Raw genomic sequence first — 144,179 nt, 5'->3', positions numbered from 1 at the left:
TGTTTGGACTCCTCTGCGAGCCTTTTCTTCTCCTCCAACTGACGTTCTTCTTCTTCCAGAAGGCGTTTTTTAATCTCTTCTTGTTCCTTCAGTTCCTGTTCCTCCAAGACTTGTTGTTCTTCGACGAGCTTCAGCTGTTCCGCTAGCATTGCCACCCGCACGCTTGACGTCACGCTGCCGGTTGGGTCGAGAATTTTCTTTCCTTTTTTCGAGCCGCCCTTGGAACTCGCCTTTGAACCTGCCTTCATTCCTTTGGAGCGTGATTCGACGAAGGGGACGTTGAGATGGTCGTCGTTGGAAACCCCTGGTAGTGCACATCGCTCACAGATGTACGTGGCATCAGCCCGGCGAATCTGTTCGTCGACACCGGCGCATCCGAAATGCTCCCAGAGTTTGCAGGATTTGCACTGCACCATCTCACTCTCTGCTGAGTCCCTCCGTGAACAGGACTGGCAGTTTCTAGGGGATTTCTCACGATCTGACATTACTATCGATACCCGAACAAATTTCTAAAAGATATGTTGGGTTATGTCACCAACTCCAAATAGCAACACTGTGTGGTTTGAGTGTGAATGCTTTTAGCTGAAATGGGAGTTTATTTTAGAGCGAGTTTTTACAATTTCTACTTACTACATACAAATTTGGTGTACTTATTAGGATAGTGGAGAGCGATCGTTTTCCCACTAGGCTGGCTATTGGTGTTTTCTAGTTTCTATAAATTTTTCAATTCATTAGCATGTAACATAGGCAAAATTCGATTCCAGCACTTACAATTTTTAGGATTAAACACTAGCTAATATAGGTATAGATGAATTCACGCTTATTAGGAATTTAGATTAGAGGCTGTAAATTTAAGATTAATTATAATCTCACAACGTAATATAATCAATTTCACAAAGTAATATAATCACCGTAAAGAATAATTTGCTGATTCACGACCTTGCAACAGCTGTTTACTTTTTGATTGACGTTTCCACATCATGCAGACTAGAGTCGATTGCAGGACCGTCGTTGTCAGTGTTGCCATAACATACGTAATAAGTTGGATTTTTCAAAACGGCATCATATTCTCCAATGTTTTTGGTTATTTGCTTCTCTGGCACCAATGCTGTAGGAGTTGAGCAAAAATCACTAAAATTGGTGAAAGCCAAATGTGCAGAGCTTGGAAGATTCATTCAAAAATGAACGAATTGCTAGTTTTCACGCTGCTTTGAATCACATTTTTCGTTCGCTCTCCTGGACTGCACACCATCGCACATCGCTTGCCTCACGAAGCACGGCAGAAGCAACTAAACAACACTCAAGTCCACCGGTGGGTGCGAATGCCTCATGCTGAAGTATATTCACGACCAACCGCGGCGATGAATGTTTATCACTCGTCGGGGCTGGCCGAAGCGAGGAATGCCAGTTCCACTCTCCTTTGCTTGTTGCGAAATGAACGAACCAAACGTACACACTATCAGCAACAGAGACAGATATATCCAAGCCACATGTAAGAGCGAGAACGCATGTGTTGCTTCACGGCGATAAACAAACACACACCAGAATATTCGACGCCGTCGTTTCCAATAAATAGGTGCAGCTCAGCAGCATTGTGGCATGGGACAAGCAATCTTCAACTTCTTTGTGTTGTATTTTTCGTTCGTCGTTTGGTTCGTTCACTGCTGCTCTGTTCAGTTAGGAATCAATATTCACGGGGTGCCGTAAAATTTATTCCTCGTGAGGCATGTATACTCACGAACGTTTTTGGGAACGATAATTGTATGTTCATGTTCACTTATTCATTCAGCCAAGCCCTGCAAATGTGGCCTAAAAACTAGCTTTGCGGGTACAATCACGCTTTGGCGCGCAAAAAGTGGCATCGCGTCAGCACTGATATGATAGCCAACACCTGTCATCGCGCTTGTTTATTATCACCCGTGGTAGGGGGTAGTCAAGGCAAACTACTAGGAAGCAAAGCTACTAGGTTCAGTACAATTTCGCGCCACAACGTGATTACCTCCAAAAAGCTAGTTTTTAGGCCACATTTGACTTTCACGAATTTTAGTAATTTTTGCTCAACTCCTACAGCATTGGTGTCAAAGAAGCAAATAACCAAAAATATTGGAGAATATGATGCCGTTTTGAAAAACCCAACTTATGAAGTATATTAGGGTGTTCCAGAACGAAATCTATCAAAAAATCAACTTTTTAAGGTTTTTCTGATTACAAATGTGATAATTACACATGTTTCCTTCGATTTTATTGGCACACGTTGTTCAGAGAAGTTGTAGCAGACAAGTATAGCTTTCAATTTCTGCCGAAAGAATTAAGTTTTGACACGTTTTAGTGTAGTTATGATTTTTTGAAGTTCAAAAATAGTCGAAAAACACAAAATTTATTTGATGCACCTCTTAATTTCAATGGATTTGGCTGAAATTTTGACCAGTTACTTCTTTTAGGATTTCAATCAAAATATGGGGGTGGACTTGAGAATCAGAGACCATTTTTGAAAAGCTGGACAGGCCTAGTCTATATATATATAAATTAATTTCTGTTTGTCTGTCTGTCTGACCGCTACGCATTCAGAAACTACTGAATCGATCGGTGTGAAACTTTGTATGTGGGTGCTGTTGGGGCCGGGAAAGGTTCTTAGCTTGGTATGAGACCTCTACGGTCTCAGGAACGGGGGCTCCCATACAAATGACCTTGCGGGGAACGTCCCTATCGAGCTGCACGTAAAAAACACAGTAGGCAGGCAGTACGACGTTTGCCAGGACAGCTAGTATAATATAAAGCTTGCACATGTCCCGACCGACACCAAAGATTTTTTCCAAGAAAATTGAAGACTGAAGCTACCTTCATCTGATGAATGATTTATCATACATATTAAGCGTAAAAATCATTCTGTTACATTTTTTAAGTGCATAAAATTTATTTTTAATATCAATTTCCCAAAGTCCTAAGTGACACCGATCGTATGAAACAGTCCAATTTGATAGGTCCTAACTGCATCTGCATTAGTAAATGCATAAGGTCCTATGTGAAAAATCTATTTAAAAACATGGAAAAATGTAGAAAAAGTACAAAATAAACATCTTTTCCGAACTCTACGATAGATTTTCCTCCCTATAAGTAAACCAAGTTTACATAAAACATCTTGGTTTTAATTGGAATTTAAGTTTATCATTACTACTTTCGAGTCGCATTTTCTCCGATTTTATTAAATGTCAGTTAGGACTATTTGAAATGTTCGGCCTGAATAGTAAGCTAGTCCCAAGCCCTATTCATTGGTTCCTTGTGCAATTTCGATTGCTCTAGTCAATCACGGAGTAGCAACTACGAATTGTGCGGTCATCTATGCTCATGCTCATGCTCATTATCATAATTCTAGATTGAGTTTAAATAAGGGCGAAAGTAATATGAGAGAGTTCTCTTCATCGACTCTCTCTTGTGCAAATTAAAGTTACAAGATGCAAATTCAATCGAACTTTTTTACACTTGCATTGCAATCTAGCGATTTATGACAAAAAAGTGCAACAATACTTGCATCTTGTCACTTTAATTTGAAGAAGAGAGAGTCGATGAAGAGAACTCGCTCATGTTACTTTCGCCCTTATTTAAACTCAATCTAGAATTGGGTTCTTTAGGGGTATCCTGATTATTGCATAATCGGAATCTCCGTCCAAAAATTAGTCGAAATCCAAAATTTCATCATTTTCGGTGCCCGGGAACTATTTTTAAAATGCATTTAAAGTTTGTATGGGGAAAATTTTTTGTTCGGGGCGAACTGTCACTTCATCGATTGAACTGTCATTCTAGCCACGGAAATTAAAACTGTTTTGTTTATTTAACCATCAAAACAAATGAATCGGGACGCAATAAAATCACCTTATACTCAGAAAAATGAGCTCTTTCGATTAAGCTAAAGAAAATGGCAATATTTAATTCACTAAACAACCCAATTGTATTGCATTCCAATCAAGTTTAAATAACTTTGTTTTGATGCATATGCAATTTGCACAACTGGCAACCCTTCGCCAAACCAAAACATCCGCAAGTGAGTGACTCATTCGACTCATTCACTCACTCGGCAAAAGGATAAAAATAACACGGAGAAAAAATAGATTACGTACCTAAAATGCAGCAGTAGTGGTGTGTCCTCGCCTATTTCCGAGTCCAATAGGAAATCTGATCCGGCACAAGAGCGAGAATGGAAGAACCCGCGCTTTTCGTTGCTTTACAAAACAAGAATCCTTTTTCGGCAAATTAGGCCTACGCACTTTATGATAGCATTGTTCACAAAATTCAATCACTTTTTATCTCATTTGATGGAAAAACTTGCTTAAAACTCAATTCTGTTTGCTTCAAGTTAAGTGCTGATGACTTGTTGCGCACTTCCGATGGCTCTAGAATCGTCAAACTTAGCAATCAACTAACTCCTCAACAACTGGCTCTATTTCGCAATTCTTCACTAGATTTCGGTGCGTTCTTTACTTGCACAACATTTTCCACAACAATTTCCAAGGAATAATTCGAATTTCACAGGAAAATTTCAACAATTTTAGAGAGCTCAGCTAGAAAAGTTCGAACCACCACCAAGTCGAGCGAGAAACACATGAAAACAAACCCGCGAGTGGGAATTTCTGGCGCGAAGCCAACGACGGCACTGTCAAAACTGCAATAATGCGCGACAGCACTGCAAGAACGCTCGTTTGTGCCCAAAATCGCGTAGGGGGATTTCGGTGCGTCGATTCTGTTCTAAACAGCGAAGCGGAGTACTTTTCAAGAATGGCGTATCGGGTACCATGTCTAAAAAAAAATGTCCGGACGGTTTGATATTGATTGATGCACCAAGCGGAAGGAAAAAAAGTCTTGACATCCAAAAGGAGTTGGATGATTTCCGCTGAAATCTGATGATACTTAAGCTGATAGTACACAGGGTCAAATATTTGTCCAAAAACAAACCAATGCTCAAACATCTTGTTTGACTCGATCGAATTTTCATTAGTGTCAAACTGATGTTGTTTCTTGAGTTCTTTCCTTGTCAAATATTTGACCCTGTGTACACAGGGTCAAATATTTGACAATGAAAAAAAAACTCAAGTAACCCCGGATAAAAAATTACCATTCATCACATGGTAAATATTATTAACATATGACTGGTTTTATTGTTCACAATAAAACACATAGTAGATATATTGTTACTTTTTACAATAGAATTCAAACCCATATAGTTCGTACAATAAGTGAACATTAGCTTTATTAGTGATTAATTGATTCGATTGTTTTTCAATAGTTCTATAATAATTTTAAGTTACTATCAGTAAAAATTAATTTAAGTTTTTTTTAAATAGTTGCAAAAGTACCTGCAAAGTTCTCATGGACTTCTTATTAAAAAAGAGTTTATTTGTCAATTACACTTAAAAACAATTCGTAACAAATAAATAACAATAAATATTATTGTTGGTTGAATCATGTTTGTATGTATAATCAAATACAAAATCACTTGACATATTTTTTATAGTTTTCGTTTTATTGTCGCGCTTATCTTTTATTAGAGTCCTGCGGCGGTCGTACGCTCGCAAGGCATACCGCCGCATGACAGTCGCAAGGCAAAACAGAAGAAAAAGTGTTCCCGCCAAAAACAAAAGCACGTGGGTTTCGCGAAGTGACAGATGTTTTCGAATGTATTTGTGACGAACGGCAAGAGTAGCTCAGTGGAATGAGTGTTCTTGCTGGCAAACCCCATATAGTGGAATTATATACTTTTAAATCTGGTGACGCTGTTATGATTAGTGACTGTCGCGCTGATATCAAAAGAAAGAGGCAGATAATCGCCATATTCTGATTTTTCTTGAGAGGCATAATAAATTTGAATACAATAGATGTTTCGCTTAAGCTTCAACGACTGACAGACGTCAAACCGTGTTGGCAGAGGAAGCTCTCAATGAATAACTGAGGAAGTACTTATAGAAAACTAGCTGAAAATCAGGTTTTAGCCAAGTGAGGATGTTACGACAAGAAAAAGATGAACAATGATTTTTCTAATGTTTTCCAATTAAAGGAATCTAGTAAATAGTAAACTATCATTGATCACAATACAAATACAATTAGTTTAATGGGGTCAATTGAACCGATGCTAAAATAAACATGCAATAATATTTGTTGTTATGTAAACAGATTTCGCCTTTGAAAAACCAGAGAATTCATATTTCTTGTTAACATTTTTCCCCAGCATTTACAGATACTAATGGCCACATGAATTGTGAACGATTTATGGTATGGATCATACGACCTGAGGTCTGACTTGTGATATTTGGCAGTTATTTGAAAAGATTGAAGATAGATCTTATCAACAGCTGCCAAGCAATACATACCAGACAGACATCAGAGTGTTTGATTCTTATCCTAAAATGTGCATATCATTCTGGCGGCCGTTAGTGCTCGTAAATGCTGGATATAAATGTTAGCGGAAAATATAAATTTTATGGATTTTCAAAAGCGGAAACTGCTTACAAACAACAACAAATATTATTGTATTTTTATTGTAACAACGATTCATTTGACGCCATTCAATTAATTGTATTTGTATTGTAAGAACAATGAAAAAACATTAAGATATATTGTTTTCTTTTGAAAATTGCCCTAAAAATGTCTCATAAAAACACAATACATTCTATTGTTTTTCGCGAAAAAGTGTATGAAAATTTTCTCAAAATTTTATGGTTAAGATACATAACGACCACCATTTTTTATTGTAAAAGTGCCATTTACCATTCGCCGAATGGTATAGAACAATAGGGGTGATGGTGAGTGTGCTGTGTAAATTACAATACGTTTAATGGTGAATATTTTCGAAAAAATGGTGTTGTAACAATAAAATTTATCGTATTTTTATGATATTTTTTATCAGGGACAACATCAGTTTGACCTTGAGTTTGACACTGAAAATTCGATCGAGTCAAACAATATGTTTGAGCATTGTTTTTTTTCGGACAAATATTTGACCCTGTGTACTAACAGCTAACTGCAGCTTCATGGACTTCCATGGAGAAACCAGGATCACAAACAAACAGACGTCTCACTCTACTCACTTCTCATCGTTATACTTTTTAACCCTTTATAGGGCCAAGAAAACTAGAAGAGTTGTCAACGCATACTATTATGGAAATGATTATATACATGATTACATGTACAAAACAATTTTTATTTGAAAGAAACTCTCTAAAATCTAGGTGGCAATATAGTTGCCACTGCCCGTTTAGGGTACTTTTCTTCATTTGACTTCGACAAAAAACCGGAAAAGAGAGTAGATTAGGGTTTAACCCATAATATAAACGTTGTATTTCATCTCATGTCAACCAATAATTTTATTATTTCTTAAAATATTTGCCAAATCCATAATTTTACAATAAGCACAGACAAACAGACGTAACTCTTCGAACATTTTTCGAATCAAATCATAGTCACAGAAACATGTTCGCCCAATGCTAAAAGGACTGAGTTTGGCCGACCATCAACTAGGTGGCGGTAGTGGGCAAACGTTAAACTCGAGCAAAAGCGATGCGAGTGCCACGGGTGGTCAGTTGGCCAACTAACATATTTTTAAATGGGCCATTTAATCGGTGTCCGATGCGAATTATCAGAGTGTTATGTCTGTTTGTCTGTGCAATAAGTTTGAGCTAATTTTCTTCACGCGGTCAAATTTAGCCATTTTTAAAGCTACAAATGGCTCCCAAATTGTTGTTAAAGCTTTGTTTAGTACCAAAAAAAATACCAGGCGTTGTTAGTAATCCCAATTTTGCGTTAACCAAAAAGAAAGTTCGAAATAAATTGTTATAAAACAGAAAAAAATACAATAGTAGGTGGCAATATAGTTGCCACTGCCTTATAAAGGGTTAACGGTTAGTTCAAATGTTTTGTAGTTCGCAAATCGCTCGGTCACGGCGCTCGTATCGTTTTTGCTCCTGTTTGACGTTTGCTCACTACCGCCACCTACTGAGTGGTTTGCGTAACACAGTTTGGTTAGCATTGGGCGATTATGTTTCCGTGACGATGTTTGTGCCAGGATGATTATGATTACCTATTCTACGAGGGCACAATGGTCGGAAAAAGATGAAGTTCGGCCAAAACTTTTTTTATGTGTTTAATCGAAGTTATAGGTTGCCTAGATATGTTATATAGTATTTTTAGTGTTTAAAAAGGGATATTCAAAAATTACGTAATTTCAATAATTTCAAAAACGGTGAAAATCAGTAAACCCCATATTTTTTGCGTTTTTTGTTAGAAAATCAATTCGAATTTAAATAAATGATCATCTTCCGATCAAATCCAATCAAGTTTGTTCAAAACGTGTGAAAAATGTGGAAAGATAAATTTTATTTCAGTAAAAAATGGAAAAATATCGTAAAATATATGAAAAAACATGACTTTTTTAAATAGCTCTAATTTGAAAAACTGCAAATTTCTGCAAAATATTTAAACGTTTTTAGGCAGCTCTAAGCATGATGTTTAAGATGTACTATTCGAAATTGCGGCGACACGTGACGACACGAACCGTTTTTTAACTTAAAAATTACCAAAATTTCTAAGGTACAATATATGAAAATTTGAAAAGTTTTGTGACATATTAATTTTTCACCATACGTGCATTCAAACAGTCCAATAACAAGCTTTCATATGCTGGATAACTTAAAACATATATTCCATTCTCAAAATATTATTATTTTACTTTTTTCGAATAATTCATTTTTCAATTTTATGACTTAGGCCACTTTGGCAGTGAAAATGTCATTGAAATACAAAAGCTGGTATGCTTTTAATTAAGAATCATAAAAGTACAATACATTAACTTTGTTATAAGGTGAAATAAAGTTTAAAAATATCAATATCGTTTTTTGAGAGTTTTGGCCGCCCCTTTGTATGGAGCCCGACCAATGTGGAGGGGAGTGAAGTGACGCAGCTCGACTCGAATGAGGCGAATCTCGCCTTTTACAAGTCGATAAGACCCAGCACAAGGACACATTTGTAAGGAGAAATCTTCGTTGGGTTTATTGGAACATACATGGAACAGGGAATTTTCTTTTTACCACGAAAGTTATTCTACATTTCGGACAGAAATAGTAATGAAGACTTTATTTTGCTCATAATGCGGAGTAATCGCAGAAATTTAAACTATCCTTCCACACTCTTGCTCAATTTCGGGGAATATCGGCCATCTACAATTGACACATATAGAACTGCCATGGAGCATACCTAAACACAGAAACCACACAACGACACGATCGCGTACAACCTTAAGCATTTTTCGGGTATTTCTCATGCAAATTAATTCCATCTACTTTTCTTCTTACGAGGCCGTTCTTCTTCTCCGTCTTGCGAATACTCTCTTTGGGGTTCTTCATCATTTGCTTCACTGCTGGAGGACGCGGGAACGAAACCCGACATGTTAGGCTTCGCAAAGACCCCTCCTTCGGGAAGAGTATTTTCCCAGGTCCTATCGGAGGATGCTTTGAATTGTGCATTATATTGGGCCTTGAATGTGTCGCGCATAGCTGTAAGACGATCCGTAACGGGTCCCTTCCAGCCACTTCCGCCAGCCGATGACGAAGAAGATGACGGCCCATCCGAAGGCTTCAATGGACCACTGGGAACCGGCCGACAACGGAAGCCCAACCCTGCACCACCTACGTTCAGGTTCTTGCCCTTATTATTGTTCTTGAAGCGCGAATTCCTGAACCACGAGCTCTGCATCGCCAGCTTCATCAGCTCATCGGGAACTTCCTGATTCGCACCCTCCAGATTTCGTACCAAGTGTCCGGCAAATTCCTTATCCTTGTCCACCACCAAAGTGTAAGCGGTACCCTTTTCACCGGCACGGCCAGTTCTTCCGACGCGATGGGTGTGGGTGTCAATGTCCCGGGCGATGTCATAGTTGACCACGTTTTTGATGTGGGGAATATCGAGACCACGGGCGGCCACATCGGTGGCCACCATAATTTCCACATCACGCTTTCGGAACCGAGTGATGACCACGTTACGATCAGCTTGGTCCATGTCACCATGCAACAGCACCGGATCGTACTCTTTCAGGCGCAGGTTATTGGCGACCTGCAAATATGAACATGAATATAAGAACAGCATTTTACAAATTTGAGGATTTTTTAATTACAATCAAGTATTTTTTGTAACTTGCTATTATCGAAGACTCACCTGTTCGGCATCTGCTTTCTTGGTAACAAAGATCAACACCGTTCCCTCGGACAGAAGCTCCACCATCTTCGCCAGCAGCCAGTTCCACTTCTGGGTCGGATCTTTCATGACAATCACATGCTGAGTAATATCCTCGTTGGCTTCACCCAAGTCTCCGTGGATGATTCGCACCGGATCGGTCAGCACATCGCGGGCCAACCTTTCGATACGTTTCTTGAACGTAGCACTGAAAAGCATTGTCTGGCGATCCGGGCGGACATGATTGCAGATGGAACGAACCTGCGGTTCAAAGCCCAGATTGAACATCCGGTCGGCTTCGTCCAGCACCAAGTAGGTCACACGTTGCAAGTTGGTGGCCTTCATCTTTACCATGTCGATCATTCGACCCGGAGTGGCCACCACAATCTCAGCCCCCATTTCCAGGGCTTTGCTCTGCTCCCACTTGGATCCTCCTCCATAGCAGCAACACACGCTAATGTTGTAGATCTTGCCGAACTTCTTGGCTTCCTGGTAGATTTGCAACGACAACTCACGCGTAGGTGCCAAGATCAACCCGATAGGTCCATCGCCAGGACCCAGCTCCTTTTGGTCCATTATGTGAACCAACATTGGCCACAAAAAGGCTGCCGTTTTACCACTTCCGGTTTTGGCAATACCGATTATATCGCGGCCACTCAGGGCAGCTGGTACGGCTTGAGCCTGGATCGGCGTCGGTTGGGTGTATTCCGACTTACGGATAGCTTTCATCAACTGTTCGTCAAATCCAAAGTGGGCAAAGCTGGTCACCGGAGCGGGCGGAGCAGGACCACTGACCCGGACTCCCAACTTGTTACGCAATTCATTGGTCTTGGTCGCACTCAGGTTGGCAATGTCCTCGTGTGGATTATAGAAGTTTTTCTCAAACTTATCGTAGTCGATTTCCGAATGATCTATCGGAGGAAGCGGATCGATTTCTCGCTTCTTGGGCGGCGGAATGGGATTACCATCCTCGTCATACTCAAGTTCCGCATCCGATCCATCGCCATCCTGCAAACCGGCGGTGGGGTTTTCTTCCATGTAACTGGAACGGTAAGATATTAGGGTCAATTTATGTGGTAGTACCGTAGTACGGTAAGCTCATGCTGAACATTTGCAAATGAAGATTTTTTATGAAAGATGACAGACATTGTAGACATTATCATGTCTACATATACCTAAATACCAATGAGAGTATATTACTATTAGACTCTCATTGCCTAAATACAGCTACTCTGTCCCTCTTTGCATGTCAGTCCCATGTCGTTTCTAATGCGAATCATACTTACGAGTTCATTTAAAACAAACTTGATACCTATACCACCTCATTTTATAGCTCAATATAGTATGAAAAGGGTATGCATGAAGTGAATATTTTTTTGGAACATAATTAGAGTTATACCTACATATTATTTATATATTTATATGATGAAATCGAGACGGTTGAAGAATTCGTGTACTTGGGCTCACTGGTGATCGCCGACAACGACACCAGCAGAGAAATTCAGAAACGCATTGTTGCAGGAATCGAGCTTAATTTGGACTCCGCAGAACTCTACGATCGAATAAAGATCGCCGTAACACGAAGTTAACTATCTACAAAACGCTGATTAGACCGGTAGTCATCTATGGGCACGAAGCATGTACTCTACGTGCAGAGGACCAACGCGCCCTTGGAGTTTTCGAACGGAAGGTGCTGGGACTTGTAGATGGCGAATGAATCACGAGCTGCATCACCTGCGGAGAGAACCAACCATCGTCCACACCGCGAAAATCGAGAGACTACGGTGGGCGTGTCACGTCATCAGGATGTCAGATAGCAACCCAGCTAAAGAGGTTCTCGAGAGTCATCCGACCACAAGAAGACGTGGTGCGCAGCGAGCTAGATGGGTCGATCAAGTGGAAGACGATCTGCGAACCATTCGCAGATTGCGGAACTGGAGACATACAGCCATGGACCGAGTAGAATGAAGACGGCTACTATGTAGAGGTGTGCGCCGCCGCGCCGCGCCGCGCCGATGAGAAATCGGCGTGAATCGGCGTGCGGCTCCCCAAGCCAACAAGAATCAAAAATACTATATTTTTAAACGGGGATAGGTAAAGGGGGGTTATACCCATGCACTGGTGAAAAAAGTTTATGGTTATGTTGTTTGAAGCCGATCCAGGAAGCATCGGCGTGTCGGCGTGGCAAACGGCGGCGGCGGCGGCGTGAAAACCGCACGCCGATCGGCGTATCCCTTCTCAGAAAGGCTACCATCATCAAAACCAAAAAATTTCTGCAGCAGCACATAGCTAGATGTCCATTTGTTGCAATCCAATCATTAGAAAGTAGTTTACTTTGTTCATAATTGTTTGAGAATCACCACGCCGATGCACGCCGATTTTACGCCGAATATTCGGCGCACACGTCTACTACTATGTACAGCGCAGAGTCCACTCAGGCCACTCAGCAACTATTTCTCATAATCAGGGATGGAAAATGACGCGAAATTTCATAAAAAAAATGTCATGACATTTTATATTTACACCACTTTCGGTGTAAATTTCTGTTCCTAAGCATCAGCAAGTCCATAACCTTGAATAGTTATGGATAATCAATGAAGTCGCCGATTAACATTTCCGATTGAGTGCAGTGAAATCAGCAAATAACGAAATAGCATACACTGATAAAATTCCAAACGTAATGTTTATGTATGTTGAACCTTTTCAATTTATAAGACCTCGCAGAAGTTAGTTTTAAATGTGCCAACATAAATATTATTACGATTGTATTCCTTCTTATGCGGTGAATCATAACACTTATTATCACATTGATTTAATTTATAAGTGAGCAAACATAAAAAGTAAAGTTATCCAGCTATAGTTAAAAATTATGTTTATCCACCTATGAATTTAAAGTTTGCCCGCTTTGATTCAGGACCAAAACGACGTCAGTGTTCGCGCCAATCGAAAGCGTCGGAGAGTCTTCTGCTGAGTCGAACGAAGGTATGTATCTTTTATTTTAAATTTCTTCATAAAATATCTATTTAATTCTTTATTTTTCATCAATTTCAGTTGCACCATATTAGGAGGGAGGAGGAAATGAAAAATACTTCAGTGATTCAAGCATCTAGAAGTAGATCCAGCCGGCTTCAGCAATGGACCCTTTCGTTATTTCAAGACCTGTTCTGCGTTCCCGGTGATCATACAAGAGTCAAGGATGGCTCCGACGAGGGCCCCGAATGGCGTTCGTCTTAGACTGCGGTGCGGCCAAGACGAAGCAACAACAAGCGAGACGGAAGTTGAACTGCCAACGAAAAATGAACCCGAATCTACCGCTGCCACCCCCACGGACGATGATGATGACCAGGGAAATCAGACGCTGTGCAATGGTGACCGCGATGGTGAGAGATATCACTCAGGATCTATCAAGAATTACCGGCCGCGACACGACGACAAATCCACATAGACGAGTTTCAGCAAGTGCAGACGGAGGTCCCATCTCGCAACAACCGGCCTGGGCTTGAGCCTGGGCCAATGGAACAATGAGATTATTATGGAAATCCGTCGATCAGTCACTGTGGCGTACAAATACAATAATATTTTCATCTATTAAGATCAAGAGTTTATTAAATCCTTGATTTGACCTAAAACAAAAACATTGGTTTATTTTTTCTTTTTTATGGGTTATTACAATTTACTCATAATTGTTATAAACTACGCACAAATAAATTTAAAAAAATCCCACACATAATTTTTATTCATCACCATAATAAATTTCATTTATTGATAGGCATAATTTTTATATGTGGGCAGTTTTATAGAATTTATGTTTGCAAACATACTTTTTAAAGGTGATGCCAAATTGCAAAAAATTATGTAGTTTCACACATAATAGTTATACGGAAAATATCTTCGGTGTAGTTATGCCATTTCCCATCCCTGCTCATAATATGCTCCCCGCTGCAGACGTGGAGTGCGCAGAAAGATTTGGCAGAGGAGAGTACAAAATCTAACGATACGTGAAGAAGTTCTGTTGGGCTGGATGCATCGAACACAAGTGACAACATCCACTTCAACAGCACTCACTGCTCCAGGATCAACAATGGATATGCAACGATAACAACTACGAGATGCACTAGCGATCCACATGACCACAGCAGTGACGCAATTCCATGGTACAGGCCCCATGTCCCGGCACCGAATACCAAAGCTGAGGAATTCTTAGCGGTCAACAAGTGCAGTAAGCATCTTAAACCAGAATAGTTTGCCGCGGCTCCTAGAGGCCGCACAGAACCTCGAGGATCTGTAATTTACTGTCAAGATGCTGAACGTACCCGCAAAGAGACGGTGAAGGCCCCAGAACACAAAAACACATGTGGATGCGACGCTTAGAGAATCGGATCGCCACATTGCGTACCACAATTGTTCGATTAACACAGCACAAACAGGGTAATCGATCAACGAAGCAAGTTCGTTATGTTGCTGAAATTATGAAGCCTGCTGAATTTCGAGATCTCACAGAAGTCAACATTACTGAGTTCCTCGACACCCATGTACAGCGGTTGAGTGTTCTTGTGGAAATAAACCATAATTGCGGCGTTATGGAAAATGTTCTGATTTTGGAGAAGGCCTTCCGGAGATTGGCGACGTTACACAGTTCTTGGCCAATCAATAGGAAAACCCTGTCCAGCACAGCGACAATGGGATGTAGTTGGCAGATTAAGAGCGGCAGCGTAATGAAGTGGGAGACGCAGTCGTAATAACCGCTTGAGGTGCCAGCCAGAGTGGACGCGTAACGCGGTGCGACGCGAACATTTGTACACAAAGGAATAGCAATCAATAACAAGGAGCTGTCAAATCGTATGGAAAATCCGCGTATGTTGCGGCCAAGAACTCTCAGCATCAGGAGGGAGATATTCCAAGGCGATACCTTCCGATATTGGTTCTGTATTGCAATGAACTTCCGCAGCAGAGCAGTCAAGCAATGTAACTATGGATATAAACTGAAAAATGAGAGAAGGAGCACACGAATAACCCAGCCCTTCTTAATGGACGACCTGAAGCTGCTTCAAGCCTGCTTGCGAAAAGGCTGCATCAACTGTTGCAGCATGTGACGGTGTTCAGAAACGACATCCGGATGAGTTTAAAATTGACAAATATCTTTCAGTCCATCTTCGCCGGGGTCAAAAAGTGGACGCCAGCTGTTTCCGCGCCAACGAACAGGAGGAGATTCCGAATATGGTTGAAGGCGAAGTGAATAAATATCTCGGTTTGCTGTAACTTTGTAGAGGTATGCGCCACACAGCGATCAAGAAGGAACTGCAGGGCCAGTGTCAACTGTGTTCTGAGGAGCTTTCTGTCAGCCGGCAACAAGATAAATGCGATCAACACCTGTGCGCTAGTATGGGACACGCTTGTATGGAAAAAATAAATCCTCGCTCCAGTTGACTTTTCTGATTCCATTTAGGTCCCATATGAACTGTGCAAAATTTCAGCGCAATCGGTGAAACTATAATTTAGCGCAAGCGGTTCAAAGTTTTCATAGGATTTACTATGGGAAAAGTTGCACCTTCAAACAAAAAATCCCAGAGGTTGCCCTTTGTCTCTTTAATTCAAATCGATCAACGCTTCTTGTAGATAAATCATTTATGAAACTTTCCTTCGAAGACCGCAAACCGATTGGATGCTTGTGGAAAAAGTTATTGATTTATTACAGATTAGTGATCCAACGAACGGCTTTTTGTTTTGTTTTGTCAGCAGCACTGCTGCTGCCGTTGTTGGATGGGGTGGCGGGAGGTATCACCACCCCCAGAAACAGCAGCAACCAAGGCAGCAGCTACAGTGCTGCTGATAAAACAAAACAAAAAGCCGTTCGTTGGATCACTAATCGGTAATAAATCAATAACTTTTTCCACAAGCATCCAATCGGTTTGCGGTCTTCGAAGGAAAGTTTCATAAATGATTTATCTACAAGAAGCGTTGATCGATTTGAATTAAAGAGACAGAGGGCGATCTCTGGGATTTTTTGTTTGAAAGTGCAACTTTTCCCATAGTAAATCCTATGAAAACTTTGAACCGCTTGCGCTAAATTATAGTTTCACCGATTGCGCTAAAATTTTGCACAGTTCATATGGGACCTAAATGGAATCAAAAAAGTCGACTGGAGCGAGAATTTGATGTTTGTCCCATACTACTGTGCGCTTTAGATTTATTGCTAGCAAGCGGGAGCAACCAGAATGCAATCTGACTTTACACCGTGACGTTACTGGACGAGTGACGACGACGCGGGTGGCTGGGATTTACCATGCCTACTAGGATCACTTGATGTGCCGTGCGTCATTGTCCACTGTTCAATAAGTCGACATGAATCTACTGTCACACATCCACCCTCCTCTCAGGAATAAAACGTTTTTTTTTTTGAAAGAAAACGTTGCTGTTTTTTTTACTGGCCATCTTCCATGGCAAATAATAGGATTGCATTTTTTTTTGTATCAAAGTCCTTTCAAAAAATGGTGATAAAATAAAGAAGAGGTGTGAACTATTTGAACAAAATTTTCAACTCTTGGTACTCGCTGGCTCTAACTTGTAGATGCAACATTTTATACGCTAACCTGATTGACAAATCCTTCTGTTCGAGAGCACCAAAGCATTGACATATTTCTACCCGGTTTCACATTAATTTCCCTACAACATTTATTTCAAATAACTACGCAGAATTCACCAAAATTGTAGGTTTTCGGTAGCATTTAGAGCCAATCACAGGAAATCTACATCCTCTTTCATCAGAGGCGGTATAGACTAACTAATGAACGGGCAGTATCCATAGCAATAAGTCGTTCAATGAAGAAGCTCTCTGTGATAGACAGTCGCACCATAGACTAATATCAAGACCTCGATGTACCAAAGAAAACCATTGAATTTTCTGTGTCCAGTCCGGTACCCAATTAATATTCATTACCGTGTATTTTTTTCCGTATAAATTGCCTTTTGTGTTAATTATATTTAGCGTGTTACACCGATCTGACAGCTCGGACAGTAAGGGACTAAACATAAATTACGTAAGTGGGTACCGATGATTGTTCACAATCTGCGAACTTGACTGCGGAAAAAAATCGCGACCATGACGCCGCTGGTCGCACTACGTGTCCGCTCACTGAAATCTGCTTTTTTTGTAAGATTTATTATATTCGCTGCATAAAGACTTGATTTTTGAGTCTGTGCATCACAACATTTTCTTGTTTTTTTTTTTCCAAAAATGTCCGTAGTACGTAGAACTTCAGCGAATTTCGTTTGCATTTGTAAGTTATTTGACCTAACCTGGTAACGCAATCCGTAAAAGGCCCTATTCGCAACTGCATACGCCTTTTAACTTCACGGGAAAACACGCACGTGTCACAAGTGTTCCAAGATAAACAAATTCTTCAATAACTTCAAACATATTCCCATCAATCACTAGCTCAGTACTAACACTACTTGGCCTGCCTCTGTCTCTACCCGAAATCATGTACGTTCTCTTGGTAGAATTGGTCGTCAATGCTATCCTTACTGTCTCCCTCTTCAGGGGAGCATAGGCTTCCTATTCTGCCATGCGATCGATACCGATAAGATTAATATCGTCCGCAAAGCCGAGGTAGTGCAAATCAATGAACAGGTAGTGAGTGTGCAAGTTATACTCCCGAAATTTATCTAAGATCACACGCTGATTAATCATTTGATTTGTCGTTGATCGACCAAACCAGCCTGGAATTCAGCGACGAAGGACTTCTCAAGGATTCTCAGTCTGTTGAACAGGACACGCGACAGTATCTTACACGCCGAAACTGACCACAAAACAGAAAAACACAACAATTGCTCTGTTTCCAAAACTCTTGCTGAATCAAAGTTGTGCACTCCCAGATGTAGTGAAAACTGTTATTATTGTCACTATTAAGTGCATACGCACGGAGGTCTGAACGCACGTAGCGACTGTCGCTAAAACATTTTTGTTCTTGTCGTCAAAAGACAATTTCAAGGTTGCGGTCATCCGGACGCGCTGTGGACTATTCTTTTAGTGTCCATGAGAAAGTTATGAGGGTGCGGTCATTCGGACGCGCTGTGGACTAGGGTGCGGTCATCCGGACACGCTGTGAACTGGGGTGCGGTCATCCGGACACGCTGTAGACTTCTTTTTTTGTCACCAAGAGACAGTTTCAAGGGTGCGGTCATCCGAACACGTTGTAGACTTTTTTTGTCACCAAGAGACAATTACAAAGATGCGGTCATCCGGACGCGCTGTGGACTATTTTTTTTTTTTGTCGCCAAGAGACAATTATTAGGGTGCGGTCATCCGGATCCGCTGTGGACTGGGGTGCGGTCATCCGGACACGCTGTAGACTTTTTTGTCACCAAGAGACAATTTCAAGGGTGCGGTCATCCGGACGCGCTGTGGACTATTTTTTTTTATTGTCGCCAAGAGACAATTACAAAGATGCGGTCATCCGGACGCGCTGTGGACTATTTTTTTTTTCGCCAAGAGACAATTATTAGGGTGCGGTCAACCGGATACGCTGTGGACTATTCCTTTTTTTTTGTTGTCAAGAGAAAATTATTAGCGTGCGGTCATCCGGACACGCAGTGGACTATTTTTTTTTCTGTCGCCAAGAGACAATTATAAGGGTGCGGTCATCCGGACGCGTTGTGGGCTTTTTTTTTTATTGTCGCCAAGTGACAATTGCAAAGATGCGGTCATCCGGACACGCTGTGGACTGTTCTTTTTTTTTTGTCGCCAAGAGACAATTACAAAGATGCGGTCATCCGGACGCACTGTGGACTATTCCTTTTTTTTGTTGCCAAGGAACAATTATTAGGGTGCGGTCATCCGGACACGCTGTGGACTATTCCTTTTTTTTGTTGCCAAGAGACAATTATTAGGGTGCGGTCATCCGGACACGCTGTGGACTTCTTTTTTTTATGATGCAATGAAACTTCGGTCACGCTAGTGAACATGTATTTTATATTTCGTGGTAGAACGAGACTCACGACCACGATTCGGTTGGTGAGTATTTCAATTTTACTTTGAAACTGATTACAGATTACAACATTTACATATTATTTCAACCATCCATTATGCTTATTTCACACAAGACAGTTTGTTCAGACCATTGAAATAATCTAGATAAGAAATAAGGTGCAAAATATGAAAGCTTTTTCTATTTAATAATTTAATGCAGGGGATTATAACCCCAACAAAAGAATATTTTGTGTAAGCAGCTCTCAACTATTATATGTGCACAAAACATTTTTTTTATTCAGGGATTTTCTGCCATAGGCAGGTTCATCCCAGAAAACAACAATAGCATAAAAGCAGACGGATTTTCCATGAACTCTTTTCAATTTTACGATTCTTTATAACGTTTATTTGACTTCAAAATCTGCGCCCACGCAAAATTCACACGGCTTCAATTGTTTTCTGTTTTACTTGATCAACTTAGATCCTTTCTAGATTACGAATACTGTGAGTCATATTTGTTACGAAAACTGCTACTCGTTTGATTTCTAATCACTAGTGAACCAGTTGATTAACGCTTTTATGCACAAGCGTGCATCTGACGGTACCTGTAGTTTCACCTATGATGACCAAAGGATAACGCAGGAAAATAGTTTTGTGGGTCAACTAAAGACACTCGACCAACGAAGCCTTTCCCACAGAATCTGTAATTCTATCAGCGACAGTAGCGAAAAAGAAAACGTAAACCTTTTTGTTATGAAAACATAATATTCACTCTACATACTTTGTCACAATAGTCCAACTAAAACACGGCGAGGATCTACTCCATTTGCGCATTTGAAGAAGAGAAAAAAAAAACTATCACACGATGGTTGATTTATAATAGCGCCATTAGATTTTTTTTTAGATTTCAAACGTCTCTTAGAGTTTTGATACTTCTGTCTTGCATCGATAAATGCACTAGTCAACCGGACATGTCTTTGACTGATGTATATTACCGTGGAAATAGGTTTGTACTTGCATCGACACATATTGGTTGGTGAAGAGGAAATCAATGAGTAACGTAAAATATCAACTCCTCTCACATCGCGTCTGTTACATTATTTTGAAAAATCGTCATCTAGTTGGCCACGCTTTTGACGCACAACTGGTTCGATGTTTTGAATTGATAGCTAGTACTCAATTCAAAAAAACTTACACATAACAACACCAATTATTAATTTGCTACGCACCTGCTCAAAAATGTCGAAAATTGTGCGTTATTTTCATGTAGTTGCAATAAAATAGACTACCCTCTAACCACGACGCTTGCGAGCCAGGAAAAGAATACACCTTTTTTTTATTCAATTTTCTGTTATAATAACCAAAACTTGCGAACAATGCAAAACTCCTTCCGAACCATCGCCAGGCGATGCATGTTATTCACTTATGGGAAAAAATATGATCGACCGATATGCAATAAAAAAAAATCCAAGCAGCAACTTACCCAAGAAGCCTGCAGTCTCCAGACCACCGTAGGGTTTTCCTTCCTTCCGGAGAAAAAAAAAAGTGCACTCACACCAAGACTCACACAGTATTCTCGCACCAGCGGCAGAAGCACTTCTTAAAAACTAATCACACACTGCCACAGTCACTCTTTCTGTAAATGCCCCCGCTTGCCGACAATTTCCAGTTTGTTCACTTGTAATTAATCCGGCAGGATCGCCAAATGTGCGCTTTAGATTTATTGCTAGCAAGCGGGAGCAACCAGAATGCAATCTGACTTTACACCGTGACGTTACTGGACGAGTGACGACGACGCGGGTGGCTGGGATTTACCATGCCTACTAGGATCACTTGATGTGCCGTGCGTCATTGTCCACTGTTCAATAAGTCGACATGAATCTACTGTCACACAACACCTTTGCAGTGCCCCTGTTGACCTACAGCTTTGGGGTGGTAAAGTGGACCAAGACTGACCTCGAGGCGTTAGAACGAGAAGTACGAGAGGCGTTCACCAAGCACCGCATGCGCCATCCAAAGTCGTCCATCGAGAGAGTCACCCTGCCACGCGCAGTAGGAGGAAGAGATGTCACCAATATTCAAGCACTAATGTGTCTCCCAGTTTGCGGGTATACTTCGTAGCAAGCCAGAACCGTGATGAAATGTACCGCACTGTATGTAAAGCCGACCACGGATTTCTGCGCCATGCATCTAGCGCAGGAGGAGGAGGAGAGTAACGTGGAAGCAGAAGAAGTTGCATGGGACACACCCCCATCAACAGGAGCTCGAGTACATCGATAAGGCGGCATCAAGCACGTGCCTGGTGCGGGATGACTTCTTCTCGGATAAAGGTTTCATGGTAGCCATCCAGGCCATTGCGACGAAGAATTACCGGCGGTACATATAGCACGAAGACGTGTAGGAAGCGCAATTCAGTAGGAGATACGATCAAGCCTGTCGTTGCAGACTGTTCAATGTTAAATCGTCACAACGATGTTGCCAATATTTTGTACACCAACAGCTTGTTTCACAACTTAGTCGACAGATTTGTACCCTACTACGAGTAGCAGCCGGACCCGGTTCCGGAAAATAGTTGCATAAAGCTGTACAGGGATTGCGAGAGTATTACGGACGTACTCATTTGTGTCAACCGGCCCGACATTGTGGTTTACGACAAAAGGATAAAAATGTATAATCAACGTTCCCCGGCAAGATAACCAAGTACCACGACTTAGCGGAGGAGATGAAGCAGATGTGGTACCTAGAGGGCGTCCGTCGTATAGTTCCGATTGACCTCTCAGCAACCGGAGTTGTCCCTAAATCTCTAAAGGTCCCTAGACAAGCTGGAATTGAAGAAGCATCTGAACAACATCCTGGAAGCGGTGATTCATGGAACCTGCATTATAGTTAGGCGGTTACTGAATCATCGCGACTGACAGTACATCTGAAGTAGACTCATTGGGATATAAGCAATACCGACTAATGAGATCAACTGAGCCTAATCCCCTTTGGCATTCCGATTGCAGGTGAAAGTTTCCAGCATTTTTACTGATAAGTGAAACTCTATAATACAAAAAAAAACTCACCGGTAGTAACTCTCCTCGTCATCCACGTCGTCGATGTCCCCGCGGGTGCCCTTTTTGGGGTCCACGTTCGGCTGGGGGATTTTCTTCTTCTCGCGCTCCACCTGGGCATTGATGCCGGCCATGAAGGCATCCAGTGGGTCGTCCTCGTCCTCTTCGTCATCCGATTTGGCCTTCACAGCACAGATTCATTGTGATGGCAGATGATTGTGGCAAGAAGAAAAACGGGGGGAACAGGTGCATGTGATGTGTTTCCCAACTCAGGTTGTTTTTTTTTTGGTTTTGTTCTTTGTTGTTTTATGCAATGGGGGAAAAGAGTGGAGTAGTCACTTACTTGTGTTCCGCTAGCAGAGGGAGAACCCGGGGCCGGGATGTAGTCCAGCTGCTGTCCCGTCTCGTCGTCATCGTCAAAATAACTGAAAACAGAATTTGATTAAAAGCTTGTCCCATGTCAAAGAAATTCCACGGAACTTACTCATCCTCGGTCTTTCCACGTCTTTTGCCAAGGGAATACTGCGAGGCCGGATTGGCGTAGGCCGCGATCGCATCCATGGTGTGATAGCCATGTTTCGAGACACCACTGGTTGCCTGTTGCTGCTGCTGATGTTGGGGGTGGAATCTGGGCGGAGCATATCCGTGTCCGCGACCGGTCAGGGAACTGGGCGGCGGAACGGCATTCAGCGAGAAACTTTTTTGCTGCTGCGCTTGTTGTTGCCCGGCCGGACGAAATGATCCCGACAGCAGCCCTTGACGGCGCATCGAAAAACTGAAATTTCCACGATTGCCACTCATGACGACAGGGTCACCGCGCCGTGATCACTCACAATTCGGTAAATTTTAATGATTAAATTCAGAAAATAAAGGAAATTTGAAGATATTTTCGTGAAATCAATAAACACTTTTAGATTGGCGTTGGAAGAAGTTTTTCCGACTTTTCTCTGTTTTGACAGCAAGTGGGGGTTCGGCTATTTGTGCCCAAAGGCGATTTTCGGAAAACTTTTCAGTGCAGTGTAGTGTAGCTGCTACCAGTGAATCAAAATTCAACCATCGCGCAACAATAATGACAATGTCGCAACCTGTATTTGTTGCGACAAACAAACCCATACGACATAAGTTTGTCCCAACTTGAAAATAATGAGATTAACATCGTACACCACGAGTTTAGAGATTTTAAAGCCTTGCATTGCGATTTTCGAACGGTAACTTCGAGTCGGTAAACACTGCAACTCTGGTGAAGCTCTATCATCAAACAGTTTCGACTTTGGGTTAGCAATAATTGATTATTCACGACTTGAAAAGTACGCAACAAATTCAGCTTCCGTTTTGTCTGCAACAAAAAATTTCGAGATCATGTCATTATCTGTTACCAGTAGGGATAAAGAGTAATCGTCGCACCTTCTTTGTTGCTTGTTTTGTGCCTCTTTTGTCTGACAATTCTCTTCACTGGCTGCTACAAAACAAGTTTGAACGTTTGATTTTTTTCGGCAAGCCTCGTTGCTCGCCTCGTTGGATAAATACAACTCATGCTGAGAAAAAAACAACTTTTTGCAACTCGTTACATAAATGGGCCATTAATGGGCCATTTCATTTGACGTCTTAACCCTTTATAAGGCAGTGGCAACTATATTGCCACCTTATACACATATTTTTTTCTGCTCGTTTAGAAAATTTTTTACAACTGATGGACACATTAGGCCTTTGTGAACACTCATGATTTGTTTTTTTGAGCCATAACAAATATGAATGGGCTTTTTTAGAACAAAATGTCTCTCCAAAAACTGCCATTTTTGAGTGCATGGAGGTTTATAAGCTCGAAATTCTGTTATGGTGAGCGAATTGAAAATCGAATGATGGGGAATGAAAGGCCTATGTTCCTTTTACTTGTGGACAAAATTTCAACTTGATTGCTTCATTACTTTTAGAAATTCATCCTTTTGAAAAAATGTACTATAATAAAAGGACATGTACTAAAACTACCATATCGTCCAAAATAATTGACCAATCGAGTTCAAATCCACACAAGTAACTCAGGAATATTAGGGCAATAACGTTTAAAAAAATAAGCATGATTGATAAACGCATCACAAAATAACAACATTTTAAACTTTGTTGACAAAAAGTTGAAATTTAGACCATATTTTTCATGAATTATACAGTCATGACCCGCTGGTTGGGGGCTTAATAGTTGGGTGACTTTTTAGTTGGGGCCCCGTTAGTTGAGCTGTCAGCCAACTAAAAAGTACCTGGATGTCATAATTCAATGTCAAACTAAAAATGACAACCAATCTGTAATTCCGAGGGGCGAGCCAATGAGTTTTTGGTTTCTTAAACTTTACTGATAATCGAAAAGAATTTGTATTTCATATTTCTTAAAAAAAAGAAAGAATATGTACAATTACTTCGAAACAAATGCAAAACATCGGCAATCTTTATTTTGTCGATCGTTGAAAGCGTTTTGTGCTTGCTCTTGGTCCGGGTGGTTTCATAAACATCTATATTTTCACTTCACCGACTAAAAATGGGTGAAAATAATTATTTCTCGCATTGGCCATATATGTATCTTGCAAAACGTATCAGTTTTGCTCTGAATGTGAAACAAATTGAAAAATTTTCCTTTTTGATTTCAACCTAAACATGATTAAAAAAAAAACAATGAGCACGCCCCTTGTGCTGCTGTCACTTCACCCAACTAGCGAATCGAATTCGTTGGTTGGGTGGAGGTTGTGGCTCAACGAGCGGGTTCCGACTGTAATCGAATTCCCCGCCCAAAAGTTAGTCCAAATCCAAAATTTCATAATTTTTGGAGTCCGGAAACTATTTTTAAAATGCATTTAAAGTTTGTATGAGGAAATTTTTTTGTTCGGGTCGAACTGTCACTTTAACGATTGAACTGTCATTCTATCCACGAAAATTGAAACTGTTTTGTTGATTTCTTCTTCATCTTCTTCTTGCTTCTGGGTGCTCTTTGTATTAACAAAGAGCGAAGAATGGCGCAGCGAACAAGCGCTATATTGCCAGTTAATTTTTGGTTTATACTCAGTTAGAGTTTACTTTCTGGTGAGCACGCCGCGAACACGACCGAGCGTGTCGATCGCTGCAGTCGTACTGTTTTGTTGATTTAACCATCAAAACAAAGATGTTGGAATCCAATAAAATCACGTTATACTCAGAAAAATGAGCTCTTTCGATTAGGCTATAGAAAATAGCAATATTTTATTCTTGGGATGCATTTTTTTATCTGTTTTAGGAAAGCGGCACCTGCTTTGCGTTAAATTGCCTATAGCTTTTCGGGAAATGGTTTTCTAGGAAATGACGGACAACCAAAATTCTTGTAGTTCTTTTGACGAGTGCGCTCGTCGTCCGCGCATTTTGTGCGATTTCTGTTTTGCTCTTCCATTCGTTTACATCGCTCGCATCGCGTCAGATGCTGTGTCCGTGTGCTTTCATGATTAATTGAATTCGGTTTCCTTAAACTCAAAAACAGTGATTTTGTATAAAAATGGACAAAGCAGATTGTAAGTATGGTGCAGACTGCTACCAGAAAAACCCAGCCCACAAGGAGAAATATCGTCATCCGTCGAAAACGGTGGCCAGCGAGGGGCGCAGCCCTGGCAAAGCAGAAACACAAACTTCTCCATCGTCGTCAGCGAAGCGCGGTTCCGACGATCCACTAGATCACTCCGAAGTGCTGGAAGACGTGAAAAAGTGCAAACGTCCACCAACTCCCGAGAAGGACAATGATAACGCCGAGGAGAGCGATAAGGGTAACGAGTACTACGGTATGACCCGGCAGCGGTACACACTGCCGGAGGTTCCGATGGATGTCGGCGCGATGAGTGACATCTACGATCCACAGATCGAGTTCTCCAAGAAGGAGGAATACAAGGAACTGTGCGGCGACTGGCGGATGTTTATCAAACACAAATTCCTGGTCGATATGCCGGACTGTTTCGAATCGATGTGGAACTTCTGTCGATCTCGGAGTGAGGAAAAACCTTGGGAGGTGTTTGAGAAGCTTGGTCTCCGGCTTGTCGGTCCGTTCGATGTTCTGGCCAAGAAGTTCAAGGATGCCAAAATGCACGAGCCGGGAGATTATCTGCGTCACTGGCGATTCTACTTCGATCCTCCGGAGTTCCAGACGGTGCTGGTGAAGAAGGATTCCGGAGTGCATTATGGATATTGGAGGGATCAGCCGGACGATACCAGCGGTCTGGTGGCCATGAACGACGTCAACAAGGGTTGCGAGTTCAAAATAGTTGGCGAGAATGTATTTGATGCCGTTATGTAAGTATGATTATCGAGAGGTGTGACTTTGTTGTGGTTTACTTTCGTTTGGGCCTCTAATTTAAGTAGGTATGGGATTTGTTATCACGTTTTTGTCTAACATGATAAGGTTTTGTGGTTTTTTGAGAAAGATTTCGAAATTTATTTGTTACACTAAGGTCTTTTTACACGGGAGATACGGACCATGTAAAAAAAACCTGTTGACTCAAGAAACCGTACAAAACTGAACAAAATCTCAAAATGTTCACGCCTTAAGATATCCGAGGAAGTTCACGCGGAAAGGGAGGAGGTATTGTAGTAAGGGTGGTTTCTAGGGAGGGAAGGGTGCGCTAGGGCTGGTTGAAGCGTATGGGGAAGGGAAATGCGTACTGGTTTCAAGGAGGGTTTCAGCGGATATTTAGGGGTGTTAAGAACGGGTTATATGGACGAAGCGATGAATCAAGGAGACTGGCACGAAGTGTTCAAGAGGATATAAGCACATATTAGACTTTTTTGGGTAGGTCATAAGACTCAGAGGTAGTCAAGGAAAGTTTCAGCAGATCTACATACGTAATCAATGTTTTTTTTATGTTATCCTTCTACTGATGCGCAGCATTCTACCAATTTCAAAATATATGAGGTCCTCTATGAACTCTCGCGATTATAGACCTCAAGATCTACAAGCACCATCATTAGGGTGTTGGTACATTACTGATACGGTGCAACAATACAACATCCTACAGGTCCATGGAACATTGTTCTGTAAGGAACCAATTTTCAAAGATGTTCTAGGTCATCCCAGAACTACCGTGAATAAAAGCCTCAAGATCTACATGCGTAGTCAATGGATTAATTTTCGGATGCCGACTAAATTGTGAAGCGTGTTTCTAATATCCTCGCAGTGTGTGACATAATGAAAAGATTACTATACAGTGGACTCGAATTAAGTAAAAAAGTTTATTTAACTGCTAGATAACTGCTTAACACTTGTAATTAAGTGCAAAATTGTTGGTAGGAGACGTGACTCCCTGGCCAAGTTCGCAGGGGTTGACGGTATTAAAGTGAAGGAGTTTCATTTTGATTATTGTAATGTAGTGTTCTTTAGTGAAACATATCACCTTTTTAACACTTTAATGCGCCTCCAACGGTTCATCACGAACCGGCTGCTGCAGATGGAGTATGGCTGATCATATGCATCAGACATGCTCGATAAACAGGAGGAACCGCCGGGGCTCAGTAGAGTCTATTCCCAAGCAATAGTTCCAAGTCGGTTGGATTTGGGAAGGTTTTGATGATCGTTACAAATCCTAATAAAAGTATTATAGGATTTGTGACAGATTTTGGAACCTTTTACAGCCATCTGACTTCAAAATGTTGTTTGGGCTCTATTTCCCACGTTTCTCGGTTGATTTTTATTACATAGTAATTTATTAATGTCATAGTCGCTTATTCGAATTTTTACAATGTCAGTTGGTCATATTTTCTTTAAATAAAGCAATAAAAATCGACCGAAGAATCAATAGTGGGAAGGAGATTTGCAGCACTTAATTGTGCTGATAGATTCAAAGCTAACGTGCGAACACTTAAACGCATTGTTGACGTCAATGCGTTCGACGTGACATTTTGGACAAAAACTGACTGCTTTATATTAACTGAACAACGTTACTTGTGTATGATTAGGTTGACATTTCTAGGCTACGCTTGAGAAAATGACATGGTTCATCTAGGTAGGACCGATAGGACAATTGAACGAATTTGAATATTTTTAATAGTATTTGTAGCGGGATGAAAGTTGACATGAAATCTTTATTATTTTAAAATTTTATTGCAATCAACTGACCAACTTGGCGTATTTTTGATTATCTCTTAGATGTTCAGAAGTTCAGTTACATGTTTCTGTGGATTTTGGACCGATGACAATTTGAGGACACAAGAGATGAACACAAGTAGAAAACGATTAGCCAAATCAAGAAAACAATTTTACTCAGGATCGACTATATTTTAACATACGGAGTTCGATTGATTCGATGAAAAAAAAACAAACATACGACAACTGACTTAACGAGGAGAAAAACATATTGAACCATACCACAAAATCAAATAAGAAGACAAATACACACCGTGTGACCATAACACTACTTAGGCAAATCCTGACTGACTGACCAATTGATAACTTTCAAATCTTCTACCGTAACTTTCTGAGTCAGTTGCAACAGTGTCTTAATGGATATCATTTTCCGCGTACGGCTGGCAAACTGCTTCTGAAAGATTACGTACTCTTTCCTATCTTCGGGTCTAGTGTAGAGGTTTCAACTCTATTCAGAGTGCAGCTAGAAACCTAGCAAAAAAAAAAAAAAGATCTACGAGCACAATCAATAGGATGTTGATACATTACTGATACGGTGCAACAAATGCAACATCCTACAGGTCCATGGAGCATTGCTCTGTAAAGAATCAATTTTCAAACATATTCTAGGTCATCCAAGAACTTCCGTGAATAATTGAGGCCTTTACATGCGATTGCATGATCTTCATGCGTAGTTAATGGATTGTTGTTAGATTACTGATACGGTGCAACATCCATAGATCCATACAGCAATCGACTCGTTCTGTGAAGCTGTGCAGAACCAACAGTATTGTTTTCGGAGGCATCGAGTTGAACTATTTTTTTCTTTTTCGAGTGCCGACTAAATTGTGAAGCGGGTTTCTAATATCATCGCAGTGTGTGACATAGTGAAAAGATTACTACAGTGGACTCGAATTGAGTGAAGAAGTTTATTTAACTGCTGGATAACTTTAACACTTGTAATTGGTCGGCATTAAGTCAGACTGGACCATCTGTTTATCAATGGTTTTGGGCAAATGTCTGCATAGGCTTAGAATATCAAATCAAGCGCATTATTTTTTAAAAACTATTATTCTTTTATGAAATGAAGCATCTGCATCAAAATAACGTCAAAAAGTTCAGAGTTATGGAGTTCTTCGCACCTGCCCAAAAAATCACATGGTCCACTCTGACTGAACGCCGACCAATAAGTGCAAAATTGTTGATAGGAGACGTGACTCCGAATACGCAAGTCTTAATTGCGGCTTCGTGGTCGTGCAGCTAGTGTCACCAAGCATTTAGTTGCATCGTACTGAGGAGCGCGGGTTCGATTCCCGCCGCAGCTATCAGGAAAAGTTTTCGGCTGTGCCACTGGGCGTTGCATGCCAGTCCGTTGTCCAGTGTCGTGCTTCCTTAAAAGAACGAATAGCTCACTGGAAGCATTGAACGTGACATACCCGCTTTTCTTCTCTCGCTGAGTGCCATTCAGGTGAAGTGAGTGGCCTAGAAATGGCTTCGGGGTCATCTCAGACGTACGGAGGTGATCCCTTCCCTGCCGAACCCTAAAAAAAAAAGCATGGAGCAACGGGAAGGTGATTTCTAATACGGTTGATGGTAGTTTTGCCTCTCCGGTTTTGCCAATCGGAGACAACCAGAGTGGATGGATCCAATCAACGGCGAACCTTCGATTCTCGTAATGTAGCCTACCACGAACAGCACATCGCCCGTTGATTATTCGAATGGCCATAGGATGCTGTGGGCGTGTCAGCGCTGTCGAAGATGTTCGCCCTGAAGCAAGAGGTGCTCGTTATGTCCTAGAGGTTCGACAAAAGCGCCAAATAGAGAAGCTATTGAAACAAAGCTAAGCTAGATAATGAAACGGATATCACAATTGAGTTCTATGAAATACTCAATGCACGGTGACTTGCCATTTTGGTAAGCACCTCTCTGACAATGTGCTCCACATCACGTTTAGGTTCGCAACGGGCTATAGATGTACGACGCTTTACCACAAGAGATCCGAAAAATAAGAAGTTTTTTCCCTGAAATACTATGGTCCTGACGTTCCAGGAACGTCACCGTCCCCGAGCATATCTACTTCGATTATGAGAAAGTAGCCACTCGCTTCTACTACCCAACGCCTTTAGGTACAATGCTCCAAGTGCCAAAGGTTCAGCAGACACATGAAAATACTGTACGGAGGCTGCATTATGTGCGGATTGCTCTTCGGAGCAGGTTGATGAATCACTGAGCAGGGCCAGCTGATCTCCTCTGCGTCAAATGCAGTGGGTCTCACAGCTCCAGGTCCAGGGATTGTCCAGTCAAAATCAGCGAGACAAAGATGGTTAAGATTAAGGTTGATCGGGATATAACGTACGCGGAGGCTAGGAAGATCCACGAATACCGTAAAGAAGAAGGAACAACAATGAGCTCGACCGTCAACGATCTCCAGAAAAAATAGAGGAAAAGGATCAGAAGATCGTCAAATTGAAAACTCTATTGCAAAATCTGATCAGGGAATTTACAGATCTCAAGAAGCCAAATCTAGGGCCCATATAGCCGAGGCGGTAAACGCACGGGTATTCAGCACGACCATGCTGAGGGTGACGGGTTCGATTCCCGGTCGGTCCAGGATCTTTTCGTAAAGGAAATTTCCTTGACTTCCTTGGGCATAAAGTATCTTCGTGCCTGCCACACGATATAAGCATGCAAAATGGTCATTGTCAGAGGAAGCTCTCAGTTAATAACTGTGGAAGTGCTCATAGAACACTAAGCTGAGATGCAGGCTTTGTCCCAATGAGGACGTTACGCCAAGAAGAGAGAGAGAGAGAAGAAGCCAAATCAATTACCAGAATCAACAGTCAAGGAAACAGAAGGTGATCAAACAATTGACACAACCGAGGAGTAGAAAAATTCCAAACGCCAACGAAGCAAGGATATTTCACTGAACTACTCACGCGACCATGGTAGGAATTCTCCGCCCATGAAGAAACCGTCAGGAAAAAATCGAAACGCTCGCTCACCGACCACACATCAACCAAGGAATGTTCTATGGAAAAGCGGACCCAACCTCGGAAGATAGCATACACACTGCGTTCACTGTCTTCCTAAATGTTCTAGAGTTTCTCATTTACACGAGACGTTGCTCGGATGTTCGTCCATGGAATACTTTGAATACAGATTATGTTTAAATTTATTTAAGACTAGCTGTCCCGGCAGGCGTTAACACCGCTAGCCATCATGGTTTCCCATAGCGGAAATCATCATGGTTACAGGTCGCAAGCCCTGGCAAAGTGTGGAACGTTTTGATGGCTGTGATCCCTGACCATCATGTAATCAAAATCCCAGGGATACTCAAGTGACCATACTGTTGGGTTGTAGGGGTTGCGTGTGTGGGGTGCATATATTGACAAGCATTGCTATGGATCGTCAGGGCTGAGTAGGAGCGGGGAATGGATCTACGATTGCTGAATTGCGATTATACCTACTGGTATAGTCGTGGTTCAACAGTGGTGGCGCCGCTTTTCGCTTGTGTTCGGCCTAGGTGGTTTGTTTAGGCGGTGCGGGTAGGTCTGTATGTACTTCGTACGTGCAGTGCGAACGGCTTCAGCATTGTGGTTACTTGGGTAGTGTAGGATAATTGGGTTTGGGACTGAGGGGGTCGTCATTGATTCTGCCGACACCATTGAGTGGTCATTGTTGGCGGTTGTGTTGGTGACGATTTCTTCAGCTTTATAATCTCATTTATACCACGCACAAACTTTGGGAAGAGGGACTGCTTTGTAATGCAAGAGAGGGATTTAAACTCTGCGTTACGGGTTGGGTGAGGTCATGCAGATAGAAGCAACCCAGGTGACCGTGCGGCTCGGGTCGTGATGGATGCATGAGTGCAGTGTGTGTGGGGTGCGCTACCCTGTGGATGCAGTTGAGTCCGGGTTGGAGTGGAAAGAGACCCTTCTCTACCCTAGATCGGTTTCGGTTGTACGGGCGGGGTAGTGTTTGTCTTATGTGTGACGTGTTGTGCGTGATTTGCGGCCCGAGCTGCGTGGTTACTTGGGAAGTATTGTGCTCTGCAATCTACATTTTGGTTTTAAGGTGAAGCTATGGCTGGGCTGTGCCTCGGATCTGTTGGGCGCAGGTCGGAAGAGCTGGTGGTGGTTTGTGCTGGATGGTTTGCTCGATTGGTTATTCACTGGTGATGGCTAGTCGATCGACTGTTCGCGCAGCCTGTCATTTGGTTCTTGGGGTTGTGCTCTCGAGGTCCGGGCGTTGCTTCATTGTATCTTCACTTTAATACTAATATTCCTTGTTTGATTAATTGACTATTATGTACAGGCGCTTAACTCATTCTATTTCATAGATTACCAGATTTAAGGGTAATGGTTCAATAGGGCGATAGCAATCAGGGTGGATTAGAACGAGTTGGCGCCTACAATACACCAACACTAACACACATACACCAATACTTACACGCACACATGCACCTACAACTAGCTGTAAAAGACCAGTGGGCGGGACAATGGTGCCTACCCAACAGTTGTAGGTGGGGTGTTTGGCTTAGCTACATGACTTGGTCCGGCAAGCCCATAAACATCAATTAGTAGACGTATTGCCTAGTGAAAAGACAACGCAGATGGGCGAAAGCCAGGGGATGCGTTGATAATAGCAGAATAGCAGAATAGCAGACTAGCTGTCCCGGCAGGCGTTGTACTGCCATTTTGATTGTGATGGTTTGACAACTGCTGGGGAGTCATTTTGGCACCGCACTCTAGATTGGTTTTATTGTGATGGTTTTGAATTTCTTCCCCGCTCATAACAATTTCAGTAATTTTACAATTGCTCTTCTTCGAAGTTAATTTTGTAACTATTTTTTACTTATAAACACTGCCACCATGAATACGAATCAAACCCTGCAAGAGCCATCCCGATCGGTTCAGCCGTTCGTGAGTTTTGTTGCCTCAAAGGGACTTCAAACTCATTTTTATATATATATATAGATTGTCAGCTCTAGAACACCTAATATCTTTTTATAAAAATAAATCGGATGCGACAACCTCGTACTATGAATCTGAGTATACCTCATCATCATAATTCTACATAGGTACTACGGGCATTTTTTCTCTCTTCGAAGTATTGTACTTTGTAACGCGCTGTCAGTTAATGTCAAGTTATCCTGCTCTATAGTTGGGTTTAAGCAGAACCTTTTACATAGATTCAGCAACATGATGAAGATGAGCAAGCAAGATGAATTATGGAACCTTTAAAAATACACTAAACCGTCTTCAACCAGAGGTTGCACAGACTGAACAATCACAAACATGAGACAACGGACAACGCATGAAACACCCAGTGGTCCAGTGGAGAATTTTCCGTTTTGACAAAAAGTTTTCACCGACTGGAGCGGGAATCGAACCCACACTCCTAGGTTTACGAAACGCCTCTAACTTCACGGTCTCGAAGCCCACACCTTCAGGAACATATTATAGTAGTAAGTATTGTAGATTCACTGGCTACTTGTATTCCACCGGTTACTCAAGTAGCCGTTTTCATATTAAAATCAACTTAATTGTCAAAAAAAAAAATGAATGTCATTGAGTAGCTAGTAGCAACGAGGAATAGCGCATTCAATAAAAATGTTTAATCTCATTTTTAAGTTACTCTTTTTTATAAAACGACTACTTTGGAGGCCATACTGAAGCGAACGGTAGAATACAAGTACATAGCCGATAAATCCACAATAACAAATGGTTTGTATTCTCATTGAAATCAATTTGTAGCATTAAAAAAGACAATGTCTTACGTCATAAGAGTTGTTATAAATAAATAAATAAAAATTCCGAACATAACAAGCTTACAAGCGCCACTAAACCATTGATTATGCTTAGGTCTGAAGGCCTTTCACTGCGGAGGTTTTAGGATGACCTAGGAAATCTTTGAAAATACTTCTCTGTACACCTGTAGAATGGTACACTACATCAGTAATCCATTGATTACCCTTGGAGATCTTCAGGCCTTTACTCGCGGAAGTTCTTTGAGGACCTACAACATCTTCGAAAACAACCTCTCTACAGAACTATGCTCCATGGACCTGTTGGATGTTACATCGCATCAGTAATGTATCAATTTATTGATTTTGCTTGTAGATCCTAAGGCCTTTACTCGCGGAAGTTCTTGGAGGACCTCTTTGGCAACTAGTTCTTTACAGAACAATGTTTTATGGACCTGTAGGATGTTACACAGTTACTGGTAACAACAAGCCAATGATTATGCTTGTAATCTTAAGGTGCTTACTTGCGAAAGCTGTTGGATAACCTAGAACAACTTTGGAAATTAGTTCTCTACAGAACCATGCTTGTAGATTTTCAGGCCTTTACTCGTTGACGTTTTAGATTACCCTAGAACATATTTGGAAATTCATCCTTCACCGAACCAGGAACACCCTCCTCCATACTATCCACATACATATCTTCTTTTTATGAGCAATATGCAACTCATTTCAGTTGCATTACTGAATCAAGTTGTATGAAACAGAACTTATTATGATACTGACTTTATTCAATTAGATCATGGAATGAACTCACCTTGAATTTTTCCATAGCCATTTCCTGGAGAACGAAGTCACGACGACACCCTTCAACAAGGGTCCGATTGCGGCGATGAAGAAATCCCTGGAAGAATGGGCCAAAAGCCACGACATCAAGCTCAAGGCCACCGAAAAGCAAAAAACCCGAGGAAAGGCGGTCGTTTGCAAAACATTCCACAAAAACGGAATAGTGGTTCCGTTCGACCGCAAAAAAGAACTGGGCTATCGCGAACTGCTGGAAAGCGATGCCAATTTGAAGAAAATCCTGTCTCGATTCGATCGGATCGATAACGCACCCGACAAAATCGAGTTCGATGCGGCCATGTCGCCGCTTCAACCGATCGTTACGGGAGCGTTCATCGCTGTGGATGAATGCGATTTCGGAACGGCCCTGGAGCTGGCCATCGATTTGTTCTGTCATGGCACGAAAAATCTGCACGACGTCATGAAGCCGCTGTTTGTGACGGCCTATTCGATGCTACATCGGCCACAGTATATTGCTATTATTAAGGTACAAATTGTTAATTTTATAAAATTGGTTTGTATAGTTAATATAAATTTTCAATTTCAGTCTCATCTGGAAGATCGACGCAGAGGAATTAATTTAGATTTACTCACAAAATCGTGAAAACGGAAAATAATCATCCTAATTGTCATTTTATATTCATTGTCATTTTTACAATAATTTTTATTATAACTTAATTCTAATAATAAAGTTTTTTTCTGCATCACAATTTCATTGAACATCTAAAAGCCCCTCGGAAGATTTTATGCTGTTCTTTGCGGAGCATAAAAATTTATGCTTCAGCAACGCTTCAACACAAAATTTTCGCGCCTTTTTCGTCGATGTTCGAAAAGCGCGCGCGTGCGGTGACCGTGGCGATAGTGCTCACGCAAAAACGGCCTCGCTCAAAAATGTGTTCGGCCTGCACATTTTTAGTAAACATCCATGCCGCACATGACTGTGTTCGAAACACACATTTTTTTAAAATTGCTCGTACGCTCATATGAGCATGTATTTTGCAATAATTTCGACATGGCAACCTCACTGAGTTTATAAACCACCTTCAAATACCGAAAAATATTGATATTTTGCAAAAATGTGAGCGTGCGAGCAATTTAAAAAAATGTGTGTTTCCAACACAGTCCCTGTGCGGCATGGGCGCTACTCAAAAATGAGAGCTTTCATTTTAGAGAGCTGCATGGGTCATACGCCTGAGCGTTTCGCACACGCACCCCTCTCGCGCATTTCGCGTTTCCCCTCCTCCTCTTCGAAAAGTTTGACACTCGCTTTTTTGTTTTTGGATTGTTTACATCCTCCGATGTTCGAAATCACGATGACAAAACATCAACAAAAAAAAGCAAAGCTGTAACGAGTAAACACGCAAAGCGAGTTCGTCGTCGTCGGTCGGAGCTGTCAGAAGTGCGTGGTTTTCATCTCTAGCAGTGTTCTTCCGCTGTTCGCTAGTGTTGCGTGAAGTGTTTTTGGACTTTGATTCTTATAAATCGTGACATTATTCATCGAAAACTACCAGCGCAGCGAAATTGCATTCAGAGCCAACTCCAGCCCGACAAAAATCAGCCAAAATTGAGAACAACAAGGGCAAACCCGGCACGGGAAAGTCCTCCAAGAGTAAACAGCAGCAGCAGGTGAGCGCCATGAAGCCCACCCTCGTAGCCGACGAAATGTTCCCGGAAGGGCCGGGTCCGTTCATGGATTTGGAAGAGGTAATAATATTATTGGCGAATTTTATTCGGAGAAGTTTTAGCGCATAAACTAGAAATAACAAATTAATGATGAACTTTACTTCCAGGCTGGTGGTTCCACTGGATTGCTGATGGACTTGGCTGCCAATGAGAAGGATGTCCATGCAGATTTTTACAATGGTATGTATTTTTTATTTCAAATTGTCCGCTTTGTTTTTAGATTCTCGTTTTCGTAACATGTTCTATTCCTAAATTCTATTAAAGCAGTTTTCAGCCGGGAGCTGGTTAATTGTGTCTTTTTATTTAGAACTAGCCAAGGAACTAGCTGTCCCGGCAAACGTCGTTCTGCATGCCTACTAGCCTACTGTGTCTTTTGACATACAGCTCTGTAGAAAAATGACATGCAAAATGGAATTTAGGACTTTTTCATTTTCGATGCCTTCCCGATCGATTTTTCCAATTATTTTTTCGTACGAACACGTCGGAGCCCTGTAGGAATGAAACACTGAAAGAATGGTGTTGATCCGTTGATCCGTTCCCGAGCCTATTCGTGACATACAAACACCATTCCATTTTTATTTATATAGATATCCTTTCTCTTACATCCAAAACTATTCCATTTACCTAGTATTTTTATTAACAAAAATGTAAATTAGGATTATACGATTTTATTACAATTGATTGTTTTCGTTACAGACTTTGAGGATCTCTTCGACGAGGATGAGGAAAACCTGGTGTAAAACACTAGTCATGTAACTGAATATAGAAATACTGTTCAAAACATAATGTTAACTTATTGAACCACAACCGTAGATGACACACTTTTGATGTGGGGGCATACACTGAAAAAAGAGACATGGTAACGGTGACCAATCCGAGGGTGAAATTAAGACACTTTTACTACTTGATTTTGGTAGACCATAATTTATTTTTGAAACTACCATGAGCAGGGTACAATTTACCATGTCACTTTTTGTTTACATTTTATGGTATTTTCAAAAATGATTCCATAGTCAATTTTACCATGTGTGTCACAAGCGGCATGGTAAGATTGACTATCGAAAATGGTTTTAATTACTAAGCACGTAGTTCAGCAGTCATCCGTTTTTGTTTACGTTAAAAAAACTGTAGATAAATAAATAACATTATATTTATTATTTATTTCAATCAAATACAACTTATTACACGGAGAAACAAAAGTACCCAAAAGTGAGTTCAATCCACCCAACTTCGAGGTTGCGTGCGGGAAGCCAATTTTGAGTTGATGTTGAGGTACACTCAGCGAAAAAAACTAGCGAAAATCATCGAAATACCTTATGAAAATTTGCTATAACTAATTCTTATGGGTGGCATAAGAATACCTCATGAAATTGATCGTGCTTGCTATGACAAATTTCATAAGATAGACTTATGAAAATAACAAAAAAAATCTTAAAATGATGCAGACTGGATTCGATCCATGAACGTCGGGATCATCGAGCCCGTGTTTTATCCACACGGCTACCGACGCTTGAGAATACAATGTTGCTAAACATGAATAAAAGCCAAGCTGTGAGACGATTTTACGTCATAGAGTGACCTTATGAAATTCATCCGAATCATTATGAATTATTTAAAGGCCGTTTCATAAGTTGGGCCTTATGGAAATCTTAAGGTTATTTGGCTGAGTGTAGGTAGTTTGCATTTAGGCGTATTCGGCCAAAGTACCTAAAGTCAACGTTTTTTTACTCAACCGTCAGTTAAATTTACTCAACTTTCGGTTCTATGTCACTTACTCAATTTTGGCTTCCCGCATCGAACTCTCAAAGTTGGATTGTTTTGCTATTCACTCTTTGACAACAGCAAAGCGAGCGAATGAAAGAGGATGCAAAAAAGAACTCAAAAGTGAGTTTAAAAATACTCAAATTTGGGTTTTCTTGTTTTTCAGTGTACAAATCTCGTTACAAATATAATAAACACCATAATAATAACATTCCGGAGTATGTTGCGGCGGAGCTGGGGAAGTTTTCTTGGTCACCATCACCCGCTCGCAGAGTCGTTTGGTATGTAGTTTTCCGGCTCGGATGTTTCTGGAGGATGCCTAACGGGAGTGGGCTACGTTGTCCGGGAAATTGAGCTGCCTGAGCGGATGCGACATCGGTGGTTCCTTCTGCTGCTTCTCTAAAAGTGATGGATGATTGGTTCGGTCATGGAAGGAACTGGATTTTCAGTAAAAACACGTCCAGAATGTTCTGGGAATCCTAGTATTCACTGTTCAATTGACGTTGTTGTTGAAGTAGTTCCACGCACTGATGCTCGGAACAACATTGATCAGTGGCAAATGGAACACGCATTGCTTGAACTGGTGCAAGAATTGTGGCCATCCTTGGATTACGGATGATGGAAGCAGAAATTCCCGAGGAAATTCCTCTTTCGGCTAGGTAAACGCCTTGGTAAAAGCCGACCGGTACCGCTTGTAACGGAACGTTCTGCTCAATGACGGATGGCGGAAACTTCCAGTCCGGCACCCTGTTTTTACACTCAACGCCATGGGTACTGTCCAACGGTATTTGGCCATCCGGGTTGGTTCACTTACTTACGAACGAAGGATTTGTCTTTGGGTTTGTAGGGACATCGTTCGGACAAGACACTGCGAGTCCCAATGTATAAAATTTACAGATTTTGTTAGCGAAATTGAACGAAGTGATTCACGATTAACTTATTTACTTACCAAGTATACGTAATAGCTTTGGTAATATTTAGCAATTCATCTTAAATATATAAATCTTTTCCACACAACTAGAAAAATATCCAATTATTTTATCATTCCGCAAAGATGGCCGAAAATATTATTTTGATGAAATTCGTTTCAACTAAATATGGAAATGGTAAAAAATAATCACAGACATAGTTCTGGCAAACACGAATGGTGTTATTAAGATAACTACGTTTGATAGTGATGGTTACTATGCGTTAAGCCAGAAGGACATGGTAAATTCAAGAAAAAGATAGTTGTTCTAATCTAAAACATATTCAGTAGTACTATTTTCATGCATAGTAAAATTAAACATGGTCGAATAGTTAAAATTACTCTAAAATTTATTTCAGTGTAGTTAGAAATCGTTAATTAGGGAACGTCCATAAATTGCGTCACGCAAAAACTGTAAATTTTCATACCTTCAGGATGCTGGGTTTGCCGTAAAATGCAGCGGACTCGTAATTCATCCTTCTCTGCCACACATGATTCTCCTGTACAACACCGAAAATAACACTAGCTCGCCTCGCTCGAAAATGCTGAGTGCTTGCCGGTCCTCCTAGAGTACGGTCCACGTCTCGTTTCCGTAGAGGAGCACCGGTTTTTACATGGTGCGGGAGTGAATCTTTTTGGACCGTAACTTCTTCTGGAGCCCGTAACAGGCACAAATTCCATAGCATTGTTGTTAGCCGTCAGTAAGGCTACCCTTTAGTACCGTATGGCCCTTCACTAGCTCGATGGTATGCCCGTCTATTGTAACGTTGCTTCCAAGACGAATCCTGTCGTCTTCGGTTCTGTCTACTAGCAGGCACTTTGTTTTTGACGCATTCACCACTAGTCCAACCTTTGCCGTTTTGCGATAAGCGGGTGTACACTGTGTTCCAAATGTTCTGGTGATAATATCCATATCGTCCGTAAACACACAAATTAACTGGATTTAATGAAAATCTAACCCCGACTGTTGATCCCGGCTTGTCGCATTATTGGGTCGTATGAATAACAAGTAGTATTTACTACATGTTTTGAGTAGCAAACCTTAGATGTGTAGTAATGATGGGATTTTGATTGTTTGAGAATTTTGGCAAGTTTTAAATGTTTCAAGGACCTTTCAGGGAGTCTCAGAGTGTCTGTGGCGCCTCATAGGAGTTTGAAGGGTGGGGTTAGTGGTCAGGTCTCGGGGGCGTTTTCTGCGATCTCAAAGGGGCTCAAGAAAATTTCAGGGGGCCTCAAAGCCGTTTTAAGGGGCTCCAGGCGACTCAATGGGGTTTCAAAGTAATTCAGGGGCCCTTCAGATCATCTCAGGCTTCATCATCGACGTACCAGTAGTGTTTTAAAACTGTTCCCCCAAATTTAACGGTCAACCAGTGAAGCGAGCGATCGCTTCTGTCAATTCGGCGCAGAAGCTTACCTTTCCCAACACACGAGGGTTTGGTAGGGTCAAGCTAACAAATCAACGCGAACCGTTTTGGAGGAGGCGGTAGGGTTCGACTATTTTCATCATGGCGTCGCGGATAACAATTTTAAATTTACTGCCTATGACCGCATCAGTCCCATATTTGCTGGATTTCCTATTCATATGGGACAGTTATGCGATCATAGGCAGTTTATTCGTTCTGACAGTCGCGTCGGTTCGTCGGTGGTTTCATAGGGTCTCTGAGGTTATTGCAGTGAGTCCAAGGTGGATCGAGGGCATTTCAATGGAGCGTAGGATTGAAGATGGTTTAGAGGGTCTGAGGAATGTTTTAGGAACGGCCATGAAGGTCTCTGATTTCCACTGAAACGTCCCTTAAACCCCCTGAAGCTGAAACGCATCTTAAAGGGCTTCAAACCCTATAAAACAAATGACAAATCCCTGAGACCCTTTGATATTCCTCTGGAATACCCCTGAAAGGTTCCAGTGAAATATTTGTGCAAAATTCGGACAAGAACCACCAAGAACTCCCGCAGTTTTTATTAGAGTGATACCAAAAGAGACATCTAAAACGTAGGGATTCTGGGAAGAATAGTGGGAATTATTCTCAGGACAATCACATCACAAAGTCTGGTAAACTACTACGAAAAGCCTGGAAAAACACATAAAAAATCTAGAATAGCTCCTGTAGAAATCCCAAAAAGAGCTCTGAGTGAATCCTAGAAGAAATTTTAGGAGAAAGTTCAGGAGAAGTTCTGGAAAATCCGATTGACATCCCGGAAGCAACAGTGGAAGGAATCTTACAAGATAGATTCCCGGGAAAACTCCAAAGTAAATCCAAGAGAAACTTCAAGAAAAATCCTACGATAACCTTTGAGAAATATCTCAGGATAAACTCTAAGCGAAAGCTTACGATATTTTTTGAATAAATTGTAAGAGGAACTCTGGGGGAAATCCCATGAGGGATCCTGGAAGCAATACCACTAAAACCTTTGGAAGAAATTTCGGGATGAGCTCCTGTAGAAAAACCTTGGGAAAAATCCAGAGAAATCCTGGAATAACTCCTGTAGAAATTCTGTAAGAAATCGTTTGAAAATCTTTAGGAGATATTCCGGGAAAAACTCTTGAAAAAACTCCGGAAAGAACTCCGAAAAGAATTGCGGAAAACATTTCAAGAGAAACTATGGGAGAAACTCTATAGGACCCCGTGCATCTGGAGCAGACCTTCTGAAATCTGATAGCTATGAAAGAAATCCAACAAAATCTCTTTGAGAAATTTTAGGAGAAAGCATTGCTGGAATCATGGGAAATGCCAATTGAAATCTAGTAGAGCCTCCGAGAGAAATTTAATGTGGAATAGTAAGAACACCGTTGATAGAACGAATCTTTTGTGAAATCCTGAAAGGTATTTCTAAATAAGTTTCCTAACGACATCCCCGGCCCCGGTGGAATAATACCACATGTTCGAAAACTTATTTTTTCATACAAACTGTGTAGTAAACTCTGTGGACTTTACTTCTGAGTAGATAAATCGACAATGATTTTTCATAAGGGCCTAACTGACTTGATCAATTTCTCTTCGTCGACTCTCTCTTTCGCTAGTAACTTGATCAAAACAAACAAATTCATTATTTTGTTTTTGTTTCTATAGCAACATGTAGTCGTCTTCTTCGCATTTCAACCAAAGAATCTTTGGAAAACTCAATATACATTCTGTGATAACACAAAGAGAGGATCGATGAAGAGAACTTGAAAATATCAGTTAGGCCCAAATGAAAAATCAGTGTCGAAATATTACAAGTTTTAAAGTTTGCTGTATTTTATTCATACGACCCAATGCATACGTTTACGAGTGCCTGACAGTAGTTTGACATATTTCCCATGGTTCCGTGCGGTTGATACGATCGTAAGCTGCCTTGCAGCTGATGAACAGGTTATGAGTTGGGACCTAGTATTTACGGCATTTCTGGAGGATTTGTCGTACGATGAAGATCTGGTAAGTTGTCGATCGGCCGTCAATAAAGCCGACTTGATAACTTCCGTCGAACTCATTCGTTTCAGGCGACTGACGATGGCAGATGATCTGGGATAGCAGTTCCTAAGCAGCATTCAAAATGGTGATCGCTCTGAAGTTCGTACATTCCAAATGGTCGCCTTTCTTGTGACTGGGGCAGATTACCCTTTCCTTCTACACATTCGGTAGCGGTTCGGTTTCCCAGATCCTAACTAAATTGGTGTCGACAGGTAGCCAACTTTTGTGGCCCCGTCTTGATGACATCAGCTGTGATATTTTCCTTACCAATTTCTTGTTGGTTTTGAGTTGGTGAATGGCATCCTTAACTTCTCTCAGCGTGAGGGTTGGATCATTTCCGTCCTTTGCTGCACTGGCGTAGACGTTCCTCCGTTGCCCTGATTTCCCGTGCCTACGTTCTCCTCGCATCGAAGTGCTGCTTCCACCTTTCAATCACTTCACGTCCATCCTTCAAAATCCTTGCAAATTTCGGGCTTGCGACACGAATATGTTGCGGGATGTTGAGGCTCTAATAGAACTTCTATGTTTCTTGAAAGATGTATTTTTTTTTTGGAAACGTCTAGTAACTCACTACCACGCCAGCTACCTAGTGTTCATTGGTTACGTGAGCAGTAGACTATATATCAAAATTCGAAGGCACTGTTTATGTTTAACTGGCAAATTGAGCGATTCTGGTGAGATTCGAACCCATGACTCTGTATCGTTGGTACGTCGATTAAACTAACTGAGCGAACATCCAAGTTACGATTCTACGGAATACGATTCAAAAGTGGACTTAAAGCGAATAGTTTTTGTGGATTCACATTACATACATTGCCAGGAATAGCAATAACAAATGCTAACGAAGGCTAGGTGAAATCAGGCGTTTCGGATTGAAATGAACAAACTTCATCGATTAACTACTTCTATACTTTTAATGTCAGATTTCATCATTCACCTCCTCGAACTACGGCGCTAGAGTAAAAAAAAATAAAACGTAAAATTTTGCTTAACCAATAGAAAAATATATCAATTTTACAGTACACATATATCTAGCAGGTGTATGCTTCACCAGCTCTCGCCAATGGAGCCGATCTTAATTTACCTCTCGATAATAATCAGTGCAAACAGACAGTCGTTCTCAGTAGCAGTACCGCGAAAAAAAAATAAAGTCTGTATTATATAGAATATAAAAACTACCATAAAATAAACAAGAACAAAACGCGTACTTCGGGGTTCGTTGAAGCTTCCTTACATCATTGCAGCAGTTATAGTTTCTCATTTAGCAGTGTGCGAGAAACGAAAATCTTTAAATTCTCAAACTATAGGCTTCAGTGTTTTGAGATTGTTTTGACATTGGCTAACAACGACCGAATGTGAAAACTGTGCAAAATTAGTTTTCTCTATCCCTCGTGTTTAGTTTGTTTGTGTTTCACTTATAAAACATTCACTACCGCTGTTCAGCTTGCTTGCGGTTCATCTATTGAGCGATTCCAAGCAACAGCATCAAAATCAAGGAGATTTTTTAATTCATGATTTTCTATTGAACTGAAACTTTGCACAGTTTTTAAGTTCCATCTAAATCGCCATTTTCCGATATCAAATTTTTATTTTGAATCACGACTAACTTTTCAAAAGGGTGTATGTGAAAATAGTTCAAAAATATTCAAAAATCTGCACAGCCAAAATGGTTCGTTCGATTGCTATGAATTTTTCAGCAAAGTTAGATAACTAAATGGTGATTCGTAAGAAAATATACACTGTGAAAAAAAATCTTTTTTAACATTAAAAAATATCATTTTAGTCACAAAAACTCAAATATCTCAAAACCCTACCTTTTTACCAACGTAATTTTTTCAGGGAAGATGGTCCATTGTATTAGCAATCTACCATAAAAAATTGGTGATGGTAAACTAATAAACAAAAAAGTTATAAGATTTCAAACATTTCACAATTTTCACATTTGGTAAATATTTTTTTCTGTGTAAATTATTTCGGTCAGAAATCGCAGTTTGATGCTGATTTTATTGTTCAGCAAAGTTAGAAAACTAAATGGTGATTCCTTAGAAAATATACACTGTGAAAAAAAATCTTTTTTAACATTAAAAATATCATTTTTGTCACAAAAACTCAAATATCTCAAAGCCCTATCTTTTTACCAACGTATTTTTTTCAGGGAAAACGGTCCATTGTATTAGGTAGATTACCATAAAAATTTGGTGATGATAAACTAATAAACAAAAAAGTTATGACAATTCAAACATTTCACAATTTTCACATTAAGTAATAATTTTTTTAGTGTAAATTATTTCGGGCGGAAATCGCAGTTTGATGCTGATTTTATTGTTAATGGCCTTGCGTGAGTAAAACAAGCTGTTTTTATTATGTATTATGTATATTATATGTACAGTAATGTTCCGATTTTATCACGCCCTCCGTGCATTAGTCGTTTATTCATTAGTTTGCTGTTACATTTGAGAACAAGTGTTTTCCCTCTCTTTCAAGATGAATGTTGAAAGCGTGTTTTGCAACGTTAAACATATTGAAATGGGTATAGATGTTGAAGTATATTTCAAAGCATTTTTGAAAAGGGGCGTGATTAAATTGTTTAAACAGATGTCGCTGATGGTACGGTGGCATGACTCTCTGCACTTAGCACTTCTGGCAATTTCTCAGTTGTTGTCGTTTTCGAACTTCCTGCGCCCTGCTTTACCGATGATATACAGATGGCTCATTTGTCAAAGTATAGACGGCAGGACGTGCCAGTCTCTTTCAGTTTATCTATGGTGCTTTCGGTGAGATTTCGTAACTCTTTTGAACATTTTTTTTTCATCAAACGGTCTACAAGAGAGCGTTGAGTTGAAGACCTTTGAGAAAGCGACTGTTCATGTTGTTCGTTAGATTATAATAAACAAAATCACTTATTAGTTTTAACTGACTAGTTTGGTGTTGTTTGCTTGGCTGAAGAAAAAAATTACTATACAATTTTTAATATCCATAGCGGTAGTATTTTTTTGCTTTTTCGTGAGCATTGTCATGGTATGTATACAGACAAACAAACGTAACACTGACGAAATTTTCATTGACCACGCCTTTAACGATCATTTTGAATCTTGGTTGTGGCTTTCATAACCAGAAGAGTGCCCATCGTTTCACACTAGCGCCTTCTGATGACGATATTGCACAACGCAGTGTTTCGTGAAACATCATTTCCACCAGGTGGTGGTAGTGTGAACTGGGCGATGGATTTTCACGAAAATTGTTCTAGGCGTTTCGTCTGTTTGTCTGTGGTATGTACCTCTCATGCATTTGTTGTTGTTGAAGTTACTCGCATTGTTCCGATCATATAATCTGTTCTCTAAGAGGTATTTTTTTTGCAGATCAACGCGTATATATAAAACTTTTAATATGCAGCTTTCGTCCTAAAAATAAGATTAATTCCATTTTTCTTATGATCAACAGCTTTTCAACACTATCAAGGGATTTTTTCACCAGTCAGGTACAATAAAAAGTATGACACTCTCAATATTTTTGATCACAACACTGGTCGCGTCTAAGTCTGAAATAGATAGGGTTTGTGTTCCATCAGTAATCTCACGCTCCCAATTTCATCCTATTCAAAAACAAGCGATTACGGCACCGATTGATTCCGTTCTTTTTGTTTTCATGCGTGCTCACTTCTAACAAAAAATACAAAAATAAGAAACAAAACAAACAGTGTTTCATTCCTTTGTTTTTCGTAGGATGAAAATGGAAGCCACATGCTTAATAAGGGAACCAATACCCTACTATAGTAATTATGAATTATCAAACAAAAATATCATGAAAACAACTTGTTTAATTCAGGCGGTAGCCTTTACAATAAAATCAGCATCAAAATATAATTCTCGAAATAATTTACACAGAAAAAAAAATTTTTTTGTTACTAAATGTAAAAATTGTGAAATGTTTGAAATGTCATAACTTTTTTGTTTATCAGTTTACCATCACCAAAATTTTACGGTAGATAGCTGATATAATGGGCCATTATCCCTAAAAAAATGACGTTGGTAAAAAGATAGGGTTTTGAGATATTTGAGTTTTTGTGACAAAGATCATATTTTTTTAGAGTAAAAAAAGAAATTTTTTACAGTGTATATTTTCTAAGGAATCATCATTTAGTTATCTAACTTTGCTGAAAAATTCATAACAATCGAACAATCCGTTTTTGCTGTACAGCTATTAGAATATTTTTGAACTATTTTCGCATACACCCTTTTGAAAAGTTAGTCGTGAGTGAATATGAAGGTTTGATATCGAAAAATGGCGATTTAGATGAAATTGAAAAACTGTGCAAAGTTTCAGATATTTTTGAAATGGTCGCTCAGGATCGACTGACATGACTCCTTGGAATTCCTCTATTGTGTGTTCTTTTGCGTTCGATAAGAGACTTACAGATCGTGGAGAGTAAGATTACATTTTTTTTTTACCTGGTATGTACAATAAGTTGATTAACAAAGATGCACTTGTTTTTTCTTCTACGTCATTCTTTAATGGCGAAAAGAAAACTGATTGGCGCGTATTACAATTATGGGCGATTGCTGATGAGATCGAAAAGCGTTACCTCTTTAAACGAAGGGAAAATGTCTTTTTATTGTTAATATATTTTGTTAGCTACAACAGAAAATGGAAACATTTTCTGTAAAACAAAAATGTATGCAAAAATATGACACGGCTGGTTATAATTAACATCTGTTCAATGGTGATTACTACTATGATACTTGATCTTCTAAATACTACGGCTTGTTATTCATGCAAAGAAACTACTTTTGATTAATCGATTGTAGAAAGAAATAAAAGCCTGAGATGTTTTCTGGTATCTAAATGGGATGTATCTATCAGTAGAGCACAAAGGGTGTCTCTGTTTCGGTCCGGATGTATAGGTACGTGTCCCAGAGGGAGTTCTCCATTTTGGAATAATGATCATTTGGCGCGAATACCATTTGCTTTCTTACGATCGCTATGCCAAATGGGGGGTACTCTCTTGTCCATTTAAGGATCATGTTGCTAACATTTGTTCTGCACTGAAACTGTATTTTACCTGTTTTTAGTAGGTGTTGAATAATTAGTAAGCAAGTCAAATGTAAACTGTTCTTCTGTACTCTTCGGTGCATTAGATAATTAACTAGGGGGTTTATCCGACTCTTTCCTTCATTCAGGCCAAACCAATCAAATCATCTTCTTCGCTCTTCCCATATGTAAATCAAGCATTTATTGGTTTTTCTTACCATAGAAACAATCATTCGCAATCTTTCTTAGTTGCTTTTGCTCATTCCACCGTGCCCTCAAAATTGAAGAGCATTATTTAGGCTGTAATAGGTATTTTCTAACGATAACGATTTCAAGTTTTCATGTTGCACTTTTTCTTAGGAGTAATATTTTCTGTTTGTAATTGATGAAATGGAAAGCGTGCTATTTCGGCTCTCCATTTTTGTTGGTATGTTTTTTCTTAGTTGCGCGTCTTACTACTAACCCCTGCACTCTTGGAACCATGCTATACTCCTTGCTACGTTTCTCTCATAGGACATCCATAGGAAACGCTGTTCCCTACTCACTTCCTAGTATTGCATTGCACTTATCCTTCCCGGGGATTATATGAGTTCATGGCATAAAAAAGTAGCCCAGCTTTCTATCTACCTTAACTGAATCAAACAAGAGATAAAAATAGTAAGCAATCAATGAAATAAAAAAAAACGAAATCCTTCTCCACTTTGTATGAGCTTCAACACCGGGAAGGTGCATGCATGTGCGGGCGTTCACGAACATCTTAACTACTGCCATTGTCGAATACTTACCGGAAAGGATTCCATAGCAATGGCAATTTGGCGCGAAGTCCACCAGACAACGCTTACTCTAACCGTCCTGTCCATCTTCGGATATCAAATCATCGTCGTTGAGTTCGCTGGTGTTGTCCTGATAGCTGGACAGCAAATCGGCAGCATCCTGGACGCTGTCGTCACAATCCGGGCCGCCACCCGTGTAGGTGGAACCCATTTCCCAGTCTTCGGTTTCGTTCTCCATGCCGAGACCGTACACTGATGATGGGGATGTAAAGATAGTGATACAGTGGGAGGAATGTTAGTGCGTGTTTCGAATCAATGCGATGATGTTTTGAATAATTTAGTCCTATAAGTATATGCCTCGGTTTTATTCTAGAAGCGTAAGCGTGTTCAACGTTGCGCTCGATTGATCGATTTAGGAGGCCTGGTGTGGAGAGGAATGGCACTTTCTTTACACGGTCGCACATATGCACAATGCAAATATTGATCTCACCGGCATCAAGCGAAAGACAGTTAGAGAAAACCTTTGCTCTTCTTGCAAAGACAGCGAGGATAGGTTTGTCAATAAACTTGTTTAAGACGAAGTACATGAAATTGTGGGTAGAGACTTAGTGCTGTTAGGTAACTGTCAACCATAACATAACAACTGCATATTTCAAACATTTTCATGAGTAATAACTTCTTCAAATAAAAACGATATGATGAAAGGATTCTATAACATTCCCCAGAAAACCATTCCCCAGAATACCAATCCCCAGAATTCCATTCCCCAGAAAACCATTTCCCAGAATGTACCATTCCCCAGAATGTACCATTTCCCAGAAATCCGTTCCCCAGAAATCCATTCCCCAGAATGCACCATTCCCCAGAAATCCATTCCCCAGAAAAGCTTAATATACTCTGCTAAAAAGTTTAATTCGATACACTAACAGTAAAATGTTGATCATAATGATATGTTATACCCCGGACAGACATGTGATACGAGTATTATTCCTGTACAACGGTACGCAGTGTCAAGAAAATTCCAACTCATTTCAAGCGCAATTGTACAGTGATTCTTGTATCACATGTGTGTCATAAGTATTAAAGGCAAGGATTTTAACATTATAGTGTTATTACGAGCAAATATCTATTTCTTGTACGGTATATGAAACAAATTAAGGTAAAAATGTATACATACATACATATCCATAAAAATATTCTACAATAGTAAACGTTTGAATTACCATTGTACACAGTTGCATGTTGATCTTTAAACCTATCTTGAAAGTTCACAAACTGTTAGTTGCGTTGCTATAAAATGTTTTGTTTTTGACAGATTTGTGAAAATTGTGCAGCACTTGTTTTACGATGAATAACGTTTTAAAAGTGATGTGCAAAATTTACAGAGGAAACGCATATTCTTCTGATGTTGTTCAGTGTACAAGATACTTAAGACTCAACTGACCACGTTTTTCTTTGCAAACGGTTGGAGGGATCCATCCCAATGGTTGTTCCTAATTATTCGCTTCAAAGGCTCTTCATTCATGCGGTATGAGAAGGGCTTTCATCATTATTCCAATACTATGGAATGGAATAGAAAAATTGAACATATAAGCAGTTTGAATGCCAACAGAAGGGAAAAAGTATCATTGTTTTCCTTTTGGCATTCAAAAACCCAACAATGTTCCTTCTTTTTAAACAATATTCTTCTTAAAATTAAGGCAATTAGTAAAAAATTTTAAATTATAACTGCTTACATTTTCAACATAGATTCTCCCTTCTTTTCTATATAGGCTGTTCTTTCGAATTTCTCTTTTCAGGAAATTATGGGCATTATTACAACCACCGGTGTTAAATTGCTGTTATATTTATTATTAAGGGCCCATATAGCCGAGGCGGTAAACGCACGGGTATTCAGCATGACCATGCTGAGGGTGACGGGTTCGATTCCCGGTCGGTCCAGGATCTTTTCGTAAAAGGAAATTTCCTTGACTTCCTTGGGCATAGAGTATCTTCGTGCCTGCCACACGATATACACATGCAAAATGGTCATTGGCAGAGGAAGCTCTCAGTTAAAAACTGTGGAAGTGCTCATTGAACACTAAGCTGAGAAGCAGGCTTTGTCCCAGTGAGGACGTTACGCCAAGAAGAGGAGGATTTATTATTAATTATTTTTTTTCAAATTTCTGAACACCTGTGCTTGTGGTGCCGATTGTAACTAGCCTAAACATTGTAACTCGAAAGAACAGCCTATGTAGAAAAGAAGGGAAAATCTATGTTGAAAAAGTAAGCAGTTGTGATGCCGATAATTTCCTGAAAAGTGCAATTCGAAAGAACAGCCTATGCAGCAAAGAAGGAAACATTGAACATTGATTCTCCCTTCTTTTTTGCATAGGCTGTTCTTTCGAATTGCACTTTTCGGGAAATTATGGGCATTACAGCCTCCACCGGTGTTAAAATTGCTGTTATATTTATTTCATATTTTTTCTAAATTTCTAAACACCTGTGCTTGTGGTGCCGATAATGACCTGAATAGTGTAACTTGAAAGAATAGCCTATGCAGAAAAGAAGGAAAAAACTACGTAGAAAATGTAAAAAGTTCTGATGCCGATAATTTACTGAAAAGTACAATTCGAAAGAACAGCCTATGCAGAAAAGAAGGAAAAATGTATGTTGAAAAAGTAAGCAGTTGCGATGCCAATAATTATACCAATAGCCTAAATTGTAAAGGCAAATCATGCTTATTTCCGAAGTCTTTCTTGTCAAATAAGAATTTTTGGCAGGATGTTTCTTCCGGTGATTTTTTTACGAATAAATATTTGATTTTTAGCTATTAATATAAACCATTCAGAATTAAAGCAATAGTTTTATTTTTTTTCTGGGGAATGGTACATTCTGGGGAATGGAATTCCGGGGAATGGTACATTCTGGGGAATGGATTTCTGGGAAATGGTACATTCTGGGGAATGGGTTTCTGGGAAATGGTTTTCTGGGGAATGATACATTCTGGGGAATGGAATTCTGGGGATTGGTTTTCTGGGGAATGGTTTTCTGGGGAATGTTATAGAATCGATGAAAGTTTGGTTGCAGTTTTGTACACAACGATCGCAGCCTAGCATGTCGATGCAAAAGAGCCTTTGTTTCGTACTGATTTTCGAGACTCTGTAAATAAAAATTCCCAGTTTTATAGGGCACCTACCTTCGATGATCTTTTCCAAAGATTTTGGAACCATGGTCTTGATTTTGGAGATGTCTTCAACCGTGCACTTTCCTTTGTCAAGACCTGTTTGGTGTCAGAGAAAAAAAAAAGTACACAATTTGAAATCAATATCATTCCAATCATGGAGGAGCTCCACCAGTTACAGATATTACCTAGCAATAGTCCCATCCGCTTCAACATCTCCAGATCGTCGTGGATCTCGAATGCGTTATCGAACTTGAACGAATACTCGGATCTGCGGAAACAAGGCGTCATTCATTACAGTTCTTCAAAAAAAGCAACCATCAATACTCACTTATCGTTCGAAATACTACAGTTGATGTAAGTCTTCTTATCCGTATTTACAATGATGAATGGCAACTGGATGGCAGAGCTCGGGTTCGGCACCAGGCCTCGGTCTTCGTTTGCCTGATTCCGGGCGACCAGCGACTTGAACGCCACGTGCTGCAGAATCAGGTCGCGCAGCTGCTGCTGCTTCGTCTCGATCCGTTCCCGGGCCTTTTCGTTTTCCTTTTCCAGATCGTCGCACTCCTGGACGCTACTGGTCGGCAATCCGTGCCAGCGGATTTCCTTCTTCTCCTTGGAGATGATGTTCATGGCCATCAGGACGTTCAGGGCGTCGTACACCCGCCGGCGGATGTTCTTCTGATCGTACGAGGCCGGATCGACTCCCGCGTGGCTTTGGGTTTCCTCGGCGACCAGTTCGTCGGCCACCTCGTTGTACGTGGTTTTTCCCTTCTCCTTCACCTTTTCGCAGACCTTCATGGAGAAGTGCCGCAGACCGCGGCCAATTTTGTCGGTCTTTCTCCGGCGCGAGGCCGGCGTGTGAATCTGACTGGTGGCAGTGGCCGTGGCGGCTGCTGCGGCGGCTTTCTTGCCGTAGTTGTACTGTGGTTGCTGCAGGTGGTGTTGCTGGTGCTGATTTTGGTGTGGTAGGTGAGATCCTTTTGAGTTACTGTGGGAGGAGGAAGATGTGGCTGCCATAGTCGATGACTGTGGCTGGGACACATACGACGAGGTCGACAGGACCGGCGTCGAATTGCTGCTGGTCATTGAGTTTGAGCTCATGAACGACGTCGATGGCATTTGCGCTGTCACTGCAGACGTCGATGTGGACATTGAAGAAGAAGGCGCTAGCATGGCGGTTAGGTTTTTACCGACAATGGGCGTCCCCCCTAGTTGTCCAGGAGCCGCAATTAGTTTTAGCTGACCCTGTTTTGTGGAACAACATTAAGTATGGATTCGAGGTAGCAAAAATATGACATGAAATACTATCTTCGTTTTATTCAGCTCTAAAATTCGATTTTTCGTCGGATAACTCAGAAACATTCACGTTGTCTCGCAACGTGGGTAGATCACTATAGAACGTTGCGATACGCCGTAAAATCTACCATAACAAATGTTGATCTTGTAATTTTTCAGTCTGGTTAAGGACAAACGTTTTGAAATCCGAATCCTGCTTCAACAGTGCGTGCATCAGAACTTCAGGCGCACATGTCTCAAGAGCTTAACCCTCTAATGGTAAGCTGGGATCCATTTAGACCCCAGGCAACTTTGGAATAATGGCAAACAGGTTTGGTATACCATATTGACCATATTGCACCCACCAGGTATTGCAACTTCAAGCTAGACCTAGATCTATTATTTCAACAAAAAAGTTGAATTTATATTTCAATTTTTATTTCATGTCAGAGTGAGAACCGGGCGATTCTGTATACCTGGAGTTCATTTGGACCCCAAATTTAATTCTCTATATCTCCTGATTCTGATGTTTTAAAATATTCATGCTACCAACTTCTTTCACTAGGTGGTGCTAGTGAGCATGTAAAATTTGTATATCATATATCACAGGACACTATCACATAGAAAGAGAGCGCGTTCGAGAAAGTTGTTGTGTAGGTTAAGTACTAACAGATGATGGGCCGTTTGAATCAAAACTCCACACAATTATTAGTCAGTCTGTTCATCATGTTATACAAATGGAATTGACCCATAATTGTGGGTGACCCATGATTTTGCTATGACTGTAGGCGGCGCTAGTGAGCATGCAAATTTAATATCTCATACATCTCAGGATCCCGATCACATAGAAAAATTTTGTGTACAACAAAGTCGTTTGATAGGATTACTTACATACTTAGTATTACTTACAGATACCTATAAATGAGTCACTCCGAACGTACCAGCTAACAACCGTAACCTATGGTACTTCTGCCGCACCGTATCTAGCAACACGGAGCTTGTAAAAGTGCGCAGAAAAGAGAGAGAAGACGAATGCATCCGCAAAGTCATCAAGAAAGATTTCTACGTTGACGACATGGTAACTGGAGCGAAGTCTGTGAATGAAGGAATACAGCTGTGCAAGGATGTCCTGTCGTTGCTTGGTTCTTCTGGTTTCAACCTCCGAAAGTGACATTCCAATCAGCCAGCGATCCTGAACAGCATTCCACGTCATCTGCGTGGCGAGCGAGAGCTGTTGAATATTGACGCGTGAGCTACAGTAAAGAGCCTCGGCTTAGCCTGGGAGTCAGCGACATACTTGTAATGGTTCAAAACACCACGCTGGAGCCGGAAGCTTCCAGTCACACAGCGTGTAATACTGTCTGATTCTGCACGTTTATTCGATCCGTATGGTCTTGTAGGGCCAGTGATCGTGCAGATGAAGATGCTTCTGCAAGAACTTTGGAAAAGGAAGTACTCTTGGGACGAAACGGAGAAGGCGTTCGGAACCACGTGTCTGGTGTCGAGAACCCGGCAGACGTAATATCTAGCGAAGTGTAACACCGCTGCAGCTTGCCGAATGTTCAAGTCTTGTGGAATAGACCGACGTGGCTCCAAAAGACCCGAGTTCTTGGCTAAAGATGAGTAGCAGTCCAGAACAACAGTATGATTCAGTAACGTTGGAGGAAAAATCGCTAGCGTTGCAGATACTACCGCCCAGTGAAATCTTCACCCACTATTCGTCATTGCCATTGGCGTAGCTAGCTTTTTCTTTTTTCTCACTCACTCACCTAAACAAATACCAGCAAGAGCGGGATGCAAGAGAAGGCCTGTGCCCCCTCTTTCATCCTTCTCTTTTTCGTGTTTGATTAGGTGAGTAAGTGAGAAAAAAGAAAAAGCTAGCTACGCCAATGGTCATTGCTGAATTGGATCGCGAAAGAACATGAAGAAGCCCTAATCGCATTAGTGAAGCTGGCGCAATCGCAGTGTTTCCCAGTGGAAGCGGCGAAGGGATAAGTGAAACCTAGTTCATTGCAATGAAGGATCCGTGTCTGCGTGATGGACTAATACATGTTGACGGAAGACTTCGCCATGCTCCAATGTCGTTCAGCAGAAAGCATCCGATAGTGCTGGACACCCGTTGACAAAGCTGATCATGGTTGACTACCATCATAGGCTGCTCCACGGAGAAGCACAGCTGATGCTGTCCTTCTTATTCTTCTTTATGACTCTACGCCCTCACTGGGACTTGGCCTGCCTCGCTTCAACTTAGTGTTCTTAGAGCAATTTCACAGCTATTAATTGAAGGGCTTTCTTTGCCTGCCATTGCATGAATTTGTAGTACATTGTGTGGCAAGTACAATGATACATTATGCCCAGGGAGTCGAGACAATTTTCCTGACCGGAGCGGGAATTGAACCCGCTGTCTCCGGATTGGCGATCAATAGCCTTACAACTAAGCTAACTGGAGACCTCTGGTCATTGGCAAAGGTAAGTTGGTACCATAATCCGGGGTAACATTGATCAAAATTTTCGATTTTTCTTGATTATTTCTCTTGCTTAAGCAAATATCGCATATATTATATTTTTAAAACAAGTACTGGCCCTCTGGGTATGTGCTAGGCTTTTTGAAAAAGTATCAAGTTTGATCTTGTTGATTTGGGGTAACATTGATCATGTCAGTGATCAATGTTCGTTTGTGTTGAAAATACCCTTGCATACTAAACTCAGGGGCCCTGATTTCGAATATGTTGTCCAAATTCTTACCAAGTTATGTATTTTTTGATTTATTTTAGGATTAAAATTCTCTAAACTGTGAATAACGCCTTAAGGTAGGCAATGGCCTAAGAAAATGAATGCCAACTTTTAATAAATCGTATATTTTATTGAAAAATAACACTTTCATAAAAGTTTCGTCTATGAAATCCAACTCTGTGATATTATATTGAGTTAATACAATGATTCCTAACTCAACATTGTATCTAGTATCCATGCCAAACATAAATGTTTGAGAATGTGTCTCATTGCGTAACGAAATACAGTTTGGGAAAAACGATTTCTTTATATGATTATGAAACTCAATTTTTATGAACTTGATGTTGTTTAGTAGCTTAACAATATGAGATGACGAAATACTGTCCTTGAGCAGAAAATGATTCAATGAAAAATGTTTGTTTGAACATTTCATGAGATCCGTCAAGCCGATCAATGTTACCTCTCTGATCAATGATACCCCGGTTTACGGTATATCATTAATTAATTGCTACTTTTCATATGACGAAGGACTACCCTGACTGATTTTCTCCAGTGATTCACAACCAATCTGTAATTTGTTGGTAGACAGATCAGTTTGGATGATTTTTTTGCCGAATGTGTTAATTTATTCTTTATTGTCCCTGTAGTTGAAAGTATGTGCTATTTTTGCGCTCATTCAAAGATAGACGTTACAAGAACTATGTGTAGTGCATAGTGTGTAGAAGTTTAGGCTGAGACTACCCATTTTTTAAATTTAGTTACTGAATTGGGATTTGTAACTTCTGTTCTAAATTTTGTTTCACGTTCAAATTACTGTGCAATTTGTTCAAGTCTTTAGTTGAGACTTTAATTGGACAATAAAAAATAATCATTTCGTCGCTTAACTTCTTTCTAAGGACACATTTAGGCGATTCTATTCGTATAATAATTTATGATCAATAATAAGAACATGTGAATTTTAGAGCTGAACAAAAACAGTTTTGAACTAATACCTAAGTAATACAAAATGATAATCTTACCAACTGTGACTGAGAGAACCGAACCAATTTACCATTGACGCTTTTCGTTCCCGGTGAGTTCACGATCTGTAGTTCTGTGATAAAAACGTAACATTAGGAAATATACCTACACACCATGGCATACACTTTTACCACACGGATTCTTACTTGGATTGTTGACTGTGATGAATTTCTGGCCAGGAGCAAATTTCTGCATAACAGGGGTGGCAAAGGTCTGCAAAAGATCAAACGGAGGGAAAACAGGTTCAGTTCATGTGTTGCAGTTTGGCAAAACACCGAAGAAAGTTCGGAGAAGATAATGGAACGATCTGTGCGGGAACGTCGTTGTCGTCGTCGTCGTCGAAAGCGCGAAAACCACAACAAACGAGGAACATGATTCATGGCTGCTGGACTACGGGGCGGCGAGTCAATTCAGTGTGACGCAAAAGAATATGAATCGCGCACGATTTCATCGCTTCTTCCTCGTCACTTCGATATATTTTTCTCGCATACCTACCCAACCCATACAACAGAACAAGGTGTTAGAAGGGAGATTCCTCTCCAGCATCCATTTGGATTTGGCTGCTAGCAATTACGTTTGGTCGGACTCACGATTTAGTATTCAGCCATTGCGTGAACACAATCAGTCCCCTACGTTGCTGGAACGCCTTCTCCTTTATTCTACACAACAGCTAGCAGTGTACACAAACAAGTGCCGAAAAAAATGACCTACGACGCTCGCTCGCGTGGTGGCGACAATCTGCTTACCAAAGGTAGAAAAATGCGGGAACAAAATGAGAGTATAGCTATAGGTACCCCCGAGCGGCTGCTGAGAGCAAAAACTGCATTCAGTATGCACCATGCGGTGCACAACATTTAATCGAATGTTGTTTTACACGCGCGCGCCTTCACGATACAAAAGTCGAGCCCAACCCGCCGGCCCGGCCGAACCGAGATAACTTTGTACACTGTTGTGGTGGCTGATGACTGCAGAAAGGTCTGACTGGGCTAAACTGACTGTAGTGTGTAGAGCGGAGCGATTATGGTGGCACGGTATGCGTTACGGATTCGTAGGTATTATGATACACACTATTGTAAACCGGAAGGCGGGTCCCCCAACAACGATATGACGACGATGACAAGTGATTCGAGAACACTCGCCGATAGCATAGTAGATAATTGAATTATTAGTCCTGTTCAACGACGTAGGTTGAACTTGCTCGAACTTGCTTCATCCCGCTCTTTCCCGTTTGTTGATAAATGGGTAAGAATAGGATGCAGCAACTTCGAGCAAGTTCAACCTACGTCGTTGAACAGCATTATTGTTTCAAAGATTTATTTTGCACGAGACTACGAAAGCTTTACATATCGGAGCAGAGGCTAAATACCTAAATAGTTACGAATCCAGGACCAGACAAACATTATAGAGGAACTTGCGATGCAGGCTCTGCATCAGCAGAAAAGTAGTACCGGTGATTTGGGTCTACATATTTAAATTTGATCATCAATATCAACTTCTTTCCTCGATTAGCAGAGATAGTTGTCTATTGTCGGTCGCTGAGCTATTTGACTCTTGATTTGACTAATAAAAGCACACACTGATCGTCTGTTACGGTGATAAGAATGGTATGATGGAGATGCGGCTACCTTTTTGTTTATCATCTCCAGGAATCAACAAATTTGACATTCTTTAATCGATTGTGAATTGGTTTTATCGCTACTGTTCTTTTTAGTGCTATGACTGCGAACAGGTTGCCTAGTTTGAGTAATAGGCAACGTTATGATAATGTAATGGGACCCCTTGTTTGCTATGATAAACTCGCGTGTCATACCTCGAGCATATGTCATTGTCAACAATGCAACAATTGGTGCATTCACATGATCTTCTGCTTCTGCGCTCAGACGCTTAGGCTCTGTTCTCCAGGTTAGGAGCGGCTCGCATCAGCTTATGTTATGTTAGAGGCGGCTGATCAATGTGCGAGTGCCAGTCTTTAAGCTTGACTATTCACCATAGTCCTCTGGGAAGTTAGGGAGGTTTTTTTTTTTTTTAGGGAGGTTGGTGTCCGGCCCAGAGAGCCAGCCGTAAAACAATTGGTTTCTTTAGCGATGTTGAGATAATACCATATTCTGAATCTGCATGCAAAACTGAGCCGAAACCCAAATTTTCATGAATTTTGGTGCCCGGGAACCTATTTAAAAATCAATTTGAAGTTTGTATGGAAGCGTTTTGTACTGGGCGGAGGTGTCAAGCAGTTGCCCAGCTGTCAAAAAGTTATTTAAAAAAATCTCTTTGTAATTGCTTTTAGGTATCAAAGTAAAGCTCTAAAAATCTGAAAAAAAATCATAGTAGCTCAGAAAAAGGTGCTCTTTCGTATGAAATCAAAAAATCAATACATTATTCTAAATTAAAAAAAAACCAATTGCAACGGAAAGTCAGCAACTTATAGAGGAACATGCGATGCAGGCTCTGCGTCAGCAGAAAAGTAGTACCGGTGATTTGGGTCTATTTAAATTTGATCATCAATATCAACTTCTTTTCTCGATTAGCAGAGATAGCTGTCTATTGTCGGTAGTTGAGCTATTTGACTCTTGATTTGACTAATAAAAGCACACTGATCGTCTGTTACGTTACGGTGATAAGAATGGTATGATGGGGATGCGGCTACCTTTATGTTTATCATCTCCAGGAATCGACGAATTAGACATTCTTTAATCGATTGCGAATTGGTTTTATCGCTATTGTTCTTTTTAGTGCTATGACTGTGAACAGGTTGCCTGATTTGAGTAGTAGGTACGGTAAGGATAACGTAATAGGGTATTTTTTGCTATGACAAACTCGTGTGTCATACCTCGAGCATATGTCAACATTCACATTATCTTATGCTTCTGCGCTCAGACGCTTAGGCTATGTTCTCCAGGTTAGGAGCGGCTCGCATCAGTTTATGTTATGTTAGAGGCGGCTGATTAATGTGCGAGTGCCAGTCTTTATGCTTGACTATTCACCATGGTCCTCTGGAAAGTTAGGGAGGTTGGTGTCCAGCCCAGAGAGCCAGCTATAAAACAATTGCAACGGAAAGTCAGCAACAGAATAATATAAATACGAACCGAGACCAATGGCAACGACCCCAGCGAACAAAAAGGTCTTGCGATTGGAACCTCGGTACGGGGAACTGCCGATCTCTCAACTTCAAACTTCAGATCTACTGAAAGACAGTGGGTTCAACATCGTAGCGCTGCAGGAGCTGTGTTAAACAGAATCCATAATGCGAACGTTACAGGTGACCATACTATTTACCAGAGCTGCAGCAACGCACGCGAGCTGGGAACAGTTTTCATCGTGCTGGGCGATATGCAGAAGCGCGTAATCGGTTGGTGGCCAATCGATAGAAAAATATGCAGATTGAGGAACAAGGGCCGATTCTTTAACTTCAGCATAAACAACGTGCCCAGCACTGATGATGACGAGGACGCATTCTACACGGCATTACTTCTGCGACATTATCATCATCAGGATCTATCGTGGCGCTAACATCGACTCTGACCACTACCTGGTGATGATTAAACTGCGCTCGAAACTCTCCGCCATCAACAATGTACGGTGCCGACGACTTCCAGTTCTCCAACGGATTCAGCAATTCAGCTTAACGATCCGTCACGAAAAGTGCTTTTTAGGACAAGAACGATAAGGATATTTGGGCTTTTTGCTCGATAAAGACGGTCTGCGTCCAGACCACGCGACCTTACGGGTATCCGCTCCTCCTTGAGTGCCATTAATTATTACGGGACATTTGTCCCGAATATGCGTTCACTGAGATACCTGCTGGATGAACTTCTCAAGTCTTCTTCTTCCTTCAAGTGGACTACTCAATGCCAGAAGGCGATTCTCTCGTCGGACCTTCTGTTAGCACACTACGGACCCCGTCATGAAATAGTGGTGTCAACAGCCGCAAGTACCCTGATGGCAAAATGAAGGTTATCCAGTATGCATTGCGGGCATTGACGGCTACCGAACTAGAGAAGTACTCGCAACCAGACCTTGAAGGATTAGCGATTTTGTTTGCCTGATTGATCAGCATATCAAATCCGACGAAAATTTTGTGGTAATCTTAAATCCGTAGCCACCAGTACAGTCAGCCAACTGCCACTGAGTTTCCGAATGCTAAAGCAAGCTACTCGATCCGATCCAGTCCTTCGGAAGGTGTACCGCTTGGTCAAACACGGATGGCCGAAGAAACGTTCAGGTGTTAGGGCACCGTTATAGTTACGCGTGAGAGTGGGAGTGCGCGTGTGCGAAGCCGCAAAGAAGAATAGACGACTGCACCGATGAACATTGAGTTCACTGAGCCTGAAAATTTTTGACAGCACAGTGGGGTCGACTCTCAACAACTTCTACTCAGAGATGCATTACCAAAATGTACTGATATTTTTTTTCTTTGATTTCTTGCATGACGTTTTATTTAAAGTGATGCACATGCATATAGTTAATGCACTAGCCCATATTTTTGCAACTTTACCACGAAAACTAGATGCAATAATATTAAACAAATTTTCTGCTGGGTAGAAGTTGTTGAGAGTCGACCCCGCTGTGGTGTCAAAATTCGCTGCCCGAGTGAACTTTCAGCGGGCGGTGCACTCGTCTATATAAACAATTGATTGATGCACCAAGCGATAAGAAGAAGAAGTTTTAACATCCAAGCGGTGTGCCATTTACATACATCGACCAATCAGCGACGAGGATCTCATCGACGGCACACCGCTTGGATGTCAAAACTTCTTCTTCCACGAAAATCCTATGGACGCGCACTCTCACTTTAAAGCGGCACTATGGCAGCGCGGTTAGGAGCAAAGAGTTACTGCGCTACAACGATCGCCAAGAGGCACTGCCCATCGTCGAAGGAAGTACACTGAAGTTTTTTTTTACGCGGTTTTTTTTTACGCGGTTTTTTTTACGCGGTCCGTCCTAAAAAAAAAACCGCGTTATTTCAAGACCCGTCGTAAAAAAAAACCGCGTTATTTCAAAAACCGTCGTAAAAAAAATCCACGTTTTTTCAAAAACACGCGTAAAATAGTCAGCACCACATCTAACGTGACTTGACTTTTTTTACGACGTTTTTTGAAATAACGCGGTTTTTTTTACGACGGGTCTTGTTCCTGGAACCCACGTTCACTTGTTGTTGGCGAAGACCTTTGCGTATGTATACGGCGTCTTTCGGAACGAACGACTTTGTCTTGTTATCTTCGTCTACCTGCGTAGATGTTGCTTTGTTCCGTGGATCACTTTCCAACGATGTTCTAAGCCGACGATTGTGCATCAGCTCTGCAGGCGTCTATTTGGATTTGGAGAAGTTCTGTACGTTAGCAGAACTTTTTTGATCATTGCGGATGGAATAATGCTGTTGTTACGTGTTCCACTCTGTTTTCGATGCTGAATTCCTTGAACTCGAGGACTGCAGGCATTAACTTTGTTCGCGAACATACGCTCCCAAGAAGGGCAGCAGCATCCAAAGCTGCGCAACTCACTCCAACCATTGCATCGGAACCATCATCGATCATCGTGACGAAGCACGTGCACTCACTCGAGCCGACGAAATAGCAGCGGACAACAGGGAGAGAGCGAGTGCCGTGAGTACCCACCGTGAGAGCAGTAGCGAGCGCCGCCGTCGCCACCGCACCCGTCATCATCATCATCATCATTGACTGTCGTCACAGCTAGCGTAGTGATGGTGATTCCACACACGTCGCGTGGATTCTACGCGCGTGTGGAGCTTTCCACGTGATTCTAGATCACTGAATTTTTGGGTATATATATTAGCCTGGTACACGGTTTATATGGGAAAATACAAAAAATGGAAAACTCAAGTTCCTGTATACTTTTTGAGTTCCACTTTGGTCCCATATCATCTGTGCAAAATTTCAGATCGATCGGAAAAACTATATTTTAGCGCCCGCCATTCTTAGTTTTTCATACGATTTACTATGGGGAAATATTACTCCTGCAAAGAAAAATCGCTTGGAGTCACCCCTAGATGCCTAAAAATAAGTCGACGAATGATTTCTGTAGAAAACTGAAGACAGCAAATCAATGCGACGTTCGTGGAAAAAGTTATTAGGCTTTACCCGATCGATTAGATAACGAGATTTTATTATTTATTGTTATTCCTTACATGTTAAACAGCGTTTGCATGCCATTCGGTTTTCAGTCAATAACTTTTTTCACATGCCTCAGATCGCTTTGCGGTCTTCGGGGGGTTGGTTCCTCGTAAAATTCCAACAGAAATCATTCATCGATTTATTTTTAGGGGTTAAGGGGCAACCTGTGGCGATTTTTCATTGAAAAAGTGATTTTCCCCATACTAAATCGTATGAAAACTTAAAATGGCTGGCGCTAAAATATAGTTTCTCCGATCGATCTGAAATTTTGCACAGTTGATATGGGACCAAAATGGAACTCAAAAAGTGTACAGGAGTAAAATGTCTTTTTGTGTCCCACACTAATATATATGCGACCCGTTCACAGTAGCGAGTCAGTGCAATTTCTAAAGTGATTAGTGATAAGCGTTCGCGTGGCTTAAACAACGCGAAGTGAAATGTAAATAGTAATAGAGGAAGAGAATAAAGTATTAAGTGTAGTGTTAAAGTGATCCAGTGTTTCAACCCTCGCGGTCCGAAATCTCCCGTTCTCTTTCCGCTGTACTATACCCCCCGTGCCTACAGTCCAGTGCTACGCCTAAATCTCTTGTGTTCATTGCCGAACAAACTTGTTGGCCAATAGGCTTCGTAGGAGGTTGGTTTTAGCCTTTGAATTAATGGACTTGTTTGGGAAAATCTAGGGCCACTTGCTGTATGCATCCACGATGAGCAAATAAAACTCGCCCTCCAGTGGGCCAGCATAGTCGACGTGTTTTCTCTGCTATGGAACCGTTGGTTTTTGCCACGGTTCTGGTGTAACTTTTGGCGGAGATCATTCCGCAAACGCACAACCGTGACAAGCTCGAACATAGTCGATAATGTCCTCGTCGAAATAAAATCAGTAGACAACATTGCACGCCACATCCTTCATTGTTTGAATCGCTGTATATCCTTTTTGCATTTGGAGGCCTGTGAGAATCAACCTGTCACTGAACATGATACACTGAAGTTTTTTTTTACGACGGTAATGGTCCCGCGTAAAAAAAACCGCGTAAAAAAAAACCGCGTTATTTCAAGACCCGTCGTAAAAAAAAAACCGCGTTATTTCAAGACCCGTCGTAAAAAAAACCGCGTTATTTCAAAAAACGTCGTAAAAAAAGTCAAGTCACGTTAGATGTGGTGCTGACTATTTTACGCGTGTTTTTGAAAAAACGTGGATTTTTTTTACGACGGTTTTTGAAATAACGCGGTTTTTTTTTACGACGGGTCTTGAAATAACGCGGTTTTTTTACGCGGTTTTTTTTACGCGGGACCATTACCGTCGTAAAAAAAAACTTCAGTGTATCATGTTCAGTGACAGGTTGATTCTCACAGGCCTCCAAATGCAAAAAGGATATACAGCGATTCAAACAATGAAGGATGTGGCGTGCAATGTTGTCTACTGATTTTATTTCGACGAGGACATTATCGACTATGTTCGAGCTTGTCACGGTTGTGCGTTTGCGGAATGATCTCCGCCAAAAGTTACACCAGAACCGTGGCAAAAACCAACGGTTCCATAGCAGAGAAAACACGTCGACTATGCTGGCCCACTGGAGGGCGAGTTTTATTTGCTCATCGTGGATGCATACAGCAAGTGGCCCTAGATTTTCCCAAACAAGTCCATTAATTCAAAGGCTAAAACCAACCTCCTACGAAGCCTATTGGCCAACAAGTTTGTTCGGCAATGAACACAAGAGATTTAGGCGTAGCACTGGACTGTAGGCACGGGGGGTATAGTACAGCGGAAAGAGAACGGGTGATTTCGGACCGCGAGGGTTGAAACACTGGATCACTTTAACACTACACTTAATACTTTATTCTCTTCCTCTATTACTATTTACATTTCACTTCGCGTTGTTTAAGCCACGCGAACGCTTATCACTAATCACTTTAGAAATTGCACTGACTCGCTACTGTGAACGGGTCGCATATATATTAGTGTGGGACACAAAAAGACATTTTACTCCTGTACACTTTTTGAGTTCCATTTTGGTCCCATATCAACTGTGCAAAATTTCAGATCGATCGGAGAAACTATATTTTAGCGCCAGCCATTTTAAGTTTTCATACGATTTAGTATGGGGAAAATCACTTTTTCAATGAAAAATCGCCACAGGTTGCCCCTTAACCCCTAAAAATAAATCGATGAATGATTTCTGTTGGAATTTTACGAGGAACCAACCCCCCGAAGACCGCAAAGCGATCTGAGGCATGTGAAAAAAGTTATTGACTGAAAACCGAATGGCATGCAAACGCTGTTTAACATGTAAGGAATAACAATAAATAATAAAATCTCGTTATCTAATCGATCGGGTAAAGCCTAATAACTTTTTCCACGAACGTCGCATTGATTTTCTGTCTTCAGTTTTCTACAGAAATCATTCGTCGACTTATTTTTAGGCATCTAGGGGTGACTCCAAGCGATTTTTCTTTGCAGGAGTAATATTTCCCCATAGTAAATCGTATGAAAAACTAAGAATGGCGGGCGCTAAAATATAGTTTTTCCGATCGATCTGAAATTTTGCACAGATGATATGGGACCAAAGTGGAACTCAAAAAGTATACAGGAACTTGAGTTTTCCATTTTTTGTATTTTCCCATATAAACCGTGTACCAGGCTAATATATATACCCAAAAATTCAGTGATCTAGAATCACGTGGAAAGCTCCACACGCGCGTAGAATCCACGCGACGTGTGTGGAATCACCATCACTACGCTAGCTGTGACGACAGTCAATGATGATGATGATGATGACGGGTGCGGTGGCGACGGCGGCGCTCGCTACTGCTCTCACGGTGGGTACTCACGGCACTCGCTCTCTCCCTGTTGTCCGCTGCTATTTCGTCGGCTCGAGTGAGTGCACGTGCTTCGTCACGATGATCGATGATGGTTCCGATGCAATGGTTGGAGTGAGTTGCGCAGCTTTGGATGCTGCTGCCCTTCTTGGGAGCGTATGTTCGCGAACAAAGTTAATGCCTGCAGTCCTCGAGTTCAAGGAATTCAGCATCGAAAACAGAGTGGAACACGTAACAACAGCATTATTCCATCCGCAATGATCAAAAAAGTTCTGCTAACGTACAGAACTTCTCCAAATCCAAATAGACGCCTGCAGAGCTGATGCACAATCGTCGGCTTAGAACATCGTTGGAAAGTGATCCACGGAACAAAGCAACATCTACGCAGGTAGACGAAAATAACAAGACAAAGTCGTTCGTTCCGAAAGACGCCGTATACATACGCAAAGGTCTTCGCCAACAACAAGTGAACGTGGGTTCCAGGAACAGTTGTGGGAAGGATCGGCCGAGTACAACGTTTGGAATAATGCCGTGAAGTTGATCCAATTCCACCTGAACCAGCCCAGAAGCCGAGGTACAACTACTCTTCGAACGAATAAGCAACACATTCTACCGCTGGAAATGTAACTGAGTGAGTGCAACTTAGCCAAGCCATCAACAATACCTACGTAATCCAGCTCAGAAAACACCCTCGCCGAAATCCTTGCGAGACCTATCAACTTGTGTGTCTTCTTCAGAATCTACATCGTTATCCAGTGAAGCAAGTTCGCTTTCTTCAACAACGCTGCTGGTTTCCAATCAGCAGTCGAATCTTCACCAGCGATTCAAGTCCCACGTCGAGCTTTTCAACGCCTATCGGCGATATTAACCATCGAGCGATTGCTTTGTTGTATTTTGTACAACCCGCTGAAAAAATCTCGCTTTTTGTGCTCAGAAATAGCGTGGTACTGACGGTGGCTGCCAACCGCGCAACTGCCGGAAGGTTAATGAGGAAGATGATGGGGACCAATAATCATCCAAACTAGATTCTCAAAAAAGATTCGACTCTTTTGATCGATTCAGTAACTCATTTCCGCAATTTGAAGAACAATGTCGTTTTTCGATGTGAGCCGATTCTTTTTCGTACATTTCTGCAAAGTTATCGAGGAAATCCACTTGCATGGTTCAGACACAGACAAACAGACGTAACACTCTTCAAAACGGCTTGGCACATGCATTTAACGATCAATCCTAATTTCATTTCATTTGCGCCATCCTTCCACCAGAGGCACTAGTGTTCGATCGCTTTGACAGTGTACACGTTGCTGAATGATGCAAATGAAAATTACAGGCGATTTGTGTAGTGGTGTGCGTGTTAGACACACGACAAATCGAAGTCCATCATGGCCGACATATCTCGCGCGGTTCTACCAACAGGTGGCAGTATGCTCATAAAAAAGACACCGGGCAAAAGCTTTTGATGAATCTATATATATCTATATATATATATCTATATATATAAAAATGAATTTCCGTCTGTCTGTCTGTCTGTCTGTCTGTCTGACCGCTATGCATTCGGAAACTACTGAACCAATCGGCGTGAAACTTTGTATGTGGGATCTTTTGGGGCCGGGGAAGGTTCTTAGCATAGTGTGAGACTCCTCCGGTCGCTGGAAAGGGGTACTTCCAAAGATATGAACCGGAAATGAGCTGAGAGAGACGTTCAACACGGTCGCAAACAAAACCAGTCTAGAGTGCGGTGCTGCAATGAGCCCCGCAGTTGTCAAATTTGAAATGACAACAAAGTCTGCCGAGATCGACGGGGAGGGCTGATACAATTTTTGATTCCGTGTATCAGCCACGCCAACCCAGAAGTAATCGTTTCCAAGCCCCAAATTGATGATCCACTTTTGATCATCATGATTGATTAAGCACTGAAACAACTTTTGACCCCGGGAGTGAGTCGTGCCGGCCCAGAAGAGAATGTGCCTAAGGCCCAAACTGCTGGTCTAGCCAACCAGCGGGCACGGTGCTTCATTTACCGTTATTATCAAAAAAAATAGACCATCAAAACCTGAAACGCCATTCTCTTTCTTCATCATTCCTACACCTCTGGGCAAATTTTTAAAAAAATCGTTAGACGAAATTTTGAGTTACGCCCTTTTAAAGGGCCTAACCCCTAAAAAATCAGAGTTTCTATAGAAAAACATCATATTTCGTAACAGAAGCATGTTTCTGCCATCAAAATTTGAAACGCCAATCTCTTTCTTTATCATTTCTACACCTCTGGACAAATTTTGAAAATAATCGTTAGGCGAACTTTTGAGTTACGCCCTTTTAAAGGGCCTAACCCCTAAAAAATGTGAGTTTCTATAGAAAAACATCATATTTCATAACAGAAGCATGTTTCTGCCATCAAAATTTGAAACGCCAATCTCTTTCTTTATCATTTCTACACCTCTGGACAAATTTTTAAAATAATCGTTAGGCGAATTTTTGAGTTACGTCCTTTTAAAGGGCCTAACCTCTAAAAAATGAGGGTTTCTATAGAAAAACATTATATTTCATAACAGCAGCATGTTTCTGCCAACAAAATTTGAAACGCCAGTCTCTTTCTTTATTATTTCTACACCTCTGGACAAATCTTTAAAATAATCGTTAGACGAAATTTTGAGTTACGCCCTTTTAAAGGGCCTAACCCCTAAAAAATCTGAGTTTCTATAGAAAAACATCATATTTCATAACAGAAGCATGTTTCTGCCAACAAAATTTGAAACGCCAATCTCTTTCTTTATCATTCCTTCACCTCTGGATAAATTTTTGAAATAATCGTTAGCCGAAATTTTGAGTTACGCCCTTTTAAAGGGCCTTACTCCTAAAAAAAATTGGGGTTTCTATAGAATACCATCATATTTCATAACAGAAGTATGTCCAAAGTCCAAAGTCCAAAATAATGAACAGTATCATTAATAATGCTACAATTTGATACTATGCACTAATATTGAATGCATTGTGTATAAAAATTAGCCATAACGCCAGTATAAGTGAAGTATTCTTTAACCTGTAGGATACGGACGTTGTTGGCTTCATTTACTATTATAGCCAGAACAATATACAATGAAAAACATAAACGACAGTTCATTTACTTTTTCATTTATATAGTTAATGTACACCCATAAACTGAATTTCAAAAATAATGTTGGTCAAATTCTCCAGTTCCAGGGTGGCCAGTGACTTGCAGATTTTGATTTCCCGATTTTCTCCCGGTTTTTTCCCGGAGTTTTTATATTTTTTCCCGGTTTTAATATTTTCACTTGAATTGAAAAACTATCGGTACAGGAACTGTTCGTAATGAAAACTTTAATGACTTAGAATATCTACACTCTTCTTACATGATATAATCAAGCAAAAATATGATCAATGGCAAAGAAACAAAATTAAAATTATGGAAGTATTTTTACAGTTACACAAAAATACAGTGTTTGTAGAACCTATTCTTCAGAAATTCAAATTATACCGATTCTTGGGATTGACCTAGTAAAAATTACACAATGTTACCTTTTGACGTCTATATACTTATTAGAATTCCTAGAGGATTCCCAAAATGAATTGCTAAAAAATCCACAGAAATCCTGAAGAAATCCCAAAGACTATTCTGGAGGGAATCCAGCAGAAACTGTATGAGAAATCCATGAACAAAAGCATGGACCAGCATGAACTGCTGCAGAAGACAAAAAAAAAACTCCTCCCAGAGAAACTCGCAGGAATTTTAGAAAGAACCCCTGTAGAAATTTTATAAGTAATTTCTGAGGAAATCTTAGAAAAAAAAAAGATTTCCCGTAGAAACTTTTGAATAAATCCCTGGAGCAATTTCAAGAGGATCTTTTGGGTAACTCAGAAATGATCTCCTACGAATTCCATTTCCTAGTGGCAATTTTTTACAATTCCAATAAAACATATTATAGGCATCTGTAAAAACTGTACTTGTGCGTTTTTGCAACTGTAAAGCACTTCCACATTTTTTCTCCTTTTTAGGTTGAACGTCAAAATATCATTTCCACTAGGGTTGACACAATATGTCTGATAGTAGTGTAAAATTTTTATAGATTTTTCTCAATAATTTAATTTAAATAACATGTTCAGATTCAGCTAATATTAACACACAGGCTTTCATGAAAAGTATTCGAACTTGATGAAGAGAAATTATATTACAGTTATAATGATACTGCTGCGCTAGCATGAAGCATATTGCTTTTTTTTTGTTTTTATTAATGTGTATTTTAACTTATAGCTTATTCTACACTTCAGCATATTGCTGAATTCCATTGAGAAAACGCAAATTTCTGCTGTAGATTTCGAGATAGCCTTAACCCCTTCGGGACGACTTTTTTCACCAATCTCGCCGCTGTAGAACACGTCAGCGAGGTGCAAATGACCCAACCGTCCTGAAAGGGTTAAGCTAGAACATTATAGGGTGACAGTGTTATCGGCAGGTTTGTTCTCTTCGTCATGGGGAGTTTTTGCCAGCCAAATTGCCTGAAACTTGGCCATATAATTCAGCTTAGTTGGGAAGGATGTGAGACCAACTCTGAGTTCAATAGGTTTAAAAAACCCCTAAAGACGAAGAGAAGAAAACGGCCGAGAATAGGTAATTTCCTCTATTATGTTTGAATTTTGCATAATTTTGCAGTTTTTTCACTCACAAATTTAAGTGTAAAGCTTTGGCTACATTGTTTTGTGTTCGTCTGTTATGTTCTATATAAAAGAATTATTTGTTTTGGTTTCAGTCTAGTTGAACATAACTGTTGTTAAAATTCGGCTCACTAACGACAATAACCTATTTAATAAAATTTTTAACAACTCAATATAACGCAAGCTGTATTTTCAATGCACATTGTGTTCAACCAACAACAAGCTCGGCACTACAAATTATTCTCATGAAGAATAAAAAAAAAGTTAAACGTAAAACGTTTTCCCGGTGGCAATCTGAATTCCCGTATATTTCCCGGTTTTCTCCCGGTGGTTATGAATTCCCGGCATTTTCCCGGTTCTCCCGGTTTTCCCGGTTCGCTGGCCACCCTGAGTTACGCCCATTTGAAGGTCATAAGTACTTATAGTAGAATTATTATAAAACTTAGTTTCATTTGATCACGTTTATTCTTCGGTAACGTAGTTTAGAAGTTAAATATAGAACTATCATTACAATTGATCATCTCAATCCTTAGTTTTGTATGTTTATTAGTTGAAAACAGCATTCACCAATAAATCTAACGAATGGGATAGGCACATGCCATCGCTTGTTTTGTCTTTAAAAAAGCAATACAAAAAACTTACGTCCCACGCTATGAATGGCAGTTGATACAAACATGATTGCTTCCTACATGTTTGAAAATACTTCCCTTATATTAGCGTAATGGCCAATTTGTATACAAACATCAATACAAATAGCCAATATTAGCGCATAGTATCAAATTGTAGCATTATTAATGATACGTTTTATTATTTGGGACTTCAAGGCATGCTTTTGTTATGAAATATGATGTTTTTCCATAGAAACCCTCATTTTTTAGGGGTTAGGCCCTTTAAAAGGGCGTAACTCAAAAGTTCGCCTAACGATTATTTTAAAAATTTGTCCAGAGGTGTAGAAATGATAAATAAAGAGATTGGCGTTTCAAATTTTGATGGCAGAAACATGCTTCTGTTACGAAATATGATGTTTTTCTATAGAAACTCTGATTTTTTAGGGGTTAGGCCCTTTAAAAGGGCGTAACTCAAAATTTCGTCTAACGATTTTTTTAAAAATTTGCCCAGAGGTGTAGGAATGATGAAGAAAGAGAATGGCGTTTCAGGTTTTGATGGTCTATTTTTTTTTTGATAATAACGGTAAATGAAGCACCGTGGCGGGAGCTTCCGGGGTGGGCTCGCAAGGCCTCTTTTGTCACCCAGGTCCCAGGGCGTTTTCTGGATGCTGGAGCTTTCGGATGTGGGAATCCTACAAAAATAGGAAATTCGTAAATTTCTTCGGTTTATTCATGCGTTTCTGGCGGTGTACAGGTAGATGGCCTGCCGACCGACTACACGTGTCGATAACAATTGGCCGCTCCCTTGATCGGAGAATGGGAGGTGGGGGGAGGCGGTGTCGGGTTTGATTGGTGGTAGCTGATGACACCCTTGGTCGTTCGACGGGACAGAGGTCTTGGTTCCGATACCGCTTGCTCTAGCAGCAATTGCACGGGTATCTACGTGGAGGCTCTAGGTTTCGGATCCCCGGCGGCATCCGAATAGTAGCGAACATGCGTCTCAATTGCTGGATAGGATTCTACCATTCTTGAAAATCTACATCCTTAACTACCAGCAGTAAAGCAGACGACTTCACACGGGAGTTCACCACCCACTCAACAGTTATTGCATTTGCTGAATTTCTCCCGCCAGTTGCACGCACAATTCAAATAAATAGTTGAAAAACAAACATTACAAAAAAAAAAATAGCTATCGTCCCGCATCGATCATACAAATAGAATCTAATTAGGATGTTACCGTTAGGTAACAGCACGTAGAACATTTTATTGCGTATGTCGAATAGCGGATATGTATTTGGGGTATGAACAATCGTTATTGGGCAGCCGAAATCCAATGAATTGCTAGCTACTTGGTGGCTTTGTCACAGAGATGGCCGGAAAATGGATCGGATGCAACGATTGGCTAATAAAAGGGGCTGGAGATCAGGGATCGTTTGGTACCAGGTCGACAAACAAACGTGAAAGTAGCCATAGTGGATTTGTATCAATGTTTGGATTTTCATATACTGGGCAGATTATGACGATACTTGCAACAAATTTCAAGTTAATTACTTAGTGGACCTGAGTGCTTTGCTGTGATATGCACAAGAGAGGTCGACCTGATGTATCGGTACGAAAATTCAACGTAGCTGTTTCAGATTCGGGTCGTCTTCTCCAGGAATTCTTTCAGGGACTTTTGAAAGAATTCCTCCAGGGATTTTTCTTGAAAGTTCTCCAGTGATTCTTCAAGAAACCCTCCAGAAATTCCTCTAGGGAATTCTCTAGAGATTTCTCCAGGAGTTCTTTAGAAAATAGCTCAAGGAATTTCTCTAGAGATTTCTCCAGAAAATCACTAAGGTATGTCTACTGGAATTCCTTCAGAATCTCCTCCAGGCATTCCTTCAGGAGTTCCTCTAGGGATTGCTTTTGGAATGATTCCACGAATTCATTTAGGAATCCCTCCAGGAATTCTTTCAGAAATACCTCCAGGCATTCCTCCAGGGATTTCTATCGGGATTCATCCAGCCATTTCTTTTGGATTTAATTTTGGGACTCCTCCAGGAATGCTTTTGAGAATTCCACCAGGAATTACCCCAGGAATTCCTGCAGAATTAACCTCAGTAATTCTAGATTTCATCAAGACATTTCCTGTAGGGTTGCCACCAAGAATACCTCCAGGAATCACTCCAAGAATTTATCCAGAAAATCTTCCAGGGATTCCTTTTTGAAATTCTTTTAAGAATTTCTTCAGTAATTCCTCCAGGAATTTTTCCGGGTATTCTTCCAGGGTTTCCTTGAGGAGTTTTTCCAGAAATTTATACTCCAGGTATTTCTCCAAGGATTCCTCCAGAGATATCACCAGAAATTGGTTCATGGGATCCCTCCAGGAATCCCACCAGCATTTTCTCCAGGAATTCCTCCAGGAATTGGTCCAGGTATTTACCAGAAATTCCTTCAGGGATTCCTCTTAAGATTCTTCCAGAGATTCCTCCAGGAATTCCTTCGATAATTCCTCCAATAATTCATCCAGATGTTCTTCTAAATTTTTTTCCTGGAATTCCTCCAGACATTCCTCTGGAAATGGAATTTCTGCAGGGATTCCTCCAGGAGTTCTTCTAAAAATTTCTCAAGGATTCCTCGAGGAATTCCTCCAGGTATTTCTCTAGCGATACCTCATGAAATTCCTGTAGAAATTCTACTAGGGATTCTTGAAGGAATTTCTTCAGAAATTCTTTAAAGGGTTTCTCCAGGGATTCTACCTGAAAGTTTTCAAACAATTCTTCAAGAAAATCTTCCAGAAATTCATCCAGGAGTTCCTCTGAAGATTTCTCGAGGAATTTCTCTAGATATTCCTCCTGGAATTCGCACAGGCATGTCTCCAGGAATTCCTTCAGGAGCTTCTCTAGGAAATCCTCTAGGGATCGCTCTAGGAATTCTTCCAGGAATTCTTTTAGGAATACCTCCAGGCATTCCTCCAGGGATTTTCAAAGGGATTCATCCAGGGATTCATACAGGCATTTCTTCAGCTTTCGATTCTGGGACTCCTTCAGGAATACCTCTAAGAATTCCACCAGGAATTACCCCAGAAATTACTCCAGGAACTCCTGCAAATATTACTCCAGAAATTCTTGCAGAAATTAAAGCAGTAATTCGTTCAGAAATTACAACGGCAATTTATCCAAGAAATAATCATTCCGGAGTTTACAAACGCATTATTCCAAGAATCCAGGGATTCCTTCAGGAATTGGTTCGAGGGATTCCTCAAGTAATTCCAAAAGGTTTTCCCAGTAATTTCTGGAGGAATTTACCATCAGGAATACCTTCAGGGATTCCACTAAAGATTCTTCTTCCAGTAATTCATCCAGATATTCATCCAAGAATTCGTCATGGAATTACCCCAGAAATACCTCTGGGAATTTATCTAGGAATTTATTACTCGCGCTGTCTGTCTGTCTGATCCTTATGCATTAGGTAACTACTTATCCGATCGGTGTGAAATTTTGTAGGTAGGTATATTTTTGGGCTGGGGATGGTTCTTAGCTTGGTGTGAGACCTCTGCGGTTTCTGGAACGGGAGGCTCCCATACAGATAACTTTCAAGTTACACTGTTCCATTTTCTTTACGGACCAACTGCTAAAATTTAAAACATACCTAAATGTTTCCTTCTTTTTATCGAAGGTTTTTCTTTCGAGAGGCGCTATTGTGTAGTTTATGGCTGTTGAACTGTAAATTCTATGGTCGAGTTGTCTATTTAAGTAACATCGATAAAACATTGGTTAGCAACCAAACCACCAAACAGCATTCTTTATCTGAGACAAATGTACCAAATGGAAGATAAACGTGCCTCTGGAACCGGGCTTCCGATGTTTATACAAATGAGTTTACATTCTCTTTGGAGCCATACAACTAATTATTTAATGAAATGATCAGCAAGATTTTTGAACGGTTCAATTTGTCCTCATGATGGGTGGCTATGTTCATATGTAGAACAAATTAAGAAAATTAACAAAAACATTAGAAAAACTGTGCAAGAGCAACAATTAAAATGGGCAATACAAGGTTTGCCGGGTAAGCTAGTCTTCTATATATATAAAAATGAATTTCTGTCTGTCTGTCTGTCTGACCGCTATGGATTCGAAAGCTACTGGACCGATCGGTGTGAAATTTTGTATGTGAGTATTTGTGGGGCCGGGGAAGGTTCTTAGCTTGGTGCGGGGCCTCTTCGGTCTCTGGAACGGGGGGCTCCCATAAAGGTGACTTTGCGGGAGACGTCCCTATGGAGCTGTACGTCAAAAAACACAGTAGGCAGACAGTACGACGTTTGCCGGGACAGCTAGTTTCCTCTAAGAGTTACGACTGTTTGTCTGTGGTGTTCAGACATTCGGTGGTATGCCCAAACGTCTGACCATGACGTAGGGGATTCACAGATTACCGTTAATTCTACCGATGAATCGAATCACTGGTGCGAGAAGGCCACACAATATGAGAATAAAAAAAAAACAGGTGGCAACGATTGCAGTGTTCTGCGTCAAATCATCATTAAGTGCGCCATCAAGCTATAACTTTTTTCGGCAACTCGTTGGAATTTTCATGAACACCAGCGAATCGTAATTCTCTTGAAAAGAATCACGGTGCACTCACACGATTTCATGAATCGGCTCTTTGAGTCGCGAGTGAATTACCCATGTCTAGTTTGAAGAAGAGTGTAAACGAGTGACGAACGAAAAGAATGCCGCCAGAAGTTGAATGCTAGTGGCAGGTACACGGTTCAACAGGGAGCGGTACAGGGTGACAAGAGCAGCAGTAAAAAACGGTAGCACGAAGAGAGTGTGATTGTTGAACCGTAGAAAAGAATGGGTAGGAATGAGGTTTTATGCAACTGTCAATGGTGCGCGGCATAAGACTGCGCCAGTGCTCGCCTATGCAATGGACAGGAAGGAAATTTGCTGACGTTTAAGCAATGGAACCACCAACACTGGATGAGGTTAAAAAGCCCTTATGGAGCTGAATAATCACAGCAATCCTGCCGGGAGGTCGAGATCCCGATCGAACTTCTTAAACACGGAAGCGAGCAGTTACAATAATCAATCCACCAGATTACTTTTTTTTGCTAGGTTTCTAGCTGCACTCTGAAGGTTTGTAATAAGCTAGTAGACCTGAAATTGCTTCAGTAACTGCGGTTGATTATGTAACGTTACTCAGTATAACATATATGGCTCTTGTTACGACTGCAGACCTGAAGTTTTGAACTCCAAGGTAGTTTGGCTGACCTGCAATATCGCTATAGTGTCAAATGGCATTGTAGATGTCAAGAGCTTCACGGATCCCAGTACGTTATGCAATGCTATTATTTATGGCGAAAATTATTCTTGTAGATTTGAAGGACTTCACTATAGGACAGTTTGGAACACCTAGAACATCTTAGTATATAAAACACCTTTTGATATTCTTGGCAAATGTTAAATGAATACATATAAACGTAACCAACATCCAAGTTCAGCTTTTAGATCAACTGGTATGTCAATTATTTTGTTTTTCCAAATTTCATGGTGTTCAGGATGTTCTAGGTTGTCAATGAAGCCCCTAATACAAATATGCCCATTTTTTCATGATAGAGGACTCAATTTGCAGCAACTTCGCCGAAGAGAGTATGCTGTTTTATCGAATGGGTGAATTTATACAGACGTTTCTATGTTGGGGTCATATATGACCCCTCCGGCTCTAAAGGGTTAAATAAAGCTTCCTACACCGGTTGAAAACCAGGATAGTCAGGATTGGGATGCGTGGTCGCTGTCTTCCCAAGATTCTGAATTCTTCGTCACCGATGTACCTCATTTTCCCTATACCAACAATGATACTGTTTCTTTTTAATTTTCCCATCTCACAATATCCGTCACTCAACGCGCAACGCATTGATTCCAGCGGAGGTAAGAATTTAATTATGGAAACGTGTCGATCGATGCGCTTCACCTCATCCTCGCGCCGCGCTCATACAAGTCCGCCTTAATACGACGACCCTACACGGTTCGTCGCAAGAATTCCACTTCTTCGCATATTACACCGCAGATTTTGTCATTCATGTGTTGTTTATCATCTCTAGCCAACAAGCACCAACTGCCATTTGCCAACCAACCTGCCCAAGCCCGCGCCAAGACCCATATCGCATCGGCGGCGGCGGCGGCGTTTGGTGGCACAGTCGAGTTTGCGGTTTTACGCCAGGCCTGCCGCTGCGCACGTATCATCATCATCAACCCAGAGACAGCGACAACAGCACAGCCAACGAAGCAAAATTCGATAAAAGAAATAATAATGTCAGTCAGCAGTGGTGTTTGTGTAAGCTAGAAAAGGCATAGCAGAACAGCACACGGTCGATGGCAATTAATTTCGCATGCTTTCGTTAATTTTCCACAAAAAAAAAAAAACTTCGCCCGAATAGGTGTCACGAAGGGACCAAGGGAAACCGGTAAAAGCTGACCATTTCCAAAGTTGTCATCGTTGTAAACGTTTTTTTTTTTTTTGGTTGTAGTCTGTTCGGATCGCCTTGTATAGATATGACGGAGTCTCAACACGTGTACCAAAAGGGAAATTCTCGAAACAAGCTCCAACTCACCTGTCCTGTAATATCCTGTCTAGTCACTTCCTTAACGATCGTTTTGACGCTGGCCGACGTCAACGGGCGGCCAGTAGTCGATGCCGTTTGCATTACTTGCAGAACTTGTTGTTGGCCTGGGAAACGAAAATGGAGAAGACATGCGGAGGAGATGGATTAGAATAAGTGATAGCTTTATAATAATAAAGTAACATTTTAGGTAAAAACCCGATTTAATCCACCCATGGTGAACAGAACCCTTCTTACACTTATTTCAACTATTGTTATATTATTTGTATTTAACATATTTATTTTGTGTGATGGACCAAAAGTTCCAGAAAATATTGTGGATTTGGCATCTAGTGGATTGGTTTCCAAAATAGCATCATGGACCATGGACTAAACTACCAGAAATGCCAGACACCTTCTAGAATCTTGTATGAAATTTTTAAAAAATAGCGTACATATTCTGGAATATTGTATCTTATGTTAACTGCCAAAAGATCTTAAATCGATTAACAAATGGATAAGAAAATCAGCGAGATACACTTTGTCTAATATCTTTTAATCAGTTGAATAAATTAGCTCCGAAGTACTTGGTATTCATGGTTATGGTGTGAAAAGGAAAAAAATGATATATCTACGACGTTAATCAGTTTTGGAATTAGCTAATTATTTTGCATTTTTCCCACAATATATACCGTCAGTGTACCAGTAGCCGCTCACTGTTGCAAAAATCAAGTTTTCACGCATAAATACCCCCTTTTCGTCGCTGATATTCTTGGACAATATAAATTACATGAGAGCAAAGCCATTTTATGCAATATTTACCAAAAAACATAAATTTTAAAAACAAAATAGTAGAATTTTTTGAGCGGCTATTGGACCCAAAAAAGCTGTAGGAAATTTTATGTGTTCCAATAACCACTCACGCAAAAAAAATACGTGAAAATCGTAAAAACTGACGATTTTAGTACACAGTGTATTTAATCACTATTATACACTCCCGCTGAACAGGAAAAAAATAATTGTAAAAACATAGAGTTGCAAAAATAATTCACTTTTCCGCAAAAGTCTATTTAAAAGATGGCATACATTTGTCCGTGAGCGGAATTAGGACCACTTTGGTCTCACCCAAATTGTAATAAAATCATACTTTTATGAAAAGTTCTACATAAGTCTTGTTTTGCATCTGATTGTACTTAGATTAAACTAACTTAAAATGCAAAAACATTACAAATTGGCTTACCAGTCATTTAACAGATGATGTTTTTCTGCAAAACTGGCCTTAGATGAGCGGAATCTGGTACCCTGATGGTAAATTCAAAGCTCTCATTTAACATATTGTTAGTTTTCATAGAATTCCTGTTTATTTGTAATTTTATTTAAAACAATAACCTGCTAGTATACACTTTATATGAGGTCAGCATTATTTATTGAACAATAATTTCCCATAGACTGGTCAAAAGCTCATGCAAGATAACAAGCGAATATAATAATAAAATAAAAGGAACTTTTTGAAATACTCTTCGAAAAATATCTCAGTAACCAAATGTCCAATCGAAATAAAATTTCAGGGTCTTTTACAAGGATACTGTAGCTTTCATTTGGTGCTAAGAGAACCCAAATCGGTTGACAGACGGCTGAGATATTAATTATGATACACTTGGTCAAAAATCTCTCAAAAGGTTAACCTGTATTACTCCCAAGTACTCTTTGAAAGATATCGAGATAACCAATGTCTAATCCTAATAAAATTGTATAGGATTCTACAAGGTTGTTATAGCTTTCATTAGGTGCCAGGAGAACCGAAATCGATTGACAGACGACTGAGATACTTATTATGATACATTTGGTCAAAAATCAAAAGATATCTCAGTAACCAAATGTCAAATCGAAATAAAATTTCAGAGCGTTCTACTAGGATGTTGAAGCTTTCATTTGCTGCCAAGAGAACTCAAATCGGTTGACAGACGGCTAAGATATTTATCAATATGGTAAATGTCAAAAATCTCTCAAAAGGTTTACCTATATTACTTCAAAGTACTCTTCGAAAGATATCTCGGTAACCAAATGTCCGATCGTAATAAAATTCAATAGGGTTCTACTAGGATGTTGTAGCTTTCATTTGCAACTAGGAGAATCCAAATAGGATATCAGACGGCTGAGAAACGTGCGTGACTTTTATTTGTAACATACGCACACACACACACACACATACACACACACATATACACACACACAGACATTTGCTCAGTTCGTCGAGCTGAGTTGATTGGTATATGAGACTCGGCCCTGCGGGCCTCGAATCGAATGTCGGTTTTTCGAAAGGTATTTATACCCTTCTTATGGGTGTAAGAAGGGTAAAAAAGGAATTTATTGAAGTACTCTTCGAAAGATGTCTCAGTAACCAAATGTCCAATCGAAATAAAATTTCAAGGATACTGTAGCTTTCATTTGGTGCCAGGAGAACCGAAATCGGTTGACACACACACATACACACACACACACACACACACACACACACACACACACACACACACACACACACACACACACAGACACACAGACACACACACATACACACACACACACACACACACACACACACACACACACACACACACACACACACACACACACACACACACACACACACACACACACACACACACACACACACACACACACACACACACACACACACACACACACACACACACACACACACACACACACACACACACACACACATTTGCATTACCCTGGCCGAGGACGTGGAATGCTATCAGCGAAGGAATACAAGGAACGTGCGGAGCATCGTTAGAACGGATTCGTTGTCTAAGTGGCAGCAAGAGTGGGACAATGCGGGAAATGGAAGGTGGACCCATCGGCTCATCCCGAATGTATCTGAGTGGGTGAACAGGAAGCATGGAGAGGTGAACTTTCATCTGACGCAGTTCCTGTCCGGGCACGGCTGCTTTCGGAAATATCTGCATCGGTTTGGTCACGCACCTTCGCCTCTCTGTCCAGAGTGCGGAAACGAAGAAGAGACACCAGAACACGTCGTCTTCGAATGTCCCAGATTCGACGAAGCGCGCAGGGATTTGCCTGGTATGACAGCTGACAATGTCGTCCGCGAAATGTGCCGCGAAGAAGAGAAATGGAACACTGTCGACCGCGTAGTAAGGCGAATACTGTCCGAGCTGCAAAGGAAATGGCGTGAAGACCAGAGGATCTCTGACCGCGATCGGAGTAGGCTTGATCCACCGTCGGGGACAAGACCGAGTAGACCGTGACGTAGTACTGGTTTGTGGTCGTCGGGGCGCCAGTGAACCGGAAGCCAACCTCCAACCGGAATCGCTGGGTCGACCTCGGCACCTGGCCGGTCGTGATTGAACTGCGCGTTCGGGAGAACTTCCGTCGCCGGGGATTTTCTCCGTCGGAGTAGGCTAGGTCCACCGCCGGGGACTAGACAGAGTAGGCCGTGAAAAGCACCGGAGAACGGTCGTTGGGGCGCCTTTGAACCGGAAGCCAGTCTCCAACCGGAATCTCAGGACTGACCTTGACGCCGACCCGGGAAGATCGGTTCGGAAGAACTTCCATCGCCGGGGAACTCTTCGTCGGAGTAGGATGGGTCCACCGCCGGGGGCTATCCGAGTAGCGAGCGACCGTGGTGAACTGATAGTTTTGGACTAACAGGAGCCGAAGTAAGTCGCTTAATGGCGAAAAAACGTAGAAGATTAACAAATTGCAAATTAACAAATTAACAAATTGTAATGTGCACTGACTGGAGTTGAAGTGTCGCTGAATGGCGACAAAAGTAGGAAAATAACAAATTCACTAACATGAGCTAAATGGCTCAGCACGACGCATGTTGCACGCTGATCGCTGAAACGCTAGAAATTAAACAAATTAATAGCAAGAGCTAAATGGCTCAGCATGAAGGTAGCGAAAGAGCTTAGGAAACTATAACAACAAAAGCGTAGAATAACAAATTGGTGATGGTGCACAAGGCACAAAACGCCTCCCCTCCGAAGAAATACTGCATGGTGGTACCGGAGGGGAATTTAAGGTGGAGGTGAACTAGGAGAGTGTTTTTAGTGGGTAGGCGCACATTCGAATCCCACACAGCGTCTTTAGAAGATTTTTGGACTCCTAGAATAAAAAAAAAAACACACACACACACACACACACACACACACACACACACACACACACACACACACACACACACACACAGACATTTGCTCAGTTCGTCGAGCTGTGTTGATTGGTATGAGACTCGGCCCTGCGGGCCTCGGATCGAAATTCGGTTTTTCGAGCGGTATTTATACCCTTCTTATGGGTGTAACAAGGGTAAAAAACTCATACGGTCGTTCTTCCAGCAATTCCTCCTTCAGAAATATTAACTAGGATACCTCTAGGAATTTGTGTAGTGATTGCTACTGGAATTTATCCTAGCATTCTGGAATTCTTCTGGTAAATTTTCCTTCAGGGCCTTCTGAATGGATTCCTCCAGAATATCGCTACCGGTTCTTCCAGAGACTTGTCTAGATCCTCCAGTCAGGTATTTCTTCAAGGAATTTATCTTTCACGCTGAAACCGCTCAGCAGTTAAATTGTGTAAGACTTATTCATAAGGCGAAACTGGATCCATTTCCTCACATTGTGGTTTTTGATTTTTTTATAAAATAACGAAGCAATATTTTCAAAATCGGTTTTCGTGCACATGTAGAGTATGGATCAAGGTATCTTCTGATTTTTTTCCAGATGGAAAATGTTTTTCGTTTTTGGAGAAACCATTTTTAAACAAAATTTCACCAAAAAATGGTTTCTTGAATGGTTTCTACAAAAACGAAAAACAATTTTCACCTGGAAAAAATTCAGGAGATACCTTGATCCATACTCTACGTGTGCACGAAAACCGATTTTGAAAATATTGCTTCGTTTTTTTTTTATAAAAAAAATCAAAAAATCTCCAGGAACTCCTGCTGGGATTCCACAAGCGATTTCAGCTGTGATACGTTCAGCAATTCCTTCTAGCACTCGTCCATAAATTCGTACATACTGTGATACCTACAGGAATCCCTCTAGCGATTTCACCTGGCATTCTTGCTGGGATTCTTCCACGCAGTCTTCTTAGGATACTTTCAGAAATGCCTTTGGTGATTCTTCCAAGGATTTTTTTTTTCAAGATAGAGAAGCGAAGGAATACCAAAGTCGCGATAGAGCGAGCGAAAACACGAGGAACCAAAGTCGTAGCCCGTCAGCGCTATTCGGCTCTTGAGAAGGAAGTGAAACGCTCATATAGGGACAAAAGAGCGTGAGTGGGCTCCCTTGCCGATAAAGGCTGGAAAGCCGCTGTTGGGAAGGAAAACAACATTTTTATCTGCGCGCAGCATCACGCAGTACAAACGGACAATGCACTGGAACTCCCCGGACAGACCACAACAAACACAGACTCATCATGCACAGCGTCGGCGAGGTCGGCGACGACGATGGCAACAGTGAGTGACAGCATGACAGTGAGTGCCTTCCAGTGAGCTACTGCGGGTTCGCGAACATTCTGGAATGCGCGGCGCGCGACTTTTCTAGAATGTGCGGCGAACTATACTGCCGTAATTCTGCAAAGTGACGTAAGCGACATTGATATTTTTGGTCCAATTTTTGGTTATTATGCATAAATCTTTTGCTCATCCTCTGAGTTTCTTTCCATACACACTTAAATTATTTCGCCGAGGCCGGCAAAATAAATCACCGAGAATTCAACAGCTGAGTGCTCGGTAAAAATCTCGGTAAAAGTTCAAATTGCCGATTGAACTGCAAACTAGAAGACAGCCCAACTGTCAAAATTTGACGATCAGTTCGGTAAAGCGTTGCCGTTTTTGGCTTTTCGGGCCCGTATGAAGTTGATCACCAATATTAACTTCTTTTCCCGATCAGCCTAGATAGCTGTGTAGTGTCGGTAGCGGTTAGTTCAACTGGCTAAGAATAGCACTACGGACCGCCTGTTCCAGTGGTAGGAATCCACTAATCAGGTGACCCCTAATTCATGGTGTTATGCGGCTTTACGCTTACCGTGCCTAGGAATGAATGGCTAGGGGGGTCTAATAAAAACCTAACCGCAAACGGAGCCTGTGGAGTACCAGGGCACCCTCCACAGTATTTGCCCTTACTGTGCTAACCGGAGCAATAGCGCGGTGGACCTTGTGTTTCTCCGAGACAATCAGCTGCCCTTCTTCAATCTCATACTTGAGGCTGAATAAGGGCGGGATTATGAAGATGTTATTAATTAGTTTAGATTTTCACCTATATGGTTTCGCATTATGCGTTTTACACAGTGTATTCTGTGCATCCTCGCCTTTGGCGCACTCAAATCGATACCGATCTGGCTTTATTGTTGCTGTTCTTTTTTGTGCTGTGATTGTTAAGAGTTTAATCTTGCCTAGTTTGGGTAGTGGCTACGGTTAGGATAGCTCAGATCAATCTTCAGCACAGAAGAACAGCAACGATCAATCTTTGTAGACTTATGCAAAATGGTACAGCCCAAGTGGCGTTAGTCCAAGAACCTTACTTTCGTAAGGGGAATTTCTATTTAGGAAACCTTGTGAATCCGGTGTTTGCTACTTTCAGTAAAAATGAAATGGCAAACTCACGTGTCATGCCTCGAGCATGTGTGCTTGTCAACAACGCAATCGTTGCTACACTCATCTCTGAACTAACTACCAGAGATGTATGTGCTATCACAATAGATGTATCTGTTGGAAACCTCAACAGGAAATATGTTTATTGTTCGGTTTATTTACCGCATGATGAACCATCCCCTACGGATGCTTTCAAGCAAGTCATTGCATACTGCACTTCAAAAGGCCTTCCGCTAATTGTTGGTAGTGATGCTAATGCTCACCATATAATCTGGGGCAGCTCAGACATCAATTTGAGAGGCTCCAGTTTGATGGAATACTTGAGTAGTACAGATCTTGGATTACTTAACATAGGCAACCGCCCAACCTTCATGGTATCTGGTAGAGAGGAAGTGTTAGACATAACGCTTTGCTCTAGCAGAATTAGTCATGAGCTGACCAATTGGCATGTGTCAGATGAAGAATCTTTATCTGACCATCGTTACATCTTGTTTGAACATGTGAATGTTACTTCGCAAACTTTGCATCTCAGGAATCCCCGGTCAACCAACTGGGATCTCTTTACCGATTTGGTTGCAGCCAAATTTCATGGATACTCACCATCAATTGACACTCCAAGTGATTTAGATGATGCCGTTGATACTACAACGGCCTTCATCATGGAAGCTTTTGAAGAAGCCTGCCCTCTGCGGTCTGTGAAGACCACAAGAGGAACCCCTTGGTGGAACTCCGATCTGGCGAAGCTCAGGAAACAATGTAGAAAGAGTTGGAACAGACGACGTTCGGCTGGTTCGGAGGCTTTCAGGTCGGCTCGCAAGGCCTACAGGAAAGCTCTCCGGTCTGCTGAACGATCCGGCTGGAAAAACCTTTGTACAAATGTTTCCAGTCTGAGTGAAGCCAGTCGATTGAACAAAATCCTTGCAAAATCTAAGGATTTTCAAGTGAACGAACTTCGTTTGCCAAATGGTGATTTCACTTCCTCTGATGAGGAAGTTTTAGAATGTTTATTCAGTACACACTTCCCCGGATGTGTGGATATTACATCTTCGGATGAACCTGATGTCTTTTCTTGTAGGGAATCGCGCTACTTGGGCGGTGGCTTCTATATTCGTCTGTTTTCCACTATAACTCAGTCAAATTTAAACCAATTGACACAACTTTTGGAATGTGGTGAGATAGGTATAGTATCTACCCGTGTACAACATTTCAAGTCAATTAGTTCAAAATTGACTGAGATATAGTGGGAAACAGACGAATATAGAAGCCACCGCCCAAGAGGCGCGATACCCTAGTTATGATTCTTTAGCTTCGGCTCGGAGTATCATAACTTTAGAATCGATTGAATGGGCACTTAATAGTTTTGCTCCTTTCAAATCTCCTGGGGCAGATGGGATTTATCCTATTTTGCTTCAGAAGGGATTTGACCATTTCAAACATGTTTTGAAACAACTACTTGTTTGCAGTTTTGCTACAGGGTATATTCCCAAATCCTGGCGGGATATTACTGTGAAGTTTATTCCGAAAGTGGGTCGCGCGTCGTATGAAGAAGCAAAGAGCTTCAGACCTATCAGTTTGACCTCTTTTCTTCTGAAATGCTTAGAACGCATAGTCGATCATCACATCCGTGATGATCATCTGGCCAATGTGCCTCTTCATGTGAACCAACATGCTTACCAATCTGGAAAGTCCACTGTGACTCTTTTACACAAAGTTGTTTACGATATCGAGAAGGCATTCGCTCAAAAGCAATTCTGCTTGGGTGTTTTCTTAGATATCGAGGGTGCCTTTGACAACGTGCCTTTCGATGCCATATTGGAAGCCGCACGGGGTCATGGTATATCTCCAATGATTTCCAATTGGATTCACCAAATGCTCAAAAACCGACATCTCTTCTCGACATTGCGTCAAGCGGCGATTAGGAAATTGAGTGTTTGTGGATGCCCCCAATGGGGAGTCTTATCACCACTTTTATGGAGTCTCGTAGCAGATACGCTATTGAGGCAACTCAATAGTAGCGGTTTTCCTACTTATGGTTTTGCCGACGACTACCTAACATTGTTAGTCGGTATGTGCATCAGCACCCTTTTCGACCTGATGCAAAACGCTCTTCAGGTAGTTGAGGGTTGGTGTCGCCAATATGGCCTTTCGGTAAATCCGAGTAAAACATCTAGGCTCAGTGTACCAGTTATGGCTATAGTACCTCAAATTCACCATAGTTGATTTTTATCCTTTAAAGATATAAATCAACAAGAAAAATTTCGTGAACAATAGATCACGATCACAAAAGATGATTGCAATCATTCAAACTTCACAATTTGCTCAAATTATGATAGAAATAAATCAGTTTCCTTAACTTTTCGGCCTCCTTGCACCCTATTTCGCCATAGTGTACCAGTTATGGCAAATCCCATAAGGAATGCATGTAAATAGTGCGAAGTGGAACCCAAATTAACAAATGTGTCCATAACTGGTACAGGGTTCCTATCATTGGCACACGCCGTAATAAATAATAATGGTAGTTTTGGCTCCGGTTTTATATTTTTCCTGTAAAGTATGGAAACTAATCTATCATTTGACTTATTGTTTACATTCGTCGGTCTTCTTCTTATTTTTGTAGAAATAGTTTTTCTTAGGTGGTGCGATAACTGGTACAGGCACCCTATTGTTCTTTTCACGGAAAAGCGAAACCGTAATGGTGTTCGAACTTTACGTCTCTTTGATTCTGAAATCAATGTGACTGAACAGGTAAAGTACGTTGGAGTCATTCTTGATTCCAAGCTTTCCTGGACACCTCATGTTGAGTTCAGAATCAAGAAAGCTTGTATGGCCTTCGGGCAATGCCGGCGAACCTTTGGTACAACTTGGGGTCTAAAACCCAAGTATATCAAATGGATCTACACAACTGTTGTTCGGCCAATATTGGCCTATGGATGTCTTGTGTGGTGGCAAAAGGGCGAAGTGAGAACGGTCCAATCAAAGTTAGGCCATCTCCAAAGGATGTGCTTAATGGCGATGTCTGGAGCGTTCTCTTCAACTCCCACGGCAGCGCTCGAAGTTCTCTTTGACGTTGCCCCACTACACATTCATCTCAAACAAGAGTGAGGGTTCGATTCCCGCTCCGGGCGATGAAACTTTTCGTGAGAATAGTTTCTTCTCCGTATCCACTGGTGCATGCTCCGTGTGTCCCTTGTCTAGTGTTTAAGTTTCATGCAGCCTCTGGCTGAAGACGGTGTCCGCGCGTCTTTTTTTAAAGAAGCACTTTCTTGCACTTACCGCCTATGGGTACTCGGTTTACTAGAGGAAATTCCTGTGAACCGCAGTTCAACACACACCTCGTTGTTTCCACTTTTGGTGAATTGGGACAAAGTTGTCCTTGCTCCAAGTGATCTTACAATTGCTTGTAATTTTCCATATAAGTAGTACATTTTCCACGAAATTCCCTTCCCGGGAAGAGTGGACATCTGGTTATCTGGAGAGAAGTATTTCAGACGGCATCGTATGTTACACTGATGGCTCCCTTCTCGAAGGTCGAGCAGGTGCTGGTGTTTATTCTCGTGAGCTAAGGCTGTATCAATCTTATTCACTTGCCAGACACTGCACCGTTTTTCAGGCCGAAATCTTTGCTCTTATGTGCGGAGTGCAATCAGCACTTCAGCAGCACGTAATGGGCAAAGTAATATACTTCTGTTCAGATAGCCAGGCTGCTATTAAAGCACTTGCTTCGGCCAACTCCAGGTCGAAGATAGTTATCGCTTGTCGAACTCAAATTGAGGAGCTGAATTCAGCGAACGCTGTTCACCTTGTATGGGTACCTGGCCATTCTTCCATCGCTGGAAATGAATTGGCTGATGAGTTAGCTCGCACTGGAGCATCACATGACTTCATTGGCCCTGAGCCAGCTATTCCGGTATCCAAGTGTTGGGTGAAGCTTCAGATTGACACCTGGGCTGCCACTCAGCACAAACAATACTGGAATAGTTTGGAGTCATGTCGTCAAACAAAATTGTATTGTACTGAGCCATCTCTAGGGGTGGCAAAGTATCTAACAAATCTGTCAAACCAGAATTGCAGCATTCTGGTCAAAGCATTGACTTGTCACTGCCGACATGCATGTGATAGCTGTGAATCCGATTATGGAACTTCGTATCATTTAATATGTAACTGTCCAGCTTTTGCGCAATTGCGTTTCCGAGTACTCGGGAAACACTTATTGAGTGAAACTGACTTCAGAAACCTGAATCTTCAGGACGTTCTGTTATTCTTGACCCGCTGTGGTAAAGAGCTATAGGCTCTCTTTACGCTTTATGCATTATCACAGTGCCCTTCTCAGGGCGCTGTTCGAACCCATTGTTGCACGCTTATGCGTTATTACAGTGTCCTTTTCAGGACGCTATGTGAACCCATTGTGGTACGCTTTTGCGAGTATGACGATCCTATTCCCTTACCTGTCCTTTCCCATGTCCTATCCTTTTTCCTTCCCTTCTCCGTCAGGTAAATGATGAATAGGCTCGTGTTCATGGCGATGGCACAAATTTCCCGAATGGAGGAGAACGTGCCTCTAGAGCCGACCTACTGATACCTGATACCTGGGAAGGAAAACAACATTTTTATCTGCGCGCAGCTTCACGCAGTACAAACGGACAATGCACTGGAACTCCCCGGACAGACCACAACAAACACAGACTCATCATGCACAGCCACAGCGTCGGCGAGGTCGGCGACGACGATGGCAACAGTGAGTGACAGCATGACAGTGAGTGCCTTCCAGTGAGCTACTGCGGGTTCGCGAACATTCTGGAATGCGCGGCGCGCGACTTTTCTAGAATGTGCGGCGAACTATACTGCCGTAATTCTGCAAAGTGACGTAAGCGACATTGATATTTTTGGTCCAATTTTTGGTTATTATGCATAAATCTTTTGCTCATCCTCAGAGTTTCTTTCCATACACACTTAAATTTTTTCGCCGAGGCCGGCAAAATAAATCGCCGAGAATTCAACAGTAAAAATCTCGGTAAAAGTTCAAATTGCCGATTGAACTGCAAACTAGAAGACAGCCCAACTGTCAAAATTTGACGATCAGTTCGGTAAAGCGTTGCCGAAGATTTCGGCATATATGATTACCGAGATTCAGTAAACTATTAATTACATTTCTTGTTGTCAATAAGAAGAAGTAAAACAAAATGATAATTGAGTTAAGCACATTTATTTACGCAGGAATATAATGAAAGTTGGCCGGGGTCTGCTTGTTGTTCCGGACGCGCTACTTCTTGCCCTCTTTCTTGGGAATGGGATTGCATCGCTTCGACAGGGGTTTCGTGCCCTTGACTGGTTTGCCACACTGCATACCGTTGTTACTGGGCGCGGACGATGCGGTTGCGCTCCGAGTGGGCCAGACGCAGCTTGAACCGGTCGAAGCCGGGCCGATTTCAACGCTTAGGGACGATTTCTTCACCCTGGCTTAGGCGTTAAGCCAGGTTTAACTATATGGGTAAGCCTGGCTTACGAGTTAAGCCGAGGTGAAGAAATCGGCCCTTAGTCTTAGAAGCGGCGCGTTCCTGCCATCAGATGCTCGAGAACTTTTCCTTCAAGTTGTAAGCCTTAAGAGCCTTGCGAACCAGCTTGGATTTGGTGGTGTATAGGAACTTCATCCGGTACTTGGTCAGGAGGAGGTGGTTCACGGGGTACTGCTGACGGGGAACACATTTATAGCAAACAAAATAAAAACAAAGGGAATTCTGTTGCATAAACTTACGTGATAAGCACTGAAAAAAACTTGCTTCCTCTTCCAGCTTCTTTACCAAAGATGGCACGGATTTTCTAATGGTACGTGTCGTTTGTTTTGTTTTGTTTTGACAGATGCACTTCACCGAAACCCAGGAAAATGGTCAGATTGCCGATTGCTGTGGCAAAATACTTTGCCGAGATTCAGTAATTTACATGAATAACCGAATTTCGTTAATTTTGACAAGTTAATTTTGATGAACTGTCAAATTTTCATGATATTTCAGTAAAAAGAAGCTTTACCGATTGAGTTCGTTATTCGGTTTTACCGAGGTAAAATTTGGGGATTAAGTGTAGATGATAGATTACGACTAGATCTTGCATCCTAATACAGCAGGCATACAACAGTTTTTTTTTACACCAGATATTATACATAATATATCACAAAATATCGACATTTTGAATGGCGTTTACGTCACTTTGCAGAATTACGGCAGTATAAATATGCGCAAGGTGCGCAGTGGCAGTTCAGTTATGTTTCAACCAGTGCGCGGATATAATCGTGTAAAGTGCAAGTGAAGTTTAAGTATAAAGCGTTCGCGGGGCTATACAACGCGAAGTAAAGGTGAACTGTAAATTAAGAGTGCGAAAATAAAGTGAAGTGTATGTAAAAACTTGCCTGTTGTTTTGTGCCTTCTTATCGCTGCAAATTTTGTTTGCTGGTATTCAGCAAATTTTGCTGATTTTTTTTGTGCTGATTTCATTCAGCAATATGAATTTACTGTATATCAGCAATTATTTTTCAACTTGCCGAACCATCCAGCAATTTTGACAGTTGATCAGCAACGTTGTGCTGAAGTTCAGCAAAAAATTTGCTGACATTCAGCAATATATTTTGCTGATTTTTTTTGTGCTGGAAGCGTTTTGAAAAATTTGGTGTGTACGTTCCGAAACGTGTTTTCTGAACAGCTGCAAACACCGGCGACATCCGTCTCCTCTACGATGTCTCACGTCGCCTTAGTGGGATCAAGATGAATGCTACGATGCCCGTGAAAGACACGTCTGGACAGTTACTGACCGACCCGGTTGACCAGTTGAGACGCTGGATCGAGCACTTTGGAAACATTTTTCAACGCCATCAACACCTCAGCATGATCCACCAAGGGTTCGACGCATTACCCGTGTGAACAGCTCCACACCGAAGCTCCATCAGTGCAGGAGATAGGAACAGCCATCCGTAGCATGAAATCGAACAGGGCCCAGGGGTCGATCGCATATCAGCTGAGATGCTCAAAGCTGACTCCGTAGTATCCGCACAACTACTGCATCAATTATTCTGCAACGTATGGGAAGCCGCGACATTTCCGGCCGACTGGATGCAAGGCGTCTTAGTTATGGTATCCAAGAAGGGTGACCTGACTGTATGTGCAAAGTGATCCTAAACCGGAAACAGGAGAAGATTGACGCAACTCTCCGACGGCAGCAAGCAGGATTCCGTGCCGGACGATCCTGTGAGGACCATATTGTCACGCTTCACGCTCAATCACGGAAAATTGTGGGGAGCCCTCAGGTGCAAGGGTCTCACTGAGAAAATCATCGGCCTCATTGAAGCACTGTACATGGCATTTTCGTGCAGAGTACTCCACAACGATGTTTTGTCCGATCCCATCCGAGTCGTTGCTGTAGTGAGGCAAGGATGTATCCTATCACCGCTACTGTTCCTCATCGTAATCGACGGGATCCTGGTAGGTGCGATTGATCGTAAACCAAATCGTGGATTGCTGTGGCAGCCCATTACCATGGAGCACCTAGATGACTTCGAATTAGCTGATGACTTTGCTCTCCAGCTCAACGGCGCTCTGATAATTGTAGAGCATGCTCGATGATCTTGCCAATCGCTACTCAGCTTCAGGTCTCACCATCAAAGTCAACAAAACCAAATCGTTGGATGTAAACATGTCATCAAAAGCCGATAGCGACAGAAATTCGGGAGCGAAAGTGGGGGTGGGCCGGCCACAATCTACGAAGGGGCGGAAACGAAATCTGCAAGCAAGCGTTCGATTGAAACCCAGCATGACATTGCAGCTGAGACAGACCCAGAGGTTCATGGCGGCGCAGCCCCGAACAACGAAAATCCAGCAATTCGACAGAAATTTGACCTGGCCACAGGTCAAGACGATGGCGGGCAATCGCCCAGGATGGATATCTTTCATGAAAGTAAGTAATTATTCTATTTTGGAAACAGTATTTTCAGGGAAATTGTTTTCTGGAGATAGTTATACCACCTTGAACTGTTTTAAGGATGTGTTTTACATATTAATTAAATAGGCGGATTAGTAATAGTAATCAACTGCCATGCCATTTACAAAATTCAATTATAAAACATTTCATATCATTTAAAAATGTGATATCTTGAATGATGTTTTCTAATATGATTAACATAATTGAAATAAACAATGAATATAATTTAAGCCTGGCGCAATAAAAACATTCATAGAATTATAAATATGTAACAAACATAAAAAATAAAAGTTAGTTTTCTATAATTTTCTTTACGCTCTTATTCGTCGCCACCAGCTCTGCGTTATATTTCAAAGCCTCTGCTTCCCGTTCGACAACATCATCAATTAATTATTGCATCCTTCTTGATTGCAGCAGTCTTATCAGAGCGCTCTTTTTTCTGCGTCCTCCTTCCCGTGGGTCAGTGAGTGATATCGTGGCAAATCGTGAATCGAAATTGAGACACGAAAGCATCGGAAGGTACGATAAAACGCATAAGACAAAAGTTACGAAATTTGGGGTTCTTCCACTGTTGATTGAGCAAAAGAACACCCATCTCTTCTCGGAGGAGAAAAGCAGAACGTTTGGTGGCACGGTCAAGGCCACTTTTCTCCAACCGGAGTTTGGTGATATATATTAGAAAATTATTCAACACAAGTCTTAAAATTCCTTTTAAAATCAAGAAGCAAAAATCCGCCGGAAACCGGCCGGAATTTGGCGGAATAGTTTTCCCGGTAGTCACTTACCATTGTGATCCTGAATCACGATGTTGACCGGTTTGTTCTGGTGGGCCATCCTGGCGGACCCTGGCAATCAGTCGCCCCCGGCTCGAAAATGCACTTAGCCCAGCTCCTACTATCGGCCCAATCCGAAGGTCCAAGTCCCAACTCACGAAAATAGCACTTTTTAAAAACCGCACCGCAGTAATTTCAAAACCCGAGAGCGCCACACAAAACACACAGAATTCGTTCAAAATGGCGATCCGCAAAAAGCGCACCCCATGCAGTATCACAATTTTCCAGCGAGCTTTTCCTCCACTGAACCGCGACCGATTTTCACTATTCGAACGTTCACTAAAAGCGAAAAATACGCACTATCACCGGGCACTTTTCTCGTTCCGATAGGATCACTTCCGCCCCCGCAGGACAGTTCCGAAAATTGCACTTTTTATGCAAAAATGTCCGTCAAACGATGCTAGGGCTACAACTCGAGTCCAGTTCGGCGGGTCTTTTTCTCGCGGCTGGCTGGCTGCTGCTGCTGCTACGCGATGCGATGTGTATTTGAAGGAATACTCGCTCGCGCTACTCCCCCTCGTCGATATTCACAGCGAATCGTTTGTCTTCTCCTTTGGCCTTCTTCCACTACGCGTTCGCGTCCACTCCGCACGGCTTTCGACTTTTCGAACACGGTTCTTCCGCGGACAGCGACGACGACATCAAGCGATGATGCGAAGGAGGCGCATTTGTTGACAGATCGCGCGAACGAAAAAACCGTCTGCGGGCTGACGGTTTTCGAATGTTTTCGATTTTCCGAGCTGTCGCGGAGAGGGCAGCGCGCGCAAAAGGATCTGATGCGTAAAAGACCATGCAGCAGAACACGGAAAAAATGTTTGCTGACTGCAAAATGATTGCACCCCAAATTGGACTGACGTGCATTCATTCATCATTGAATTTCCATTTACCTACCAGTTGATACCTAGCTCTCCACTGAGCTGTGTGATGCACCTCCAAGGATGTACCTACCATTCAACAATCTTGCTGTATGTTTAAATTGTATGGGAAATCGGTTCCCATCGGAGGAAGATCCCCAGTGGGTTTTAATCGCCATAGATGCTACTGGGTCCAGGTATGGATGCCTCGCAAGTCGGATAGTTCTAGCTCTAGCAATTTAACCATATACCAAAGAATAAAAATAGAAAGAATGCCCTCTCTTGCCTTTTTGTATGCAAACGTCAAGCGACAAGACAAGTGGCGCTCTCTAAGCGTTTCAAGGTGGAAGCTCTATGTAACAGTGTTCGTGATTTGTCATAAGAGAAGGTGGTGTGCGTATATTTTGGTATCCGCACGATCAATAACGCACACTACCGCACGAAGGTTGAACTTTCATCCGCAGATAGCGCTGCGGTAGTGTCCCCCCGAGCATCAGCGGAGAGGGCATTCTTTATATTCTTATTCTTTGCATATACCATACATTTTAAATATCATAGACGACAACAAATCATCAATACCGTCTACCCTCGTTGGTTTGACTACATGTTATCTGAACACTTTTTAGTTTGACCCCCTCTAATCTGTATTTTGCACCGCGGAACTCCCCGATGGTCGTTCTATTAACTCGTCCCTACATCAGGGAATTAAAACGCGCACATCACAATTAAAATAACTAATTTATTGCGACACGCTAAAAGGTACAAAACGAACTATGTGGGACGTAAACAAACTGATACAAACTATGTACAAACAATACAACGACAACCACATTAAAAAGCATTCATTGATGCGCATCTCCAGCATCACACAGTGACAGCTATGCTGCCGAGTGCGAGCCCAGCGGCGTGCGCAGTACCGGTTGGTACGGCGCGATAGGGTTGTCCTCAACATCTCCCCTCTTAATAGAGGTGGTAGGGGTCGAACCTGACTGGCGGTCTTCGAGTCCGTGAAGAACGCCTAGGGAGATCTACCACCGGTTCAACTTCGACAGCGGATTCGAATTCGGTAGATGTTGACGTTGTACTTGACGATGACATGGACGGAGTCGCCGGGGCCTCGTGCCGTGGCGTAGACGACGCACGTGCCGGCGGAGAACCTAGCATGGTAGGCTCTGGACTGGAGACTGGTCCCAACGTAGGTGACGATGCAGAGGCGCTCGGGACAAGCGACGGTGTCGGCGTGCCTGATAGTCGACTTGGGAGATTCCAGGCACCCAACAGGATGTCGAGCGGCAACGAATGCTGGCTGGAGGCGGCCTGCCTGACGGGTTGCTTCGGTGTCGTACCAGCAGCTTGGCGACTCCGGAGCTGATTGATATGGGAGCGCAGCATTCGGTGATCTTCAACCCACACGTTGTACATAACGTCTCCGATTTTCTCGACGACTGTGCCGGGAACCCATTTCCAACCGTTTCGGCCGTAGAGCTTGGCGTAGACGGTGTCGTTCCGGCAAAACGATCTCGGTTTCTTGTCGTCGGACGGTTGCACTGGTGTTCGTACCGGTGGAGGACGCAGAAGCTCGAGACACGTACGGATTTTGCGCCCGAACATGACCTCGGATGGCGACTTCTGGTCAGGTAGCGCCCGGTTGGGCGTGCTTCGGTACGTCAACAAGAAGATGTCCAGTGCTTGCTGTATCGATCCTCTCCCCTCTCGAATCTTCTTCACGGCCCGCTTGAATGTGTCCACGAATCGCTCCGCTTGGCCATTCGACTGTGGATGGAACGGGGCCGTCGTGAGGTGCTCGATGCCGTTGGAGGCGCAGAAATCGGCGAACTCGGCGCTCGTGAACTGGGTACCGTTGTCGCTGACTAGTGTTACGGGCATACCCAGCCGAGCAAACAACCCACGCAGAATGGTAATCGTCACCGCTGAGGTGATTCGGGTCGTTTGGATGATCTCTGGCCATTTGGAGAAGGCGTCGACGGCGATCAAATAGTACTCGCCTTCGATCGGGCCGGCGTAGTCGACGTGGACGCGCTGCCAGGGAGCGGTCGGCTTGGGCCACGGCACCGGTGGAGAGTGAGGAGGCGATCTGGCTACGGACGCACACTGTTGGCATGCCTTGACGAAGTTGACGATGTCGGCATCCAAGCTGGGCCAGTACACATAGCTTCGGGCGAGGGCTTTCATACGCTGCATGCCGGGATGACCACGATGAAGCTGTTCGAGGCATCGCTTGCGGAGCAGCGACGGGATGACGAGCCGTTCGGCAAACATGATGCACCCATCTACCACCGAGAGCGATTCCTTGCGTGCTTGGAACCGTTGGATGTCGGAACCCGAGAGTTTGGATTCGGGCCAACCGTGTTGGATGTGGTGGTAGACTTTCCGGAGCAGCGGGTCTGCTTGGGTGCTTTGCGCGACGGCTCTGAAATTGAGAGGCAACACTTTAACTGTATTAGTTACAACTGACCTGAGATCCTCTTCCAGGTTGAGGCTCGCGATGACGTAGTCCTCTTCGGGTTTGACGTGCTGGTTGATCAACCGGGAAAGCAGGTCCGCATTGCCGAACTTGTGGGTGGGCACGTACTCGATCTCGAAATCGTAGAGAAGCAGATGAAGGGCAAAACGTTGCAACCGGTTTGCCGTGTAGACCGGTATTCCCTTCTTGGAGCCGAAGATCCGGAGCAGAGGCTGGTGGTCGGTTTGCAGCCGGAAGTGCCGTCCGAAGAGCATCTTATGAAACTTCGTTACGGCGAAAATAATGGCCAAACCCTCGCGGTCCGGCTGGCTGTAGCCCTGCTCTGCCTTCGTGAGTGCCCTTGACGCGTGCTGCACGACCTTGATGGTGCCGTCGGGGAACTTGTGGCTGATGGTCGCCCCAAGCCCAACGGATGACGCGTCGGCAGAAACGATGATCTCCCGCTTCGGATCGTAGTGAGTGAGCAGCAGATCCGAGGAGAGAATCTTCTTGAAGTGCTCGAACGCTTTCTGGCACTCTGGGGTCCATTGGAACTTCGCTTCAGCCTTCAGCAGATTGTCGAGCGGGTAGCGAAGCTTTCGCATGTTGGGGACGAACTTGCCATAATAGTTGATGGCCCCCAGGAAGGATCGCACTCCGGATACATCGGTAGGCGGCGGTAGCTTGGTGATCGCCTCGATTTTGGCCGGATCCGGACGTAGCCCGCGACTGTCGACAACATGACCCACGTACTGCACTTGCTGCTTGCGGAACGTGCACTTTTCGGGTCGGATGGTGAAGCCGAAATCCTGGATTCGCTTCAGGGCAGCCCGCAAATTACGATCGTGCTCCTCTTCAGTCCGACCTCCGATGATGACATCGTCAAGATATCCGGAAGTGCACTCCAGACCGGCTAGCATAGTATCGGTGATCTGCTGGAATGCCCCAGGTGCGACTTTCACACCCGGCGGGAGGCGGTTGTAGGAATAGAGGCCACGATGCGTATTTATGGTGAGCAACTTACGGCACTGCTCGTCAACTTCCACCTGCAAGAAGGCGTCGGACAAATCGATCTGGCTGAAGTACTTACAGTTAGCCAGCTTGGCGAAGATGTCGTCGGGCAGTGGAAGTGGATACTGATTTGGTTGGAGAGCAGCATTCAACCTCGTGGAATAGTCTCCGCAAATTCGGATGGTGCCATTGGCTTTGCGGACGACGACGATCGGAGCTGCCCACTCCGAATATTCGACCGGAGTGATGATATTCAGCTTCTCCAGCCGGTCGAGCTCTTGGTCCACGGCGTCGTACATCGCGTACGCAACCGGACGCTTCGGGCAGAATACGGGTCGAACACTTTCTTTCAGCTCCAACTTCACTTTCGTTTTGCTGCACAAGCCGAGCTGCTCGCTGAAAACGTTGGGGAAAGACGACTTGAGTGCAGCGGTCGTCGTAGGAGAACCCGACACGTGGCAACAGAAACTGTCCATGGGCACGGACCAGAGGTTAAAGACGTCCACCAGATCCGCACCGAGTAGATGGAGTTTGTTCTCGGTGACACGGATCAACGCACGCTGTGTGCTTTCGCCGATGGTGACGTCGCACTCGAATTCCCCATCGAGTGACAAAATGTTGCCGGACGCTGTCTTCGCTTTCACCGTTGAGGCCGATAGTGCAGGGCTGCCAAGCTTCTTCCAACTTTCCCTGCTGATTACGGTGATATCCGAGGCGGTGTCGAGTTGCAGCCGGATGTCCGTTCCGGATAGGCCAACGGAGACAAATCTGCGCCGTTGCTGCACGCTGCACACGTCGACAACCACCACCTTGGTCGAGACTCCTTTCTTCTTCTTCTTGCTTCCGGGTCTTCGATACTTTGCACTTTCACAATAGCCTTCACGGTGTCCAACTTGGCCACAGTCGGAACACTTATGCTTCCTGTAGCTGCAATCCCGGGCGTAGTGTAATGCACCGCAGAGCCAACACGCGTAGCTTGGTCTCTGGACGGCGTCACTGGAAAAACGTCTTGGAGACTCCCGGTCATGCTTACCGAACCGCTTCCCACCAAACTTCCTCACCGCTTGTACTTCGCTGTACGGGGCCTGAGATTCAATCATCGCGCTGTCGTGCTTCAGATTGAACAAGCGCTGGCACTCTTCGGAGAGCTGCTCCAACGTGACGTCGTTGTTGTCCTCGATTTTCGTGAGGAGACGAGTGCGAATCTCGACGTCGTTCTCCGACTTCAGGCCACACACGTACACTAAGCACTTGAACTGCTCCTCGGTGAGTTTCCCCAGTTCAAACTCCACGCAAGCCTTGTTCACCCTGCACGCGAACGCCACATGATCCTCAGTGGGGTTCTTCGCGATCTGCAGGCATCGGTATCTACGGCTGATAACCGACTCTTTCGCTCCAAACAGGCTCTTGAGCTTGACAACTGTCTGTGCGAAACTAAACTCCTTTGGAAGTTTCGGGAGAATATAGCTCACGTACCGTTCATGCTCCGATAAACCCAATTTTCGCATAAGCAGCCGAACTTTCGCCTCGTCGTCCAACCTTGCAGCATCCTTCTCGAAAAGGTCGTCGTATCGAGAGTACCAGGCCGCGAAAGTAGCGTTGCTTTCGGCCTTATACCGGAATTCCTTGATATTACTGGCCAAGGAGTCAAGGATCTGTTCCGGGTTCGGTGGTACTTGAACGTTGATCGACGAAGAGATGCTGCGATAGAACTGTCTTCGTTCGTCGTCAGACTGCTGCTGCTGCTTCATCATTTGAGCCATCATCTGTTGATGCTGCATCTGGCTCTGGGTAATCGACTGCTGCACCATATGCACAAGTTGCATGAAAACATCGGTACTAACCTGCGGCGCTTGCGTTTGGTGGGGTGGGAAGGTTGGGAACTGCTGCTGCTGCTGAGCCGAAGAAACTGGAATGAACGGCTGCTGCTGCTGGTGTGTCGTCATAACGGGCACAAATATCTGCTGCTGCTGCTGCTGCTGCGGGTGGACCGTCGTCGTCGTCGACGTCGCGGGGATAATCGGCTGATTTAATTGCCGTTGATTATACACTCCCGCGGGGTCAACACCATTTTGCCCGTCACGATCACTACCACCGTCGGCCATCGCACTCCACTTTCGCTTCTTCCGCGCGGGTGACGAAATGTTGGGTGAGTTTTTGTCGACGGAAAAACTACCCTCACTCGCGAATACTCGTCGCCACTTTTGCACCGCGGAACTCCCCGATGGTCGTTCTATTAACTCGTCCCTACATCAGGGAATTAAAACGCGCACATCACAATTAAAATAACTAATTTATTGCGACACGCTAAAAGGTACAAAACGAACTATGTGGGACGTAAACAAACTGATACAAACTATGTACAAACAATACAACCACAGACGAATTTATACAGACGTAAGAGTGCGGTACAAACCACTAAAAATTTTCGGTACCATGTTTTCTTCTTTTTCCTTGAGCAGAAGTTGACCGAGGGAGCTAGTGTTTACCATTTTACAGCTGTTTTTTACGCATTGGTTTACCCCTCCTGACAAAATGTTGACAGTTTCGCCCGTTTCGCCTGTTTGGCTCCGCCGACTCCGTCACGACCGCCGCGACAAAAGTTTGTTGTTTTGTTGTGCTGTCATTTCAACTTTTCAGCAGAATCGAGTGTTCGAGTATTTTTTTTGCATTATTGCTCTTGTTTTCGTAAGTAGTTTTATACTTATCATCACCTGTGCCACTTATACACGTTCCAAATATTCAAGAACAAACTGATTTACGATGTCATTGATCAGCTGCTGGGAAAGTTCAACGAGAAGGCGGTGGAATGTATTCTGTTGGTGTTACGATCCATTGGCTTTGTGCTGCGGAAGGATGACCCGCTGGCGCTGAAGGATATGATCCAGAAGGTGCAGAAGAAGGCTGCCGAAGCCCCGGCTGAGCTGAAGAATGAGTAAGATTGCTGTTGTTTTAAACTGTCAAATATGTATAATTAATAATTACAATTTTACTTCTAGCTCACGTGTGAAATTCATGTTGGATACGCTGCTGGCAGTCAAGAACAACAACAATCGACAATGTGGAACATTTCCACAAGATATTGAAGGGCATGATCACAAGTGGGAAATACGTCAGCACGTAAAACATCGGATTGGATGATCTGCTGAACGTAGACGAGCGTGGCAAATGGTGGTTGGTCGGATCGGCCTGGCATGGAAAGAACGATGGTAAAGATCCTGAAGCTGGAAAAGCTCAACCGGCGGAAGCGCTGGTGGATTCAGTCAACAGCTGCTGGAACTGGCTCGGAAACAGCGAATGAACACCGATGATAAGCGGAATGTTTTCTGCGCCATTATGAGCGCAGAGGATTATCTGGACGCATTTGATAAAATCCTTCGTCTGTCCATCAAGGACCAACGGGTGGTGGCCACAGTCATACTGCACTGTTGTCTATCGGAAAAGGACTACAACCCTTATTAAAGTATACTTTCGCAGAAATTCTGTGAATACGATCGTCGCTACCAGTTGGCCATCCAGTACGCCATCTGGGATCGCCTGAAGGAAATTCACTCGCTGAAGCAAGCGCCATCTCGCAATATAGCCAAACTGCTAACCCACTTGATCAGTGAAGGAGGCCTGGCCGTGTCCATGCTGAAGGTGATCGAATTTGCCGAAATCGATAAGATTACCCTGCGGGTGGTACGACAGATCATGTTGGGCATTCTGCTGTTGGAGGACGAAAACAAATGCCTTCAGGTGTTCAACCGTATTGCTCCGAGCTTCAAACTGAAGCCACAAGTCGAGCGTTCCGGAGGAGCAACTGCAACTGTTGCAGCAGCGAATTCGAATGGCCGACCGGATGCTGGACACGTCGGATTCACGGGTGCAGTTCTAGGTGTTTCTAGGTGTCGTAGAAATATTGTAAGTATCAAGTATCTAATACATATAATTTTTTGATAAGCATTCATTGTACTCAATGCTATGATATTGGTAGAAGTGAAAGAAATCGAGACAATCCCTTCGTTTCGTTTGAACTCAGTTAATTAATCTACTTGTTCGCGCGCATTTCAACCCTGTGCGATTTTGAGTAACGCCTGCACATTCCTAGTATCCGAACGTCGGCGCGCGCCGCCAACTTTTTACGAGTGAAAAATATAGAACAAGTAGTACACCGTCTTCAACCAGAGTTCCAAACCTTCCCTGATTGGAGCGGGTGGGAATCGAATCCACACTCCGAGGCTTTTTAAACGCCTAGACGACTGACGCCACACAGCCACTAGTGTGATCCACAAATGTTGATCTGCGAGAGGTTCCCGTTCTTATCCCGGCACGTTTCGGTTCTCGGGACGACGCCATTACGGGTTGGATTGAGCTTCTGGTAGAACTTCCAAGTTTCTTGAGAACGGCACAGCAGCAGTTCCATTTACTAGCACTCCTTTTATTCTATGAGCCGTTTCATCTCCCAAAAGAGGCGGGTGTACTGCTTCTAAAATCTTCCTACACTACTCGTTTCTTCGACTCTGTTCCATGTACCCGACGGTGTTCTCGGTCGCGCCATTTATGACTGCTTTAACTATACTCCAGCAGTTCTCGTTCTCTAGAGGTGCCTCATTGAGTTCGACTTCGTCCGGCAACGCTGCATCGAGATTCTGCGCGTACCTATGCTGAGGCGACATCCAGTTGTATCAGTTGTAGTAGGTCGTACCGCGGGCCGGTCGTCGGTGCAGTGGTGGTCAGAGAACGCCACGATAGGTTCTGACGATGATAATGTCGGAAAAGTACCTTCCATAGATCATTGCATGGTCGATTTGGGATGCTGTCTGCTGTAGTGAGCTACAGGTGTAACGATAAAGTAGGTTGTGTTGAAAAAATATACTAACGTATGACCATATTCTTAGAGGCGCGAAATCGATGGGTCGTAGATCGTTTTCGTGCTGTTGGGTGCTGAGTATTTCAATCTTTAATCTGAATTCCGCCTCCTGGTCTACCTGAGCATTTAGGTCTCCTATGATGATCTTGACATCGTAGTTTGGGCTGCGGTCGAACTCGCGTTCAAGCTGCGCGTAGAATGCGTCCTTGTTATCATCAGTGCTTCTGAAGTGAGGACTGTGCACGTGGATTATGCTGAAATTGATGAACCGGCCCTTAAATCGCAATCTGCACATTGCTATCTCCCACCAACCGATCAAGCGCCTCTGCTTATCGCACGATGAAAGCTGCTCCTAGCTCGCTTGTGTCACCGCAGTTCTGGTATAGCCACCTTCTCACGTTCGCACCATGGGTCTTTTCTTGTCCAACACACCATCTTGTCGTAAGCCCTGGTAAAGTATGAAACGTTTTGATGGCTGTGATCCCTGACCATCATGTAATCAAAACCCCAGGGATACCCAAGTGACCATACTGCTGCGGTGTGGGGGTTGCATGTGTGATGCCCATATTGACAAGCATTTCTATGGACAGACAAACAGACGTAACACTCTGATAATTCCCATCGTACATCGATTTAACGGTCTATTTGAACATTTGATAGTTGGACAACTCGCCATTCGTGGCGCTCGTATCGTTCTTGTTCGAGTTTGACGTTTGCTCACTACCTCCACCTAGTTGATAGTTGGCCAAACTCAGTCCTTTTAGCATTTGGCGAACATGTTTTCGTGACCATGATTTGAATCGAAAAAAAAAATGTTCGAAGTGTTAGGTCTGTTTGTCCCTGGCCAAGTTCGCAGGGGTTGACGGTATTAAAGTGAAGGAGTTTCATTTTGATTATTATAATGTAGTGTTCTTTAGTGAAACATATCACCTTTTTAACACTTTAATGCGCCTCCAACGGTTCATCACGAACCGGCTGCTGCAGATGGAGTATGGCTGATCATATGCATCAGACATGCTCGATAAACACGGAGGAACCGTCGGGGCTCAGTAGAGTCTATTCCCAAGCAATAGTTCGAAGTCGGTTGGATTTGGGAAGGTTGTAGTGATCGTTAAAAATCCTAATAAAAGTATTATAGGATTTGTGACAGGTTTTGGAACCTTTACGGCCAGCTGACTTTGAAATGTTGTTTGGGCTTTCTTTCTCACGTTTCTATGCTGATTTTGATTAGTAATTTATTAATGCCATAGTCGCTTTTTCGAATTTTGACTGTTGGTCATATTTTCTTTAAATAAAGCAATTAAAATCAACCAACGAATTAATAGTGAGAAGGAGATTTGCAGCACTTAATTGTGCTGATAAATTCGAAGCTAACGTGCGAACACTTAAACGCATTGTTGACGTCAATGCGTTCGACGTGACATTATAGACAAAACCTGACTGTTTTATTAACTGAACAACTTTACTTGTGTATGACTAGGTTGACATTTCTAGGCTACGTTTGAGAAAATGGACCGATAGGACAATTGAACTAATTTGAATATTTATTTTAGTTTCACGGAAAAATATTTAAATAATTCCTGAAAATCTAAAGATTCTCAGAAATTCACAGTCATCTGGGATATATTCTGTTAAGTATAGAAATATTATCAGTTGTTGAAGTGAATAGCTTCACGGAAGAATATTTAAATAATTCCGGAAAATCTCTAAAGATTCTCAGAAGTTCTCAGTCATTTGGGATTTATTCTAAGGAGTATAGAAAATATTCTCAACCATTTATAGAAGTGAATAGCTTCTCTGCTATTCTGCTATTATCAACGCATCCCCTGGCTTTCGCCCATCTGCGTTGTCTTTTCACTAGGCAATACGTCTACCAATTGATGTTTATGGGCTTGCCGGACCAAGTCATGTAGCTAAGCCAAACACCCCACCTACAACTGTTGGGTAGGCACCATTGTCCGGCCCACTGGTCTTTTACAGCTAGTTGTAGGTGCATGTGTGCGTGTAAGTATTGGTGTATGTGTGTTAGTGTTGGTGTATTGTAGGCGTCAACTCGTTCTAATCCACTCTGATTGCTAACACCCTATTGAACCATTACCCTTAAATCTGGCAATCTATGAAATAGAATGAGTTAAGCGCCTGTACATAATAGTCAGTTAATCAAACAAGGAATATTAGTATTAAAGCGAAGATACAATGAAGCAACGCCCCGAACCTCGAGAGCACAAATCCCAAGAACCAAATCGGCACCAACATTTCAAAAGGGCGTAACTGCATTTACAACCAATGCCTTCTCACAAAACTGTGGAACGTATCATATCCCTCTCCAGCAATCCACTAGCATAAATAGAAAGATAAAATCCTCCTCTTTCGATTAATGGATGTGAATTGCGTGAGATGAATGAAATACGACCCACAGCTCTGTGAGAAGGCATTGGTTGCAAAAGCAGTTACGCCCTTTTGAAATGTTGGTGCCGAAATGACAGGCTGCGCGAACAGTCGATCGACTGGCCACCACCAGTGAATAACCAATCGAGCAAACCCTCCAGCACAATCCGCCTCCAGCTCTCCCGACCTGCGCCCAACAAATCCGAGGCACAGCCCAGCCATACCTTCACCTTAAAACCAAAATCTAGATTGCAGAGCACAATACTTCCCAAGTAACCACGCAGCTCGGGCCGCAAATCACGCACAACACGTCACAAATAAGACAAACACTACCCCGCCCGTACAACCGAAACCGACCTAGAGTAGAGGAAGGGTCTCTTTCCACTCCAACCCGGACTGACCTGCACCCACAGGGCAGCGCACCTCACCCACACCGCACTCATTCCTGTATCACTGTCTGAGCCGCACGGTCATCTGGGTTGCTTATATCTGCATGACCTCACCCAACCCGTAACGCAGAGTTTAAATCCCTCTCTTGCATTACAAAGCAGTCCATCTTCCCAAAGTTTGTGCGAGGTATAAATGAGATTATAAAGCTGAAGAAATCGTCACCAACACAACCGCCAACAATGAGCACTCAATGGTGTCGGCATAATCAATGACGACCCCCTCAGTTCCAAACCAAATTATCCTACACTACTCAAGTAACCACAATGCTGAAGCTGTACGCACTGCACGTACGAAGTACATACAGACCTGCCCGCACCACCTAAGGGGCTATCCATTTATTACGTAAGGGATTTTTTACGGTTTTTCGACACCCCCACCCCCCCTTGTAAGATTTTTTGTATGAGAGCCCAAATTTTTTGTATGGCTCGTAAGATTTTTCAAACCCCCCTCCCCCCATAAACCCTTACGTAATTAATGGACAGCCCCTAAACAAACCACCTAGGCCGAACATAAGCGAAAATCGGCGCCACCACTGTTGAACCACGACTATACCAGTAGGTATAATCGCAAGCAATCGTAGATCCATTCCCCGCTCCTACTCAGCCCTAACGATCCATAACAATGCTTGTCAATATATGCACCCCACACACGCAACCCCCACAGCCCAACAGTATGGTCACTTGAGTATCCCTGGGATTTTGATTACATGATGGTCAGGGATCACAGCCATCAAAACGTTCCACACTTTACCGGGGCTTGCGACCCGTAACCATGATGATTTCCGCTATGGGAAACCATGATGGCTAGCGGTGTTATTTATAGAAGTGAATAGCTTCTCGGAAAAATATTTAAATAATTCCTGAAAATCTAAAGATTCTCAGAAATTCACAGTCATTTGGGATATATTCGGTTAAGTATAGAAATATTATCATTCGTTGAAGTGAATAACTTCACGGAAAAATATTTAAATAATTCCGGAAAATCTCTAAAGATTCTCAGAAGTTCCCAGTCATTTGGGATTTATTCTAAGGAGTATAGAAAATATTCTCAACCATTTATAGAAGTGAATAGCTTCACGGAAAATATTTGAATAATTCCTGAAAATCCTTAAAGATTCTCAGAAATTCCCAGTCATCTGGAATTTATTCTAAGGAGTATAGAAAATGTTGTGAACGAGCATCCAACGTTAGGCGAGTGCCCCCTATGGAAGCGTCATCGGCAAGGCTCGTCTCATCACGACGACGGATGGACGACGACCGCCGCAGCCGACGACGACGACGACGAACGGCAGCAGAAACAACAGAACGACATTGACTGCAGCAGTGACAAGATGCTGCCTGCGCGCGTTCTCCGCGATGTTACTTTTAATTTGTTGTAATTGTAATATTGTGTACATAATGTAAATAGTAGTTTGTCAATAAATGTGCATGTTTTTATTATCGTAATGTCCGGGTGTGAAGTGTTTTATTCGGCCACATAAGTACATTTCCCCGGATATGAAAGTGGCGACGAGGTTTTTCGTAGTTGGGTCGTACCGCAGCTCCAAACGACCAACTCAACGATCCTACGCGGGAGGGAAGATGGACGAAAATGCACCGTCATCGTCGCATAGCAGAACCCAGCAGGAGTCGCACATCGCCAAGGTCCTCCTGCAGGAGCACGGGTTTGCTTCCGAATGATGGTCATTAATCCCCATCATCCAACGCCATCGCCGAATCTGGCAACCAAGTGGAAGTCCAGTGGGAGACCGAACGCACAGTCAGCGTCCTCCCATGGCAGCGCGGTTCGATTCGGAGGATGGATATTCCCTCCAACATCACCAGGATCAAACATGCACCGCAACAAGGAGTCCGATGCCATCTTCACACGGTGTCCTCCTTTGGTGATTGATCGTCGATCTACAAGATGTCTGTTTTCGCATCGACATAATCACCGACATCTTTTGGACTTGGCAGTCACAGCTCGTCAGGAGACGCACTCATCGACGCAGTTTTCTCCTGCAGCACCATGACTCGGTCCAGAAGACAGCCACTCGTTTTCCACCATTCCAATTGAACACCGTTCGGATCACGAAAGGCAGCAGAAGCCAGACGTTTTCCTGGCCACGTCCTTCTGCGTAAGCCCGGTTCTGATCCCCAAGATGCACGGTGTCATCGAAATATTCTCAACCATTTATAGAAGTGAATAGCTTTACGGAAAATATTTGAATAATTCCTGAAAATCCCTAAAGATTCTCGGAAATTCACAGTCATCTGGAATTTATTCTAAGGAGTATAGAAAATATTCTCTACCATTTATAGAAGTGAATAGCTTCACGGAAAAATATTTGAATAATTCCTGAAAATCTAAAGATTCTCAGAAATTCCCAGTCATCTGGAATTTATTCTAAGGAGTATAGAAAATATTCTCTACCATTTAGGCCGGAACAAATCTCATTTTCTTCTTTTGTCACTTTGCTCGTTGACTCGTCAAGGGGGGGGGGGATGATAAATAATAAATGTATTTGATGAAAAATTACCCAAACAATTAGGCAAAATCGTCAAACTCATCGGATTTGTTAAGAAATTTTCTCGACGACTCTAATTTCACTTTAAAATTTTTAAATTTCTTAAAAAAAAATATTTGTGTCCCCCCTCAAAATGTCGAATTCCGACAAAAAATTTCCGAGGGGGCGGTGACATAAGAGAAAATCGAAATTTGTGTCAGCCTTATAGAAGTGAATAGCTTCTCGGAAAAATATTTAAATAATTCCTGAAAATCTAAAGATTCTCAGAAACTCACAGTCATTTGGGATATATTCGGTTAAGTATAGAAATATTATCATTCGTTGAAGTGAATAACTTCACGGAAAAATATTTAAATAATTCCGGAAAATCTCTAAAGATTCTCAGAAGTTCCCAGTCCTTTGGGATTTATTCTAAGGAGTATAGAAAATATTCTCTACCATTCATAGAAGTAAATAGCTATACAGCACGCCACTTCCGACATTGTTTATTAACCCAAGGAAAAGCAGCGGAAGCAAAATAATAAAGGTCGCTTATTCGGTTTTGTGCTGAAAACATAATATATTCAATATTTTACTTTCGACAATCCGCACCACCATAGGTGATCCGTCATTTAGTACAATCGGTTGACATAATGGCCAATTGTTCACTTTGTAAGGGGAGTAGAATACCTAACAACATTTATCTTAGAATGGGATACCGTTGGGATGAGAATTAACGGAAACAGTTTGAAACGCGTGTGTCTTCAACTGAGGTTTATTGCAAAGTAAGGTGTTTGGAAAAATAACAATACCTAGTAACTAAGGCAGGGGCGTAGTCAGGGATATCTTGATTGCTTCGAATGCTAACTTGATCACACCCCCTCTCAATCTGATAATCCGATTTTCATTCTTAGCGTCTTGAATCGGTTGTAATCCAGGGCCTTTGTAAAGATGTCTGCAGGTTGGTCCTGTGTTGGGATTGGTTCAATCTTCAAAGTCCCGGAAGCTACGTTATCACGCACAAAATGATGCTTGACGTCAATATGTTTTGTGCGCTTCGTCTCCAGATTCTTCGCCATGTGAATACAACTTCTGTTGTCCTCATATATAGTGACGGGTTTGGCAGGTTCATGCAGGTCTTCAAGAATTCCTAGTAGCCATAGGCATTCGGCAACTGCTGCGCTGAGTGCCACGTACTCCGCCTCGCTAGACGAAGTTGCCACTGTGGTCTGCTTCTTACTGCACCAGGTTACCGTACATCCAAAAACTTGAAATAGGTATCCGCTTATTGATTTCCTGTCCTCAGTGTCCGATGCCCAGTCTGCGTCAACGTACCCCACCAAGGAATGACTTGTAGAGTCGCGCTTGAACTGCAACATCAGATTCTTCGTGCCTTGTAAGTAACGGACTACTCGTTTCAGGGCTTGCCAATGCTCATTAGATGGATGTTGTTGGAATCGTCCGAGATAACCGACAGGATAGCAAATGTCCGGTCGAACGCTCAGCATCACGTACATAAGCGACCCAAGCAACTCTCGGTACGGTTGCTTTACTTCGTCTCCTTCTCGATTTAGCATCAGGCCTTTCTCCATCGGGGTTCGAACTGGGTTGCAATCGGACATTCCAAAACGACTCATCAGCTTCTCAATACTGGCATCTTGAGATAACTGCAATTTTCCTTCTTCGCGGTTGTAGAAGATCTTCATTCCCAAAAAGTGTCTCAATTCTCCACAATCCGACATCTCGAACATCGACGCTAAACGTTTCTTCAACTCCATGATCGATTTCAGATTGCGGCCGGCCACTAAAAGGTCATCTACGTACAGGATCAGGATGAGTTCATCTCCATCGTCCAGCTTTGTATACAGGCAATAATCGTGTCTTGATCTTTTGAATCCCATCTTAAGAAGTGCGTCATTGAATCGGTCGTTCCAACATCTAGGTGACTGCTTTAGGCCATACAAAGATTTCAGCAATCGACAAACTTGACCGGGCTTCGCAGGTACGCCATCCGGGACCTCCATGTAGATTGTTTCCTTTAAACGGCCGTGAAGAAACGCTGTGCGGACATCCATCTGATGGAAATAGTATCGCCGATGTACACCGACTGCCAAAACGGTCCTGATCGTAGCCAGCCGAGCCACCGGAGCGTAGGTCTCTTCATAGTCCTGTCCTTGCTTTTGGAGGTATCCTTTCGCCACAAGCCGAGCTTTGTAGCGAACCGGTCTGCCGTTTTCATCCTCCTTTATCCGAAACACCCATTTGGATTTGAGCGGTTTCACCTCCCTGGGACAGGTCGTCAGCTGCCAGACGTCATTTTTCTTCAGCGACTCCAGCTCACTTGCTACAGCACGCATCCATTCATCTCGGTCATCTCGACGAGCAATTTGGCCAAATGTTTCGGGTACATCTGAGGATAATGGCACACCAGAAGTTGCTCCGTAACCAACAAAATAATCGAGTAACTTACCCGGTAAAGTGCGCTCCCGATCGCTGCGCCTCACCAACGTTTGTCCCTCGGACTCGTGGTGTTCTGTGTGCGAAGGGAGCGCCGATGCTTCCGTCTCGTCATCGTCAGTTTCGTCGGACTGTTCCGCTTGGCCATCTTCCTCTATCATCTCAGGCTCTTGATGTTCTTGCGGAACGGCTTCTTCATCCTCCTCTTTTTCGTAGGAATAACGGACTACCAAGGGCGATTGCTCTGCTGGTTCAGCCTCCACTTCATACGGAAAACGGGTTTCATCAAACTTCACGTCACGAGCCACGATGATCTTTTGTCGTCTTCGATCCCACAGCCGGTAGCCATTCGGTGCGTAGCCTACCATTACCACTTCGAAGCTTTTGGCGTCTAATTTCTTCCGTAACTGACCTGGTATCCACGCAAAGGCTCTGCATCCGAAGATCCGTAGTTTCTCCAAGTTGGGCTTCACTCCTAGCCACAGCTCTGCTGGTGTTGAATTGACCGAGAGAGCTGCCGTCGGACTCCGGTTTAACAGGTACACGCCAGTCAACGCAGCCTCACACCACATCCTTTTCGGTAGCCGAGAATCCAGAAGCATTGCACGAACCTTTTCGATGAGCGTACGATTAAACCTCTCTGCCACTCCATTCTGTTGCGGAGAATACGCAACCGTCGCTTCAATCTGGATTCCTTTCGCTTTGTACCAGTTTTTCTGATTGTTCGAGCCATACTCCGTACCTTGATCCACCGTAAGTTTTGAAATATTCTTACCGAATGCTGCTGTCGCCATCGCTTCATATTCACGGAATCGTTCAAAAACTTGAGACTTCTTCTTCATCAGTTATATCATCGAGAAATGGCTATAATCATCGATGAACGAAACGAAATAGCGAGAGCCATCCCACGCCGGAGGATCAATTGGCCCGCACACATCCGAGTGGATCCTCTCCAAGACACGAGTCGCACGCTGCCGAGTTCCATCAAAGGGTTCACGGCACTGTTTGCCCTGCACGCATGGTTCGCAAAATCCGACCTTGTCCGGCTTCGTACCGATACCTTCCACCATGTTTTGTTGCACGAGTTTCGAGAGGGCTTGCTGGTTGATATGTCCTAGCCGACGATGCCACAGATCATTCACCTCCGCTTGACATGCATTCGCAAATGGCTTGTTAAACTTGACTTCAAGCTCATACAGACTTCCATTTAAGTACGCTGTAGCGATGACCGTGTTCTCCTTCTTCAACGTAGCTTCATTTCCGCAAAACAACACCGAGATTCCAGCTTTGGCCAGTTTCTTGACCGACATCAGGTTATCTCTCAAGTCCGGTATGTACAGCACATCGTTGATTTTCATTTGAACGCCTCTGTTGCTGACTCCTTCGATGACACCTTTCTTCCGAGCTTCCAAAGTCTCGCCGTCTTTGGCCACATTGATGATGACGGGGCTTGACAACTTGTTCAACGTCGAAAAAACATCAGCATCGTTCACAAGATGGTCGCTTGACCCGGAATCCAATTTGAAAACCAGTCGTCCATCACGGCGTCGAGAGTCTCTTGCGCGACCGGCCATAAAACTTACCGCCTTGCTCTTCGATCCAGCAGCCGCATTTGCTTCACTGTGGTTCTTCTGCCGGCAGTCCTTCTTCATGTGCCCTTTCTTGCCGCACCTATGACACTTGCCGTTGAATTTCTTGAAGGTAGTCCTGTCCTTTTCTCCAACGAACGCATTCGGCTTCTCACTCGTGCCATCTTGATGCCTGTCGAGCTGCTTGACTTCTTCGCCCAGAAGCCGTTGCTTCACTACGTCTAGCGTCAAATCGTCATCACCGAGGTTCTCCAGAGCAGTTATTAACGGGTCATATGACTCGGGAAGAGTCCCGAACAGCATCACCACCATATCCGGTTCCTTTAGCTCCGCTCCTGCCACCCGTAGCTGTCGGATCAGGTCATCGAAACACACCAGATGGTTCCGCATAGATTCTCCTTCCTTCATCTTCAAACGTCCGACTTGCTTCCGTACCAGGTTCTGCGTCGCTAGCGATTTCTTGGCAAATGAATTCTCCAGCGCTCGCCACATCTGTTTCGCTGTCCGTTTGTCTCGAACGATCTCCAGACAATCATCTCCGAGAAAACCAATCAGCATCGACTTTGCCTTCTTGTCCGCCTCGCCGAACTTCGCTTTTTCCGCAGCCGCTTCCGGGGAATCTTCAGTTAAGGTATGCTCCACTCCCATAGCGTCCAGATACATCCGCACACGAAAACTCCAGTTATGGAACCCTGGACCTCCGTGGAATTGAGGAATGCCGTGCACCGAATCCTTACTGGTCGAGCCCATAACCTCTTAGAATGGGATACCGTTGGGATGAGAATTAACGGAAACAGTTTGAAACGCGTGTGTCTTCAACTGAGGTTTATTGCAAAGTAAGGTGTTTGGAAAAATAACAATACCTAGTAACTAAGGCAGGGGCGTAGTCAGGGATATCTTGATTGCTTCGAATGCTAACTTGATCACAATTTATATCGAGGACATTTGATCGCACAATAATATCATATCTAATACAGACTGAATCTCCAATTCAAAAACTGCATAATTTGCTTCTAAAACTACTTTACACTAAGCATCACTTACTTCTTACCGATGTACATTTCTCAACTCATCGAAATCCTGCCGGTAGACCAGGATCGGTTCTTTGGGCGCCTCGAACCACTTCGTCGACGAGTAAATCTGTCTGGTTTTGCACCATGCCCACAGGACTGTCAAAAACCTTCCTAAAGTGCAGCTGCTTCGACTCACTTCGAACCGGTCAGCACACTCCACAAGAAGAACGGCCCTCGGGGACTAGAACCGCGATGTTTCCGCCATATCAAAGTCCAAGTCGCTTCCGAGCACTTTGGTGCCGTCGGTGAGCTGTCGTCGATTCGTATTTTCACGATGAAAGCAGTTTCCTCAATCGTTGTCGTTGAAGCCCTTTAGTCCCTGGCTGGATCTGTCGGCAAGCCAAGTCATCGTTGGAATTACGTCAGGATGTACGCCAGATCAAACACCTAAAAATAAAAAAAATATTTTAAACGATTGAAGTTAGGTGGATTCTCCCGACAAGAAATTATCACCTTCATAATAGCGTTACCTCCAGCTTGGATTACCGCCACCGTCAGCAGTACCACAAATATAGCTGTTTCGAGATGATCTCCTGGGAATTATTCACGAAGAACCCTGCGTCGCACATGATCAGATGCGATCCTAGCCGGTTCGGTCCGTGCGCCATCACGTACTTCACAAATGCCGGATTGAAAATGTTCCCATCGTCGGTCACCCCGTTCGTAGAAGGTTTCGAGGCTCTCCGGAGGTTCTATTTTTCCGGTGTTTCGGGATTCTACCTTGACCGGCTTAAATTAATTACAAAATCGCAAATTTTTGGAGCAAAAAGCAAAATGTTAATGTTTATAAACAAGCAAGTCGCTTGACAGTTAGCTCAGTGACAATACATTGACAGTTCGTACATTTCGCCCGTTCGAGGGGCTCACCAAAGCGCTGAATTACACAACACAAGAGGAGCGTGCGAAAGTAGGTGCGACCGAAAAAAACGATTACTGCTCCGTCTGTATCTTCGTTTGTGATACAACGACAACCACATTAAAAAGCATTCATTGATGCGCATCTCCAGCATCACACAGTGACAGCTATGCTGCCGAGTGCGAGCCCAGCGGCGTGCGCAGTACCGGTTGGTACGGCGCGATAGGGTTGTCCTCAACACTGTACATAGTTCAAACTAAAAATGGTTCAAACGTCATTCCCCTAATGGAACGGTGTGAAACGGAACGCAGAACCAAAACAAAACACCACATCAGGTTGCCAGTAGTGTGTTTTTCGATGCTAACAGAGTTGCTAGACGTTCAAATTAAAAATGAACCCCGTTGGTTTGCATGAGGTGTCGTTCAAACCAACGGGGGTAGACGGTACCACATACAGTGTTCATTCTTTTTCATGGTTTATCGTTTAACTGCTCTTTAACCATTTGCTATGCAGTGAATTGTCTGAAAAAGTGGATTATAAGTTGACCGTATGCTTTACTGTTTTGCGAAAAATTTGCTCGGGAAAATGGGCAATTTTTTATGGTAACCTATCTTAACCGCCTATTCCACATACTGTAAATTGGCGGATTACCGTTTGTCAAATAGGTAAATCTGTACATGGAATGGTTAGCTTACTGTTATCTGCGGCAGTCTGAGAAATGGTTAAATGACAATTGCTAATGGTCACATACAGTATGAGAAACTATGCATTTACTGTTCGTGATTATGCGGGAGACCTTTAAATTTAAAGAGATCATTATTATCCACTCAAGCTCAATAAGTTTCCGCTAACCGTTTCGCTGATGACGAAGTTTGACATGAGTGGAGGAAAACACAGCGCAGCGCCAAAAGCGTCGCCTCCTAAGGCTCCATTCAAAAATGATGTACTTGGGGGTTGGGGTCATTGAAAATTGACTAAACTGGCGTCACGGGCGAATCGCCAGTTGCATATTGATTGTTGGTAGAAGCTTGCTCTTGGTCTAGATCTGATACCGGGATCTTGAGCGTCACGATCTTCTGTCTTACCACTACACCACTTCACATCTGATAGAAGCATGTGAATCAAACACTCAGCGAAAAAAACTAGCGAAATTCATCGAAATATCTTATGAAAATTTGCTATAACTAATTCTTATGGATACCATAAGAATAAGGCAATCCATGAGACAGATGGGATCAGCTGATTTTTTTTGTTTACCATGTATTTTTGACATCCGATGATCGGGGTGACAGTTGAACACAAAGGAATTTGTTAAGCACCGACGACACTTGACGAAACTTTGTTAAGTAGTACTCACACTGTGTTTACATTTTTGACTGTCACCCCCATCGTGAAAAGTCGTCATGGATTGCCTTATACCTTATGAAAATTGATCGTGCTTGCTATGACAAATTTCATAAGATAGACTTAGGAAAAGAACAAAAAAATCTTAAAATGACGCAGACTGGATTCGATCCATGAACGTCGGGATCACCGAGCCCGTGTTTTATCCACACGGCTACCGACGCTTGAGAATATCCTGTTGCTAAACATGAATAAAAGCCAAGCTGTGAGACGATTTTACGTCATAGAGTGACCTTATGAAATTCATCCGTATCATTATGAATTATTTAAAGGCCGTTTCATAAGTTGGGCCTTATGAAAATCTTAAGGTTATTTGGCTGAGTGAAGTGAAACAGTCTCTACCACCTGTCAAACTAGTATGCGGGTGATGATAGAAAAGGTACAGAATGAGCCTCTGCACGAATTTATGCTGTGCTGCTTTATCTCACAGAAAATGTTGACGTTTGAGCGCTGCCTGTCATGAGTTAGATTTTGTTTTTTTTCCTTGTACGTAATAAACAAACAAGCGATTCGCTCGTTGTCATGATCACTAAATTGGTGGACGCAGTTTTGCTTTGATGAAGATGGGCGGAGCAAACTGACATTAGAAGCACAGACAAACAGACGTAACACTTAGAACATTTTACGATTCAAATCATAGTCACGGAAACATATTCGCCCAATGCTAAAGGACCATGTTTGGCCGACCACCAACTAGGTGGCGGTAGTGAGCAAACGTCAAACTCGAACAAAAACGATGCGAGCGCCACGGTTGGGCAGTTGGCCAACTATCGAATTTTGAAAAAGACCGTTAAATCGGTGTACGATGGGAATTATCAGAGTGTTACGTCTGTTTGTCTGTGTTAGAAGCGTCGCGTTAAGAAAACCAGTATTGAGCGATTTTACTGGGGGAAACATGGGGGAAAAACTGGCGTCACAAATCGAGCTGAATTTGTTCCTGACATTTATATCTTACTATTAAGTCTATGATCACACGCTCAGTGAGGAGCTAGGTATCAACTGGTACACTGGGAAAAAAATCTTCATTCCTTCTATGTGTCCGGGACATGGATTTTTGCAATGGGGGCAAACAAATGTTTTCCATTAGTGCGACTCATACTTTTGATGAGGCACCATACAGCAGCGACTCATACAATTTAGAACACATACTATTCATTTGCTAATTTGCCTGCGTATCGGGTATTGGTTGCATATACTTTGGATGTGGTTTGGCACATGGATATTTGCCATTAAGTATGAGCCAATTTTCCTGAGTGTAGGTAAATGGAAATAAATTGTAAATAAGTTATACCTAGTGTTCGGAAGATCGGGAGATTCCTGTATCGCCGAGCAGAACGGCAGCCCTGCGGAAGAGATGGAATGAACCTGCTGCAGTCGCTGTCAGATGTGACAGACATCAGAACCGTGAGTATGTGTGAAAATACGAAGAACATCTAGAACACAATTATCGAAGAAACACGTTCTAAACTAAAATCCTAAAATTAATTACAATTTTCTAATTATTCTACCTAAAAATTCGTAGTTTGTTATACCTAAAGTGCAGTATTCACAGTGAGAGAACTGCCAAGATTATCCGTATGTAATGCTTATAAAAAATACCTTGAATTACTATATTATTATATTTGTTTCTACCTAGATGCTAAATTTGATAACCTACGTCGACATACTACTGAATTTGATAACCTATTGTTGACTTTAAAGGTTTAATACTAAGTAAGTAATATAATGTGAGATCTATTTGCCCTACAATTTGCTAATTGAAACCTAAATCACAGACAAACAGACGTAACACCTTGAACGATTTTCATGGAAATGCATCGCCCAGTTCACACTACCATCACCTGGTGGAAAAGTTGCATGAATCACTGTGCTGTGCAATATCGTCAACAGAAGGCGTTAGTGTGAAACGTCAAACACATAGAAAAACGATGCGCGCGCCTCTGATTGTGAAAGCCACAACTATGAAAATTTAAAATGATCGTTTAAAGCGTGGTCGATGGAAATTTCGCATGTGTTACGTCTGTTTGTCTGTGCCTAAATGTAGCGGTGGCTCAAGCACCTACCGATAACCGCAGAAGATTACTCCCGGTAGAACCTCCTACTAGCTTGCACGCGAGGGTGAAGAAAAACCTATTGTAAGTTGCAGTAAAAATGTATGAACTTATGATCTACTCAAAAACTAATAATAAAACTATTTCAGCTTTAAGCTGTCTAAACCGGACCGCTAAAAGGAGGTTGCAGTTCTTAAAATCCGAACACCTAGATTGAATAAAGGAGAGTCACTGCGCTGGTAGCGACATCAGTCAGTGCCTGGGTTTGGAAACAGAAAGCCTCGCCTGTGTTTTTATTTCCAACAGGTTATGGGCCCAGGGACGCCCTGGCGGTGGTTCGGGAAGCGAGGAGACCAAGATGCGGTACCATCCAATATCCGATGAGGTATCAAGATGCGATGAGGCCTGGTGCCAGTTAAGTCTATGGACGTAGCTTGGAGCCAGGGCCTGGTAGCAGAATCTGCTTGGAGCCATGGGGAGTCTGGTAGCTCGGTTGCTAAGGAGGAGCGCGGTAGGCTGGAGGAGTACCACCGACGAACCGACGTGACAGTGGTGATTCAAAACTGTCCCCCCCAAATTTAACGGTCGACCAGCGAAGCGAGCGAACGCTTCTGTCAAATCAGCGCAGACACGAACCTCTTCCTATATGAATACACGGGGGTTTGGAATCATGCTACCAAAACAACGCGAACCGTAATAGAGGAGGCGGTAGTGTTCGGCTATTTTTCATCATGGCGTCGGGGACAACAAGTTTGAATTTATTTGTTCTAGCTGTCACGTCGGTTCGTCGGTGGGAGTACGGCCAGGTGAAGCTCGGGACGCGTGAGGAGGAGTGTTGGATTGTAGCTACATTCTTGGAGGTGCATCACACGCTCAGTGAGGAGCTAGGTATCAACTGGTAGGTAAATGGAAATAAATTGTATATAAATAAGTTATACCTAAATTGAATAAAGGAGAGTCACTGGAACTGTCAAACAGTTGCCCAGCTGTCAAAAGGTGGTTTAAAAAATCTTTGAAAATGGTTTCAGGTATCAAAACCCTGATCAAAACAAAGTTCTAAAAATCTGAAAAAAAAATCATAGAGGCTCAGAAAAAAATACTCTTTTGTTTAAAAATATAAAATCATTGAAATTTTCTAAATTTAAAACCCCAATTGCAGTCTATATCTCAAATTGGGCTATCGCACTTTTTTTTGGTACGCCTTAAGGGCTTGTTCACAAATGTCATAACGCTGGAGGGGGTGGTTGGTTGTCCTGAACTCGATTCTAGCCTGCTTACTTGCCTGCTTACTCTCACACGAAATTTGACGTTTGAGCGGTGTCGGCACCGCTCAAACGTAAAATTTTCTGTGAGAGTAAGCAGACCAAAATAAATTCGTGCAGTGGACCATACAAATAATCAGCTGAGATATTATGTTTCCAGTTCAAAACCGAATTAGCGACATTTTTTCTTTGACTTCCGCTGCTTTTGCCTTGCGTTAAACACAATGTCGGAAGTGGGGCGCTGTATTGTACACCTGGTGCTCTATACAGCGCCCCACTTCCGACATTGTGTTTAACGCAAGGCAAAAGCAGCGGAAGTCGAAGAAAAAATGTCGCTAATTCGGTTTTGAACTGGAAACATAATATTAGGGAGCGTCCATAAATTACGTCACGCTTTTAGGGGGGAGGGGGGGTTCAACAAAGTGTGACGATCCATACAAAAATTTTCGAGCCCTCATACAAAAAGTGCGACATAGGGGGGAGGGGGGGTTAAAAATGGTCGATTTTTGCGTGACGTAATTTATGGACGTTCCCTTACCGAAAGAGAAGGAAACCAAAGAGAGCCTCTCTTTTGCAGATAGGTCTTTTAGACATGTTTGGCCTGAAATGCTCTGATTTTGAAATGAAGGTTTCTTTCAGTGTATAACGTTTACCTCTTCTGCCCATGCAGCACTTCGACAAACATTAACCATATGATTTCGAAATTCGAATGATGTCACTTTTCTGGTCACCCTGAGCAGTTGACAGTTCGAAACCAAGAAAAAAAAATTCCGCTGTCAAAACAACGCAGAAAAGCGAAGTTGCTGCAAATGTTTAGCTGAAAATAAAAATTAGTGTTCGTTTTTTTGTGGAGTGCTCACTGTGAGGTGGAAAATATCGCTAAAACAGAGAGGTTTCGTGTTTTCGGTGCTTTCCGGGCAAGTCATAAATACGCGCCAATTCGCTGCCTGAGACGGCCAACCGATGGATGACGACCTCACCGAATATGCTCCGGACATTCCGGACAATGTTTTGGAGCTGATTTTCTCCTACCTGAAGCTGCAGGACCTGCGAAACTGTTCGCTGGTGTGCAAAAGTTGGAACCGCTTTCTGAACGATGAAAACAACGAGGTGTGGCGGGCACAGTGCATGCAGAAACTATCGCCGGACGCGTTCAAGACCGACCTGCTCTCGGTGGTTCCCACATACAAAGCGAAGTTGAGGGCTTTCTTCCACGCTTGGAATCCGTACGACTGTAGCCGACATGTTTACATCAAACCGAATGGGTTCACGCTGCACAGGTGAGGCGGTCCGGTTGCATGATTTAGAAGGGATTAATATTGATCGATGGGCTTGGTTTGGAATATTTTTAGGAATCCAGTGGCACAGAGTACGGATGGCTCCCGTGGAAAGATTGGATTCCAACATGGGAGGCACGCCTGGGAAGTGAGATGGGAAGGTCCACTGGGGACGGTGGCCGTCGTTGGGATTGCCACGAAAGACGCTGCAATACAGTGCCACGGTTATTATGCTCTACTGGGTAAGAATGTTTTTCAACCATTATTTTATTATAGAATAATTGAAAGATACATACGTTTATTTGTTCATCATCACACAAGACATAATCAACAATAGTAAGCCACAATACTCAGTTTGTGGCTGCCGCTCTCCATCCTCGGTCGCGCCCAATGCTCGCCAGGTCACGCTCCACCTGGTCCGCCCATCGTGCTCTCTGCGCTCCACGTCTTCTTGTGCCAACCGGATCAGTAGCAAACACCAGCTTTGCAGGGTTGTTTTCCGGCAATCTTGCAACATGCCCTGCCCACCGTATCCTTCCGGCTTTGGCCACCTTCTGGATGCTGTAAAGTGCAGCGAGCTCGTGGTTCATCCTTCTCCGCCACACACCATTCTCCTACACACCGCCGAGCCGAATATTGTCCTTAGCACGCGACGCTCGAAAACTCCGAGTGCTTCCAGGTCCTCCTCGAGCATGGTCCATGTCTCGTGTCCGATTAGCGTTTTGTACCTGGTGCACTTGGTGCGAATGTGAATCTTTTTTGTATCGTAGCTTCTTCTGGAGCCCACTTCCACTGATGATGCGCCATCATATGCACTGCAATCATTGTTGTCAGCCGTCAGTAAGGATCCGAGGTAGACGAATTCCTCCACCATCTCGAAGGTATCCCTGTCTATCGTAACATTACTACATACCTAGATGGATCCAATCGTATTCAGTTCCGCCAGCTGTACTTTGTATTATGTTTTTGACGCATTCACCAACAGTCCGACCTTTGCTGATTCGCGTTTCAGGCGGGTGTACAGTTCTGCCATCGTTCCAAATGTTCTGGCGATAATATCCATGTCGTCCACAAAGCACACAAATTGATCGGATTTTGTGAAAATCGTACCCCGGCAGGTGAGCCCGGCTGATCGCATTACACCTTCCAGAACGATGTTGAAGAGTAGACACGAGATTCCGTCACCTTGTCGCAGTCTCCGGCGAGATTCGAATGAACTGGATAATTCACCCGAAACCCTTACCCCCCCCCCCCCCCCTCGGTGCTGTAATCAGTCTAGCCAACTTCCCAGGAAAGCCGTTTTCGTCCATGATTCTCCATAGCTCTGCGCGGTCGATACTGTCGTATGCCGCTTTGAAGTCGATGAACAGGTGATGCGTTGGGACCTGGTATTCACGGCATTTCTGGAGGATTTGCCGTTCGGTGAAGTTCTGGTCCGTTGTCGACCGTCCGTTGATGATGCCGGCTTGATAACTTCCCACGAACTCATTCGTTTTAGGTGACAGACGACGGAAGATGATCTGGGATAGCACTTTGTAGGCAGCATTCAAAATAGAGATCGCCCTGAAGTTCTCACATTCAAAATGGTCGCTTTCTTGTGAATGGGACAGAATACCCCTTTCCGTCCACTCCTCCGGTAGCTGTTCGTTTTCCCAGATCTTGACTATCAGCCGATGCAGACAGGTGGCCAACTTTTCTGGGCCCATCTTGATGAGTTCAGATGCGATACCGTCCTTACCAGCTGCTTTGTTGGTTTTGAGCTGGCGAATGGCATCCTTAACTTCCCTCAGCGTGGGAGTTGGTTCATTTCCATCCTCCGCTGCACTGGCATCTTCTTTTCTTCCGTTGCCGTGGTCTCCCGTGCCTATGTTCACCACGTCATTCAGGTGCTGATCGAAGTGCTGCTTCCACCTTTCGATCACCCCACGTCCGTCCGTCAAGAGGCCTCCGTCTTTATCCCTGCATATTTCGGCTCGCGAACCGAAGCCGATGAGCTTCTGATAGAACTTCCGTGTTTCGTGGGAACGGCACAGCAGTTCCATTTCTTCACACTCCGCTTCTTCCAGGTGGCGCTTTTTCTCCCGAAAGAGGCGGGTCTGCTGTTTCCGCTTCTGTTTGTAACGTTCCACGTTCTGTCAGGTCCCTTGCTGCAGCATTACCGCCCTAGCTGCGTTCTTCTCCTCCAGAACCGTTCTGCACTCTTCGTCGAACCATTCGTTCCGTCGATTCCGTTCCGCGTACCCGATGGTGCTCTCGGTAGCGTCGTTGATGGCTGCTTTGACTGTACTTCAGCAGTCCTCTAGAGGGGCCCCATCGAGCTCGCCCTCGTCTGGCAACGCGGCCTCGAGATTCTGCGCGTATGCTGAGGCGACATCCGGTTGTTTCAGTCGCTCTAGGTTGTACCGTGGCGGTCGCCGGTACCGTACATTGTTGATGACGGAGAGTTTTGGGCGCAGTTTGACCATCACCAGGTAGTGGTCGGAGACGATGCTGGCGCCACGATATGTCCTGACGTCGATAATGTCGGAGAAGTGCCGTCCGTCGAACAGAACGTGGTCGATTTGAGATTCCGTCTGCTGTGGTGATCTCCAGGTGTAAAGATAACGGAGGCTGTGTTGGAAAAAGGTGCTACGTATGGCCATATTTTTGGAGGCGGCGAAATCAATGAGTCGTAGGCCGTTTTCGTTCGTTTGCTGGTGGGCGCTGAACTTACCAATCGTCGGTCTAAATTCCTCCTCCTGGCCTATCTGAGCGTTTAAATCTCCTATGATAATCGTGACGTCGTGGCTTGGGCAGCGATCGTACTCGCGTTCGAGCTGCACGTAAAATGCGTCCTTGTCATCATCAATGCTTCCGGAATGTGGGCTGTACACGTTTATCATGCTGAAGTTGAAGAATCGGCTCTTGATTCTCAACCTGCACATTCTTTCGTCGATCGGCCACCAACCGATCACGCGCCTCTGCATATCACCCATCACGATGAAAGCTGTTCCCAGCTCGCGTGTGTTGCCGCAGCTCTGGCAGATGGTATGATAACCGCAAAACGTTTGCAACATGGATCCTGTCCAACACACCTCCTGCAGCGCTACGGTGCCGAACCCGCGGTCCTTCAGTAGATCGGCGAGTATGCGGGTGCTCCCAATGAAGTTGATAGATCAGCAGTTTCACGTACCGAGTTTCCAATTGCAAGTCCTGTTTGCTCGCTGGGGTCGTTGCCGTTGGTCTCGGTTCTTAGTATTCTGTTGCTGATTTTCCGTTATAATGGCTTTTTACGGCTGGCCCGTAGGGCCTTACACCAACCCCCTACTTTCCGGAGGACCATAGTGCACAGTTGAGCTTAGAGTCCTTCCCTGGCACTCGGACGTTGATCAGCCGCCCCTAACATGGGGATCAGACGCTGTTGTGAGCCGCTCCTCCTGGAAAACAGACGCTCAGGTTTGCCGAAGCACACCCCCCCCCCTCCCTGTCACCCAACGACCAAAGTTTCCAGCGGAGTTGGTTTCCCGATCTGCTCTAAGGCTGCTCATAGTTTCCGGCCGGTACCATGAGGAGGTAGAGATAGGAGTTGCTGGGCAGAAGCTAGTGGATCAAAATGGGATCTGAATTGCGCAGCATACCCAGCCTTTACCGTGCCAAGCGCCTCTAAAATGCCCAGAATTCCTCCCTGAAGCATATTGATACAGTATCGAGTGTCAGCGAACTCTAATGTGTACCGTGGATTTTTTTTTCTCGAAAATGTTTCAATGTGTTGTACAAAACACAACGCGCGAGGGTTAATCGGCAGACTAATTAATATTCTACCGGTAAACATTTCCATTCAGAATAAAAATAAATGAAGAAGGAAGGTTTCCTAGTTCCTTTTTTATGGAACCAATATCCGATTGCATCTGGCATCGTTGTTGCAGATTCAGTCTGTTCGAATGTACATTATTTCTATCAAAACTCTGTTCACTATTGCGATGAAAGGCAGTGGCCGATATAATGATATTTGCTGAAATTAAGATTAATGTTAATTTGTTCGAAGTTGTTTTCAGTTTAACACCGATAGTATCGTCTGATTTGATATTTTTAGATTTTGTTTCTATTTATTTTTTGTACAATATACACTCAAGAATTGAAAGCATTGCACTTTTTTCGAATTGCATTTAATGCAGGCGCAGACGATCAGAGTTGGGGATGGAACCTGGTGGACAACTTGCTGCTTCACAATGGGGACGCCCATGGAATCTACCCGTTGCTCAACAATGCGCCCAAATACAAAGTTGGCGAGCGTATTCGCGTTATCCTGGACTGCGACGATAATACGCTATCTTTCGAGAAGAACTACGAGTTTCTAGGGGTAGCTTTCACTGGTAATTGATGTGGTAGATTTTGCGCTTCATTGTATAGGTAGTAATCTTCAATTGATTATTCTAGATTTACCGGATAAAGTGTTTTACCCGACGGTGGCGGCAGTCTACGGTAATACGGAAATATCGATGGTGTACCTCGGTCCACCTTTGGATGGGTAAAGGTATATCTGGCAAGTATATCTGGGTAAGTACGCAAAACCAGGCTTCACGGGAGCCAACAACAGCGAGAGCATGCGCAGCGGTTGCAGACACACCCCCAAAGTCCGCGTCCAATTTTCTAGGATAGAGCAAAGCAAAGGATACTTACACGAGCAAGTACTGAGCACACTCACAGACTCATATATAAAGCGGGAACGGGCTTATGTTTCAAAATTAGAATGAAAAATCACGTAAAATTTTTGAATGTAAATCACATGAAAAGAAAAAGTTTAGAGTTCTAAAAGTTTTATTTTTTTATATTATGTAAGATCAATAGTGACAAACTGATATACTTTCTCTAGTTCTCTAGTTTTTATAATTTTCGAACTCATGTTTGCAACGCTAGAAATTCTCACTTTCAAATTCAAATAAGTTTATCACTTTAATCCCTCGTTTTTTTTTGTTTTATGTTCGAATATTTTCTTATAAATGAAAGGAAACATAAGCCATTTCCTGCTACACAAAAACACACCCATATATGTACACTCAAACACACGGCGCCTGTTTAATCGAATCTAGTCCAGCTCCAGCAGCACCGATCGACAACAACCGAAGGGTATTTCGACTGAAATTTACCAAACCGAGAGTTAGGGGAATGAGATTAGTGAAATGTGGAAGAGCTACGAAATGCGACAACGTCTCACGTCGGACACAATCTCTCTTTTTAACACCTATCTATAATTACGATGAAACGATTAACCGATCAGTAAAGATTTTTCGTTTTCTTTTGATATATAAATCATGGAAAAAAGTTTGTGGGTCGGATGAGATTTTGTATAGCACTAAGTAAGGTCGATTATGCTTCGTTAGTTGCCATATTCTAGGTAAAATAAGAATCATTCCAGTTTATTTGACTGCCGGTTTTACGACTTGAATTTTATATGTACTGTGTACTTAAACATTATTTTAGTCTGTTTCAAAGAAGTTATTTTGTATTTTTTAAATTGAAATTATTTATATTAATTTAATTAGTATTTTTATTAGTCAATGAATCTCAGTTTGCCAAAGATTTTTTTTTAGTTTTAATTTTTGATTTCAAATCAGTGTAGGTAGTAACATTCCAGCATCGTGTTATAAGTATTATATCGTTATTATTTATTGCAAATAAATGGAGATGAGAAGATATGCAATAGTTATTGATCAGTAATGCACTGATGACAGCCATATATTTTGTAGGATTTCTCTATCAGAAGTATAGACAAAAGTCTAGTTTCAACATACATTTGTACATTTGTACAGATAAATAAATTATGAGACAAATTATGGAAAAAAAACCATGGCTCAGATGAGATTTGAACTCTCGACCCTTAAACCTAGACCCGACCTAGACAAGTGCTTCAGCAGTGGTCCACGATCGATGTTAGCGTTGTCATAGGTCCTGGAGTCTATAATATCAGAGAATTTCCGTCCGTGATCGAACGTGGTCGATTTCAAATTCCCTGGAGGAAGTTGTTAAGAATGGCCGTATTCTTCAAGGAGGATGGTCACTATGAATCATATCAATTTTAAATGCACAAAGTAACATACTGGAATCTCTTTTCTTGTCATGGACTGTGGGTGCATGGCTATGACACAAATTTCCCAAATGGAGGAGAACGTGCCTCTGGAGTCGACCTACTGATACCTGATACTTGAAGGGTTTCCAGGACGAGGTTCCTTTTCCTTTGTCTGAAGGTTTAGAAGAGGGTCACGGGTCTTTAGGTAGTTTCAGAGAATTTCAGGTGCGTTTTAGAGACTTCCAGATGGCTTTCAGATTTGTTTCAGTATTAAAACCTACTAGCCATTCCTGGGGAGTTTTAAGAGATTTTGGAGTGTTTCAGAAAGTTTCGGAGAGCTCCCCTTGAAGCGCCCATTAAATCTCCCGAGACCTTTGAAAGCTCCCGAAACGCATCTAAAACCTCATGAAATTCTCTGCCCCTGCAATGCTAATGAAGTATCAGGTATCAGGTATCAGAAGGCCGGCTCCGGCAGAGGCACGTTATCCTCCATTTGGGGCATTTGTGCCATCGCCATAATAACAGCCTATTTCATCATCTACCTGAGGGAATGGGAAGGAAATAAGGATAAGGATGGGAATAAGAACAGGTAGGGAAATAGGAAAAACACCAAGAGGGTACTAACGCATAAGCGTACCACAATGGGTTCAAATAGCGCCCTGAAAAGGGCACTGTAATAACGCATTAAACGAAAGAGAGCCTATAGCTCTTTATCACAGCAGGTTAAGAACAACAGAATATCCTGAAGATTCAGGTTTCTGAGGTCAGTTTCACTTAATAAGTGTTTACCGAATACTCGGAAACGCAGTTGCGCAAAAACTGGACAGTCACATATTAAATGATACGAAGTTCCATAATCGGATTCACAGCTATCACATACAAATGAATCAGATTGCTGAATATTTGACCAGAATACTGCAATTCTGCTTTGACATATTTGTAAGATACTTCGCCACCGTTGGAGATGGCTCAGTACAATATAATTTGGTTTGACGATATGACTCCAAACTATTCCAGTATTGTTTGTGCTGAGTGGCAGCCCAGGTGTGAATCTGAAGCTTTACCCAACACTTCGATATCGGAATAGCTGGCTCAGGGCTCCAGTGCTCCAGTGCGAGCTAACTTATCAGCCAATTCATTTCCAGCGATGGAAGAATGACCAGGTACCCATACAAGGTGAATACTGTGTGTTTGCTGAATTCAGCTCCTCGATTTGAGTTCGACAAGCGATAACTATCTTCGACCTAGAGTTGGCCGAAGCAAGTACTGTAATAGCAGCCTAGCTATCTGAACAGAAGTATATTACTTTGCCCATTACGTGCTGCTAAAGTGTCAATTGCACTCCGCACATAAGAGCAAAGAATTCGACCTGAAAACGGTGCAGTGTCTACCAAGTGCGTAAAACTGATACAGCCTTAGCTCACGAGAATAAACACCAGCACCTGTTCGACCTTCGAGAAGGGAGCCATCAATGTAACACAAGATGCCATCTGAATACTTCTTTCCAGATATCCATATGTCCACTCTTCCCGGGAAGGGAATTTCGTGGAAAATGTCCTATATGGAAAATTACAAGCAATTGTATGATCACTTGGAGCAAGGACAATTTTGTCCCAATTCACCAAAAGTGGAAACACTGAGGTGTGTGTTAATGTGCGGTTCACAGGAGGGTCCTCTAGTAGGCCGAGTACCCGTAGATGGTAAGTGCAAGAAAGTGCTTCTTGTTTGAGATGAATGTGTAGTGGGGCAATGCCAAAGAGAACTTCGAGCGCTGCCGTGGGAGTTGAAGGGAACACCCCAGACATCGCTATTAAGCACATCCTTTGGAGATGGCCTAACTTTGATTGGTCGTTATCATTTCGCCCTTTTGGCACCACACAAGACATCCATAAGCCAATATTGGCCGAACAACAGTTGTGTAAATCCATTTGATATACTTGGGTTTTAGACCCCAAGTAGTACCAAAGGTTCGCCGGCATTGCCCGAAGGCCATACAAGTTTTCTTGAGGAGTCCAGGAAAGCTTGGAATCAAAAATGATACGTTTATCCTTACGTTTACCTGATCAGTCACATTGATTTCAGAATAAAAAAAAACGCAAAGGTCGAACGCCATTACGGTTTCGCCTTTCCGTAAAAAGAACAATACTAGTTTTACTCGGATTTACCGAAAGGCCCACCAACCATCAACTACCTGAAGAACGCTTTGCATCAGGTCGAAAAGGGTGGTGATACACATACCAACTAACAATGTTAAGTAGTTTTCGGCAAAATCATAAGTAGGAAAATCGCTATTATTGAGTTGCCTCAATAGCGTATCAGCTACGAGAATCCATTCAAACACTCTAAACACTCAATTTCCTAATCCCCGCAATGTCGAGAAGAGATACCGGTTGTAGTAGCCAGAGGTGTCAGCTTATCAGTTGTATATTTTGAGAGTTTGGACAATTTGAAAGTCTTATCATACCGTGTGCGATTATCATTATTTTAGCGTGCACGAATGAATGCTTGTGAACGTGCTCTCAAAACGCTAACGCTAACTTGACACCTTGCGTGCGAGATGTACCAGAAACGTCAATCATGCGTAAGCATGTGCTGGATGGAAATTTAGATGTACTTCAGTTCAGTGAACAATTTCGTGGCAGATGGACGTATCGTCAGTTGAGTGCGGAAGAATAAATCGGCTGATGGCAGACCAGCCGAAAAGCTCGGATACTACACCGGTTTTTGAGCATTTGATGAATCCAATTGGTAACACTAGTTTACAAAATAAAACGAAAGTCGTGAACTTCTTTCAACGACCAAAATTTTTGATGCATAATTTAGCGCTTATTTCGAAACCGTGCTTTAAAAATTTTAAAGTAGAACAGTTTTTGAGTTTCAGCTCAATATCGAGTTTTACAACTTTTAAAAATATGGAATTTAATAAAATTCAAATATCTTGCGTTTCGTTCAACCAATTTTAAATATTTTTCCATAAATTAAAAGCTGAATATAATACTATTCAATCATCTGAATGCAGGTTTTGCGTCAGATTGATGAAATTCATGATATTGGCGAGTTTTGGGAACGATCTCCTCAAATTTTAGCAAAATGTCCAAAAATAAACGAAGAAATGTATTTTTTCCAATGAGAAATAAAATATTTATAAATTCTTTCTCAACGTTTTTTTGACATATCATATGTAGCCGAGATACAGTAAAAAATTCAGCTCAATCGGAGCATTGATTACGGAGAATGAGATGTGTGAAGTGAGCGACTTTGCTTCTAAATAGAACAAAAATCGATTTCAAATCATCAACCTTGTATAGAAAGTCGAAAAAAATTCCGCTCTTATGTAATTTTTTTCCTTCGCGTTTTCGAACTCAGGGCATGATTCTACACCAAAAACGATCATCAGCTTACCGAGTTCAAAAATGCTGTAAACTAGTGTAATCATTGGAGATATACCAAGACTCCGTGCGGCTTCCAATATGGCATCGAAAGGCACATTGTCAAAGGCACTCTTGATATCTAAGAAAACACCCAAACAAGATTGCTTTTGAGCGAATGCTTTCTCCATATCGTAAACAACCTTGTGTAAAAGAGTCACAGTGGACATACCAGATTGTTAGGCATGTTGGTTCACATGAAGAGGCACGTTGGCCAGATGAACATCACGGATGTGGTTATCCACAATGCGTTCTAAACATTTCAAAAGAAAAGAGGTCAAACTGATAGGTCTGAAACTCTCTGCTTCTTCACACGATGCACGACGCTGTTTCGGAATGAACTTCACAGTAATATCCCGCCAAGATTTGGGAATATACCCTGAAGCAAAACTGCAAACAAGTATTTTTTTCAAAACATGTTTGAAGTATTCTTGTACCGACTTTTCGAACCCTCTAAGCAGAATACCCTCTTCGAATGAGTGTAATCAGTTTCGTACCTTTTAATTCCGCCCTAATTGCTTATCCTTTGACAAATACGCGTATTTCGACCACCACTTGTAATCTTCTTCAGTATCAGTTATCCACTGTGGATCAGATTTCACTGATGAGGCTAAACCCCAACGATTTTTCTTTTCCAATCTCAATCCCGCTCCTCTCATGCTTTGTCAATATTCCTGGTAAGTTATGAACGGGTTATTTTTTTGATTTGAAATTTTTTTTCCGAATCTAAATCCTTAAGATTATATGCGACAAATTTATATCAAACTAGCTGTACCCGGCAAACTTTGTCTTGCCTACTACGTTTTTTGTCGTTTGAAGTCCCTATCCAAACCCAAGTCCTCGGTCAAAATGTATGAAAACCCAATTTTCAAAGACTCTCAATTTTCTCATCATTTTTGGTTCATAAACCTTCCTTGAGTGAAAACTAACAGAACAAAACTTAGACGACCCAAATCGGACCATCCGTTCGCAAGTTATGCGCGGTCCCACGTATGCCACTGCATTTTTATATATATAGATACAGCATCATGAAGCTAATCTTTGTTTTGTTTGTTTTGAAAATCTCAATGTAAACATTGCACAAAATGGCTCAAAATGACAAATATCTTGTACTTGAGCATAGTACAAGGTGAAATTTTATAGAAAACGGCATTTTCATCCTGAACTGCAGGTGGTCCGTCTTACCCCGGTGGGCCTTCTTACCCCGTCTTCCCCCACGTCCGTGCATAACGACGGCAACGACTGATATTTTATTTTCATAAAGCAGTGGCGTAGCCAGAAATTCGAATAAGGGATCGTCCATAAATTACGTAAAAAAAAACTTTTTTTTGCTGCTTCCCCTACTCACACTATTAATACAAGTTTTCTGAAGTTTTAATGGGTCATCACAATTTGCTGCATCTCCCCGCCTTCCTCAAATGTGACATAATTTATGGACATTCCCTTAGTATGAGCATGAGCATGAGCATGATTGACCGCCCGCGGTTGCTCCTCTGTTATTGCAAGGACAACTGCAGTTACGCAAAGAACCAACAGATGATGCTTGGGATTAGCTTTCTCTTCATTGTGTAAATACTGGAATCCCAATACTTTTCAATAAACAATACCAGCGCCGGCCGCGTCCGAATGCAGGTCAATTGAGGATAGGAAAGGAAGTGATGACGTGATTCTCGCTTAGGCCAATAACCGAGGAATTCTCTGCGTTACTACGAGAAATCACTAGGAGTTTGGACAGGGGAAATGGAGATGTGTTGAGGATTTTGTCGTGGTAAACGAGTGTAATGTTTTGATTCGCGATTAATAATGCGCTCGCGAAGAAATACCCTTCTAAACCTTGGACGACGAACGCGATCTATTGTGCCTCAAAACTCACCCTACATAAGTTATTCATTCGCAACTAAGGAGAACACAATGCTAAACACCGACGCATCTGTAGTTTGCGTTTCCGCGCGAGACAATGCTGAACGCGATCAATTCACAAGTATTAACAAAATAACACGTGATAAATAAATCAGAAAGATCTTACCGCATGGTTCGCCGTCTATCTTTTACCGACCCTCTCTTTTTCCAGAAAGTCATGCAACCTTTATTTGAGTCAAAACATTTATTCATTTGTGTAGTGTTCGTGCGCCGTTCGGAACAGTGACGGAGATTCGATACAAGCGTAGCCCCACATAAATGAACGGGGATCTATCTTTTCTCTAAAATATCATCTTATTTACTTACTTCATTGAACTTACCCGGCTTCCAGTCACGCACCCCCTAGCGCACCCCGAACCCAACCATTCTCAAACCTTCAAACAATTAAAACCACTTTTCACTTTCATTATTTAAAGTATTTATTCACAAAAACACTGATAACTTAACAATTAAACTAATCGCCATCTTCACTCCCATCCGTTGGTCTCAAACATCGTTCACAAACTGCCTTCACCCGTTCAGCCGTCCGCCGTGCTGCGCATACCCATTCACGCCTTCCCGCTCATCCATTCGCATGTCCCATGTCATTCATTCTCGCCTTCCTTTTCTTCACATCTAGTCGTCCGTCAAAGCAGCGCGAGAGCTTTCCGAACGCGCCTCGATATCGTGTACTAAAAACCTAAAGCTCAGTTGAAACGGGTAGAGCTGTGCGTTGTATTTTTTTTATCGAAATACACTCAAAAAAATAAGATAGTATAATCCATTTGACTTTAATTATTTAAATCGAGATTTTCTTTTGTCACCCTATATCACTACAATCGCCTTCTTCTCTACTCTAATTCAATAATCAATGTACATATACAAAATAAGATTACTTTTTTTTTGTAATAAACAAATATTAGAATATATATATGTACAATTTTGAAATCAATCCTTTTTTATGTAACAACGAACAAGAAATGCAATGGGGTGTACAGCTTTCCTCAGAAGTTGTGTCCCTAATCATGTTAGCTTTTTAATATCAGCCAACCAATACTTCAGTAAAGAAACCTTTTGTTTTAATTTAACAGTTCAATTTAAAGTATGCACTACAACAAAACTTTGAACATGATAATACAATATGAAAAAGTATCCTGTTATTTATGACTGAACATTTCTAATCATTCAATATTTTCAGCATTGATTTATCCTTAAAAATCTCAATTCATACCCATAAGTTTCACACAGTCACAATAATAAACCCTAAGTTATCAGTACACCATCAAATTCATTTGTTAACAGACCTTATGAATCTAGGGTCACCAATGTCATTATGACTATCTGATTTTTTTTTGTACACTTTTAAAAACAATCATAGGATCTCTTTAAATGTAAATCTGAACTGAATATTTTCATTACTAAACCAATCAATTCTGTGCTTGGAAACCAGTCAAAATAGAGATTGTAAGTAATCAGTTTTGAATATTGATAAAATAAATAATTAACCACTGCATACATAAAGATGCTAAATGAACAAAAGTACACAATTATTTTGAATTTCATAAATTCGAAAAAAAAACAAACTATCAAATATAAATAAAGTATTATTTGAAATGCCTATCTTTGTAGCCTGAATATAATTTCATTTAATTTCTTAAATATTCACAAATCTGTTTTTTTTGTCTACCTCTACACGTCAGAACTAGCACTTTGATTTACATCATTTTATAAAACTAATTACTACTACAATATATTTATGGGATGCCAAATTCAACAACTTTCGTTCATGCATCAATATACGAAAGCCATTCAACAATTTGTTCAAAAGTAAAGCTTGCTACGCTGTAGATATTGTTTTTTTTCGCGTTAACTTCCTTTACATTAAGTTCACATGATCTTCCATCATCTATCAAAACACTTGATCCTTTCTTTCCAGGCTCTAGAAATATCTTTTGATCTTAAAATTATATTAACGTAAACATGAAAGCTATTTTTTTTCGAATCGCTCAAAAATTCCTTTGGATTTTGTTTTCTGTGATTTCTCAAAGTTACGCGAGCTTTTTCCAAGCAATTCTTTTAATTTTTAATTACGCGCACACATCCGTCTTTAATGTCTACATTTGTATAATTCATTCACACATTATTCTTCTTGTTCTTCTAACTCTTCTTGGCATAACTTCCCGACTCGGACAAAACCTGCTTCTCATTAAGTGTTCTTTGAGCACTTCCAGAAAATGACTGTACCAATAACCATTTTGCATGTGCCTATCGTGTGGCAGGCACGAAGATACTCTATGCCCGAGCAGTCAAGGAAATTTCCATTGCGAAAATTTTCTGAACCGACTGTGAACCAAACCCGGTACCCTCAGCATGGTCATGCCAAATACCCACTCCTTTACAGCTGTGGCTATATGGGCTCTTATTCTAATATAAGATTCATCAAATTTTACCTTCATAAGTTACATAAAGTTACCTACTTTTATCATAGACTAATTTCAAGACCTTGATGTACCAAAGAAAACCATTAATTTTTTTTTGTGTCCAGTCCGGTACCCAACAATATTTATTGTCGTGTATTTTTTTCGTATAAATTTCCTCTAGTGTAAATTATATCTAGCGTGTTAACCCGATCTGAGAGTAAAGGGTTAAACATAAACTAATTGTGTAACGAAGATTGTTCACAATCTGCGAACTTCACTGCGGAAAAATCGCGACCATGACGCCGCTGCTGTTATTCTACTACTAGAATTATATTACTATATAATTAACAATTTTTCTACTATATATTTCATTACATTACAAATATATTACAATTCATTGAATTTTATAATAGGCTATCTATGTTTTATAAATTCACTCGCTCTACCCTCATCACCAGTATTGATGATGATAGTAATTGATAGTAATTGAAAATCGGCATTGAAAAACTACCGAACAAATAATTCTAGACGTGTCTACCCTCAAGAAACTGCGACAGCTATTGCTAAGACTACTTACGTTGGTATACACTGCAAAATGTGAATTTTGAGATGGAACCCAAAAAATGCCATAAAATTTCTTGATGTCGCTCAATTTACATTTTTCTATCAATAAACATCTGGTTCAATTTGGTGTGCCTTTATGGTGGAGCGTGCATGCTTCAATAAGTCATTCCATCATCAGAATTAGAAAATTATAAACAAACCTCTCTGCAAATAACTAAATATATACAAGATAAAAGCTTAGCTAATATTGCGATTGCTTTTATGGTTGGAGTTTGCAAGGCTCTAGAATGATCCATCAAGCATCAAAATCAAGTTAATATTCGTCAAATTGAAGGCTGTGTAATGTCTTTGCTCAATTTTAGTAAAGGCTATCTTCAATATTGAATAAGTCTACCCAAGAAATGTAACTAGCTGTATAACAGTCTCTTGAGATAAAATTTGCTTAAAAGTAGTTTACTTAACTCTTGTACAGCAATAATGTTTGCTGGCTATAGTCTTACTATATTCCGAAAGCACTCGTCAATTGACAATATCAGAAACCCATACTTCATTGTTCAAAGATCTAATTGCAATATCTTCGCTCCGCCAGGCTTCAAGTTTATATAAATAATAAAAACCGCTTCAGAACAAAGAATCAGTAACGAGTTCCTCCATATTCAATAAAAACTGCTTCCATGAATGAAACTTTCCAAGCTTTGTTATATCCTCAATAAAGCACAACAGCTGATCTTAAGGAGAAACTTCAAAGAATACAAACATGGCTGCCACTATGGCCGACTTGGTCCCCTACTCACCTTTTCAAGAGCACCAATCTAGAAAATTCGTAAACAAATGCTCTCCGTTTGAAAAAGCTGCCTCTTTTTGCAAGTGCGCAAATCCAGAATAAACAAGTGCGGCTTGGTTTGATGCTTCGTTCGTCAGATTTGTGCCTCTGAAGTTTGTATACAAAGATGTAATGGGATTTCTTGTTGTTTCACCTTAAATCTTGAGTATGGTTTTATGATAAAGATTATTATATTCCAAAAGTATCCGTCAAGCATCATCAGAAAGAAACAGTAACTAATCCTTAAATTTTCCAGAATTTACATGCACTTCTACTAAGATAAGAAAGTCACGATCGAATCTCTGTATAAATAAATGATTAATTTAATTTACATGTGTAACCAATAACATTCTGGTAAAACTGATTTTCAAACTGATGAAATGGGTTGAGCCTAGCCATGTTCGGTAAATGTTGTCTATCCGGTTGGAATCAAGACACGACAATCAATCAAAAGTTGCATCTGTTCCGATTGGTCCACAAGTGCCGTTATTATTTTTTTTTGCGACTAGTGCGCTGTGGACTGACAAGGAGATAAATGCGATAAATGCTTCCAAAATGATTATGAAATGTCGCGAGTTGGGTTACGTCGCGACTCAGTTGTGAGACGTCTGGTTTGGTGACGAAGCGACAATATCCATCAAGTATTAAATTAGGCAAGCGTCATTCTACTGCTTCTTATTTCACAAATGTTTTATTCTGCCCTCAAGAATCAACTGAAACTGCCTGATGCATGAGTTAAACTTGCAAAGCGCAAATACATCCATTCTTTTATCTTTCTCAACTTACATGCTATATCCTAAAGAAATTGCGACATTTTAACTTGATATTGCTATTATGGTTGGAGTTTTTCATGCTCTATTTCTAATCTTTGAACTTGAAAATCAAAAAATAGACACCCTAGTTATTAAAGTATGATGGTGTTTTCATTTCTTTTTATCATGGCAAATTAAATACATCAGAATATAAAATTGCTTTAAAGCTACCCCAGCTTGCCAGGCTCTAGAAGCCTAGAAATATTCATGAAGCATAAAAACTAATCAACTTATTCGTATCTCATAACTTTCGTTTTCTGCTCTCAATAAAACTTCTGTTACTGCTTGCAAGGTTTAAAAGTTTGACTAACTAAAAAACGACATATTCATTTAAATGTTTTTTTAAAGCTTAAATTCTTGTTCTCAAATAAAACGATTAAATACATTTCTTTCTTTTTTTTTCGCGAGTAATTTTGACAACTAATCCAGTTTGGATTAAAATGTCACTTTTCCTTACGGAATATTTATCCACACGGAAAAGTGACTGCTTGATTTGATTTGCACCGAAGACATCACCGGTATTACCCTTGTTTTACTTATTCGCCATTTGCGAACTGCTCAAGTAGTTTTACATTACCATTGTCTGTCCTATCCTTTTGCACACTTCTCACGAAGTAAAAACAAACCATGAAGAAACAGCTGAAACTAAACTTGATATTGCTACTTTGGGTAGAGTTTTTAAGACTTCATTGAACTTTGTATATACTCTTATTTTTTTAAGTTTTTTTTTCCGTTTATATGGTTTACCGTTAACAATCAAAAACCCATGATTTTGAAACTGCCTAAATAGGTGAAGCTTGCCAGGCTCCAGAAGTGTCCATCAAGCATAAAAATCAAGAAATTGAAATACTCCTTCGTACTTCACATTTTTGTTTTCTATCCTCAAGAAACTACTAAGATAGATTGCATAGGTTGAGTTTGCAAGGTTTCAAAATTTGTCAAGTGGCAGAACAATAAAAAAACACCAAGTATCTTTTGTCATATTCAATTTACACATGCTATAAAAAAACTGCAACAGCTGGTCTTGCTGTGTTGCTGTAATGTGTAGAATTTTCCTGACTCCAGTTATTAAAGCGTGTCTTAGATAACATGTTTCAACAATAGAACCCCATACATCTGATTTTGAAATCGCTTAAATGGATGGAGCTTGCCAGGCTCCATAAGTTTCCATCAAGCATGAACAATCAGGAAATCGTCACATTCATTAAATTCTATTATCTCCCTTAACTTTACATTATACGACGAGGTACTTCACTTCTGCTTCTATAATGTGTAGGTTCGCAACTCCATAGTCTCATGTTTTCTTCTTCTATTACTCTTTCTAGTTTTTTTCAGCAGCATTCCCATAGCGTCTGTGTGGCGTATTACTTTTGTGATGTATAACTCTTACATACATATATACATACATGTATAACTCTTATAGAAGTTATATCATCGTATCATTAGGAGCTCCACTCGCTCTCTTTGAAATCTCGTTGTAGTTTTGCAACACTCAATAAGACTCTACACAACCAAATCACCGATAATGTTTATTTCTTTTTCTGTTTTTTTTTTGGTTCATTCAGTGTTCAGACCTATTTTACACAGAAAAAACTACACATCTACTGGACAACAAACATTAGTAGACTCACTTACTTTACTCTGCCATTTGTATCTTTTAACTTCTGTAAGACCTGATTCATACAGAGACACTACTCAAAGTTCTTGAGTTTCATTCAATCTTTAATGTTTATCGTTGGCAAACTAGTTTTTTTGAGAGCTAACTCACGCCAATGCTATACAGAATCTATAGTAAACACTTCTTGATTGTTCCTTTTTTTATACTTCTGTTAGGCCCAACTCATACAAAGACGCACACAGAAATATTATGAATAGCCATCATTTTCTCTACACAGAGCCTGAGAATCTCACTCTCTCCAAAATTTAATTTGTTATGTTGCTAAACTTCTTTGAAATCAAATAATTCTTATCGAGACGCTACACAGAACTATCGATGGACAACCATTTCACTCTACTTGGTTGTTTTTTTTTTCTACTGTGAGGCCCAACTCGAATAGAGACGCAAGCGGAAGCATTACGAGTATCTGTCACTTTTAAGTTTTTTTTTGTCTTGTTTATTATCTGTGAGACCTAACTCTTAATGAAGTGCTACACACAATCGTCTATAAACAACTGCTTCTATTATCTTGGTTGCTCTTTGTTTTTTTAATACTTCTGTGAGACCTAACTCATCCAGAGACGCTCACAAAACACTATTTGTCTGCTATTCTTAGTATTGTTTTCCATCTGTGAGACCTAACTCTTATGGAGACGCTACACAGAATCATCGATAGACAACCACTTGACTCTCATTTGTTGTTTCTTTTTATTTTTATTTTAACTCTCGTGAGACCTAACTCTTATGGAGACGCTCACCAAACACCATGAGTATTAGTCAATTTGTCTGCTATTTATCTGCATCATTTACCATCTGTGAGACCTAACTCTTACGGAGACGCTACACAGAATCATCGACAGATAACCACTGTTCTCTCTTTGTTTTCTCTTTGATTTTTCTTTTTTTTTACTTCCGTGAGACCTAACTCTTATGGAGACGCTACACAGAATTATTGGTTCGAGTTTTCCAGCTCTGTTATGTTTGTCTTATTTACGACAAAATACCGCTAAAACAACCATCAACGCTTAGAACAATTGGCCAATCTGCAAGATCCACCACAATTTAATGATAAATATACCATCATTTCATTTCTTAATAGATTTTTGATAAACCAGAAACAAATTCGTATGAATAAAAAAACAGTACCAAAATGCAACCCTTCAACCTTTCTTTTTTGTTTTACTAATATTCAATCTATTATAAAAAATTCTTACGTCAAAATCCTATTATACTCAAAACTCATAGAACTCAGTACCAATCCAAAGATCTTCGAGCACTTAAGAGAAGGAAACAACCAACACGAATAACTACATAATACTCTTTTCTCACTCTTTGTTACCATCAATCCTATTCTAGTAAATGATTCATACATTCGCCAAACCACTATTAACGATTTAGATCACTGGTTGATTTCTTAACCAACTATACTCCAACTAAATGTTATCATACTTTTCACGCAACATTTCTCAGCAATCAAAAATGTATAATATTTCAACCTCAATATGATTCAAATTCAAAAAATAATTAAACAAGTAATTCCGAATTATCCTTTTTTTTTTTTGACACACCACTCACAATTTGTAATCCTAGACTATCATTCGATAGAAATTCGAAGCTAAACAAACTCATACCGGCTGCGCCATGTAGTGTTCGTGCGCCGTTCGGAACAGTGACGGAGATTCGATACAAGCGTAGCCCCACATAAATGAACGGGGATCTATCTTTTCTCTAAAATATCATCTTATTTACTTACTTCATTGAACTTACCCGGCTTCCAGTCACGCACCCCCTAGCGCACCCCGAACCCAACCATTCTCAAACCTTCAAACAATTAAAACCACTTTTCACTTTCATTATTTAAAGTATTTATTCACAAAAACACTGATAACTTAACGGGATGAATGACCCATAAAAGGTTAAAATCCCTGGTAATAAACAAACAAACAACTGATAACTTAACAATTAAACTAATCGCCATCTTCACTCCCATCCGTTGGTCTCACAAACTGCCTTCACCCGTTCAGCCGTCCGCCGTGCTGCGCATACCCATTCACGCCTTCCCGCTCATCCATTCGCATGTCCCATGTCATTCATTCTCGCCTTCCTTTTCTTCACATCCAGAGAAAATAGGTAGAGAAGCGAAGAGTGTGAAGCCAAAAAAACCTTATCGAACCGTCAAACTGGTATCCTATCGAACAAAATCAACAAACCTTGACGATTGCCGCATAATTCATGATAAGTATTGCGATCATTCGAAACATTTTTTTACCAATATTTTTAAATATAAAGGATATTACTGTAAATAACATTGATTCCTTAAATTGACGAAAATTGATCCTTTTTGGTATACAATTTATATGATTTCTTGCTAATAAATCAACAGCATAAATCATTTTCTAATGCAGTACACGAGAAAGACACTACCCTCGATAGGTGGATTAATCTGTTTTTCGGCAGTTGCCAACATCCGAGTTACGAAATCAAAACAGAAAAAGTGTTGCCGTTCAGACGGCTGTTCACTCTTCGCTTCTCTACCTATTTTCTCTGTTCACATCTAGTCGTCCGTCAAAGCAGCGCGAGAGCTTTCCGAACGCGCCTCGATATCGTGTACTAAAAACCTAAAGCTCAGTTGAAACGGGTAGAGCTGTGCGTTGTATTTTTTTTTATCGAAATACACTCAAAAAAATAAGATAGTATAATCCATTTGACTTTAATTATTTAAATCGAGATTTTCTTTTGTCACCCTATATCACTACAATTTGGACTAAAATATTACAAATGTCGACATTCAAATTTTTGTGTTCATGCAAAAAATGAAAGGAAATTATTTATTATGAACTAAATGTGCATTTGGAACTAGCGCCGACACATGACGTGACGAACTTTTCAATATTTGTTAGATAAATACACAAAAACCAGAGCTGCAGCATCTTCCACTAACTGGCCTCGAAATTACACTGAACTTCTACAACAACACACGGGTACGACGATGTGCACATTCAAATTGTCGACGACAACGCGGCCGATCCGAATGAAAAAAGCGGCACTTCCTGTGCCTCCAAAAACACAGTAAACCGCCTCGTACGAAGATGAGCACGCACACAGGACGACGACGCGATGCAACGACGAACCAAGACGGACTCTCATGCAACCTTTACTTCAGAGCGTTCATGATTAACAAAAATTTTAATCATGATTAATCATTGATGATTAAAATTCCAATTTTGGTGATTATTGATAATGATTTATGATTAATTTGATTAGGATGATTAAAGATTATGATTAATGATTAAAATTGGTTTTATCTGTGATTATTGATTATGATTAATGATTAAAAATGGGTCATTGATCAAAAATCATGATTAATCATGATTATTCAATCACAAAAAAACTGGAAATGATTAAAATATATATATATATATACCCAAGCAACACACTTGTCACAGAAGAGTCACGGCGGCGCAGGTTTTTGTTGCGCAGAAGTCACCGTGACTTACTTCTAACAAATAAACACTTATAAATATATATATATATATACAGTGTACGCAGAATATGCCACCGCAAGCGAAAAATAGGCAACAAAGAAAGCACGGCAACAACGCTTTGTTTTTTCGTTAGCAGATAATGACAAAATCGCTCCCGAGTTTGTTCACAACAAAAACGGTAGCAATATTTGTCTTGTTCTATTCACTTCGTGATTTTTGCATTGTTTTACAACTGAAACTCAACTCTGAGGTTTGCAATAGTCCTATTTCGTCCAAATGCTTATGAATTCGATAATGTGGGTCGAATATTTCAGCAGAAAAGCCGGAATATCAGCACACACACGGCAAGCGATGTTTGTTTTATTGCTCTCATCGCTTGACATGCATTTGTTGCGGAGCGCCTTTGTTACCGACATGCACCGCTTAGGACAAAGCGTTTGTTTTTCGGCGTGATCCGTTTTTCGTACCCTGTATATATATATATATATATATATATATATATATATATATATATATATATATATATGATTATGATTATGATTAATGATTTTGATTAATCTTAATCAATAACCATTAATCATGATTAAATTCATGATTAATCATTAACGCTCTGACTTGAGTCAAAACATTTATTCATTTTGACTAAAATATTACAAATGTCGACACCGAAGATGACAAACCATTCAAATTATTATGTAAATGCAAAAAATGAAAGAAACATATTTATTATCAACTGAATGTGCATTGGGTACTAACGCCGACACATGACGTGACGAACTTTTCAATATTTGTTAGATAAATACACAAAAACCAGAGCAGAATTGTATAAATCCTTTAGCATTAATTATTATGATAAAATGGAAAGAGCTCACCAATAAACATCATTCGAAGTGTCCAGTGCGTATGTGCTACAGCATCTTCCACTAACTGGCCTCTTCTCCGAAATCACACTGAACCGCTACAACTACACATGGGTACGACGATGTGGACATTCAAATTAACGACGACGACGACGCAGCCGGTCCGAATAAAAAAAAAGCGGCTTTTTCACTTTGCCTCCAAAATCACACTAAACCGCCCCGTACGAAGATGAGCACAGCCAAATCGGCGACGACGACGACGCGGCCGGCCCGAATGAAAGAAATGGCCTCTTCACTTTTATTTATGGACATTCCCTTAGTATGCTGTATTTAGTAAGATCCTAATAGTGTTTTAGGTTGATAAGATCGGGGCAGTTTTCTGTCAATTTTGAACTAAATAAAAAAGTTATGGGCTCGTGAAACAAAACATAAACAGTAGGGGCCATTTATTAAGTACGCCACATCAAAATCCGTATAAAAATTTCCAGATTTTGGCGTAACGTACTTAATGGATGTTCCCTAAAGAAGACATGGTTAACTAAAAGGGGTGTGATTTGTGTAAACTGGAGAAAATGTTGAGGGACGACAAAAATAAACTTTTGAAGTGAACGAGGCTATTAGTGTAACCAATATAATTTGGACCCCCATATATTTTGGACCCCCTGAGTCGTATTATCACAAATTTCACAGATTTAATGAAGAGATTGCAAAAATTTCAAGAATCATTCGCTAAATTAGATTCCTCTGCACGGGCAGCAATCATTTCCGCACTGGAAATAGCATTATTTGCCTTGAAATACATTTTTGTCAATCTCGTCATCCGTGTCATTGTCGTACCATGTTTACAAAAAGAGATTGCGGTGCTGAGGAAACTTGCAGATGTAAACAAAAACGTTCGTCTAATCAGCCTTTGTCAATCAAGTAATTAGGATGTGATCCAGCATATTCAAGTGGCAGATTGGCAGAAAATAGTTTCTAACGGGTTTAAACACCGGGTGTCCAAAATACATACTTAAGAGGGTCCAAAATATATTGGGGTGTCCAAAACAGTGAAAACTGGTGCTTCAAAAATAAGTTATTTTCGTCCAATTTCCAGCCAGAAATGACCTTGTGGGTATTTTTAACGGACAGTGGAGGCTTTAACGATCATACGAGTATCATCATAATGTGTAACACCCTCTGAATATGTATGCTTTTGACTTAAATTCAAACTAATGTCCTCTAGGGGTCCAAAATTCGACCGTTACCCTATATGATGAATTCAGCGTTAATGGTCAGAGTGTTCTAATCTAGAAACAGCCTCTTCCGTGTGTCTATAATACACACGATATTGAGAGCAGTGATGTCAACCCAACAAACATTTTGATCAAACTCCTGAAGGAATATAGATAGAAGAGGCCTGTCTAATTTTTAAAAAATGTTCTCTGATTCTCAATCCACTCCCATATTTTGATTGGCATCCAAAAAGAAGTAACTGTTTTTGCTGGTTATTTGATCCTTTCGCATCAATGATGTAGGAGTTGAGCGAAAATTATTGAAATTCGTGAAAGCCTAATGTGTCCTAAAAACTAGCTTTTCGGGGGCCATCTTGCTTTGGACCTCTCAATTTCAATGGATTTGGCTGAAGTTTTAACCAGTTACTTCTTTTTGGATGTCAATCAAAATATGGGGGTGGACTTGAGAATCAGAGAACATTTTTGAAAAAGTGGACATGTCTTATTTAAAACTTCCTGGAGAAATCTCTAAAAGAATTCTGAGGAATATCCGGAAGAGTTTCTGAAGAAATCCATGCAAAAAATCCTGTAGAAAATAATGATGAAAAATATCTGGAGGAATTCCTGAAAGAATCCTAGGAGAAATTTCTGCATGAATACCTAAAGACTTGAAGAAATCCTCAAGGACTTCTGGTGGAAGAGAGACGAACCAGCCAAGGGCTGAAAGTCTCTTTAATAAAGACAAATCAATCAATCAATTCTGGTGGAATATCAACAGAAAATTCTGCAGGAAACTTTAAGAAATAACTGGAGAAATCCTCTTAAGAATCCCATAAATAATTCCTAGAAAAAACCGTAGGTTCACCTGTGGGCATTTAAAGTACAACTACAAAAATTCGTGGAAGAATTCCAGTATAAAATCCTGATGGAATCCCAACAAGAATTGTCCGGAAAATTTTCGTAAAATCTCCTCGGGAAATATTTAGCAGAATTCCAGCAGGGAGTGCTTCAGGAATCTCAGCAGAAATTCCCAAAGGAGTTTTAGGAAGAATTCTTGGAGGAATACCAAGCAGAAGGAAATAAAATTTGGAGAAATCACAGAAACACTATCTAAAGAAATGCCACACTGAAAGACGGCTTGCGGTTGAAATTACTATTCTGAGGGTCAACTCAAATACACAACGCTACTAAATTTGTGCAGACTGATTTTCGTTTCATTTTAACAGATTAATGCTTTCAATTTTACCATGGACCCAATTTACAATTAAAAAAGTTGTTGTTGACAACCGGATTCGAATCAAGAACCTTGAGATCGCCAGGCTCGCACGCTTCCACTAGGCTATCGAACCGATTGATATGGGAGCATACAAAATACACAGAAGAGGCGTTTGTTGGTCGATGATCACGTTTTGCACATGGTAGATTTGAAAATATTTTTATGCTGGTCATTACCGCAAGCCGTCTTTCAGTGCA

The 144,179-nt window shown here is 41.9% G+C and overlaps 7 protein-coding genes across 11 annotated transcripts in view; 3 read left to right on the top strand and 4 right to left on the bottom strand.

Moving 5' to 3' along the window:
* Positions 1-1,025, bottom strand: part of LOC134289486 (uncharacterized) — a 6,462-nt gene extending 5,437 nt beyond the window's left edge. Inside the window, exons 1-2 of the mRNA XM_062855360.1 lie at positions 638-1,025; positions 1-582 (exon numbers count right to left, since the gene is read on the bottom strand). The exon at positions 1-582 is cut by the window's left edge and continues 5,437 nt beyond it. Of these exons, the coding sequence (XP_062711344.1) occupies positions 1-485 (485 nt within the window). The 5' untranslated portion in view covers positions 486-582; positions 638-1,025. The remainder of the gene's footprint in view (positions 583-637) is intronic.
* Positions 1,026-9,089: 8,064 nt separating this feature from the next.
* Positions 9,090-23,198, bottom strand: LOC109428898 (ATP-dependent RNA helicase DDX42). Its single transcript, XM_062855381.1, has 5 exons — positions 22,718-23,198; positions 22,577-22,658; positions 22,246-22,415; positions 10,195-11,254; positions 9,090-10,092 (listed from the first exon to the last, which is right to left on the bottom strand). The coding sequence occupies exons 1-5, from the start codon at positions 23,032-23,034 to the stop codon at positions 9,310-9,312; spliced, it is 2,412 nt and encodes an 803-aa protein (XP_062711365.1). The 5' UTR covers positions 23,035-23,198; the 3' UTR covers positions 9,090-9,309.
* A 2,419-nt stretch (positions 23,199-25,617) lies between these two features.
* LOC109428901 (histone PARylation factor 1-like) lies at positions 25,618-35,641 on the top strand. The gene is made up of 3 exons (XM_019704737.3): positions 25,618-26,526; positions 34,929-35,424; positions 35,485-35,641. Exons 1-3 carry the CDS (start codon positions 25,742-25,744, stop codon positions 35,539-35,541), a joined length of 1,338 nt encoding a protein of 445 aa, XP_019560282.3. The 5' UTR covers positions 25,618-25,741; the 3' UTR covers positions 35,542-35,641.
* Positions 35,642-36,290: 649 nt separating this feature from the next.
* On the top strand, positions 36,291-37,406 carry LOC109414924 (COP9 signalosome complex subunit 9). Its single transcript, XM_029859692.2, has 3 exons — positions 36,291-36,641; positions 36,728-36,800; positions 37,317-37,406. Exons 1-3 carry the CDS (start codon positions 36,573-36,575, stop codon positions 37,358-37,360), a joined length of 186 nt encoding a protein of 61 aa, XP_029715552.1. The 5' UTR covers positions 36,291-36,572; the 3' UTR covers positions 37,361-37,406.
* Positions 37,407-47,216: 9,810 nt separating this feature from the next.
* LOC109428902 (transcription factor Dp) lies at positions 47,217-93,680 on the bottom strand. Of its 5 annotated transcripts, XR_009998545.1 has the most exons (9): positions 92,978-93,680; positions 77,606-77,721; positions 56,939-57,005; positions 56,792-56,865; positions 52,093-53,009; positions 51,950-52,032; positions 51,777-51,860; positions 48,611-48,850; positions 47,217-48,457 (listed from the first exon to the last, which is right to left on the bottom strand). XR_009998545.1 is itself a non-coding variant. In XM_019704739.3 (8 exons), exons 1-8 carry the CDS (start codon positions 93,024-93,026, stop codon positions 48,669-48,671), a joined length of 1,572 nt encoding a protein of 523 aa, XP_019560284.3. In that variant the 5' UTR covers positions 93,027-93,679; the 3' UTR covers positions 47,217-48,668. The 5 variants fall into 5 exon arrangements, 4 of the variants coding, with proteins under 4 accessions (XP_019560284.3, XP_019560286.3, XP_029715565.2 ...); XM_019704739.3 differs by having other exon boundaries at positions 47,217-48,850; positions 92,978-93,679; XM_019704741.3 differs by lacking the exons at positions 77,606-77,721; positions 92,978-93,680 and adding an exon at positions 57,539-57,899 and having other exon boundaries at positions 47,217-48,850.
* Positions 93,681-94,513: 833 nt separating this feature from the next.
* On the bottom strand, positions 94,514-99,728 carry LOC134289500 (uncharacterized protein K02A2.6-like). Its single transcript, XM_062855380.1, has one exon. It carries the CDS (start codon positions 99,457-99,459, stop codon positions 94,840-94,842), a length of 4,620 nt encoding a protein of 1,539 aa, XP_062711364.1. The 5' UTR covers positions 99,460-99,728; the 3' UTR covers positions 94,514-94,839.
* Positions 99,729-118,973: 19,245 nt separating this feature from the next.
* Positions 118,974-125,173, top strand: LOC109414907 (F-box/SPRY domain-containing protein 1). The gene is made up of 4 exons (XM_019688756.3): positions 118,974-119,501; positions 119,574-119,740; positions 123,653-123,850; positions 123,915-125,173. Exons 1-4 carry the CDS (start codon positions 119,185-119,187, stop codon positions 124,007-124,009), a joined length of 777 nt encoding a protein of 258 aa, XP_019544301.1. The 5' UTR covers positions 118,974-119,184; the 3' UTR covers positions 124,010-125,173.
* The last annotated feature ends 19,006 nt before the right edge of the window (positions 125,174-144,179 follow it).

The sequence above is a fragment of the Aedes albopictus genome, chromosome 3, assembly GCF_035046485.1.
Source record: "Aedes albopictus strain Foshan chromosome 3, AalbF5, whole genome shotgun sequence".
Classification (NCBI taxonomy): domain Eukaryota; kingdom Metazoa; phylum Arthropoda; class Insecta; order Diptera; family Culicidae; genus Aedes; species Aedes albopictus.
The sequence above is the reverse complement of the archived record's forward strand: the minus strand, read 5'-3'. Positions and strand labels throughout refer to the sequence as shown.

Bases quoted from the DNA above. Each gene is read 5' to 3' on its own strand.
- LOC109428898 (XM_062855381.1), bottom strand. From the start codon at position 23,034: ATGAGTGGCAATCGTGGAAATTTCAGTTTTTCGATGCGCCGTCAAGGG. The intron at 22,416-22,576 runs GTAAGTGACTAC...TGTGCTGTGAAG, and splicing joins CCTCTGCTAGCGGAACACAA to GCCAAATCGGATGACGAAGA. The intron at 10,093-10,194 runs GTGAGTCTTCGA...TCATATTTGCAG, and splicing joins AGAAAGCAGATGCCGAACAG to GTCGCCAATAACCTGCGCCT.
- LOC109428901 (XM_019704737.3), top strand. From the start codon at position 25,742: ATGGACAAAGCAGATTGTAAGTATGGTGCAGACTGCTACCAGAAAAAC. The intron at 26,527-34,928 runs GTAAGTATGATT...ATTTTTCCATAG, and splicing joins AATGTATTTGATGCCGTTAT to CCATTTCCTGGAGAACGAAG. The intron at 35,425-35,484 runs GTACAAATTGTT...TTTCAATTTCAG, and splicing joins AGTATATTGCTATTATTAAG to TCTCATCTGGAAGATCGACG.
- LOC109428902 (XM_019704739.3), bottom strand. From the start codon at position 93,026: ATGGCCCACCAGAACAAACCGGTCAACATCGTGATTCAGGATCACAAT. The intron at 77,722-92,977 runs GTAAGTGACTAC...TTCGTTTCCCAG, and splicing joins CGTGATTCAGGATCACAATG to GCCAACAACAAGTTCTGCAA. The intron at 48,851-51,776 runs GTAGGTGCCCTA...CCCCATCATCAG, and splicing joins TTTGGAAAAGATCATCGAAG to TGTACGGTCTCGGCATGGAG.
- LOC109414907 (XM_019688756.3), top strand. From the start codon at position 119,185: ATGGATGACGACCTCACCGAATATGCTCCGGACATTCCGGACAATGTT. The intron at 119,502-119,573 runs GTGAGGCGGTCC...GAATATTTTTAG, and splicing joins AATGGGTTCACGCTGCACAG to GAATCCAGTGGCACAGAGTA. The intron at 123,851-123,914 runs GTAATTGATGTG...TGATTATTCTAG, and splicing joins TCTAGGGGTAGCTTTCACTG to ATTTACCGGATAAAGTGTTT.
- LOC109414924 (XM_029859692.2), top strand. From the start codon at position 36,573: ATGAAGCCCACCCTCGTAGCCGACGAAATGTTCCCGGAAGGGCCGGGT. The intron at 36,642-36,727 runs GTAATAATATTA...CTTTACTTCCAG, and splicing joins CGTTCATGGATTTGGAAGAG to GCTGGTGGTTCCACTGGATT. The intron at 36,801-37,316 runs GTATGTATTTTT...TTTTCGTTACAG, and splicing joins CCATGCAGATTTTTACAATG to ACTTTGAGGATCTCTTCGAC.
- LOC134289500 (XM_062855380.1), bottom strand. From the start codon at position 99,459: ATGGCCGACGGTGGTAGTGATCGTGACGGGCAAAATGGTGTTGACCCC.